Genomic DNA, 144179 nt, shown 5'->3' with positions numbered 1-144179 from the left:
CTGGCTGAATTACTGGCAGGAGGAATGAATTTGAGGCTGGGTTTGGCTGGAAGACACTTTGAAGATGTGTGGCGAATGTTTCAGCTCGGTCTTCGTTGCTGCGAGCCCAGCATCCCGAAGAGTTTCTTATCGGGGTGGTCGTTTCAATTGGGGCACTAAGATTTGGGTGGGCCCTCCACAGGGGGTACTTTGTGCTTGTTGGCGAGAGATTCTGGATGTACCTCAGCTGTGCATTTTCTTCCTGTTGGTGAAGAGCCTGGTCGAGTGATCGGGTTGCTTCCTTAAGGCGTTGTTTTGAAGCTGGTGATCTGCTGTTTTGCCAATCACGACGCGTGCGCCTCTTTTCTCGCACGAGCTGTTCGATTTGCTGATTAGATTTGAAGTGTTTGTTTCGGTCTACTTCTTTCCTATGAGGAGTAGAGATTTTAGCTGCCGCAACGAGTACTTCTTCCAGGGCGCTCGTAGTGTAGTCGATGTCCGATTCCATGTTAAAATCCGGGGCGAGTTCTATGTGGGCACTCACGTACTTTTTGTATTTTAGCCAGTTTGTTTTTGTCGTCGTCAGACTGAAGGGGTGTTCGGTTATTTCTGGGCTTTGAAGAAGCGTTAGAAGCACAGGCGAGTGGTCTGATGATAAGTCCGAGACTGCTTTGGCACTTATTAGATTGCGAGGTATGTTTTTTGTCACTGCAAAATCAATAAGGTCTGGGAGCTTTCGTGAGTCTGTTGGCCAGTATGTGGGACTTCCAGGGGAAACGTAGTCCAGTTTATTTTTCACATTTATAATTGCATTGTACAATTGTCTTCCTTTGGGAGTCACTAGACGTGATCCCCAGTGCGTATGTTTGGCGTTGTAGTCTCCTGCGGCTATAAATCGATCCCCAAGTGAATTGTAGAAGTCCATAAATTGTCCTTCCGAGATTGAGAAGCGAGGAGGGCAGTAAACGGCAGCAATTGAAAGGATTCCGTTGCTTGACTGAATTTGTATCGATGTGGCCTGCAAGAAGTTTGTTGCAAACCTTTTGTGAAAGTGGTGTTTAATTCGTTCTCTGATTAGAACTCCAGTTCCGCCGTGAGCTTTCCCATCTGGATGATCTGTGCGGTAGATTGTGTAGCCTCTTATATGAAAGTTGTATTTGCTTGTAAGATGCGTTTCCACCAGTAGCATAACGTCAATATGGTTTCGTTCTCGTAATCGAACTACCGAACTGAGCGGACGTGCTTTGTCCGAGCTCCGGGAAAACTTCACTTCGCTTATATTTTCGCCAATATAAGCGAAAAGACACTGAAATACAATTTATTAAAAGCGACAGACAAGCTTTTTTTTTTTATAACAGTTGTAATGTGCTAAACCAAAACTAGTGCATTGTTGAAAAAAAAAAATACGTACCACGCAATGAGCTCATTGAGCAACGACCAAAAGAACGAGCGTAGAAGTTCAGTGAACCAAAGAAACGGCTTCTACTCTTACTTTTCAACCCGCGATACCGAAGTGGAAAAATCGGCGCTTAAAAGCAACCCGGCTTTACTGACCGCTGAAACCCAAAGGGCACGGTCTTGCTCACCCGCTCTGCTCACTCCGACTCCCGCGTCATGGAGTTCGCAGTGTAAAACCCCCCCGCCAATATCGGAAACAAATTTCGCACCAACAACAAGCAGCGCTACAACTTCTGCAACAACAGCGAAAACCCCTGCAACTCAAAGTACCACGACGTCAACGACTACAGCGAGTACAAAAACAACAACCTCGGAAAGTGCCAAAGCGGCAACGGCCACACAGACTGGAATGGATCGCTACATCCAAATTAAGCGCAAGCTTAGCCCGCAGAGTAATCCGGCAGGCAACAAAACAAAAATTAACCGTGTCCTGAATAACGATAATGAACCAGACAGATCCACTACTAACAGATTTGCCCTACTGGCGGAGGCTGAGGAAAACCAACCAGCCCAAGACACCGCAAAAAAACCCAAGCCCCCTCCAATCTATATTAGGGAAAAAAGCTCGAGTGCCCTGGTCAACAAAATTGCGTCGTTGATCGGGAACGGTGAAAACTTTCATGTTGTTCCGCTTATCAAAGGGAACATCCATGAAACAAAGGTGCAAACCAAGACTGAAGAGCACTTCCGAATAGTGTCAAAATATCTGGACACTGTACAGAAAAACTATTACACGTACCAGCTGAAAAGCAGTAAGGGCCTACAAGTGGTAGTAAAGGGAATAGAACCTGATGTTACCGCCGAGGAAATAAAAACCGCCCTTAAAGAAAAGGGCTTCGCCGCCAAGAATGTTATTAACATTCTAAATAAAGATAAAAAGCCACAACCCCTCTTCAAGGTCGAGCTCGAGCCTGAAAGCAGGTCGCTGAAGAAGAACGAAGTCCACCCAATCTACAACCTGCAATATCTTTTGCATCGGAAAATCACTGTTGAAGAGCCACATAAACGTAACGGTCCAGTGCAATGCACTAATTGTCAAGAGTATGGACACACAAGGTCTTACTGCACACTTCGGGCTGTCTGTGTAGTCTGCGGGGACGCCCACAAGTCCGCTTGCTGCACTACAAACAAGGACAGTACCGTGAAGAAATGTGGAAACTGCGGAGGCAGCCATACGGCAAACTATAGAGGATGTATTGTGTATAAGGAGTTAAAGAGTCGCATGCGTCAAGCGACCGCAACGCGCAACCAAAATCCACAGAATGCGTACGTTTCGTCAAAAACCACGCCAGACGTCTTCTTCGCCAAAGCTGCGAGATCCTCATTCGGTCCACTAAACACCACCAACGGCTTCTCCTATGCCGATGCTCTACGATCTGGAAGGGAAATTCCAATTCAGCCTAACTCTCAAAGCGCTCAACAGGCCCCAGAACAGCCACACAGCAAAACGGAAACTATGATGCTTACCCTCCAACAAAGTATGATGGAGCTTATGTCATTCATGAAAACGACCATGCAAACGCTTGTTCAAAACCAGAACATGGTGATACAGCTGCTCGTAGCACAACAGTCCAAATAATCTATGCAGGCGCTACGAATATCAATGTGGAACGCCAATGGTGTCTCACGGCATAAACTAGAATTGTCACAATTCTTGACCGAAAACCATATTGACGTTATGCTACTGGTGGAAACGCATCTTACAAGCAAATACAACTTTCATATAAGAGGCTACACAATCTACCGCACAGATCATCCAGATGGGAAAGCTCACGGCGGAACTGGAGTTCTAATCAGAGAACGAATTAAACACCATTTTCACAAAAGGTTTGCAACAAACTTCTTGCAGGCCACATCGATACAAATTCAGTCAAGCAACGGAATCCTTTCAATTGCTGCCGTTTACTGCCCTCCTCGCTTCTCAATCTCGGAAGGACAATTTATGGACTTCTACAATTCACTTGGGGATCGATTTATAGCCGCAGGAGACTACAACGCCAAACATACGCACTGGGGATCACGTCTAGTGACTCCCAAAGGAAGACAATTGTACAATGCAATTATAAATGTGAAAAATAAACTGGACTACGTTTCCCCTGGAAGTCCCACATACTGGCCAACAGACTCACGAAAGCTCCCAGACCTTATTGATTTTGCAGTGACAAAAAACATACCTCGCAATCTAATAAGTGCCAAAGCAGTCTCGGACTTATCATCAGACCACTCGCCTGTGCTTCTAACGCTTCTTCAAAGCCCAGAAATAACCGAACACCCCTTCAGTCTGACGACGACAAAAACAAACTGGCTAAAATACAAAAAGTACGTGAGTGCCCACATAGAACTCGCCCCGGATTTTAACATGGAATCGGACATCGACTACACTACGAGCGCCCTGGAAGAAGTACTCGTTGCGGCAGCTAAAATCTCTACTCCTCATAGGAAAGAAGTAGACCGAAACAAACACTTCAAATCTAATCAGCAAATCGAACAGCTCGTGCGAGAAAAGAGGCGCACGCGTCGTGATTGGCAAAACAGCAGATCACCAGCTTCAAAACAACGCCTTAAGGAAGCAACCCGATCACTCGACCAGGCTCTTCACCAACAGGAAGAAAATGCACAGCTGAGGTACATCCAGAATCTCTCGCCAACAAGCACAAAGTACCCCCTGTGGAGGGCCCACCCAAATCTTAGTGCCCCAATTGAAACGACCACCCCGATAAGAAACTCTTCGGGATGCTGGGCTCGCAGCAACGAAGACCGAGCTGAAACATTCGCCACACATCTTCAAAGTGTCTTCCAGCCAAACCCAGCCTCAAATTCATTCCTCCTGCCAGTAATTCAGCCAGAGTCCTCCCCTCAGCCAGCCGCACCTCCATTCCGGCCGAACGAAATCGAAAAAGTCATAAGAGGGCTAAAACCAAAAAAGGCTCACGGTGGTGACCTATTGACCCCAAAGATGCTGATCGAACTTCCAAAATGCGCTATAGAGGTCGTCTGCAAACTATTTAATGGAATCATTAATCTTGGCTATTTCCCAAAAAAGTGGAAGAAATCCATTATTATAATGATACCGAAGCCTGGAAAAGACCACACAATTCCGTCATCATACAGACCAATAAGCCTTCTATCTTGTTTGTCTAAACTGTTTGAAAAATGCTTGTTAACTCGCATAATACCACATTTGGAAGCTTGCAATATCATCCCGGCACACCAATTTGGCTTTCGAAGAAACCATGGAACCATCGAACAAGTGAACAGATTAACATCCGAAATACGCTCAGCCTTCGAACAACGAGAATACTGCAGCGCTATTTTCCTCGACGTATCTCAAGCTTTCGACCGAGTTTGGCTCATCGGACTCATGCACAAAATTAAAACGTATTTGCCAACATACACCCACAAGCTACTGGAATCATACCTCTTCAATAGGGTATTCTCAGTGAGATGCAACGCAGCTACTTCGGGCGACTACACCATCGAAGCTGGAGTTCCACAGGGAAGCGCACTCGGGCCGTGTCTATATGTTTTGTATACTGCGGATATTCCTACGAGCGCACAACTAACAACGTCAACGTTCGCCGATGATACCGCTATTCTTAGTCGCTCCAGATGCCCAACGCAGGCAACAACCCAACTGGCTAATCATCTCACAATAGTGGAAAGGTGGCTGTCCGACTGGCGCATTAAAATAAACGAACAAAAGTGTAAACATATAACGTTTACTCTTAATAGACAAACATGCCCTCCGCTTTTACTAAACGGTATGCAGATCCCTCAAGCTAACGACGTAACGTACCTTGGCGTTCACCTTGATAGACGACTTACCTGGCGTAAGCACATCGAATGCAAAAAGATGCATCTAAAACTGAAAGCCAGCAGCCTCCACTGGATCATAAACTCACGATCGCCACTGTGCCTAGACTACAAGTTACTACTGTACAATTCAGTCCTAAAGCCAATCTGGACGTATGGCTCCCAGCTGTGGGGGAACGCGAGCAGCAGCAACATAGACATCATACAGCGCGCACAATCAAAAATCCTGAGAACTATCACAGGGGCACCTTGGTATGTTCGCAACGAAAACATCCACCGGGATCTGGGCATCCTCGCAGTGAAAGACGAAATCCAGAAGCAAAAAGAGTCATACAAAGAAAAACTGTCTTCGCACCCAAATTTTCTCGCTCGGGGATTGACTCGGGTTTCTAGCGTATCCCGCCTTAGACGCAACGACCTCCCAACCCAGCAATCGATTTTTAGGGCCGTCTAACTCCGTATCAGTCAATATGACTGTTAGTTAAGTTAAAAATATAAGATTTGATACACCTCTTGTTAGTCTCGCAAAGAGAAGATTCAAGAAATAAAAGCAACGTTAAAATAAAAAAAAAAAAAAAAATATGGTTTTCGGTCAAGAATTTTGACAATTCTAGTTTATGCCGTGAGACACCATTGGCGTTCCACATTGATATTCGTAGCGCCTGCATAGATTATTTGGACTGTTGTGCTACGAGCAGCTGTTTCACCATGTTCTGGTTTTGAACAAGCGTTTGCATGGTCGTTTTCATGAATGACATAAGCTCCATCATACTTTGTTGGAGGGTAAGCATCATAGTTTCCGTTTTGCTGTGTGGCTGTTCTGGGGCCTGTTGAGCGCTTTGAGAGTTAGGCTGAATTGGAATTTCCCTTCCAGATCGTAGAGCATCGGCATAGGAGAAGCCGTTGGTGGTGTTTAGTGGACCGAATGAGGATCTCGCAGCTTTGGCGAAGAAGACGTCTGGCGTGGTTTTTGACGAAACGTACGCATTCTGTGGATTTTGGTTGCGCGTTGCGGTCGCTTGACGCATGCGACTCTTTAACTCCTTATACACAATACATCCTCTATAGTTTGCCGTATGGCTGCCTCCGCAGTTTCCACATTTCTTCACGGTACTGTCCTTGTTTGTAGTGCAGCAAGCGGACTTGTGGGCGTCCCCGCAGACTACACAGACAGCCCGAAGTGTGCAGTAAGACCTTGTGTGTCCATACTCTTGACAATTAGTGCATTGCACTGGACCGTTACGTTTATGTGGCTCTTCAACAGTGATTTTCCGATGCAAAAGATATTGCAGGTTGTAGATTGGGTGGACTTCGTTCTTCTTCAGCGACCTGCTTTCAGGCTCGAGCTCGACCTTGAAGAGGGGTTGTGGCTTTTTATCTTTATTTAGAATGTTAATAACATTCTTGGCGGCGAAGCCCTTTTCTTTAAGGGCGGTTTTTATTTCCTCGGCGGTAACATCAGGTTCTATTCCCTTTACTACCACTTGTAGGCCCTTACTGCTTTTCAGCTGGTACGTGTAATAGTTTTTCTGTACAGTGTCCAGATATTTTGACACTATTCGGAAGTGCTCTTCAGTCTTGGTTTGCACCTTTGTTTCATGGATGTTCCCTTTGATAAGCGGAACAACATGAAAGTTTTCACCGTTCCCGATCAACGACGCAATTTTGTTGACCAGGGCACTCGAGCTTTTTTCCCTAATATAGATTGGAGGGGGCTTGGGTTTTTTTGCGGTGTCTTGGGCTGGTTGGTTTTCCTCAGCCTCCGCCAGTAGGGCAAATCTGTTAGTAGTGGATCTGTCTGGTTCATTATCGTTATTCAGGACACGGTTAATTTTTGTTTTGTTGCCTGCCGGATTACTCTGCGGGCTAAGCTTGCGCTTAATTTGGATGTAGCGATCCATTCCAGTCTGTGTGGCCGTTGCCGCTTTGGCACTTTCCGAGGTTGTTGTTTTTGTACTCGCTGTAGTCGTTGACGTCGTGGTACTTTGAGTTGCAGGGGTTTTCGCTGTTGTTGCAGAAGTTGTAGCGCTGCTTGTTGTTGGTGCGAAATTTGTTTCCGATATTGGCGGGGGGGTTTTACACTGCGAACTCCATGACGCGGGAGTCGGAGTGAGCAGAGCGGGTGAGCAAGACCGTGCCCTTTGGGTTTCAGCGGTCAGTAAAGCCGGGTTGCTTTTAAGCGCCGATTTTTCCACTTCGGTATCGCGGGTTGAAAAGTAAGAGTAGAAGCCGTTTCTTTGGTTCACTGAACTTCTACGCTCGTTCTTTTGGTCGTTGCTCAATGAGCTCATTGCGTGGTACGTATTTTTTTTTTTCAACAATGCACTAGTTTTGGTTTAGCACATTACAACTGTTATAAAAAAAAAAGCTTGTCTGTCGCTTTTAATAAATTGTATTTCAGTGTCTTTTCGCTTATATTGGCGAAAATATAAGCGAAGTGAAGTTTTCCCGGAGCTCGGACAAAGCACGTCCGCTCAGTTCGGTAGTTCGATAACGAATGAATTTCTGGTGATGCCATTTGGGCTAAAAAATGCATCTTCTGTTTTTCAACGTGCCATAGAGCGAGCCCTGGGTGACTTAGTATATTCCTACGTCGTCTACATAGACGACGTGCTGATTGTAGCAAAAACATAGGAGGAAGATATGAAAGGTAAGCCATAGTGCTGAGAGTTTTGTCTGAGGCAGGTTTTACATTTAATATAATTTAATATAGAAGCCCTGACTGCTCTGTCGCCACCATCCACTGTAACGCAGTTAAGGCGATTCATAGGCTTGGCATCGTACTTCAGACAATTTGTCCCGCGGTTTTCAGAGCAGATGAAGCAGCTCTATGAGTTGACCTCTAAACTTAAAACGTTTGATTGGAAAGAGAAACATGAGCAGATCCGACAGAAGATTATCAAAGTACTGACGACTGACCCTGTCCTGACAATTTTTGACCCTGCCCTCCAAATCGAATTGCATACAGATGCCAGTGCTGATGGGTATGGCGCAATGCTAATACACAAAATAGATGGTAAACAAAAAGAAGTTGAATATTTTAGCAAACGCACGACAGTATCCGAAGCTAAATATTATGAACTAGAAACCTTAGCTGTTTACAATGCAGTGAAACACTTCAGACATTATCTATATGGTAGAGAATTCATTGTGTACACCGATTGCAATTTTCTAAAAGCGTCTCAAAAGAAAGCTAAATTGGATTGGCATACCATCCTCAGAGGAAAAACGACCTGAAGGAATATATGCATTAACAAAGTTTGTTCACTTGTATCACACTCTTAATCTAGACTCAGAAAATTGCATTAAAGCTAAGAAGTCAGGTATATCTTTCTTTGGAGTTCCCAGTCGAATCATCGCAGATCAAAGCAGGAGCTTTTCAAGTAGTAAATTCCGTGAATTTTTCTCAACGAATATAATTGACTTGCACTTAATAGCCACGGGCGCAAGCCGTGCCAATGGACAGGTAGAACGTGTTATAAGCACGCTAAAAGCTATTCTAACTGCTGTAGAAACTAGTGAGCGTTCTTGGCAGGGTACATTGCAAGATATTCAGTTAGCCATGAATTGCTCTACAAATAGAGTTACAAAATCTAGTGCTCTAGAGTTGCTAATAGGGAAAGAGGCTAGGCCTTTTGGTATGCTGAAAATAAATGAAGAAGATAATATAGTGAATAGAGAAAATGCTAGAATAGAAGCTAAAGAAAACATGGACAGCAATGCACGGTACGATAAAGAAAGATTTGACAAAAACAAGGCGAAAGTTATTGCGCATAACGTAGGGGATCATGTTTTACTGAAAGCTGAAGAGCGACATCAGACAAAACTTGATCCCAAGTTCAAGAGTCCGTTTGAAGTGGTCAGAGTGTTAGATGAAGATAGATACGAACTGAAATCATTAGTCAATAAGCGGACATATAAATATTTACATGAGTCTCCGAATCTCGGTAGAGGGCTACCGAACAGACAATCAACCAGAAAATTAACAGGAGAATTACAAGGTAGTGATGAGCCCCAAAATGGGGGAGAGCCTGCGGTTGGCACAAGAGAATGTGCGGATGTGTCCCAAGAGGGAAAAGAGAATGAAGATGGCACAAGTGAAGATGCGTCTGCGTCCCAAGAGGGGAAATGTTGACCGAATGGTCTTAGTGGCGAATGGTCTTAGTGACCTGGTGCATATGTTTGCACGGCGATGATAAATGAAATTGATTGACGAAATTTAAGTTATAAATTGTTTAGAATTAACAATGGCTATGTAAAGATATGCAAAAACAAGAAAGGAAAGCTAACTTCGGGCGGAGCCGAAGTTGATATACCCTTGCAGTTAAAACCGGATATATATCGCAAACATCGGATATAGTTGGCTGATCCTTATGATTACATCATAATAAAACCAATTAACTAAAATAAAAAATCTGAAAAAATGTCCCAAGCTTCTATCTTCAAAAACACAAAAGTTGATATTTCTACCAAATACCATTTCCAATCGTTCAGTTATATGGCAGCTATAGGATATAGTCGGCCGATCCTATTGAAATTCGGTAGGATGGATCAACTGGCCAAAAATAGAATCTGTATTAAGTTTCAGCTTTCTATCTTCAAAAACACGAAAGTTGGGTCATTTTCGATCGTTCAGTTATATGGCAGCTATGAGATATAGTCGGCCGATCCTTATGAAATTTGGCATGTCGTAATGTTTTGTCAAAAATAGCTTTCCTGTAAAATTTGAACTCTCTAACTCTAAAAACACCAAAGTTATACCATTTCCGATCAATTAGTTATATGGCAGCTATAGGATATAGTCGGCCGATCCGGGCCGTTCCGACATATATACTGCGTGCAAAGGAAAGAAGGGTGTGTGCAAAGTTTTAAGACGATAGCTGCAAAACTGAGAGACTAGTTCGCGTAGAAACAGACAGACAGACGGACAGACAGACGAACAGACGGACATGCTCATATCAACTCAGGAGGTGATCCTGATCAAGAATATATATACTTTATAGGGTCGGAGATGTCTCCTTCACTGCGTTGCACACTTTTGGACAAAATTATAATACCCTCTGCAAGGGTATAAAAAGGACAAAAAAACAAAATATTTAAATGGAACAAATTTTAACTGAAAACATGAAAGGAAAGCTAACTTCGGGCGGAGCCGAAGTTTATATACCCTTGCAGTTAAAACCGGATATATATCGCAAACATCGGATATAGTTAGCCGATCCTTATGAGAATATAATAATAAAACCAATTAATTACTGTTTGGTCATTGAGCGTTTTCAATGCCGTAAATAAAGACGAATTTAATTATAGTACGTTATATTTTATTTATGCTGCAGGCAGATGAAACTGGGATCAACCATTGTGATCATCCAGTTTATGGTGCTAAGCAGTGACTAAAAATATGGACAGAGAGTGCGGCTCGACTAGACATACGCGAAGCTAAAGCTCTCGATAGTGGAGAGGGCGGCCCGACATAGTGATTGCGAAGCTAAAGCTCTCTTAAAATAGGCCCGTTGAAGTCGAGCGGCCGAGAAAGAGTCGGCTTGCGACCAACTAAGGCGATATATCCATACTTTAGCTTAATAAATAAACTATAACTAATTATTACACTAAACATACATAAACATTATTTAAACATAAACATTAAACGCCGTGCTGCTGCTTGACCCGACAATTACAATACAAAATCTAAAAAAAAAGAAACCCCAAGCTTCTAACTTCAAAAAAACCGAAGTTGGTATTTCTATCAAAACCGATTTCCGATCGTTCAGTTATATGGCAGCTATTATATATAGTCGACCGATCGTTATGAAATTTGGTAGGTCGGATTAACTGACCAAAAATATAATCTGTGCTAAGTTCCAGCTTTCTGTCTTCAAATATGTCAGCTATAGGATCCCGATACCGGTCGTTCCGACTTATATACTGCGTGCAAAGGAAAGAAGATGTGTGCAAAGTTTCAAGACGATAGCTTTAAAACTGAGAGACTAGTTTGCGTAGAAACAGACAGACGGACAGACAGACATGCTCATATCAACTCAGGAGGTGATCCTGATCAAGAATATATATACTTTTATAGGGATGACTCCTTCACTGCGTTGCACACTTTTGGACAAAATTATAATACTCTCTGCAAGGGTATAAAAAAAATAATTATAACAATAATAATTGTTGGAATTGTCTGTGGAAAGCGACTCATATAGTTTGTAACTGCGTAGGAGAATAATGATGAAACGAATCAATGAATAAATTAAATTTAACGCTTTGAACGTGAATACCAATATAACCGATGTTTTCCTGATTAGTTTGGCAATCTAGAAATTCAACACACAGGGACGTGTGATAGGTCAGGAAGGCCGTGTCAGGAAGGCCAGTAAATTCTGGGAAGTACAGAATGCGAAAGGCATAGCAGCAGAGACGGTGATAATCTACCGAAAGAAGATGACGACTTATCGAAAGTCGTGAGAGGGAAAGAAATGACGATATAGGGTCAACTCGAGAGAGAGAGAATGCTGCGAAAGCATCGTAATGAGCGTAATGATCGAGGTGAGTGAATTCAATCTACCTTGGGTAACGAACGTGAGCGGAACTCACTGTGCTGCCGCATCAATTATAAAAGCTAAAAGGACGATAAAAACTTAAACGACAATGGATGAAACTACCGGTCATCCGTCATATATTAAATATTTTTTATTTATAAGTCAGAATTTTTATCAGCCTACCCTCGTTTTCCAATGGTTACACTCTACAAAGCTCACAAAAGGTTGTTTAAAGCTTTCAAACGGCTGTTGCAATTAATTGTGAGTTCACAAGGTAATCATATATGTAGGATTGGCAGTCCTATTTTATAATCGATAAGTTTTTCTGTTCCATCACACTTTTCTTTAGTGTTGAAAAGCGTAAAAAATAAGAAGTAAGTAGAGATTGAGCATCAGCAGTGGAAGGTCGCATGTATCTCCAGTATATTTAAAATGTTAAACTAAGTAAACTATAAACTGACTAAGTAAACTAAACTACACTAATCGAAGAATAAAGTTAATTTAATTATAATTTAATGAAGTCAACCGATGCCTTTCTCTACATATACTTTTCACATACGTACGTGGCGAGCAAAATTGAGTGCATGTTCACGACTCAGACTTTCGTCACCCATAAAATCATAATAACACAACAAAATCCAAAAATTTTTTTTGTTTTCTATTAATTTAATTCTTAATAAATTCTAAGCAAAAACAATGATGATTCATATGAAATCTAGGAGACATAAATTAAAAACAAAAAAAACCCACATAAACTCAATTTTGCACGTGGCACTTTTTCACCTATTTTCCTTTCTTACTTCTCTTATTAGCACAAATCGGCAAGATTTACCGTTATTTTTGATTTTGTTTTATTTCTTATGTTCGTAGCAAAGATTAAAACGTGCTTCAGACTAAGAAAAGTGTTATTAAATTATCTTTTAATTATAAATTATTTGTGGTAAATTTGCCAGCGAAATAATGCGAAAATTATCTGAAGATATTGAAAATAATGTAGTATGCCTGACCGAGAATGGTTGTACATCACGTGCAATTTCTAAGAGGCTTGGTATAAGCCTCAGATGCTCGACTAATGATGTCTGAAATGAGAAGGAACAAGCTTCTAACACCAAAAGGTGCCTCTTTAGCTATTAACAAGAATGTTAGCGAATGGACAGCTAGAAGAGCGCTGCGAGACATCGGCTATATTGCAAGTGTGAAAAAAAACAAACCTGCATTATCCGATAAAAATGTTAAAGCGAGATTAAAATTTGCAAGGGACCACAAAAATTGGAGTGTTGAAGATTGGAAACGTGTTGTATGGTCTGACGAATCCAAATTTAACCGCTTTCAGTCTGATTGAAAGCAATATTGCTGGCGTAGACCCGGAGATCGAATCCAAAGACACCATGTAAAAGAAACTGTAAAACATGGTGGTGGTGGTATTATGGTTTGGGGATGCTTCCTCTACAATTAATAGAAGGTATTATGCGGAAAGAGGACTACCTTCATATCTTGCAGACCAATCTTCCCAATTTTATTGAAAAATGTGCTTATCCCGATAAAAAAATTGTTTTTCAACAAGATGGGGATGAAAGCACACTGCGAAAATTGTGAAGGAATGGATTGGAAAGCAACCTTTTCATTTAATGGAATGGCCAGCACAAAGTCCCGACCTCAATCCGATTGAAAATCTTTGGTCAATCGTGAAAAGACGGCTCGGGCAGTACGAAGCAGCTCCATCAAATATGGGCAACCTTTGGGAGCGTGTTGAAGCTGAATGGAGACGTATTCCCAAAGAAATAATAGAAAATTCGGTAGAGAGCATGCCTAATCCCGTCCAGGAAGTTATCTTAAATAAGGGTCTTTGGACAAAATATTAATATTATTTTAATAATTAAAACTTTTTGAAACGTGCAAAATTGAGTTTATGCGGGTTTTTTTCGTTTTTACTTTAAGTCTCCCCGAATTCATGTATATTATCATTGTTTTTGTTTAGAATTAATTAAGAATTAAATAATTAATAGAAAACAAAAAAAATTTTTGGATTTTGTTGTGTTATTATGATTTTATGGGTGACGAAAGTCTGAGTCGTAAACATGCACTCAATTTTGCTCGCCACTGTATGTACATTTTTAAGGTTAATTTTAAGTTGTGTTTAATATTTCGAAAAATACACAACTTTTATTATTTTTTATTTTTTTTTAAGTAAAGTTTTAGTAAAGTCAGTGTTTTCAATATTTTCCAATGTTTAAAATGAGAGCAAACTACTGCCAATTCTTAAGTCTATTACACTTTATAAGTGGATTGTCAGTCGCTAGGAGATGTCTTTTTGCCTTGTGGATCAGCGAAAGTGTAGCAGAAAAAAAAGTTTGGTGTTTAGTGAATATGTGTTGGCGTTAATTTTAAAAAGCAGCGGTTTATCTGAAGCTGAAGAAAAAGAAATGAAGAAGAAATTATAAAATTTTTTTAAGCCGACTTACAACAAAATGAAAAACTTGCCATTACAACAAATAGTCAAATATTAGCAATTAAACTTACAATGTTTGATTCATATTTAATTTTCCATAAATTTAATGGAAATTCCATAAATTTTTAACATGGTTGGATGGGAAAACATTTAATGTCCTTGCAGAAACCTTTTCGCAAATGTGTGGACTTTGTTGAGCAGCATTTGAAGTTCAAGAGCAACTTAGACAGGAAATGGGCTTATTGGTAGATATACCTATTGCTAGCAGTGGAAATACCAACAATGGTAATACTGCGAGATGGTTTTTCAAAGAACCAGAATTGGTAGCAAGAGTTACCGGAGTCAGCTTAGAACTTATATACATATAGTACATGAGTATACATGTAAGTTCAGTGTTGATTTGACGACATTTCGCTCATATGCTATGGAAACTGCCAAAATGTTTGTCGAATTATATCCATGGTATTACATGCCCGAGTCCGTTCACAAATTATTAATTCATTGTGCAGACATCATAAACCATGAAAGTCTTAATATCTGGATTAATATCTGTAGAGGCACATGAAGCCAGGAATAAGAATTTCTAAATAAACCACGTTATTTATTGCATCGGATCCATTCATTATATCTAAGTCTACACAGTTATTTGAAAAGTATGTCAATTTAGATGAGGGTTGTTAAGCTGTTCGCTTTTTCGAACAATTAATTAGTTGAAACCGACACATCGGATTCTAAATAGCCTTAACTGGTGGTTTTAAGTTTGTAAATGAATTTTAAATGTTTATAAATTTTGGGGTTCTAGGGAAAATCGCTTAGTTTCAGTCGCAACGGCAATCGGAAGTGCTTTAATCCAAAGGTAGGGTATCGAATTCAGTAACAGTGAGCGCGATATAGACGCCTCACTCCGACTCAAAGATGTACGATACTAACTCTCTCTTTCTGGCGTGCTCAATGTGAGAGCACTGAGAGCCATATATAGAGAAGATCAGGAAAAGTTCCGTTACTGGAAGTTTTGGAGATTTTCACGGTCACGTAGCAGCGAATGTTAGCCTAGAACTAGACCTCACGCAATTTATTCAGTTACAATTTGAAAATATGCAAATAGGGAACCAACCCTCAAATACCAGCAGACACAGGTCTGAGAACCAAACTCAGGTCGGCAGTGAACACCCAGCAGTATTGTCCAGTGAGAACAGCCACCAATACGGTCAACAATTAGGCAGATCCTTTTTGGCATTCCAGCCCGCGAAAGTACCATGCATCATCCAGAGTTGCCACATTAAGTTCGACGGTACGAAGGAGGAATTGCAAGCCAAAGAATTTCTTTATCGAGTTGAAGCGTTAGCTAAGCAGATTCTCAGCGAAGATAAACAGCTTTTGTGTGATCATTTACACCTATTCTTTATAGGCAAAGCAGGGGAATGGTTCTGGAACTTTCATTGTTCCTCCCAATGTTTCGAGTGGAGAGACTTTTGCAGAGAATTTAGGAATAAGTTCTGAGACAGTGATTCGGATATGGATATCTGGGAGTTGATTAACAGCAGACGACAGGCAGAAAAAGAACCTTTTGAAGAATATAAATTCCAAGCAGAGAAGCTCGTAGCCCGATTAAATACCAACGAAGAGTTGTTGGTAAAGCTTCTTATCAGACACGCCAAGCCATCACTTCGATATGAGGTTATGCATTTGCACGTGCCCACCTTAACACAATTAAGGGCGGAGATCCGCACACATGATCAGTTTTGTAGACAGATGCGAACTCAGCTTTTTCAGGGAGAAACAGCTTTCATCAGCGCCCGATAGTTTCGCAATTGGAACCAGACATTGATAATGAAGATTTCAGTAAAGTGGCGGTAATTCAACGAAAGCAGTTGAAGTGTGGAACTGCGACAAGCTCGGACATCGCTTCGACGAGAGTGTGGACGCCCGCAGTATCTTTTTCTATGGATGCGGGGCAAAAGACACTTACAAGCCCCGATGTCATAAATGGAAAACCAGAGAGCCCCGATGTCTCTGGTCGGAAAACCAGAGAGGGGATGCGACGAACAACATGAAAAAGATCAGAGGGAATCAAGACAGGTTACCGGATTTTAAAATTGTCGACCAGTTAATTTACAAAAAGACAGAAACATCAAGCGCAGATGAAGCGCAAGAACAACAAGCGTGAAAACTGTACGGTCAACTTAGTTGACGATGTGATATCGCGAGGTCACAATCCTCCCGATTCTGCTCACATTGGCATGGCCAAGATGATCGAGAAGCTAAAGCGATATTTATACTGGCCAGGGATGGTTACTCAAATTCGTAGAAACGTCTCTGAGTGCCCCGTTTTTAAAACGAGCAAGAGTGCAAACACCTTACTGAGACCATCGTTAGGGAAACTCACAGTATCGGAAAGACCGTTCCAGAAACTTTACATCGATTTGTTAAGACCGTACCCTAGGTCCAAGAAGGGAAAAATAGGATTTTTTTTTTTTTTTTTTTTTTTTTTTACCGTTCTTTCAGAATTTGGAAATGGCTTGTGCATTAATAAGAGCATCAGCTAGCATTCCTGTATTCATCATAAAGCTTAGAGGCCCAGACGACCGAGGGGCGCTCAAGAAACGATTTGTTAGAATATATTAAGTTATTTGTTAATTATTAAGCTAAGAGGAGTTAGTAAGGAAATTTAAAATTCTATATTTGAAGTTAGAGGGACAGGAAAGAGATGTAATAGAGTAGAGACCATTGTAGTTCGAACATAATACCCTAAAAGGGTCATGCAGTGCATATGTCGAACTACAACGGCTAAGGAACAGAGGACTAAAGTTTCGAGTCCTTCTGTTAGGAATGTTAAAATTTAAGCGTGTTAGTAAATGCTGGCTATCTACATCCCCGTTAATAAGGTTATGCAGAAAAACTACACCGAGCATTGTCCTACGATTTGTTAAGCTAAGTAAGATAATCTACTATCTACTATAAGATGGAAGTTGAAGATTTGCATCCCAGTTTAGACCTCTAAGTGAAAAAGTTAGGAAATTCTTTTGTACGGATTCTATGCGGTCCTGATGTACTCCATATTGGGGACTCCAGACACATGAACCGTACTCCAGTATAGGACCGACCAAAGAAATGAATAGTGTTTTGGTTATATAGGGGTCATTAAATTCTTTTGACCACCTTTTGATAAAACCAAGGACTCCTTTAGCCTTATTAACCATTAAGGAAATATGGTCGGCAAATTTAAGTTTGATGTCTAATAGGATGCCAAGATCATTAACCTGGGTTAATTTTTCTAAGGAAATCTCATTAATAGAATAAGTAGCTTGCAGAGGGCAAGAACGATAAAAAGACATATGTTTGCAGTTAGATCCATTAAGTATTAGATCATTAGCTAAACACCATTTTTGAAAGTTATCAAGGTCAGACTGAAGACTGCATTGGGCAGAGATGGATTTGTACTGAAGACAAAGCTTTACATCATCTGCATACATAAGAACTAGAGAGTTCGTTAAAGCAGGGGGCAAGTCGTTTATAAAAAGCGTAAATAATAACGGGCCAAGATGACTTCCTTGAGGGACGCCGGATGTAGCACGGACCAGACGGGACTGTATGTTTTTAAATAAGACTCTTTGTGTCCTTCCATCTAGGTAGCTGGAGATCCACGTTAAGAGGTCTTTAGGAAAACCCAGCATATTCAGTTTGCTCAACAAAAGTGAGTGATTAACTGAATCAAATGCTTTGCTGAAGTCTGTGTAAATTACATCGGTTTGATATCCCTTACAAAAGCCGTCTATGACAAAGGATGTCAACTCCAATAAGTTTGTGGTGGTGGAGCGACGCTTAATAAAGCCATGCTGACAAGGAGTGATGATCGAAGAGCAAAGGTGTTGCAAATGAGGGGTAATTAATTTTTCAAATAACTTTGGAATTGCCGACTACTTAGAGATGCCTCTGTAGTTGGCAGCCTCGGACTTTTTCCCCTTTTTATGTAGGGGAATTATAAATGATTCCTTCCACTTAAGGGGAAAAATCGAGGTTTCCAAAGATAAGTTGAAAAGTCTTAGAAGCCCTGGCGCAGTATTTTAGCACACAGCCTGTAATAAAGTATTTTAGTCGGGGCCTGGCGAATAAATGGGTTTTACCCTTAAAAGACCAGATAATAAGTTATTCTCAGAAAAAAAAACGGACAGAAAATAAGATTTGCTGCTTGAATGTTATATGCGTAAGGCGGATCTGTCAAATTAGGCAAAGAATAAGTTGTTTGAAAAAATTCTGCGAATAGATCGGCAATGGCCTGATCAGAGGTCGCAGAGGAATTTTCAAACGTAAGCAGAGGTGAAAAAGATACGTGTTTACGCTTAGTGTTTACAAAATTATAAAACTGCTTTGGATCCTGAGTAAATTGAATCCGGCAGCGGTCAATATAATTCCTATAACATTCAGCGTTGTGCACGGTAAAATTCGACCGAGCTAGTAGGTATCTTGAGAAATCAACACTATTGCAGGTTTTTTTATATTTAAGTAAAAGCTTATTTTTTTTATTTTTTAAGTTAGTAAGGCACCTTGTAAACCAAGGAGGATTTGTTGAAGCGGACGGATATTTCCAAGGCACACATGAGTCAAAAAATTTATTTAAAGTAAAATAAAATTTTTCTAAAGTGACATTAAGATCAGTGCACGCCGGAATATCAGACCAGTCAAATGTATTAATAAGGCTATTAAGTTTCTGAAAATCAGCTTTACGGAAACAGCGAATCTTATTTACCACGCTCGGAGACATCTGATCGATACCAGGAGTGGTTTCGATTGAGACCTCCAGTGTGGGGTATGGATCTCCATATGGATCCTCTGGGGATGAAAGGGGAAAAGCTCTGGAGAGAGCGGTACCATCAGGATCAGATACAAAACACAAGTCTAAAAGCCGACCTAGCGAATTTCTAACATGATTGATCTGACCTAGGGACATGTCAAACATGCCCGCGGTGAAGTCATGGTAAGTTATAAGTGACAAAGATGGTGAGTTATCGACGTTGGACCACTTTAATTCTGGGATATTAAAGTCGCCCACCGCTACGAGTTGGTCACGATCCGTCATAAGATTAGAGACGTATCGAATGGCGGACAAATGCTGCCAATATGTAGGCGGTTCAGACATAGGAGGTATATATGAACATGTAATGTATAAAGCTTTAACGGACATAGTGATTTTAACGCAAATAAATTCTATGTCACCAAACTCATGGGATTTCACCTCTTCAGAAGCAAGAGTAGAGTCTACCGAAATGAGGACTCCACCTCCTCTTCGCTGAGATCGATCCCGTCTAAAAGTGGTGTACTTACTTGGAAAAACTTCGGAGCTAAAGATCTCCGAATTTAACCAAGTTTCTGTAAATGCTATTATATGGGATGCAAAGAAAGAACTATCAGAATATAGCTTGGGGAGTTTGCTACGTAGCCCCCTAGTATTCTGATAGGTAAGAGTTAATGAGGAAACTAGTTTTTTGGGTTAGTAGCCAAAGAAGAGGTGGAGGGTTGGTCAGTGGTTCCAATATTGGGAAGTCTCACTCCCACTGGTTTTTTAACTTTTTTCTTCACGGAACTAGGCTGATGTTCTTGGACGAAAAGATTCTCTGGCCAAAAACTGGGAGAACATCAGCGCGGGCACACGAATCTTGAAAGAAGACGTGCGCCGTGTATAATTATATTTAAATTTAGTTATGTCCTCCACCTTTATATCGGCTTTTGTTTTGGCTTTGATATAAGCCGAGATATCAATCTCTGAAGTATCAGGGGCAAGCCGAGAAACAAATATATGTTTCGATGGAGGAATCACCTGTAAGGGTTTTGGTGTCGCAGGTACGAGAACTGCAGCATCAGTCGGTGCCGGTGGTCCGGACTGTGGAATACCCTTTTGAGTGACTCTAATAGGGGTTTCGTTCCCTAGGAGCTGTGGCATCACTTGAAGGGATGCCATGGCGGACATATCGGACAATTGCTCATTATCCCTGAGAAATTCGGACGAATTTTTCTCAGTTCTAGCCCTTGGGGTGGCCAGAGATTTAAGCGGCTGCATTAATGTCGGCTGAGCAGGCTGAGGCGGATCAGAAACAGCGGATTTCTTACGCTTAGGGGACTCATTTAGCAGCTGAAGGCCACTAAACTGAGTGTCCAGCGCACAGAGCTGTTCATTGATTTTACGAAAACCAGTGATAAGCTCTTTAAATCCATTTTTGGTCTGTCTCATGAACGACCTCATTTCGCCTTGCACAGCACGACAATTCTCACAACAAGAATGTATCCCAGACCTACAAGAAATGGCATCCGAAACTGATGCAGTGAAACCGGCACACTTGGCGTGCACGACGTTTTCACATAACCAGCAATGGATGCTAGGCTGGGATGTGTAAATTGTCTTGTTACAAGACTTAATGGCACAGACCAGTTTAAATTCCATTTTATTTATTTTTATTTGTTTTTTTATTTAATAAAACAAAAATTAATATTTAAAAAGTTAAAAAACACAATACCTTGAACCACTGTGCCAAACAAGAAGCCGAAGCGGGAGCTTTGAAAGAGTGCAAAAGAGAAATGCAGAAATATAGATAAGCCGGGGAAGAAGCAGAGCTGAGCTATGCTTGGAATAGAATTTAGGCAAATTATTAATTCGACTCCAAATATACCACAGCACTCGCGAAGCGATACGGTTTAGGCTTTAAGATTGTTAAGATTCACAAGATTTAACCAATATTTTACCAATATTTTTAATAAAACGCAGTGCGCACAAAAAAAACATTCGCTTGAAAGAAAGAGAGGGAAGTGAAGTTCCAATATGATTGTTGATCATATTGGATCGTAATACGAAAATTCATTTCCTGTAGCCTTTGCGAAAGTTTACCTCCGATAGGATCTGCGACTACCTAGAGCAGTGGTCGGCACGGCCCTATCCCGAGGGCATAGGAAATTTTTCTGCCCGAGCTCTGCCTCATACACACAGTATAAATGTATCATGCTCACAGCCTTTTTTCTGCTATTCGTTACTAACACTAATGTGTTAAAATCATATCAATGTATTGGGGTGCCGACCACTGACCTAGAGAGACAAGTGTTAAAAGTGCAATTTTTAGCATTTTTACAAGCATTTTTAACTCGGTTTGGAATTAAGCACATATGCACAGCAATTCACCACAAGCTAACGTGAGCGAACGTGTAAACCGATCTATACTAGCAGCAAAAGGGCGTACATAGATAGCGATCATACAAGCTGGGACTCAAACTCTAATCAGATAAGTGCATCCTTAAGGGCAAGTGTACATCGGAGTACGGGCTTTTCGCTGTATTTCCTATGTTTCGGTCAGAACATGATTGTAGACGGACAAGATTACGAGTTATTCAAGAAATTAAATGCTTTAACGGACGATGTAGCGTTAAAAACACCGGACCTATTATTGTTGGCTAGAAAGAAAGTGAAAGAAAGAATCAATCAATATCATAAAGCAAATGCCACAATTTACAATTACGCAGTCGCTCCATAAAGTTGAAAGAAGGAGATACAGTTTTTTAACTGTGGTTGTGGGGTCCAAGCAAAAATCGGTTAGTTTTAGTCGCAACGGCAGTCGGAAGTGCTTTAACCCAAAGGTAGGGTATCGAATTCAGTAACAGTGAGCGCGATATAGACGCCTCGCTCCGACTCAAAGATGTACGATACTAACTCTCTCTTATAGAGAGCCATATATAGAGATCAGAAAAAGTTCCACTACTTGAAGTTTTGGATATTTTCACGGTCACGTAGCAGCGAATGTTAGCCTAGAACTTGTCGTCCATTTGAACTTGCGATAGAAAGGGAACAGACGCATCGAAATCTGTGGAATAATCTGTGAAAAATCATAAAGAAACAGCAGCCACGTGCCCAAGTAGTTGGCGTATTGGTCCATAGTTATTGAGCAAAGACCAGAAGTAGTGAACATATAGCTAAAAGGTAAATATAAGGGATAGATAGTGAACAGTTCGGTGAGACATATTTGTGTTACAGTGGGGACCCGTAGAGTGATCACCACTGGCCGGTTAGCCTCGCGTAAGTCGCGTGGCGCGTTCGCGCTTTTCCCATAATTGCAACGGTGTGGCAAGTGGTCACTGGCAAAATACAAAAGCAACCGGTCGGTAGAAGGAAGCGGCGTAAGGTGGAATAGAAGAAGGATAGAGAGATAGAGATCTCGTGAAAGAGGAGCCGAGAACACGTGCAAACTAACCCCAATCTGATGACGTAATAGGCGCTAAGCGAAGCAGCCAAACTTAAACTGGCTCATCCGTGTGTATCGGCGTAACCGAAACTGCTAAACCACGCCGTGGTATTGTTGCTCCGACCTCGTTCCACCTCATTCCTTCACTTGCAACACGAGAAGCGACCTTTTTACAGGAATCTGCATGTTTTGGATCGGATTGTCATTAAAAAACCTTAGTAACCCAACAGACAAAATTAGCTGCTAGTTTTTGTAGCTAACTGCTAGGTTTGTCAAAAAGCCAAATACGACCGCCATCCGCAGAATTAAATGCTTGGAAAAACACCTATTCCTTAACACGTAGGCGAGACTTTGCTTATTGATATTTTCCCCACAGACAGGAAGTACTTTTTGATATTTATTGATAAATTATCTAACTTTGCTATTGTGGAATCCATAGATTCTCGAACAAAAACTAAAACTTACCTGCAATAATGCAATTAATGAACTTCTATCCTCTTTCAAATACAATATTTTGTGGCAATGAACCGTCTATATGGTAAGTTCCGAGTCAATCAGGTCACTTGTATCAAATAGATTTAATGTTGAGATAGCAAACGCCCAAACACTCCATAGTACTTCAAATGGGCAGGTCGAAAGGTTCCACAGCAAGCCAATTTCTCCCGAATTTTCTGACAAAATCAAGTCTTGTTGTTTATCTTTGGGCTGACCACCTCCAAGAAAGCGTTTATCAATTAAACAATATTGACAAAATTAACGGGTATTCAATCTATGAACTTAAAAATCGCCACAGATATAATAATGCGGCATCAAGGTTCTTGCGTTTAATTACCGCAACGCCGCAATGAACACTAACTGCTATCAGCTGCTTTATGTTAGATACTTACTCAATGGTATATATTCGAGAAGTAGTTGGGCTTAAGGATGTAGTCTCATGTGTGAGGTTGAAAAAATCGATTATTTTTTTTCACATATTTCGATAGTATTGTTTATTAAGAATGTACTGTTAAAGTTTCAAATAAAAATATCAAATAATGACAGAGATACAGCCCATAATCGATAGCGCGCCTACACCGAAAATGATGAGTTTCTCGGTAGCGTCTAAACTTTAAACGTGTTTTTCTCGGAACGACATTTTTGTGTGCGGCGCAGGTGATTCACAAAATTCTATGGTACCGATCTAGCTGAAATTTGGATATTTTGTTCTAAAAAGGAACACCTCTGTCCCGTACTAGAATCATTTAGTTTTAATGATTAGTTTTTTTTTATCATTAATTTAAGATAAATTTTTTAAATTAAAAAAATTTTTTTTTTTTTTAGTTCACCATTTTGTTGTTTATTGATGAAAATATTTCATTCTAGTACGGGACAGAGCCATAAGCTTACAAAACAATAATCTATTCTATTTTTTGTTTCGGATGACTTTAGCAGTCGAAATCACCTGCGCCAGGGACCTACCTTTTTTTTATATGCATACTTTGGCATGCTATAAAGTGTATTAAACTAGACAAGAATAAATTAAACAAAATATTTTCAAATAGTTTATGATGCCTATAAAAACATATGTGAAAATTGAAACGATCGCATTATTTTTGTGTCCTGGGTCCCATATAAATTTGAATTTGTGTTTGTATTTTTACATAATTTTTCTTATTTCTAATATGTAGTACGTGGAGTTATTTGTGTTTTCCATTACTGTAAGGGCTGAGAGTGAGTCAGTGCATTTTTTGTTAGTGAGTGAGTTAGCAAATTTCCTTTTCCTTTTTGCCTTCCCTCATATTTGCATGCGTAAAAAATGGTTACAACTTCAGCGGTGTAAATGGATGAATAGGGTGGTAGTGTTTGCTGGGTTATGGCGACAGGGTCTAGTAGCATTGCTTTGCAGTGATCAATAGTATCTTTTATTGTTCATGTCAGTTTTGGCATTCGTTTTGCTTTCGAAATTTTTTTAATAATTTTTTCTAGAGCAGTGGTCGGCACGGCCCTATCCCGAGGGCATAGGAAATTTCTCTGCCCGAGCTCTGCCACACACACACAGTATAAATGTGTGAAACGTCACGCTCACAGCCTACTTTCTGCTATTCGTTATTAATACTAATGCGTTAAAATGATATCAATGTGTTGGGGTGCCGACCACTGTTCTAGAGGCGTTTTCTTTGCGGTGGATATCATTTTACAGTTTTTTAGTATAGCATGTTTAGTTCTTTGTTCTATTGGTCTTATGTTAGATTCGTATAGTAGGTAGTTTATCAGCGAGGAGCGAAAGGCTGCGAATGCATGTACAACAACAATTTCTATGCCAGCTTCTTGAAGCTTGTAGTTTTTGCTTGTTTTTTTTTCGTTTTTATTTTTTTGTCAAATTCTTAGTTTTACTATGTTCATATTCCATTTTAGTAGTTCCTAATTAATTGCATTTTGTTAATTGATTAATGTGGAGGGTATCATTGAAAAAATTCGCGCAAATGAATACCAATTGGCTGCCCGCCATAAGGGTAGAAGCAATATTTGGAACATATTGACAGAAATTGTTAAGGAGGATGGCGTTGTTCTGGATGGTTTTTTATATTGCCGATCTTGCCGAAATTTAAGCCGACACAAATGCTGCAAGTTGCTTAAAGAGTCAAAATTGTTGACTACAGCGAAACCAGAAGACAAAAAAGATGCTATAGACGCATGTGTGGAATGGGTGACACAGGACTGCCGACCCTTTTCAGCAATTAATGATAATGGGATTTAGGAACATGACAAAGTTTCTAGTCAATATTGGTGAAAGGTATAAGGAAGGAGTTGATCTTGATGACCTGCTGCCTGATGCAACAACGGTGTCTCAAGCTACGCAAAAGTTGGCGAATGAGAAAAAAAAACATTGTTAAAGATGAGATAGATTCGAGAGGTAGGCTTTGAACTGAAAGCATCGTTTTATTGTTTGTTAAAAAAATAAAAAGAAAAATTTAAATTTTTTTTTTTTTTCCAACCACCAAAAAAATATAAAACCACTCTTATTTACCTAATCTTGCGGCCATTCTCGGGCAAAACCAACTTAATGGGCTGGCAAAACCCTCCCAGTTCCATCAAAATCAAGCCGCCTTCGAAAAAGAAAGCCTATTCTAATTTTCAAGATGTCGATTCCAGCGACTCCGAGCATGGAGAAATGAAGCGGAAGTCTGCTAAAAAACCCATTATGGAAGACGAACCTACCACCAGCGAAGCAGCCAGAGCTGCACTTAAAGCTAATATTGAAAAAAATTATTATGCAATTCTTTCTGATTTAGACGATGAAGATCGTGTCAGCGACATGGATGTTGACGTTATGAAGAAAAAAGATGATAAGAAAACCAAGCAATCTGCGGTAAAAACGGCGAAAATCATCAAACCGCCCCCAATTTTTATCCCGGACGTATCCAGCATCAAGGGCCTTTCCAAAGACATTTCCCACCTCTTAGGCGGGGATGTTGAAGTGACCTACAAAGCAAGCACTAACAACACAATTCGCGTCATGACTCCAGATAAGGATACTTACTCAACTCTGAAAAAGTTCCTGAGCGAAAATAACCATCGATACCACACATTCCAGCCCCGAGACGAGCGCGCTTATCGGATCGTCGTTAAAGGCCTCCACTTCTCCACCGACCCGGAGGATATTAAGGTGGGTTTCAGCAGCCATGGACACAAAGTCAGGGATATACACAATCCTATGCAAAAAGGTACAAAGAAGCCACTAAACATTTTCTTTATTAACCTCGAGCCAGCCAAAAACAACAAGGAGGCCTTTCAAGTCAAGCGGCTATGCAGCACGGTGGTTACGGTTGAGCCACCAAAAAAATTCGACGATGTGCCCCAATGCCATCGCTGCCAGGGCTTCGGTCACACGAAACGGTACTGCCATCTGGAGTACAGATGCGTAAAGTGTGGAGATAGGCACCCATCGTCCGAATGCACCAAAATTGCCAGTGAACCAGCAGTCTGCCTCCACTGCGACGGATCACATGCGGCCTCTTACAAGGGCTGTCCAGCCTACAAAAAGGCAAAGAGCACGTTCGCCCCCAAACAGGCTGCCCCAAGACGCCAGCAACCTCAATTCAGCAAAATTAACCCTAACATCAGCTATGCTAGCGCAGTCAAAAACGGAGCACCACAGTTTGACTCCAACCCCAATCCCGATCCCAGTCTTTCAAGTAATCCAATGGACGCCCTAACGGCTAGGATGGAATCTATGTTTGAGCGCATGATGGAGAAGGTCTTGAGCCAAATAGCCCAAATGATGGCCACCGTTTGCAAATCCTTGTGCATACGCAATTAAATATAACCATATGGAATGCTAACGGCCTGGTAAAAAGAAGGCCAGAGGTCGAGCTATATTGCAAGACCCTCCAAGCAGACGTTCTCCTCATATCAGAAACGCATTTTACCAACAGATCATACTTGACTATTAGAGGATACGACCTCATTGCCGCTAACCACCCGAACGGTAGAGGTCGCGGGGGCGCGGCCATCCTTATTCGCAGCTGCATCAAGTATGAGGCACTTCCAGCCATGTGCGAAGACTGGGTACAATGTGCCCAAATTAAAATCTCCACTACCAACGGTGACATAACAATCGCCGCAGCATATTGCCCCCCCAGGCATAACATCCACGAACAGGAATTCGGCTTGCTACTGGATTGCCTCGGCCCCAAGTTCATAATCGGAGGGGACTTTAATGCTAAACACCCCTGGTGGGGCTCCAGGATTACAAACCCAAAGGGCTCGGCCCTATACAGGCAGATTCAGTCCCGAATCTTGAGCTGTCACGCAACCGGTGCACCCACATACTGGCCTACGGATCCCCACAAAATCCCTGATGTGCTAGACTTCGCCATCTCCGGAGGACTGGATTCTGCCGGAATTCAAGCGAGAGAAGTAGAAGACCTCTTCTCGGACCACAGCGCCTTTGCCGTGTCACTTTTCACCCCAGCCTTGCTCAGGTCAGCCCGCAAAAAGCTGATCTACAAGACAACAGACGTTGACAAGTACCAATCCTACCTGAACAACGTTACCGACCCCAGCCCGACACTTGACTCCCCGGTTGACATCGACACCGTTGTAGAAGAGTTAACAGCCCATATTCAGGCGGCAGCTTCTGAAGCAGCACCAAGGCCCTCCAACCGCCCAAGAGCCACTGACAGGGACATCCATTTTTGGAGCCCAGAAGTCGAAGAACTCAAACTTGAAAAGCGACGACTCCGAAGAGTGTGGATGCTCTCAAGGAATCCTTTGGACAAAACCGCCTTCAATAGAGCGACCAAATGTCTGACAGAAACTCTGGCAAGACTAAGGAAGCAGGCCTTTGACGGGTTCGTCGAACAACTCGAGCCAGGCGACCCTCAACATAACTTATGGCGAGTCACCAAATCTATCAGACAGCCGCTGAAAAGGATCCCACCTGTACAAAGAACCGACGGCAGCTGGTGCAGATCGGAGATGGACAGGGCCAACGCTTTCGCCGAACACCTCGAAGGTGTCTTTACGCCTTTCGATCGCTGCTCACCGGAGGATGCTGCTGAAACTGCCCGTCTGCTAGCCGAGCCTTCTAGGGACGCCGATCCAATACCACCAGTGACTGAGGAGGAAACAGCTGAGCTTATAACCATCATGAGCAACAACAAGGCCCCGGGCGATGATGGTATCAATGCAATTGCATTAAAAATTTTACCACCTCCAAGCATTCAGCTAATTACGAGGATCTATAATAGATGCTTGGAGATAGGGTACTTCCCGTCCACATGGAAACGTGCCCAGGTAACTATGATACCTAAGCCCGGGAAACCCGAAGCAAACCTTTCGTCCTACCGACCAATAAGTTTGTTACCAACGCTCTCCAAAATACTTGAACGAGTGTTTTTAAGCAGAGCACTGCCAGTATTTGACGAGGCTGGACTGATCCCTGACCACCAGTTTGGCTTCAGGCGGCGACACGGTACGCCAGAGCAGTGCCATCGGGTAGTGCAGTGCATCCTGGACGCGTTTGAAACCAAGAAGTACTGCATGGCCGTCATGCTGGACGTGAAGCAGGCGTTTGACCGAGTCTGGCATCCCGGTCTTCTATATAAATTAAAGACTGGCCTACCCCGACCATACTTCCAGTTCCTAAAGTCGTTCTTGGAAGACCGTAAATTTGCTGTTAGATGTGGCGAGGCCATCTCCGGTATTAGAGAAGCTCACGCTGGTGTACCCCAAGGCAGCGTTCTTGGCCCGTTGATGTACAATGCTTACACGGCCGACCTCCCTGTTCTTCAGAGGCCTGACCTGCTCGCAGCAACCTATGCAGACGACACCGCCTTCCTTACCACCGCCGATAGCGCATTGGGGGCAGCCGATACGATGCAATTGCAACTTGACTTGCTCAGCGACTGGCAAAAGCGATGGAACATTGCCGTCAATAACGAGAAGTCCACTGCCTCCACATTTTCTCTCTGCAAAGGCAACTGCCCTCCAGTTAACCTTAACGGCTCTCCAATCCCACAGGTAGACAATCCCAGGTACCTGGGATTCACCCTAGACAGGAGGCTCACCTGGAAGCCCCATCTGATTAAGAAGAGGAAACAGGCTATTCAAAGACTTCGATCCTTCAACTGGCTTATGGGTAGGAGATCGAAGCTGAGAACTTCCACTAAACTCCTCATTTACAAGGCAATAATACGCCCTATCTGGACGTACGGCATACAGCTCTGGGGAACTGCGAGCAAGACGAATGTCCGAACTATGCAAGCTTTTGAAAATAGAGTCCCTCGAATCGCCACTGGGGCCCACGTCTATCATGACAATCGCACTATCCACGAGGTTCTCAATTTCCCTTGGGTCAAGGACGAGATACAAAGAAGCAGCGCACGTTACATGCAGAGGCTTCATAATCACCCGAACCGGTTGGCCAGCTCCCTGCTGGACAGCAGCGAGCAACCCAGAAGACTTAAAAGGACACACCCGCTGGACCTCCCCTTACTACTCTAATTTTTTTTTTTCTACCATATTAATATTTAAAAATATCTATACGTGAAGTTTACGTGATAAAATTTAATGGTTGTCCCTAATGGACAGTTTTAAATAAACATTACCCTGCTATTACAAAAAAAAAAAAAAAAAAAAAGATGAGATAGCCGAAGTTGCTAATAGTGGTGGAGCGTAATAGTGGCTAATACGTTCATCGCAACTTTCTTGGTGTCACCTTGCACTACCAAAAAGATTTTAAATTGGTAGATCTCATCTTAGGTGTTAAGTCAATGGACTTCGAGCGTTCAACTAGCACAAATGTTTTAAACAAGTTGAACACTTTGTTTGCTAAATTCGGTATATATAATTTGGACCAAATGAAGTCCGATCGAGGCACAAATATCGTCAAGGCATTGCAGAATAATATTAGGTTAAGATGCAGCAGCTATTTGCTTGCCAAAGTTTTGGAGAATTCGTTTAAGGAATCTAAAGAAGTTGATGAATTAAAAAACTGTCAAATATTTTAAGAAAGCTAATTTACAGCATCATCTACAAACATCTCTAAAAAATCAATGCCCAACAAAATGGAATTCGAATTTTACAATGTTTAAGTCTATTGTGGACGATTGGTTCAACATTAGAAATTCTAATAGAAAAAACAAGAAAGTCAACGATTGTTTCTTATAAACATATCAACGCTAAAACAATTGGTAGACTTATGTAGCGATTTTAAAATAATTTTTAAGAAGCTTTAATTCTGCAGTTCTCTATCCCTGCGTTTTGTGATTACCGATACCGTCAGTTGAAAAAATGCGGCATATTTGCGCGCCAAATATTGTAAATATTGTATTTTATATTCCAAATATTTGTGTGTAGCATAAAGCTGCTTGTTTTTTGTTTCCACCTGCGTTACAAATGCAGCCCTACAATCAAGACGCAATATAAAAATTTTGCATTTCACAAATTAAGTACTTGGACGTTACATTAACTAGTTCTTCTCAAATTAGCCCAAGCACACCAAACGGCGATTTTTCAGAATTTTCATTTGAAAGCTCAACTTTTTTAACAAGTACACAAGCAGAGAAGGATCAGAATGTTTCTTTTTTTTCTCCCAACCTAATTAAAAAGTGCACACTGAATAGCTTCAAAACACCTGAAGGTAAGCTGGATAGCTATTGTAATGAAATGGTTGATATAGGAGATGACTTTGATTTTTTAAAATGGTGGAAGGATAAAGAACAGACATATCCCAGACTCTTAAAATTCACACTTAAAGTCCACTCAATGCCGGAAAGTAGTGCTGTTACAGAGCGCGGATTTTCTTTGGCTGAAAACGTGATTACTAAAAAGAGGAACAAAAAATCTATCGACATCATAATATTTTTAAACTCGTATTATAAAGCATTTGACCATTGATTCTTTTTATTCGATTCTTTATAATAATTTCTTAATTTTCTTTAGTATGTAAAAGTAAAACATAATTGAGATTAATATAAATTCAAAATCAAAAGCGACGAAACAATGAATATGTTCCTTATTTGTTTTAAAATAAAATTAAAGCATGAAAATAATCGCTTTGTTATGAAAAACAAAAAAAACTTAAAAAAAAAATTTTAACTTAAAATCATGTCAATGTATTGGGGTGCCGAGCACTGCTTTACATTGTAGGCTGAACTTGGCTTATCGGAGAGTAAGTTGCATATAAAAACCAAGGATAAACGGACTCAACTTTTTATACCCTTGCAGAGGGTATTATAATTTTGTCCAAAAGTGTGCAACGCAGTGAAGGAGACATCTCCGACCCTAAAGTATATATATTCTTGATCAGGATCACCTCCTGAGTTGATATGAGCATGTCCGTCTGTCCGTCTGTCCGTCTGTCTGTCTGTCTGTTTCTACGCGAACTAGTCTCTCAGTTTTAAAGCTATCGTCTTGAAACTTTGCACACACCCTTCTTTCCTTTGCACGCAGTATATAAGTCTGAACGACCGGGATCGGCCGACTATATCCTATAGCTGCCATATAACTGATTGATCGGAAATGGTATAACTTTGGTGTTTTTAGAGTTAGAGAGTTCAAATTTGACATGAGTGCTATTTTTGGCAAAACATTACGACATGCCAAATTTTATAAGGATCGGCCGACTATATCCTATAGCTGCAATATAACTGAACGATCGGAAATGGTATTTGGTAGAAATATCAACTTTTGTATTTTTGAAGATAGAAGCTTGGGACTTTTTTTTCGATTTTTTAGTGTAATTGATTGGTTTTATTATGATGTAATCATAAGGATCGGCCAACTATATCCGATGTTTGCAATATATATCCGGTTTTAGCTGCAAGGCTATATCAACTTCGGCTCCGCCCGAAGTTAGCTTTGCTTTCTTGTTTTTTTTTGTTTTTAGCAAAGCCATCCAGCTGATTCAAATTTAAAAATATTCGTTTTCTCGGATACACCACATCTGATAAAGTTGGTTCGTAACTATAAGGTAAATAAGGCTCCGGGTATATAGGTAAAATAAGGTTTTCTTTATTTGTGGCAGCGTGTTTGCCTTCAACATTCTCCACCTGTACAGCTCTTGCAGGAGGTTTCCACCGTGGAACGTGTTGGTCATTTTGTAGATGTCTCTGCACTCCTGTAATGATGCAGGGCACCGATCGAGACCAGGTGGTGGCCACGATCAGTGACGATGATGCTGTTGATCCTCTTCTTGTAAGCTGGTAACCGGGCCGTGGCTCCAGTTATTCAACAATTTCTTACTAGCTCGTATTTTCATCTAAATATTAATACAAACTAAATATTAATTATACAAAATTCAACCATTTCTTACTAGCTAGTATTTTCATTTAAATATTAATACAAACTAAATATTAATTCTACAAAATTCAACAATTTCTTATTTTCATCTTAGCCGCATTAAGCAGCAAGTTAGCCTTTGTGAAACCCTCTTTCAGAATCGCCTTTAGGACATTAATGATAATTTTAAATGATTTACAACATTTACTTTTGAAAGAGTGAGAGCAGAGACGTTATTTTCAATTTAAACTATTGACTACGGTTGTGTGAGCGTTCTTATGAGCCTGCAATTCGAAATCGATGGTAAGACTCTACCTCTACCTGTTTATACTCGAGCCTCAGCGTCTATGTTGCATTTATTTGATCGAGGCTGGAATATGCCTCAATCATTTGGAATCCGGATTGTAAAGTTCGGTCCAACAGAATTGAGCAACTCCAGAAAAAATTTTTAAAATTTGCTCTTCTGCCTCTAAGGTTTAAGGATCCTGTTCCTTCATACGTTCGGCGTAAACTGGCAGCTTTAACTTTTTTAAACAATGTAGTCGTTGATATCATTGATTGTCCTTTTTTATTGGGGCTCATTAATTTTAGTGTTCCTCAAAGGGATCTTCCTACCTTTGCCCCCTTTCGGGTCAAGTGTCATAGGGCCAATTATCTTTTAAATGAGCCGATTGAGCGGGCTCTTTCCTATTTTAATTCTTGCCACCTAGCCTCCGAATTGAGTGGGGCTCTGATAGGTTGTGCTTAAACGCATGTTAATCAGGCACTTCTTAAGTTTGTATTAGTATTGTAGTATTATTTATTAGTTTGTGAGTTGTTATTATGTAGCCATGTAAGGATTTGTCTGTTGACGAATAAATAAATAAATAAATATATACAAAAATATATTTTGGTAACCCTTATCGAATATTGTCCTTGTGGACCACCCTCCCATTAATTAGGACCATTGTCCCAGTATCAGCTTCGACCCTGTTCTCGATATACAAAGGAGTAAGCTTATCTCCCAATCTCTTTTTGGTTTTTACTAAATCTTTATCACCTACGTTAAATACCCTATTCTGTCGAGCTAGATTGTAACGATTTAACTTCTCGTGTTGTGCCTTTTTAAGGTTCATAAATATGTCCGGGGCAGAGTCAGCACTAGCATGGATGATCTTAATAGGTTTTCTATTAATGACAGAGTGAAATGACCTATTGAAATGACCAGTCACCTGAAGGAATAATTGCGTGACATCGTCTATTTTCCTCTCCAATTTTAGACACCTGGCAATTTCTATAAGAGTACTGTGGAATCTTTCCGCCTGCCCATTTGGAATTTTCACAACTAATATGACGCGCGATGCTATTGGCTGGACCACCGCCAACTTGCTTGATTTAACAACAGCAGTGAGAAAGTACTTTCACCCTGTTGAGAAGATGTCTATGTGTAACATCTCTCCCACCCGCGATGGTATAGGCGAAGTTCCTAATTCCTGCTTTAATAGGTGCCTATTATATTTCTAAATCCTGCAGTTTAGAACGATTTCAGTCGCTATTTTGACCATTTTTGAAAAATAATAGTCAAGCAGCACTTGTTTAATATTTTACTGGACAGCTCTGTAAGCCCTGTTATGCTCCACAACTAGTATTTCTTTTTGCTCGTCCGGTCCGATAACGTCCGACACCCAATACTTACTATACCAAAATCTAATGGCCGGAAAGAGTCGAACCAGACTATCTTGAATACGGGCCAAAACTGGAAGCTTACAATGTATGGCGTTCACGACGTTGGGCTTTACTGCGTCTTTTACTAAGTCCACCAATGTCTCCCAATCAGAAAAATCAATTTGATGGCGAGTCTTAGTACCAAACACAATAAATAGTCGCTTATTTGACGCGGACGCCTTCTCCAATATGATTTGGTTTTGAAAACAGTTAACTGGCTTTTCCGTGGCCTTAATAACAAGTGTTGATGACACTTCACTGTGAATAGTGGCTCGATCCGACTCCGCTGCACTTTGCAAAATGTGATTACCTTGTCGCGACAAAGCGTCCGCCACACAGTTTTCCTTTCCTGGTTTATACATGAGCTTTGCACCACTTTCTTTAATGCGGGCCTTCCAGCGCTTGAGTTTTGAATTAGGATTCTTATCAGAAACGGCAAATATTATATTAAGGGCTGATGGTCCGTAAATTTGTTTATGTCACTTTTTTCATAGAGATATTGACGAAAACTATCCAAGGCCCATACAATTGCTAGTAATTCCCTTTCATTCGTGGCATAATTTAATTCCCTATCCTTCAACGTTCTGGATATCATCGTTATAGGCCTATTTCCCTGAGACAAGACTGCACCTATGCCAAAGGATGACCCATCAGTTGTCAGATCAAATGGTCGCGTAAAATCTGGGTAATGGAGGATAACGTCCTCTGAAGCAAGAATATTTCTAAGCTTGTCAAAAGCGCTTAACTGGGACTTATCAAAGCTCACCGAAATGCCTTTTGAATGGTATTTGCTGACCCTGCCACCTTCACCCTTCAGTAACTCTGTCAAAGGTCTCGCTATTGATGCGAAATCTTTAATGAAGCATCGATAGTAACTCGCTAAGCCCAAGAACGATCTCAGCTCGAACAAATTACTTGGCTGTTTAAAATCCTTGATGGCTTTTACCTTGTCCTGGCTTGTCCTAGTACCCTCCTTTGTGACACCAAAACCGAGGAAGTCGACACTTTCTTTAAAAAGTGTGACTTTTGCCTGGACATTCGCATGTTGGCGTCCTGCAGGCACTTTAAAACATCCGCAATATGGTCAACATGAGATTCTTCAGTTTCTGAAAAGACAATAACGTCATCCACGTGATGACGTAACAGATCCCTCCTACTTTCTCCCAGAGGACGTCTATTGCCTTTTGAAAAATGCTTAAGGCATTCTTTAGTCCGAAGGGTAGCCGGCAGCACTCGTACTTGCTTCCGTTGACCGAAAAAGAAGTTTTCTCCCTGTCCGATTCCGCAAGCTTTATCTGGTAATATCCGGACTTAAGGTCGAGGGTAGTGAAAAATTTGGCCCTTAACAGATTCGACAGTATTATATATATACTCGGAATGGGGTATCTATCGGCAATAGTTTTCAAATTTAATTTTCTAAAATTGACTACTAAGAGTTTATTAGATGATCCCGAAGCGTCGGAGCCCTTTTTAACTTCAACCCATATGTGGTTATTGTAGGCAGACCGAGATGGTCGAATAATGTCATTATACCCTTGCAGAGGGTATTATAATTTTGTCCAAAAGTGTGCAACGCAGTGAAGGAGACATCTCCGACCCTATAAAGTATATATATTCTTGATCAGGATCACCTCCTGAGTTGATATGAGCATGTCCGTCTGTCCGTCTGTCCGTCTGTCCGTCTGTCTGTTTCTACGCAAACTAGTCTCTCAGTTTTAAAGCTATCGTCTTGAAACTTTGCACACACCCTTCTTTCCTTTGCACGCAGTATATAAGTCGGAACGGCCGGGATCGGCCGACTATATCCTATAGCTGCCATATAACTGATTGATCGGAAATGGTATAACTTTGGTGTTTTTAGAGTTAGAGAGTTCAAATTTGACATGAGAGCTATTTTTGGCAAAATAATACGACATGCCAAATTTCGTAAGGATCGGCCGACTATATCCTATAGCTGCCATATAACTGAACGATCGGAAATGACCCAACTTTGACCCAACTCGTGTTTTTGAAGATAGAAAGCTGGAACTTGGTACAGATTATATATTTGGTCAGTTGATCCGACCTACCAAATTTCATTAGGATCGGCCGACTATATCCTATAGCTGCCATATAACTGAACGATCGGATTTTTGAAGATAGAAGTTTGGGATTTTTTTTAGATTTTGTATTGTAAAATATTGGATTATATATTCCTATTCCCATAAGGATCGGCCAACTATATCCGATGTTTGCGATATATATCCGGTTTTAACTGCAAGGGTATATAAACTTCGGCTCCGCCCGAAGTTAGCTTTCCTTTCTTGTTTTTTAGTAAGTCCTTGATCTCCTGATTGACAAAATCGGCACCACCCATCGGGAACGGGTACAGCTTTAAATAAACTGGCTCATTATCCTTTGTCCGAATAGTCGCTACAACATTTTTGTAGAACGGAAACTTCTTATTTGGGTCAGCAAAGGCCGCAGAGTATTTAGACATCATTTACTGAAAACTTCCTTGAACTGTTGGGGGACTCGCGTTCCCCATTAAATCTAATAGAATTGCTTTTAAGATCAATGGTCGCACTTGCGCTAACAGGTCAAGGCCAATTATGCCGTCAAAAGTTTTAAGTCCGTGTAATAAGAAGAAAGGGCTTTCTACACAAAAAAGATAAAACTGGCATTTGTGTTCTATTTTTTCGTCCCCATGAAGCGACTTGACAGTAAATAGAGATTCAACGGGAATTGAAGTCGAGCACCCAATCTTTCTCTTGATGTAGCTTTTAGAGGCCCCCGTGTCAACTAGAAACTTTCGTGGTTCCCCCGCTACCCCGAAGCAGGGACGATCCCCCTAAAAAATGGACGCCCATTCATCGTCTATGGCATCTACCGCATCACTAGCAATCTGATCAGTGGCGGATTTAAGGAAAAAGGCCCAGTGGGCAAAACTTTTTCAGGGCCCCCCTGTCACCCCCATACCCCCGTCGTTTAATATCGACGCCGTAATATGGGAAAAAATTACCCCCCCCCCCCCCCATTGCCGGAAATAACCGTAAATTACAAGGTAAGGAATGATCGCAATCGGTTTTTTTTGGGTCTACGTCGTTACCTGAAGCTTTCCCCTTTCGATCAACTCCAAATTTGGGCGAAAATACCAAAAATTGCCGCAAAAAACGCTGGGGGGGCCCCTCTTCTAGGATTGCACCCAAAAGTTATTTGATTTTATATTCATTTATGATAGTTATCAAGCATTGCAATTATTCTGATAACAGAGGGCCCCTGAATGAAAATTGAACTTGTGCTGTCCACAAGAGACTCAACAAAACATTTTTTCAACAAAAAAATAAAAAAAAAATCGAAGGTGTAACTTTCAGCAAGAGGGGCCCTGAAAGCCTTTCGTCGGGGGGCCCAGTAGGCAAGCGCGCCTTTGCCCACCTGTTAAATCCGCCACTGTGTCAAAGTCAACATTATCGATAGGCAAGGGCATTTAAAGGCGTCGGAATGGAGGAGGATTCTAGCGATGCCAACTCCCATCATCATCAGTGTGGAAGCAGTGACACAAACGGAAAATGTCACTGGGGTTAGAAAAATGTTCACTCTAATTTTTAGATTCACTGCAGCCTCCACATTAATCTTACCATTAACCCAAATGACATTTCGGGATCACGCATATAGAAAACACGCTTCTGCAAAAGGCAGATCCACGGAGACGGTACTCAACGAGATCACTACGTTCGTCAAAAAAGCAATTAGTGACATTATCGATAATCAATGCTCTGACGAGACTAAGGGTAGACGATCAATACGTAGATCTTATAAAGCAGACCCTGGTAAACAGGACTGTTGAGGCGACACTAGGAGGAGAGTCTATTCAAAGACACGTCAGGAAAGCCACACTGCTAGGAGATGTACTCTTTTCCCTACTGTGGAACATGGCGGTTAACAACCTACTACGATCCCAAGAAGGTGGTGGTTGCAAAATTGCTTATGCAATTGCCTTCTCTGTAAAATTTCGCCAGACCCGCACGAGCCGTAAGGAAAACGGACTGGAAGCTAAACAAGCAAGCAAGGCGACTACCGTCTTTATTTGCATAACCTAAATAATTTCATACGCAGTGCAGGCTGCGTGTCGTTAAATGCATCAGCTCGCTTCGTTCAGGAATTCACTTTCGTTTTTGTTTTTACTCCGCAACTTCTCCAAAAAAATAAAGTTTCTTGAAGGCTGAGTTTTTTTGCAGCCGATAGAAATTAATATCGGATGGTGGGCCTGTTCAGATCGGACCGAAAAGATCGCATAGACGCATAGAAACGATTGGGACAACTTAGTATTTTTCAATATATTGACTAAGGATTTCAAATTTGAATATGCAGTGTATGTTTTAATTAGTTTTAGTTAAAAAAGTTTTCCCGCTATTTTCATTCTTCTATTTTCACCCTGTGAGCTTGAACCCGTATCTAATGTGTGACGCTTTGTTGACTACAGCGCCTAAAAAACATGATATTAGTTATGACTATCAATTGTTTTCATGAAATAAAAAACTGTATTTAAGTAACTGTAATAAACAATAATAATTGCTTATATGTACAATAAATAATTGTTTATTGTAAACAATAATAATTGTTTTTTTTTTTAATATTAAAAAATAAATAAGAAACAAACAAAAAATCAACAAAGCCTATATTATACCCGGTACTCATCTCTCCTACCCATAATTTACTAACCTAACTAAGATTAAACTTAAAAGATATGACAATTTAAAAAATTGTTTGACAAATTTTTTTTAATTCTTTTGCGCTAGGGCAAAGCAACAACTGCAGCTCGATATGGCCAACCTACTGATTCAGTAGGGAAGCAAACTAAAAAGTCTTTAACTTGTGGGTGTAGATTAGTATCACATTTTCAACAAACGAACTGGCTCTAAACCGGGATTTAAATTTTCCGGCGTGAGCGTGGAAAAATTTTGACACAAACCTAATCTGCGCTAATATCATACCTAGTTTTAAATACATACATACATAGTTTTAAATACATACATAGTTTTAAATACATACATAGTTTTAAATCTTTTAGTTCTATTTTTTATAATCTTCGAGATCAATGCGTTCAAAATTTTAGCCCGTTGGTATGGAAAATAATGTCTGTCGGGTCAGGCAGCAGCACAGCGGTTTAATATTAATGTAATGTTTAATTATTTAGGCTTAAGTTTGTACAAAGCGCTTAGTTGGTCGCAAGAAAACTCTTTCTCGGCCGCCCGACTCAACGGGCCTTTCTTTTGAGAGTTTTAGCTCCGCAATGTCTAGGTCCGGCCGCCCTCTCCGTTAACGAAAGCTTTAGCTTCGCAGTCACTAGTCGGGCCGCCCTCTTTGTACATAACTTCAGTACACGCTGATCATCCGGCTTCATCTAAAATGAAGGGCTTCCTTTAATTCGGTCTTTTATTTTGGTGCGGATTACGAAATTGAAAAACCTTAATGACCAAACAGTGTGTATATGGGTATACATCCTCTAAAGGTGGGAATTTTTGTGGGGGAGGTGCATGGCAAAAACGTGAAACAAACTTGAACTGCGTGGGTATAGCCCTATCTCTTATAGTCTAGACAGACGGACGTAGCGTTTGAAGTCACACGCTCAACCGAATCAGACAATCAAGCTTAAAAAAACTCACTTCGATTTAAGAAGATCTGAAAGAGTATTTTTTTCTTGAGATCGATTTTGGCCAAACTTTTACCAAAACTGGAAAGAAACAATTTGGTTAAAGCAAAAAAATTTTGCTTTAAAAAATTGTGCGCGGCAGTCCAAAAGGTGGCGGACCGCAGGCCTTAGGATGCGCGTTATACAGCTGCGGAATTAAAAATATTTTAAATATGTGTAACAGCCCAAAAATCATAAACAATCTTTAATCTTTTCGGATTTTACTCGTGTTTTTTGACGCCATTTTTTTGGTACAACCAAAAAAACAAAAAAAAAACATTAAAAAAAAATTGATTCCAATTAATTAAGATTTAAGAAACCCATTTGGAGTAAAGATCTAGATTTAGACTATAAGAAGAAAGATGAACATTAAAGTAATTAAAGTAAAAGTAAAGTAAAGTAAAGTAATTAAGTAGTTGATTGTGAAATGAATAACTTTTAAAAGGAAATAAATTATATTTTTATGGGCACCTGAGCTAAACGATTTTTATGTAAATGGGTAAAGGCATCAATAATTAGTAAGTCATTACAGAAAGAGCCGGCCAAGCCGAAGAACCATCCCATCCATCCCAATTTTTCAATAACAACGTTTACGGTTTCAAGTTTGTAATGCGCTTGTTGTAACTTAACAAAAAAAATGCCTACATGCCCATTTGGAAGAACCAAAAATAACAAAACAAAAATCTTGGTTGAGCTTAAAGTTACTTATCTATTGATAATCAATTATCTACCTATTATTCATTGATCATTGGATTATCGGTCCAAGCAAAGAATAAGCAGCGGCCAAGATATTTTCTCTTGTGGCTGCAAAGATAAGCGCATCGCTCGCGGTTAAACTAAAGTATATATTAAATATATTATTATATATATTATATTATATAAGTACATATATATAAAGTACTAAAGTATAGGCGCCGAGAGAAGTTACCAGCGATCAGTGCATAAAAAATTGAAGTACATTTTTTTTGTGTGGTGCCAATTCAAGGTAAATAAAACATTTGTTTTCGGCCTCACGTGTTTTTTTTTAATTTGACTTATTTTTATACCCTTGCAGAGGGTATTATAATTTTGGTCAAAAGTGTGCAACGCAGTGAAGGAGACATCTCCGACCCTATAAAGTATATATATTCTTGATCAGGATCACCTCCTGAGTTGATATGAGCATGTCCGTCTGTCCGTCTGTCTGTCTGTTTCAACGCAAACTAGACTCTCAGTTTTAAAGTTATCGACTTGAAACTTTGCACATACCCTTATTTCCTTGGCACACAGTATATAAGTCGGAACGGCGGGGATCGGCCGACTATATCTTATAGCTGCCATATAACTGATTGATCCGAAATGGTATAACTTTGGTGTTTTTAGAGTTAGAGAGTTAAAATTTTACAAAATAATAAAAATATAAAAATAATTATTTTTGGCAAAATAATACGACATGCCAAATTTCATAAGGATCGGCCGACTATATCCTATAGCTGTCATATAACTGATCGATCGGAAGTGACACAACTTTTGTGTTTTTAAAGATAGAAAGTTGGAACTTGGTACAGATTATATTTTGGCGCGTGAATGCTAACAATTTTGTTGATTATATATAAATATTTTCCTTTTTTTTATATATTCCCCAATATTAAATTATGGCCTTCCGCAATGACATAAGAAAAGAAAATAAAATTTATTTTTGCTCTTAAATTAATTAAGGGGTTACGCCACCCTGACCGCGTGGAAACGGGACGGTTTTTCAGAAATTTCTTGTGACTAAACTAGTTGAGATAGGATTTTTCCACTTTTATTTCTATTCAATACAACTAATGAGCTTTATAAATTCTAAAAAAAAACTTGTTTTCTATGCAAAATGGCGGAGATATGATCGGCGATCATTGGTTTTTCCGGAGTGCTCCTTGATGGTGGGCATGATTCACGTGTCAATTTTCATCTCAATCAAGAAAACAAAATTTTTTTTAAAAAAGTGATAAATTTGGAAAAGAGTGACGTAGCCGTTTAAGAAAAAACAAAAAAATACGCAAATGAGAGGACTTTAAATATTGACTCAATTTTTTGGGCAACAAATTTCGTACTAAAAATTGCATAAAAAAATTTCTATCCATTGGATCGAAAAAATCCTACGTCACTCTGTGGAAAATCTATGTAAGAAGATGTGTTTCAATTTTCAAGTCAATCGGTTGAACAGTTTTTGAGTTATCATGCCCACCGTCTTGAAAAAAGTGGTTTCGAGAAAAACGCAAAAGAAGAACAGAAGTGTCTTAGGTGCCCTCCTGCCGTGCCGATTTCAAATAAACATAACTTCCATAATTATCAAGATATTGTCTTCGGGGAATTGAAATTTTTTGGAAATTTCAGGGTGGCGTAACCCCTTAATTAATATTTAAGAAAAAATAATGGAAACTTGAAATATTATTGTTATTGTTTTGGCTGTGTTCCAAAATTAACAATATTTATTATATTAATCTAAATCAGAGGTCGGCACGGCCCTATCTCGGGGGCATAGGAAATTTCTCTGCCCGAGCTCTGCCACACACACACAGTATAAATGTGTGAAACGTCATGCTCACAGCCTACTTTCTGCTATTCGTTACTAACACTAATGCGGTAAAATCATATCAATGTATTGGGGTGCCGACCACTGATCTAAATCCTTGCCTTATATATAGCCTTATATATATTATTATTTCGTATTGAATCGACTTATTTTTTCTTATGCCGACTAATAGATACATCTAATAAATACATTTAATTATATATTAAATTTAAACTTCCCTTTTTTGCCTTATGCAACCTAATTACTATGAAAAAATGTTATAACGTTTAAAAATGAATTGCTAATCTATTATCTGTGGGAGTCATACAGGATGAAGATGGCAAGTGAAGTTAAATAGCCGATTTCTTTAAGATCACCAATAATTATTTCGCCGAACTGGTGATCTGCTGCAACTCCACCAGCGCAGTGATAACGGCCTTTATTACTTTGAATGTCGAAAGCCATGCAAGAATCCTTTTTTCCCACTTCCCGCTATTTCCTTCAATACGTATTAACCCCCCGCACGCGAATCTATTAATAACTGCGAGCGAGTAGCACAAGGACCCTAGGGATCCACTCCCTTCTACCGACCAAAAAGCCGGAACCAGCGCCCGCTTACATGTTACAATATTATTTAAAATGACGCCCAACGTGGGGCCAGCCGTTTAGGGCTGCCCAAGAAAATAAAATGTACAAAAATTATGATACCTATGTCATTCCATCCGACTTATACCCTTGTTAGTTAGTTTCGGAAGCCACTTTGGATCCATGAAATTCTTATAGACTTCAAGGTTTAACTCCGATAACTAGATACTGTGGTTAAGCTACGACTACCTGGATGCGTTACATCTTCAATTGGATATAACTTCGGAGTCAACTTGGCTTAACCTAGTTGCGGTGTTTTAGGCAAGGATGGTAAAGTTTAAGCGTAATTGAATTGGCGGATTTCAAGCCGCAGTCATCCCTTAATCCCATCCCATCCTGTGCTGTTCTCCCTTGTGGTTGAGAGATATATCTGATTTGGAGAATATCTTCGTCTGATGCAGGCGCCTTTCCAACAGAATATCCTCTCTAACCTATTCCCGTGATGTGGCTCGAAGAGTATACGGACTTGGAATATAACTTTTGTCTGATGCAGACACTTTTCCAACTGAATACGTCATGGCCATGGCCCAATCCTTATATTCAAAGCCTTATAAATTCTTCTGGAAGATGTCCAATAACTTGGAAGATGGACCGCCGAAGTTTTACGAGGTTAACGATTATAAAAATAATTAAGATCTTGCAACACCTTCGTTCATATAAAGAAAAAAATACAAATTATTTCCTACCAGCCGACCAAAAAGCCGGAACCAGCGCATGCAACCTCCTTGCAGCTACACTACCATCTGCCCGCTTACATGGTTACATGTTACAAGTTCATGTCAACCCGAGTTCACTTCACCGTCTTCGTCACTAAATAAATGGCGCCCAACGTGAGCCAAGTAAAAGTAAAAAACAAAACACCAAATACCACCTTGATTTTCCGAGCTCTCCTGCAACATATTCTAACAGTCATCCCTCTAGAAAAGTTGCTTTAGATTCCAAAATCTTTTGCTTATTCTTCTAGGATTGCTTCATTTTGGGAAACACTTTAAAATCAGTCCAGAAAATAAATTAAAATATTTGAAGTTCAGATTTAATAGAAAAATCCTATAATTATTCAAGTTACTAGAAATCGAGACTCAATAAGTTGGAATACTTCAGCTGCAACTCTTTCTTATACAATTGATCTACTAATAAAAACCATTTATATTTTTATAAGGTTTTGGAAAATTCAGCAGTACCTCATTCCAGAATGTTATTGTTATCGAGATGGTACTTTAAGTTGGTGCAATGCTCTATATGCAATGAATCCAACGCGGATACAGAATTTGATGAAACCCCCTGTAGACACGGTTTTCATAGCGCGCGTGTAACTGCCTGGTTACAGCAAAATAAAATGTTATCAGAACATTTGCCAACTCTCTTTAACGTTATCAAAAGAAATCAGTGAGGGGCCGTGGTGCCGCTCACCTGAAGAGCGCATCCGCGCTAAAGAGCGCACCCGCGCTAAAGAGCGCGTCCACACTCGCCCCTCTGTGCCCTCTCTTCTCGCTCGTTGGTTGTCGTCGATCTCTTTTTATACTAGTTTTTAAGTTTTTAATTCGATGTACGCAGCCAATAAAGCTGAACGCGTTTCCTTTGGATTTAACTGAAGACGCCCCCGACTTATCATGTCATCCCCATTTCTGGAGTCTTTTGCGGAACCAACGCTCCTCTACAAACATTGGTCCTTCGAGCCGGATTATTTTGGATATTAGGATATCGTCCACCAGCAGTCCAGGCATTGTTCCGCCAAAAGATAAGTACGAAATTTTTTCCGTCTCCGTGTCTCTGCCGGTCTTCAGCAGTCGTCCGAACATTACATTTCGTTCACACTGCTGCAAGATTGTTTTTCCCCCCGTGTCAACTCCAAGTCCGAGTTTTCTGACACCACGGCAGCTTGAGACTTTTCAAAGACAAAAAAAATCTAAAAAATTTTCCATCCATCTCCGTTGTGTGTGCCTCGCCATATTCCTCGCCGTTTTTGGCCTTTCCGTTGTCCGTTCGCTCGCCAACGGTCGAGGCATATGTACATGCATACACACATACATTGTGTTTGGTCATAGGCATAATTAATATTGGCCAGCCGGTGTGAAGTGGTTCCGGGAATCTCCAAGTTCACCGAACAGTCCGCCGCTGTCGTAATATTGGTTTTTCATCCCCAATTTGTTACACCACATAACTTTTCCGTTTTCGCAGTTACATATTATCGACGCTCCACTGTGCCAACATATGCCCACATGCCCTTACATATATCCGTACCTGCATGCATGTCCACATATCTCCAAATATTTTCTGCCTCCGATTTCAGGAAATATATAACCGATAAAATTTAACCTATACAGTCCACTTATCGATGCCCCACATGCCCTTGCCCTACTTGCATGTATGCCCATATATTTCTCAATATTTTCTGCCTCCAATTTCAGGAAATATATAACTAAACAAATTAAAAAAAAAAAAATCAATTAATTATAAATTTATTTATTTATATTTATAACTACAAAAATTTATTTAATTCGTATTTTCCGTCCGAGCAAAGGGCCAGGGCTTTTAATTCACCTTTCCGGCCACTCAATAATTAAAGTCGAAAATTTAATTTTCGAAAAAAAAAATTATAATTAAATAATTTAATTTTCGATCTTCTTTCTGAACCTTACCGCGGTTTCAATTCCACCGTTCCAGCTTCGGGTTACTTAACCTCCATTGATTTAAAATTGAAATTTTCAACTCCACCCGTCTGTTTCCATAATAATTAAATCCGACAATTAGGCAAAAATTAATTATTTATTTTTTTGTCTCTGTGTTCAATCCAAGCCAAGGTCAAGTCCACCTTTCCGGCTCCGCAAATTCGAAAATAGTTAGGAATTGAATATTTACGTACGAGCCATGCTGATCGAAATATACATACATATATAGACAGTCATCAATTATTTTTCCGAACGATCACGAATTTACCGGGCCTTGTCCATTTTCCGTTCCGTCATTTTCCTAACGCTGCTTCTAATCCGCATCTGGCAACATCCGCCTAGAATCTCAACAACCTTGGCCCATTTGGTTTTTTTTTTGGCTTCCTGAAGTTTCTCCCACATCCGAATTGTGCCGCATCCGACGTTCCTCTCGACATCGGCGCTTCTAATTCCCACTTGGCCTTGCAATCGCAATTCGTCCGCGATCTCACCGGTCTCATCACATTAGTGACCGGCTACCGCTTCGTACGAGCTACCATTGCGCGCGTCAGTCGACAAGTTCTGACCAGCGAATTGGTGTCTGAGAATGCCCACGGGAGACGACCAAAAGCCACGTCCGATCCCAACCATCCGTTTGGACAGATCTCAATCCGCTTCTCCGCGGACGCCTCTTTTAAAGCCTAAGGCGTACAGTGCCATTCCAAGGGCAAAGAGTGACGAATCCGTCAATACAACCCCCGGTCCTTCACAGAGGAAGACTCTTTCCGTTGCAAAAATGGCTCAAAGTGCGATCGACGTGGCGCTGAAAAAGTTCATCGCCACAACAGATCGAATTAGCCAATTTGAGGCTAACATAAATACTCCGGGCGCCAGAGAAACGGAAGGACCAAATTCGGGCACTGTGGGAGAAGGTGGAGAAAAGCTATGAGAGCTGCTCCGATTTACTAGCCGTGTCAGACGACAATGTGGCCACCTCGACCGTGCTGGAATCGAAGTACAACTATTGTTACTCCGTCTATTCGAAATGTATTTATTGCCCAGCTTCGGGAGAAAATTGCTTTCCAATCCACTCAGGCTTCCGTCAATGTCCACACGCCCGCGCCTACAGGCTGCCGGTTACCTCCGGTGGATACCGAGGTCTTCGCGGGTGATTATCTTCGGTGGCCCACCTTCAGAGACTTGTTTACGGCCATTTACATCCAAAACTCGCGGCTCACCCCGGTAGAGAGGTTGTTCCACTTACTGTCCAAAACAAGTGGAGACGCCCACGCCATTGTCTCTAAGGCTCCGCTTACCCATGAGGGGTTTGTCGTCGCTTGGCAAAGCCTCACAGACCGCTTTGAGAACCGGCGGCTATTGGTCAACAGCCAGTTGAAAATCCTTTTCAACATCCAGGCTATTTCTCAAGAGTCCGGGGTCGCGCTGAAGGAGCTCCAAGCCACCATTCAGAGTTGTCTGACAGCCCTAGCAATGTCCGCCATCAATGTTGAGGCTTGGGACTGCCTCCTGGTGTTTATGATTTCGTCAAAGCTCCCCAAAGTCACACTTTCCATGTGGGAGCAATCCGTTCATAACAAGGCCGAAATTCCAACATGGAAGGAATTAGACAACTTCCTGACAGAGCGCCATCGCACTCTGGAAGCAATCGACGACGTTAGGCCTAGTGGCTCCGGGCAACTTCCGCCAAGGTCGGGAACTCCTACTGCCCCTGCTCGAAGGCTCCATTCATACGAGACTTGAGTGGTTTCGGGCCCCAAGGGTTGCGATCTCTGTTCGAGGGAGAACCACCCCATTCGCTTATGTCCGCGGTTCTTGGAAATGGACGTAAATGGGCGCTCGGACTACATTAAAAGGAAGCAGCTATGTTTGAACTGTTTTGCCCGAGGGCACCAGCAATGAGACTGCACGAGCGCCCATACCTGCTTCACATGTCACAGCCGACACCACACCCTTCTGCACCGCGGCAATCCGTTCGCCATCGCTCCAAGTCCGCCTACGACAGCAAGGGCTCGACCCGCACAGACTGCCAGAAGCACAAACGGCTCAGAGGATCAGTCGGTTGTGCAGATGTGTTTCGCTTCCGGGTCAGGAGCCGTCCTACTGGGCACGGCTCTTATCAACGTCCAGGCACGAGCACTGATAGACTCAGGCTCCGAAGCGACTTTCATAACGGAACGACTGTTCAACCTCGTCAAGCCTCCCTACAAGACGATCCAAGCCCAAGTTTCCGGCCTTAATCAGACCATTTCCGCGCAGTCTACTAAATTGTGCCATTTGGCTGCAGAGGCCTCGCAGCGACTGGCCCACTCAAGGCAATGATGCCCCCGTGACTGAACTCGAGAAGCGAGCAGTCAAGGTCCATGTGGCGAAAGCCGAAGATCTTCTTGAGCGTTTTTCCACACTCGACAAGGCATTACGAGTCCTTGCCTATGTTAATCGCTTCATCCAGCGCGCGCGGAAGATTCGACCCTCGTTTGAAGAGCACCTGACCGCTAATGAGGTTACGTCGGCTGAACGTCTTCTAGTTTCCGTCACTCAGCGCAGACACTTCGTCTCTGAGATGGGCTGCTTAAGCAAAAAGCGTCCAATATCGGCATCCAGTCCGATTCAAAATCTGAACTCCTTCGTGGACTCGCAAGGCCTTATAAGAGCCTGAGGCCGGGTCACGTCCTCTGAACTTCTCCAATATGACGAACGGCACCCTATTATCCTTCCGTATGACTGTCATCTGTCTCGACTCCTGGTTCATTTTACACATCGCATCACGCTGCACGGTGGCAGTCAGCTGATGATCCGTCTGATCCGGGCCAAGTTCTGGATTCCAAGGGTGAGGAATTTGGTCAAGTCCGTCGTCTATTCTTGTAAGGTATGTGTCATCCACAAGAAGAAGTTGCAGACGCAACTCATGGGAGAGCTACCCAAGGAACGGACGTCCTTCTCGCGCCCATTCACGCACACCGGTGTGGATTATGCCGGTCCCTTCGATCCAAGCCCAAGTTTCCGGCCTTAATTTGACCATTTCCGCGCAGTCTACTAAATTGTGCCATTTCTCCATTCGGTCGCCGTCTAGACCCGGGCTACAATTAGAGACTGCGGCCTACGTTCTGCCGCAGTTGGCAGGAAATCTGCCATCATACCCGATTCCACGAGATCGTCTCAAGGGGCTGCCCGACATTCCCCTGGCGGACCCCAACTTCTTTGAGAGCTCCCAAGTCGATGTGTTAATAGGAGCTGACATTCTTCCGTCCATTCTCCTCGGTAATGCCAAGGCTAACATCTGCGGGTCGCTTCTCGGTCAGGAGGCCATTTTTGGATGGGTGCTGACAGGCCCATTATCTCCAGCCAATCCCCGCAGCGTGTCTGTTTTTTCCACACGAGTGGCCCCCAGCATCGGTGACTCACTGGATCAGCTCCTCACCAAATTCTGGGAGGTGGAAGATGTGCCCACACAGATCAGTTCGGAATCGGATTCAGTTTGCGAGCACAATTTTGTCCAGACGACGAAAAGAGACGAGTGTGGCAAGTACGTTGTGACGCTTCCCTTACGCGACCCCGGGCAGAAGGGTTCCGAGCTAGCGGCTTCACGGTCCTTTGCCCTTGCTCAGTTTCTGCGTAATGAGCAGCGCCTGAAGAGGGATCCGCCCCTTAAGGCCCGCTATGACTCGGTAATCCAGGAATACATCGACTTAGGCCACATGACCGAGGTCTCTCCCGCGAGCAATTCCGCTACCTACTATCTTCCACATCATGCCGTCTTCAAGCCCGAAAGCACGACCACCAAGGTGCGAGTGGTCTTCAATGCTTCGAGCCTGTCCGCAAACGGGACCAGTCTGAACGACATTCTTTATGCGGGCCCGGTCTTACAATCCGACCTGACGATTCAAATCATAAAGTGGCGATACTTTAGGTTTGTCTTCAACGCCGACATCGAGAAGATGTATCGGCAAATTTGGGTAGACCCCAAGCATACTCCGCTCCAACGTATTTTGTTTCGCAATCCCGATGGGGATATCCGCGACTACGAGTTGAAAACGGTCACATTCGGTGTCAATTGTGCCCCGTTCCTGGCGATCCGTGTGCTTCGACAGCTCGCTGACGACGAAGAGTCGAAGTATCCGCAGACAAGCCAAATTATCTGGCAGTTTATGTACGTTGATGACGTTCTCGCGAGGGCAGACTCCAAAACTGAAGCCCAATCTTCGATTCGGGAGCTGAAAGGGGCCCTAGAGTCAGCAGGGTTCCCACTTAGGAAATGGACGTCGAATAACAAGGCAATCCTGGCCGACATTCCGATCGACCACCGTCTCCGTGCTGACTTTCTCGACATCGATGCACAGAGCACGGCCAAGACACTCGGCGTGCGGTGGAAAGCGACGACAGATGAATTCTTTTTTGTCCCGCCAGAATTGACTTCCGGCTCGGTTTTCACAAAGCGCCAAGTCCTCTCCCAAATTGCCAAATTGTTCGATCCAGCAGGTTAGCTCGCTCCTTTCATTGTTCGGGCAAAAATTTTCATGCAAGACATTTGGCTTCTGGATCTAGGGTGGGATGACGCCCTCCCTTAAGATTTCTGTCAGCGATGGGTTGACTTCCTAAAGAATTACTCGGTGCTCGATCAGATTCGTGTTCCTCGATGGGTCGCCACAAATGCCAGGGGCCGCGTCTGCCCTATACTGTTGGACCGACTCGACTATTGTCCTCGCGTGGCTGCATAAGCCAGCGTGCCAGTGGACAACGTTCGTGGCCAACCGGGTAACCAAGATCACCCAGTTCACCGACGTGCAGAAATGGGCACATGTCCGCTCCGAGCATAACCCTGCGGATCTCGCTAGCCGGGGCGTAGCTCTCCAAGATCTTGCAGATAACCAGTTGTGGTGGCACGGTCCTGACTGGCTGCAGAGGCCTCGCAGCGACTGGCCCACTCAAGGCAATGATGCCCCCGTGACTGAACTCGAGAAGCGAGCAGTCAAGGTCCATGTGGCGAAAGCCGAAGATCTTCTTGAGCGTTTTTCCACACTCGACAAGGCATTACGAGTCCTTGCCTATGTTAATCGCTTCATCCAGCGCGCGCGGAAGATTCGACCCTCGTTTGAAGAGCACCTGACCGCTAATGAGGTTACGTCGGCTGAACGTCTTCTAGTTTCCCCCTGCGTTGGGGGTCACTCAGCGCAGACACTTCGTCTCTGAGATGGGCTGCTTAAGCAAAAAGCGTCCAATATCGGCATCCAGTCCGATTCAAAATCTGAACTCCTTCGTGGATTCGCAAGGCCTTATGAGAGCCTGAGGCCGGGTCACGATCTCTGAACTTCTCCAATATGACGAACGGCACCCTATTATCCTTCCGTATGACTGTCATCTGTCTCGACTCCTGGTTCATTTTACACATCGCATCCCGCTGCACGGTGGCAGTCAGCTGATGATCCGTCTGATCCGGGCCAAGTTCTGGATTCCAAGGGTGAGGAATTTGGTCAAGACCGTCGTCTATTCTTGTAAGGTATGTGTCATCCACAAGAAGAAGTTGCAGACGCAACTCATGGGAGAGCTACCCAAGGAACGGACGTCCTTCTCGCGCCCATTCACGCACACCGGTGTGGATTATGCCGGTCCCTTCGATCCAAGCCCAAGTTTCCGGCCTTAATTTGACCATTTCCGCGCAGTCTACTAAATTGTGCCATTTCTCCATTCGGTCGCCGTCTAGACCCGGGCTACAATTAGAGACTGCGGCCTACGTTCTGCCGCAGTTGGCAGGAAATCTGCCATCATACCCGATTCCACGAGATCGTCTCAAGGGGCTGCCCGACATTCCCCTGGCGGACCCCAACTTCTTTGAGAGCTCCCAAGTCGATGTGTTAATAGGAGCTGACATTCTTCCGTCCATTCTCCTAGGTAATGCCAAGGCTAACATCTGCGGGTCGCTTCTCGGTCAGGAGGCCATTTTTGGATGGGTGCTGACAGGCCCATTATCTCCAGCCAATCCCCGCAGCGTGTCTGTTTTTTCCACACGAGTGGCCCCCAGCATCGGTGACTCACTGGATCAGCTCCTCACCAAATTCTGGGAGGTGGAAGATGTGCCCACACAGATCAGTTCGGAATCGGATTCAGTTTGCGAGCACAATTTTGTCCAGACGACGAAAAGAGACGAGTGTGGCAAGTACGTTGTGACGCTTCCCTTACGCGACCCCGGGCAGAAGGGTTCCGAGCTAGCGGCTTCACGGTCCTTTGCCCTTGCTCAGTTTCTGCGTAATGAGCAGCGCCTGAAGAGGGATCCGCCCCTTAAAGCCCGCTATGACTCGGTAATCCAGGGATACATCGACTTAGGCCACATGACCGAGGTCTCTCCCGCGAGCAATTCCGCTACCTACTATCTTCCACATCATGCCGTCTTCACGCCCGAAAGCACGACCACCAAGGTGCGAGTGGTCTTCAATGCTTCGAGCCTGTCCGCAAACGGGACCAGTCTGAACGACATTCTTTATGCGGGCCCGGTCTTACAATCCGACCTGACGATTCAAATCATAAAGTGGCGATACTTTAGGTTTGTCTTCAACGCCGACATCGAGAAGATGTATCGGCAAATTTGGGTAGACCCCAAGCATACTCCGCTCCAACGTATTTTGTTTCGCAATCCCGATGGGGATATCCGCGACTACGAGTTGAAAACGGTCACATTCGGTGTCAATTGTGCCCCGTTCCTGGCGATCCGTGTGCTGCGACAGCTCGCTGACGACGAAGAGTCGAAGTATCCGCAGGCAGGCCAAATTATCTGGCAGTTTATGTACGTTGATGACGTTCTCGCGAGGGCAGACTCCAAAACTGAAGCCCAATCTTCGATTCGGACATCGATGCAGAGAGCACGGCCAAGACACTCGGCGTGCGGTGGAAAGCGACGACAGATGAATTCTTTTTTGTCCCGCCAGAATTGACTTCCGGCTCGGTTTTCACAAAGCGCCAAGTCCTCTCCCAAATTGCCAAATTGTTCGATCCAGCAGGTTAGCTCGCTCCTTTCATTGTTCGGGCAAAAATTTTCATGCAAGACATTTGGCTTCTGGATCTAGGGTGGGATGACGCCCTCCCTTAAGATTTCTGTCAGCGATGGGTTGACTTCCTAAAGAATTACTCGGTGCTCGATCAGATTCGTGTTCCTCGATGGGTCGCCACAAATGCCAGGGGCCGCGTCTGCCCTATACTGTTGGACCGACTCGACTATTGTCCTCGCGTGGCTGCATAAGCCAGCGTGCCAGTGGACAACGTTCGTGGCCAACCGGGTAACCAAGATCACCCAGTTCACCGACGTGCAGAAATGGGCACATGTCCGCTCCGAGCATAACCCTGCGGATCTCGCTAGCCGGGGCGTAGCTCTCCAAGATCTTGCAGATAACCAGTTGTGGTGGCACGGTCCTGACTGGCTGCAGAGGCCTCGCAGCGACTGGCCCACTCAAGGCAATGATGCCCCCGTGACTGAACTCGAGAAGCGAGCAGTCAAGGTCCATGTGGCGAAAGCCGAAGATCTTCTTGAGCGTTTTTCCACACTCGACAAGGCATTACGAGTCCTTGCCTATGTTAATCGCTTCATCCAGCGCGCGCGGAAGATTCGACCCTCGTTTGAAGAGCACCTGACCGCTAATGAGGTTACGTCGGCTGAACGTCTTCTAGTTTCCGTCACTCAGCGCAGACACTTCGTCTCTGAGATGGGCTGCTTAAGCAAAAAGCGTCCAATATCGGCATCCAGTCCGATTCAAAATCTGAACTCCTTCGTGGATTCGCAAGGCCTTATGAGAGCCTGAGGCCGGGTCACGATCTCTGAACTTCTCCAATATGACGAACGGCACCCTATTATCCTTCCGTATGACTGTCATCTGTCTCGACTCCTGGTTCATTTTACACATCGCATCCCGCTGCACGGTGGCAGTCAGCTGATGATCCGTCTGATCCGGGCCAAGTTCTGGATTCCAAGGGTGAGGAATTTGGTCAAGTCCGTCGTCTATTCTTGTAAGGTATGTGTCATCCACAAGAAGAAGTTGCAGACGCAACTCATGGGAGAGCTACCCAAGGAACGGACGTCCTTCTCGCGCCCATTCACGCACACCGGTGTGGATTATGCCGGTCCCTTCGATCCAAGCCCAAGTTTCCGGCCTTAATTTGACCATTTCCGCGCAGTCTACTAAATTGTGCCATTTCTCCATTCGGTCGCCGTCTAGACCCGGGCTACAATTAGAGACTGCGGCCTACGTTCTGCCGCAGTTGGCAGGAAATCTGCCATCATACCCGATTCCACGAGATCGTCTCAAGGGGCTGCCCGACATTCCCCTGGCGGACCCCAACTTCTTTGAGAGCTCCCAAGTCGATGTGTTAATAGGAGCTGACATTCTTCCGTCCATTCTCCTAGGTAATGCCAAGGCTAACATCTGCGGGTCGCTTCTCGGTCAGGAGGCCATTTTTGGATGGGTGCTGACAGGCCCATTATCTCCAGCCAATCCCCGCAGCGTGTCTGTTTTTTCCACACGAGTGGCCCCCAGCATCGGTGACTCACTGGATCAGCTCCTCACCAAATTCTGGGAGGTGGAAGATGTGCCCACACAGATCAGTTCGGAATCGGATTCAGTTTGCGAGCACAATTTTGTCCAGACGACGAAAAGAGACGAGTGTGGCAAGTACGTTGTGACGCTTCCCTTACGCGACCCCGGGCAGAAGGGTTCCGAGCTAGCGGCTTCACGGTCCTTTGCCCTTGCTCAGTTTCTGCGTAATGAGCAGCGCCTGAAGAGGGATCCGCCCCTTAAAGCCCGCTATGACTCGGTAATCCAGGGATACATCGACTTAGGCCACATGACCGAGGTCTCTCCCGCGAGCAATTCCGCTACCTACTATCTTCCACATCATGCCGTCTTCACGCCCGAAAGCACGACCACCAAGGTGCGAGTGGTCTTCAATGCTTCGAGCCTGTCCGCAAACGGGACCAGTCTGAACGACATTCTTTATGCGGGCCCGGTCTTACAATCCGACCTGACGATTCAAATCATAAAGTGGCGATACTTTAGGTTTGTCTTCAACGCCGACATCGAGAAGATGTATCGGCAAATTTGGGTAGACCCCAAGCATACTCCGCTCCAACGTATTTTGTTTCGCAATCCCGATGGGGATATCCGCGACTACGAGTTGAAAACGGTCACATTCGGTGTCAATTGTGCCCCGTTCCTGGCGATCCGTGTGCTGCGACAGCTCGCTGACGACGAAGAGTCGAAGTATCCGCAGGCAAGCCAAATTATCTGGCAGTTTATGTACGTTGATGACGTTCTCGCGAGGGCAGACTCCAAAACTGAAGCCCAATCTTCGATTCGGACATCGATGCAGAGAGCACGGCCAAGACACTCGGCGTGCGGTGGAAAGCGACGACAGATGAATTCTTTTTTGTCCCGCCAGAATTGACTTCCGGCTCGGTTTTCACAAAGCGCCAAGTCCTCTCCCAAATTGCCAAATTGTTCGATCCAGCAGGTTAGCTCGCTCCTTTCATTGTTCGGGCAAAAATTTTCATGCAAGACATTTGGCTTCTGGATCTAGGGTGGGATGACGCCCTCCCTTAAGATTTCTGTCAGCGATGGGTTGACTTCCTAAAGAATTACTCGGTGCTCGATCAGATTCGTGTTCCTCGATGGGTCGCCACAAATGCCAGGGGCCGCGTCTGCCCTATACTGTTGGACCGACTCGACTATTGTCCTCGCGTGGCTGCATAAGCCAGCGTGCCAGTGGACAACGTTCGTGGCCAACCGGGTAACCAAGATCACCCAGTTCACCGACGTGCAGAAATGGGCACATGTCCGCTCCGAGCATAACCCTGCGGATCTCGCTAGCCGGGGCGTAGCTCTCCAAGATCTTGCAGATAACCAGTTGTGGTGGCACGGTCCTGACTGGCTGCAGAGGCCTCGCAGCGACTGGCCCACTCAAGGCAATGATGCCCCCGTGACTGAACTCGAGAAGCGAGCAGTCAAGGTCCATGTGGCGAAAGCCGAAGATCTTCTTGAGCGTTTTTCCACACTCGACAAGGCATTACGAGTCCTTGCCTATGTTAATCGCTTCATCCAGCGCGCGCGGAAGATTCGACCCTCGTTTGAAGAGCACCTGACCGCTAATGAGGTTACGTCGGCTGAACGTCTTCTAGTTTCCCCCTGCGTTGGGGGTCACTCAGCGCAGACACTTCGTCTCTGAGATGGGCTGCTTAAGCAAAAAGCGTCCAATATCGGCATCCAGTCCGATTCAAAATCTGAACTCCTTCGTGGATTCGCAAGGCCTTATGAGAGCCTGAGGCCGGGTCACGATCTCTGAACTTCTCCAATATGACGAACGGCACCCTATTATCCTTCCGTATGACTGTCATCTGTCTCGACTCCTGGTTCATTTTACACATCGCATCACGCTGCACGGTGGCAGTCAGCTGATGATCCGTCTGATCCGGGCCAAGTTCTGGATTCCAAGGGTGAGGAATTTGGTCAAGTCCGTCGTCTATTCTTGTAAGGTATGTGTCATCCACAAGAAGAAGTTGCAGACGCAACTCATGGGAGAGCTACCCAAGGAACGGACGTCCTTCTCGCGCCCATTCACGCACACCGGTGTGGATTATGCCGGTCCCTTCGAGATAAAAAACTATACGGGGAGGGCCTATCTCATCACAAAGGGTTATGTGTTGGTGTTTGTGTGCTTCTCCACTAAGGCCATCCATTTAGAGCCTACGTCGGACCTTACGACCGAGAAATTTCTGGCGGCTTTCGCACGGTTCGTGTCCCGGAGAGGATGCCCCCGTCAAGTGCAGTCCGACAACGGGAAGATCTTTGTGGGAGCAGCTGCTCTACTATCCCGCGATGTTCTCCAGAGCCTAAAGGGGGCTGTGACCGGTGCCTATAGTCACCAGCAGCTTCTCTGGCATTTCATTCCTCCGGGAGCTCCCCACATGGGGGGCCTTTGGGAAGCAGGCGTCGAGAGCTTCAAGACCTTGTTCTACAAGTCCGCCGCCACACGAAAATACACCTTTGAGGAGCTGGCTACTCTCCTGGCGAAGATCGAGGCGTGCCTGAATTCGCGGCCACTCGCGCCAATGTCCGAAGACCCTGCTGACCTGCTAGCTCTTACACCCGGGCACTTTCTTGTGGGAGGCCCACTTCTCGCCACGGTCGAGCCCGAGATAAAGGGGGACACCAATTCCATCATCAATCGTTGGCAACACCTCAAGGCGCTTCAGCAGCAATTTCAGCTCCGATGGAAGGAGGAGTACCTCAAGGAGCTCCATAAGAGAAACAAGTGGCGAGCCCCTACGAGGGACCTCTGCGTTGGGGATATGGTCGTCATCAAGGAAGACAACCTTCCGTCCAATGAGTGGCGTTTAGGAAGGGTTGACGCGGTGTATCCCGGCTCTGATGGCCATGTCCGCGTGATCGACATCCGCACCGCGCGAGGGCTCGTAAAGCGGCCCGTTGTTAAGGTCGTGCTTCTTCCGTTGGACGCGTCCGCCTACCCACAGTAATCAACATTTCTTCCGCTATAATGTTCCTGTCCGTTGTGCTGTCCCGTAGCTCTGCACGTAGTTCCGAACCTTCATTCACACCGATTCTGATCATGTTATTTGTTCCTTTATCATATTTCCGTCAGCCATAGCCAACACGATGTCGCCACGTCCACGCAACACCCACGCATCGCTGGAGAGCAGATGTACTCGAGGTATTCAATCCTACCGTTGCCGAGTCTGGAATGGAATCCACGCCTTAAAGTGTCGGCGCTTCCTACGCCTTAGCGCCGAGAAGCGGCTCCGAGCGGTTGTTGTGAACCGGTATTGCTCGAGCTGCCTGGCCCACGAGCACTCCGACGGATCCTGTCGGCGGGGTGACGGTTGTAAGACGTGTGTTCAGGATCACCACACGCTGGGCTTGGGCTCGGCGCAAGGCACGCCAAGAGGAGCACCGGTCACGGAGCGCGGGAGTCAGGACACAGAGTGTCTCGTCTGGCGCCCGGCCGTCATCCGCCAACTCCCGGCGCGGTTTGGGTGCTCCTCGGCCTGGGTCCGCCACTTTCCGGCAATCCCAACCCGATCCACGGCCACCGACGTCCCGGCACTCGTCGATACATCCTCGGCCTTCGTTCGCCACTCCTCGGTTGCCGACCACCGCTCATCCGCCCGCGTCATCCGAACCTAGGCAAAGTTCCGCCTCTCGTCGAGGGCCCCCGCTGGACGCGGTCGCTGCGCCCACCCTCTCGTCGCTGCTGCCACGGAACAGCGTCAACGTGCTGCCGACTGCACTAGTGCGGATCGACACCGGGAACCGGAGCTTCGACACGGGGGCCCTCATTGACCCATGCACGCCCTCGAGCTGCATTGACGCCTCGCTCACTGCGTGTTTCCGGCTGCCCACTACCAGCGTGGGGGACGAACAGGTGTGTTCCGCCACCGTGGGGTCAACGACCGATGATAGCGTTCGGCTGGAGGTCATGTTTAGATCGAGCCTCACGTGTGAGTTCGTACGCCGTCCCGGGAGCTGAGCGAGGCGGTGAGTGCCCACTTCCGAGGCGTGACCCTGGCGGATGAGCGATTCCTTCTGCCAGCGACAATCTCCGTCGTCCTGGGCGCAGATATGTACCCACGATCATCCAACCGGGCTTCCTGAAGATCCAGGACGGACTGCCAGTGGCCGTGAGCACCGTGTTTGGATGGGTCGTGTCCGGAGCCTGCCACCAGCCATAACACCGAGGGAGCTATTGCAACCCGAACGATTGCAAGGGGGGCGGAATGTTTAGGTGAGGTGCCGCTCACCTGAAGAGCGCATCCGCGCTAAAGAGCGCACCCGCGCTAAAGTGCGCGTCCACACTCGCCCCTCTGTGCCCTCTCTTCTCGCTCGTTGGTTGTCGTCGATCTCTTTTTATACTAGTTTTTAAGTTTTTAATTCGATGTACGCAGCCAATAAAGCTGAACGCGTTTCCTTTGGATTTAACTGAAGACGCCCCCGACTTATCATTTCATCCCCATTTCTGGAGTCTTTTGCGGAACCAACGCCCCCCTACAAACAGATAGTATTCGGCAAAATTGGCAAATTGGCAATCAAAGGGGACCTTTGAAGGACCTAGTTACCCTATTAGGAACTGAAAACATTAAACATGTCCAAGAATAAGCATATGTTATAGCATAACCCCAGCACATGTACTGCGCTCTTGCAATGGAGGTAGGTTTAATAGTTTTAACCGGCAACGATACGACGGATGGCAAGTGACACTATCCCGGCTTAAGTTTTTTAATGCAAATAAAAGAAACTACTTTTGGACAGATTCAATACTTTTTTGATGAATAAAGTATTCCAAGATTGAGCAAACGAACGAGACATATAGAGTCTTAGTTGTGAAAAGATAATCAAATTGACCCACTTTTGATAAAAGCTAGCAAACCCTGGCTTTATTAACTGTCAATAACATACGTTCATTGAACGACAGCTTATTGTGAAAAAGGACTCCAATATTGTTAATGAAAGAAACTCGATTTAGGACGTTATTCCCAAGTGAGGGGAAGACGATTTGACATACTGCGATTGAACGTCATAATCTAACACTTTGAGTAGTTAAGTAAGAGGAGATTGCTTACACAATATAAGAAGACTTCGTTAAAGTCTAATTGCAAGTGTCTATAAAGGAAATGGTCTGGGAATGAAAAACATAACTTGACATCATCAAGATATCATCGAGACATCATCGAGAAAATCCCATAAGATACAGCTTATGTAGGAGGATGGTCACAAAATGGAATGCTTTTATAAAATCAGTGTATATCGAATCAGGTCCCATGCGACTCAGAAAACCCCCGTGGATGATCGAAGTGAATTCAAGAAGGTTAGTTGTAGTAGAGCGATGCCTAACAAAACCATGGAAATTATGCTTTGCAAAAATGTTTCAGCTGCGAAGTAACTAGTTTCTCTAGCAGTTTGGGAATCGCAGAAAGCTTAGCAATGCCGCGGTAGTTCTCAATATGTGCTTTTGAGCCTTTCTTATGAAGCAGTGCATTAGAACACAGCTAAGGACATTGTCAACACAACAGAAAATAAGAAATGTATTTCTGAGAGAGCTTTGAAAACAACAAGACATTGAATTTTTTACAAATAAATGTTGTTTATTTGTGGTAATTTATAGGGACAAATAGAATTGAGGTTATACGAATCGAACAAATAAGTTGTTTTAAAAATGTGATGCAAAGAGATTAGCAATACCTAGTTCAGAAAAATGTGAAATATTTTTATATGATAGGGAAGGATGAAAAAGATTGGATTTACGTTTCATATTGACAAAAGAATAGAATCATTCAGATTCGGATCATTACGAAAATTTTCCTTACAATTCATACTTTTATAACGCTTATATAGTTTATTGTTGAGAATGATACATATAAAAAGTTTGACTGATGAAACAATGAACCTGACATAAGAAACTTTTTGTAAGCTCTCGATTTCTTAAGACGAGAAAGTTGTTTATTAAACCTCAAAGTTTTTGTTGACAACGATGATGAGACTTCAGGAACAAATTTATTCAACTCATTATGAAATATTTCGTAAAATGAATCCGTAGCAGAATCCAAACGATGGAAAAGTAAATGCACAGCACGACCCTTTTAGGGCCTTATGTTCGAATTACAAAGGTCTCTACCCTATGACATCTCTTTCCTGTCCTTCAAATTTAAAATTTTTAGTATTTTATATTTCCTTACTTACTCCTCTTAGCTTAATAAATTACAAATAACTTAATAAATACTAATAAATCGAGCGCCCCTTGGTCGTATAGGCCTCTAAGCTTTATGATGAATGCAGGAATGCTATCTAATGCTCGTATTGATGCACATGCCATTTCCAAAATTTTGAAACAAAGCGAAAAAAAAAAACCGCATCTCTGACTTGATTTCTTTGCAAGCGATGCAAGACCACGTCAGGCCAATCTTCTTATTGATAATATGACTTATCCGGCATTTTAATATGTGAGCAATTGTTGCAAAGCCAGCAAGACAGTTGTTTGGTCTTTGAGGGTTTTCAATGCCAGTAAATAAAACAAATTTATATTTAATTAAAAACATTAAAAATGCTTATTCCTGCATGCAGATGAAGCCGGATGATCAGACGATAGACCAGCTTATGGTGCATGCAGGGACTCAAGTAAATACACAGAGAGGGCGGGCCGACAAGTCACCTCGAGCTAAAGCTCTCGAAAATGGAAAGGGGCGGCCCGACTTAGACATTTCCGAGCTAAAACTCTCTATAGAAAGCCCGTTGAGTCGAGCGGCCGAGAGAGTGTCGGCTCGATCAACTAAGCTTTTGTACAAACTTAAGCCTAATAAATAAACATTACACTAAACATTATTTAAACATAAACATTAAACGCCGTGCTGCTGCCTGACCCGAATTTTGGCTGTGCAAATTAGACTCATTGTTGAAGGATTGCTGACCACTGTAATTACTTGGTGCGAGATTCGGACAATACCACAGTGGTCGATTTGGCCTCGCGGCATTTAATTATGATTTTAAAATTAAAATAAACGTTAATTTAAGTTTACCTATCGATAATATACACCTTGATTAATTGATGTTTTCTAAGCTCATCAATAAGCTGATGATCAGCTGTGAACTGTCAAAGTCATCATATGTTTCAGCAGTTGATATATAAAATTTTGGCGCCCTTTTACTTATTGGTTGAATGTTTGAAAAAATAGTGCAATTTATTATTATTATAGAGCATGTTTGGTTTTTGACAACTATTAAGGTATATGCTACATAGAAAATCTGTGCTTGTGACGTGTCAGTATATGTGTTACTCATAAATTGTAGTGGATTTCGAGTGTATTAACAATGTGCGGAATAGAGCGTACACCAGTCTTTCGTGAAGTAGAACTTAACAGATTCACCTGGATTCACTCTGGTTGCAATTGTTTGTTAAAGTGTGAATTATTATCTGTCCAAAATCTACAAGTTATTTCACTTTTTAGGAAGAATGTCAGTGTCGAAGCGCGCACTTTTCTTAGTATGGCACGGCAATCCCCACTAAAAAGTTCTTCGTCATGGAAAGCTTTGCATTAGGAGAAGTTTGTAGCAAATAGGATTGTAACGAAAAGGAGCTTTGCAAAATTGGGAAAAGTTAGTAGTATTAATAGTGGGCTTGTCCAGTAGTGGAAGAAATGCGATATAAATAAGGCAGCTTTTGAAAAAAGGAATAAAGAATGGCTAGACATGCTTCAGGTGTTGATGAAAAGATCATCATTTAGAAATTTTGGACGCCCAGAGAAAAGTATTTCAGAGTGATGCTAGCCGAATCGACCACTGTGTATACGGTGGATGCCATGTGTGTGGCCTGGGGAAAGAAAATTCGGACTCTATTGATCAAAGATGGCCTCTTCTGCATGAGTGCTGCATTCAAGCGGTCCAGTTGTTGGCAGTACAGGTCCGAACTGAGCGTTTGGGCATTGGTTCAAAAACGGGTCGATTTTTCTGCGGTGATTCGCCTGCGTCGTATGGTCAAAAATTATTTTTTGTGTCAAGTCGCGTGGCACCCATACATCGAGCTCAGGCCCGGATTTACCACAGGGCAACCGGGGCATAATGTTTTTTTTTTTAAATTTGAAAAATTTCGAATGCTACGAGGGGCCGTTCATAAACCTAGTGACGCTCATTTTCGGGTATTTTGAACACATAGCAAAAATACCTTTTATAATATTAAAAAAATTATAGAATAAAATGTCGGATCACGTATTCCAAAATTGAATATAAATGTATTTGATTATTACATAAAATTTGTAAGAAATAAGTTGAAAGTTTTTAAGTTAAAAAAATAATAGCGTTTATAATTTTTGCTGGATTATAAGACCAATCTTTCAAAAGAAGTATCATTTTTTTAATAAAAATAAGATACGTTTTTCTTATATATATATTTATATATTTATATATAATTTTAATAATTTTATCCCCGCAATGCCATTACATTATGTTTGTTCAAATTGGCGCAATTGGCAACAAAATAAGGTTTTTCCCACAAATCTGAAATGTCAAGAAGAATTTTTAGTAAGAAATTACATAGATTTTCTGCATTATTACAACAAAAAAGGTTACAAAAAATTTGTTGCAAAGGTGCAGCCACGATCGGATGAGGAGCCAAAGAGGAGGAAGCGTGATGTATCTATAGCTTGGGATCATTTCAAAAAAACAGTCGAGAAAACTCATGGAATTTGAAACTACTGTGGTAAGGCTATAAAGACAGCGGGCAAATCTTATCTTATGAACCATTTGAAACACGTTCATGGTAATCGCCTAAAAGTCGGAACTGGCCAAAAATGAACAGCAATGGAAACTTTTCTTGCAAAATCTCATGCATTTTACAATAGTGATTTCGCTTGAAAACGTATCCTGGATAATAAGGTTATGAAAATGATAGCAGTCTATGTTCAACCTTTTTCATGCAGTAATCACAACGCAAGAAATGCCAACTCGCTGGAACAGCGCATTTGAAATGGTCAAGCGAATCCTTAAGACCAACGAGTGCATTACATTGGCTTTGGTATCTTCGCTTAACGCTCCACCGCCCTTCTCTGAAGCAGAAGTCGACATTTTACAAGACATATCGGGATTGCTATCACCCTTTGGAGACGCTACGATTTCTGTTTCATCAAATCAAAATGTATCAGTTTCTTTAATTATACCAGTTATATGCAAACTGCATCATAAAATTAACAATATTAAATTGAAAACAGAAGTAGGCAAAACCAAAACCACCCCTTGCTTACTGGCAGGTAAGAAACTATGCAATGCTATATATTTTCCTATTTTTTGAATAAAATATTGTATTTTCGATGACTACAGATGGTGACGCCTTTAAGACATAGGCTAAAAAATATTTCTGTGTACCAGCATCTTCTTGTGAGTCTGAAAGAGTATTCAGTAAGGCTGGGCAACTCATAAGGCTGGCCAACTCATAAGCTTGAAGTTGCTCTCAATTCGTCAAATGTTGCCGCATATCATTGTTACTGCCGCATACCAGATACTGCATTAAATCAAATTTCAAATTAATTTTTAATTTGATTCATATAATAAGAATATTTTTTTTTTTCATATAACAGAAATAAAAAATTTAATTTCAATACAACAACAATAATTTCAATTATTATTTTCTTCCTCTTCAAACTTCAAAAATGCTACCAGAGCGACTACGTAGTTGCTACGAGAGCGACTATGCAGTTGCTACGAGAGCACAATATTATTTTCTTAGGCTCTGCTCTCATCTCGCTGTCGATGCTTGTGCTATTGCTACAACTACAAATAGCGTGTCGCGCATTTTCTTGCAATTGCTATTGCTCCGTGCTCCGACGTTCAGTGCTACAGAGCAGAACAGAGAGCAGCCGTTTTGATTTTGTGCTCTCTGCTATGCTACAGAGTCGATCGAAAAAAGAGCAATAGCGGGAGCAAAAACAAAAACTCTGATGTAGCAAAGCATTTTCAATCACTGACTCGGCTATCATCGATCGTTGTCGACAAACTTTTATTTTTCAACAAAAGCAAACATTTAAATAATATGTAAATATGTATATATGTATATAATAGTAAATTAAGAATACTATAGAAGAAAAAGTAGTATAAGGAAAGTGGAATGTATGTATATAACAATCTGTTTTTATATTTTTTAGTTTTGTTTTTATTTTAAAGGTAAATAATAAAATGGATAATTTTGTTTATGTTGGAAATTATACTTTTTTTTAACTTTATTACAACTTAAAATGAACCAAAAGCACTAAATATTGCTTTTTATTTAAAACATCGATGTTTCATCGATGTTTAGCGCCAAAAACATCGAATACATCGATGGTCCGCGAACATCGATGTTTCTCCACCTCTATCAGACACACTGCTCAACTTGGTACAGAATTAGGGATGTGAAAAATATATCAAAATATCGATATATCGATATTTTTTGAGTAAAAATAAATATTTTTATCATAATATTTTATTCTACTTATTTATCGAATATCGATTTATTTTAAAGATATATTTTTGATATTTCTATTCGAACTAAAATTATTTTTAGGCCTTCCATTCACGTCGTGGGAAAGCGATCCTCTAGGTTTTTGGATCGCACAATCCGAAACATTGCCAGGGCTTTCCAAATTAGCACTGGGGTATCTAATAACGCCAGGTAGTTCTGTGCCGTCGGAGAGGCTGGCCTCCGCCATCAAATGCGTTGTGTGTGACACGAGAAGTCGTATGACAGACCTTCACGTAACTCAAAGAGTATTCCTAAAATCTTTAAAAAATGAATTTTGGTGTTAAATTAAAATGAAAATGATTTTTAAAATAACTTCGGCATAAGAATACTAGGCATAAGAAATATTTAGATGTAAAATGTAAAAAGAAGCACTTAATTGAATAATGTTATGATTTTTATAGTTTAGTTTAATAAAAAAAACAAAATGAAAACAAAAAATTTATTTTGGGGATTTAAAAATAAAAAAAAATGGTTTTAAAAAAAATATCAAAAATACTCGATATATCGATTTTTTCGGGTGATAAATATTTTATCAAATTAAATATTTTTTAAAAATTTGATATATCATCGATACGATATTTTTTAAATATTTTCACAACCCTAGTACAGAAGTTCAATCTGTGTTGCTTTGAAATTCAGAGTGACCAAGGAAAACATATCCATAAATATCAAAAACAAACATCAATGTTTCGATATTTAGGCAAAAAATATTATGATATAAATATATCGTTATATAGTTTTTACTCGTCAAACATGGTTCTTCGATCTCAGTAGTCACATATGTATAGTTTTTTATAACTGTATATAAATACTTATGTATATTGCATTGATTCGTCCCCATAGACAACATTTTTTCGCCAGTATTTTATTTCAATGTTTTTCGTTTGATTATAGTCTAGTTTTTGTAGCCTATTAAATATTTTTCAATTATATATTGTAAATAATTTATAAACAGCAATATTCCATGTCCAGATTTGAGCAGAAAAATATTTTTTTATAGATTGGATTTTTTTATTGATATAATTTTTTCTTGAACGAAAAATGTTTGTTGTCGCTACTAAGCAACATTTTAAATGTGCTATTCGTTATCAAATAATATTAAACTAATAAAATATAAAATAGTAACACAAGAATAATATACAATAAATATTAATACGAATTTAAATCAAAAAATTTGTATTTTTCTTCGCCTTTAGAAGTCTAAATTTTTTTTATGGTTGCGCCATGTCAAGCAGGCCTTGAACATTTTTTTTTTTATATTAAGGCCTAGTATTCAGATTGAAAAACCAGTGTGATCGAATATTTTCAAGTTACACAATACGTTCTCTCATAAAATTGATTTTAATTGAAAAATTGGAACAACAATTTTAGAAACAATTGATTTAAATATATCTTCGATTATCAGAGACCTATTTTTTATAATTATATTTGGCTGTACAAATATTTAATATCATGGTTTTTGTTAAAATTTACCCTGAATATATAATTTCCGGCACATCGAATTCATCAACTTTAGTTTGTTTGGCAAGCGTTTACATCGATTTCCTGCCGTATCTTGCAATATCTTGCAAGCCTATCACTGACCCTGTCAAACGGGATCGAAGATTAAAATGGTGAATCTTTTCGCTAGACCTGTAAATCGTTCATTGGTGCTGGTTGGCAATCCCATGCAAATTTCTGGTATTTTTTTTAATCTGAAAGACGTAGGGAAAAGACCCTGTAAATAACTGTTTTACACATATTTGCTTTTTAGTCACACACATATCTAAAAAACAGCTTTTGTCGATCTAAGTACTAGTGCTAAATTTACGTTTTTTTTAAGGAAACCTTTTAAGATTATTAGTCTGCTAAAAAAAAATATTTTCCGTATTTTTAAAAAATTTTTCAAAATTAAAAAAAAAACATTCTTTATGGCTCAAAAATAAGCTGGGCTATTGTTAAGACTTTTATCGTTAAGAGTCGGTAAAAAAAATAAAAAGTCGGTAATCTCTTCAAATTTAAATCCCGATAACCATTATGCATACAATATTTTTGGACTAGAAGATTTGTGCATGAAAATACCTTTTGATTGAAATTTGAAACGTAATTATTAAAAATATTAAATATAAAAATTTTAGAAGTAGCCCACTTGACATGGCGCTACCCAATTGTTTCTTCGTTTACTGCAGTTTAAGGAAAAAACTGTTACAAAAAAACTACTGCATTGCAGTATTTCCAAGAAGTTGCATCAAATGCAAAAGTGCAAATTTGCATGTTAAAAGTAAAATGCGTATGGTATGAACAGAATGTTCTCCTAACTTTGTGAGCATACAAGCAATTGTCCAGTAAACCGCTTGCATTATTTAACACATTCGTCGTTACACTTTTTTAGTGTTGGATAAAGACCGAGCATATGTATACATATTTGTCAATCTCATTTTAAGCCTTTGTACATTTTAATAAAGATTCTGTTTAATAAAGACTTTTGTTCAAAAGTGAAAACATAAATGTTTTAAATTTGTGAAAATGACGAACGAAGCAATCAGATGAGAGTGTGACTGCTAAAATGCATTGAGCAATTCTACTATACAAACCAGTACTAACGTTTTGTTAAACTTCAAAAGATGTTGCGAAAATACCTATTTGAAACAGGCGTAATATCATTTATTTTTGCGTTCTTCGTAAACTTAGTCATTTTGCGAAATACAAATTTTACTGTGCTCTGTACCAAAGAAATTCCACTCCAGACGCAGTTTTCTTCAATTGATATTGTTGCTCAATTTAACTTGCCTAATAGCGCTGGACTAGAACCAAAGATTACCAACGTGTCGAGAGTAACTAATTTTAGAAATCGGTCCAGTGATGATGTTGCAAGAAACGCACAATCAAGGAATTATTTTACGCACCTTAGTTATGATTTTATACATAATGTTTTATTTGCGGGGGCTACAAACAAAATATTAAAACTTAACGAAAACTTGCGTGTGCTGTCTGAAGCTATTACTGGACCAGTAAACGATTCGCCTCAATGTCATGCAGGTGGCTGTCCCGAAGACATCGAAACTTCGTTAGTTAATAACTACAATAAAATCCTTGTAGTTAGCTACTCTCACGACGGGATTCTTATATCATGTGGCAGCATTCGACAAGGTAATGTTTAAATACATAGAGAAAATTCTTTTCTTAGAAAGTATTGAAAGGGAAAATCAAATAAAATTGCCCTTACCAGTTAGATCTTTTCGATACCTTTTAAAACTTGAAACTTTAAAAATTTTAGAACTTTTTTTTAAGCTGCTATGATTGATCTCATCGCGATCTTCCACAACTGCGTTTGCCCATGGTGTTATGGCTTGCCACTTTTCATTGGCCGTCTAAGTCCTTTAGCTGTTACATATATAATTTATTAATCGGAAATACCATAACTTCGGTATTTTTATACCCTTGAAGAGGGAATTATAACTTCGGTCAAAAGTGTGAAACGCAGTTAAGGAGATATATCCGACCCTATATACCATATTAACACATACATATGTATTTATGTCTGTTCGTTTCTACGCAAACCTGTCTCTCAGTTCGAAAGCATTCGTCTTTAAAGCTTATCAGCTGCTTCAGCAGCTAAATAAGTCCCCAAAGGGAACTCGGCTGAGCTTTAGCCTGCTCAGCCAACAATTACTCAGCAGCTGATATATGTATGTATCTGGGTCGCCGTCTAAATTTCTTAGTATACGAGGGTATATATTGCTGGCCTAATAATGAAAATGCGAATATTTATGACTAAAAATGGTTTTGTTTTTCAAAGTATTCTCCAGAAAAACGTATACTCTTTTGCATGCGGTCAAACCAATTGTCGAAGCACGTTGTCCACTCCGATTGAGACACCTCCAAAACATGGTTTTGGAACTCTTCAACAGCATCTTCTGGCGTCGAAAATTGTTGACCACGCATTTTTCTCTTGATGTGCGGGAATAAAAATAAGTCATTGGGTGCCAAGTCAGGACTGTATGGCGGATGACCCATCAATTCGACATTTTGGCCGGTCGAAAAGGCGCTGGTTTGAGCTGATGTGTGAGAGCTCGCATTGTCTAGTGCAGAATAATTCGTCTTCTCTTGTTCGTTTTTCACCGTCCGAATTTTTCCCGTCCGTTTTTCACCACCGAATTCACCGTCCTATGTTGCTAAAGCGGAACAGTCGCCACCTGACCTGTTTTACCGAAGAAACAGGCCACCATTTGCTTCGAAGTGCTTCTTCCACGAACAACTTTCGTTGGATTTGGCGCGTCTTCGAAGACCCACACGGTCGATTGCTGTTTTGTTTCGGGCTCATAAGCATAGATCCATAGAATCCATGGATTCGTCACCTGTGACGATCTTATAAACGTCTTTGAAACACCGTCCCTGTATTTTTTCAATTTTTTTTTGCATTAATCCACACGAGTCTTTTTTTTGAGCGATTGTCAAATTGGGATATGCAATATTGAATGTAGGCTGGTGGAATGCCCACGGATGCCTCTATCTCACGGTATGTCACATGACGATCTTAAATTATCAGTTCATGCACGGTGTCAATGTTCTCTGGAACAACGACTGTTTCTGGACGACCTTCAAGACCTTCGTCTTCGAGAGAGCCTCGGCCACGATTAAGGGGTTATATACAGTTGTACCGCGCAAGAATATGGAATTTTATCGATTTTTTTTTGACACCATAAAAAATATTTATGAAAAATGTTTTACCGACGTTGTTTAGTACATGTTTCTGGGTACCTAATTAAATTTTTTCATTAAAAAATATTACATAACAAAAATGTTATAGCCAAATTCCCGAATCGTCTTTTTTCGATGGTGTCTTGCGGTGGACAGGATTTCTCGAAAACGGTTCATCCGAAATCCAAAATTCAAAAAAGTTTAGTTAGTACATTGTATTGTCTAGTCCGTGAACGAGGGATTTTTAAAAATTTTGATTAACAAAAAAATGGCGACGTTTTTAACAAAAAATGTACTTTTTCAAGGTATAAGATTTTCGTTTTTTGTGCTTTAAAAAAGGAGTTTTCAAAAAAATTGAAAATCCCTCGTTCACGGACTAGCTAATATCATAATAAATAAGTGGTCGAAATTTGGTGTTGATCGGATTAGTAGTTTTTTAGTAATCGTGTCCACCGCAAAGGTAATTTCCCAAAAAAAAGATTCTGAGATAACCGCGTTTGAAGTTTCAAGTTTGTTCAAGTTTTATATGCAGATGGTGCGCTTTAAATAGCTACAGCTTCGGTTCTAATGCTCCGATCATTATGAATTTTTGTGAGAGTATTCCCAATAGAAAATACTTTAAGAATATGCAATAAAAAAAAAATCGATTTTTTCATATATCAAAACTGTATATAACCCCTTAAATACATTATAACAGTTTTTCACAGTGCAATAAGATGATGCTCAATCGCCATACAAAGATTTAAGTTTATCGTAGCACTCTTGTCGTGTTAATTCACGTCGAAAGCAGTGAAAAATGATTTCGCGAAAATGTTCACGAGTTAATTCCATTTTTTGACAAATTGATTTTTTAAAGTCACTGTAAACAACAAAAATTATGGGCGTAGGTCAAAACTAGAGATGAAACAGATATCCGGCAACTATCCGGTATCCGGCCTCCATGATACTATCCGGCCGAATACCGGTATCCGGCCTCCATGATACTATCCGGCCGAATACCGGATAGCTACGATTTGGCCGGATAGATATCCGGCCGATTTAAAAAAAAAGCTATATAAAATAAACATGTTTTTGTTCATTATTTTCTTTATTTAGTTAATCTTAAGTATTAAATTACACAATATTAAGTAAATGTGATATAAGGAAAAGGAATTAGTACATTTAGTACTCATACTGCACTAAGGGCAAATTATGATGAATAAATACTAATTTCTCTGCATTGAGAGGTAGCAGGCGGTTGCGTTTTTCTTCATAAACAAGGCCAGCTTCAGAAAAAAGTCTTTCGCTATACACACTACTACAAGGAGCAGAAAGGTAGATTTTTGCAAACCTTGCTAAATTTGGGCATTAGCTTCCCACCAAGAATAAGGGTGCGATCAATTCGCATTGACTAGAGATGAAAGTCCAGCTCACAGGTTATGGATATGGATACAACTGTTAACTTCACTCATCAACGAAAAAAAACCAAATCGAACCGAGTCCACCCGATCGTTGGCGCGACGTCTACGCAAACGGCTAAGTTTTACAAAACATTCGGATATTCGGCGGCCGGATATCCGGCTATCCGGCCAAATGGTCGGCCGAATATCCGGTATCCGACCAAACTGCTATCCGTTTCATCTCTAGTCAAAACGTTCTGAGCACGTTTCTACTAAAACATGAAAACTTCCCAATGAAAACGTCAGATGGCGCCAGGCAACACTTAGTATGGCCACTAACCATACAGCATATAGACAACCCATTTCGTAAAACGAAAATGGACGCAAAAATTTCTTGCGACAGGCCCCAGCAGGCCCCAGACCGAGTTCTTACTCTCTTTCTTACGCTCATTGTTCGATCATCTTACGCTCATTTTCTCATTGAATGCTTTCTGTTTCTCAGTCGCTAAAAGGATCGCGAGGAAGAAGGTTGGTCTGCGCTTGAATTGATCTTTGTATGTATGCGTGTCACACATTCACATACACGGGGGCATGCGTGCGTGCGATTTCGTTTCGAAGCCAGCGCACAAAATTTTGTTTTTTCTAACTTTTCAGGCTGTCTACCCTAACAAAATTCGGGTATTCGTTATTTGGTGAAATGACTAAAGGAATAATTTTATTTGTTATATTATATGATTTTCTGATTTTCAGAAACTTAATAGCCTTATCGATACATACGATTGGTCCGATATTCTGGCAAGCACTTATCTTAAAGTCACTTTAGAAAAATTTTACTGTACTTTAAATACATTTTTTGACTCCCGTGTGCCATTGAAATATCCTTCCGCTTCAACAAATCCTCCTTGGTATACAAGGTGCCTCACTAACCTAAAAAATATAAAAAAAAACCTGCAGTAGTGTTGTGCTCGGGCTAGTGCCTGCGAGCTAGCTAGTGCTCGGTCGAATTTTACCGTGCATAACGCTGAATGTTATAGGAATTATATTGACCGCTGCCGGATAAAATTTACTCGGGATCAAAAGCAGTTTTATAATTTTGTAAACACTAAGCGTAAACACGTATCTTTTTCACCCCTGCTTACGTTTGAAAATTTCTCTGCGACCTCTGATCAGGCCATTGCCGATCTATTCGCAGAATTTTTTCAAACAATTTATTCTCCTCCTAAATTGACTGATCAGCCTTACGCATATAACATTCAAGCAGCAAATCTTATTTTCTGTCCGTCTTTTTCTGAGAACAACTTATTATCTGGTCTTTTAAGGGTAAAACCCATTTATTCGTCAGGCCCCGACGGAGTACCGGGCTGTGTGCAAAAATACTGCGCCAGGGCTCTGTGCAAACCTCTTCTAAGACTTTTCACCTTATCTTTGGAAACCTCGATTTTTCCCCTTAAGTGGAAGGAATCATTTATAATTCCCCTACATTAAAAATTGAAAAGTCCGAGGCTGCCAACTACAGAGGCATCTCTAAGTTGTCGGCAATTCCAAAGTTATTTAAAAAATTAATTACCATTTCATTTGCAAAAAATCATTTGCAACACCTTTGCTCTTCGATTATCACTCCTTGTCAGCATGGCTTTATTAAGCGTCGCTCCACCACCACAAATTTATTGGAGTTGACATCCTTTGTCATAGATGGCTTTTTTAAGGGATATCAAACCGATGTAATTTATACAGACTTCAGCAAAGCATTTGATTCAGTTAATAACTTACTCTTGTTGAGTAAACTGAATATGCTGGGTTTTCCTAAAGACCTCTTAACGTGGATTTTCAGCTACTTAGATGGAAGGAAACAAAGAGTCTTATTTATGAAGTCTTATACAGACTTCAGCAAAGCATTTGATTCAGTTAATCACTTACTTTTGTTGAGTAAACTGAATATGCTGGGTTTTCCTAAAGACCTCTTAACGTGGATTTCCAGCTACTTAGATGGAAGGACACAAAGAGTCTTATTTAAAAACATACAGTCCCGTCTGGTCCATGCTACATCCGGCGTCCCTCAAGGAAGTCATCTTGGCCCGTTATTATTTACGCTTTTTATAAACGACTTGCCCCCTGCTTTAACGAACTCTCTAGTTCTTATGTATGCAAATGATGTAAAGCTTTATCTTTAGTACAAATCCATCTCTGCCCAATGCAGTCTACTTTTGATCTTGAAAACTTACAAACTTGGATCAAAATGCAAGCTTATGTCTTTTTATGGTTCCTGCCCTCTGTTGGCTGTGTTTACTCTTTATGGAATTGCCTTAGAGAAATTAACTCAGGTTAATGATCACGGCGTCCTATTAGACATTAAACTTAAATTTGCCAACCATATTTCCTCAATGGTTAATAAGGCTAAAGGGGTCCTTGGTTTTATTAAAAGGTGGTCAAAAGAATTTAACGACCCATACATAACTAAAACCTTATTTATTTTTTTGGTCCGTCCGATTCTGGAGTACGGTTCATGTGTCTGGAGTCCTCAATATGGAGTACATCAGGACCGCATAGAATCCGTAAAAAAGAATTTCTTAACTTTTTCACTTAGAGGTCTTAACTGGGATGCTATCTTCACCTTCCATCTTATAATAGTAGACTCTTACTAATAAACTTACCTAGCTTAACAAATCGTAGGACAATGCTCGGTGTAGTTTTTCTGCATAACCTTACAGCCAGCATACAGTAGCGGACAATGAAATCCGGAAACCTAAGCACTTGCGCTAAATGTGAACTTTGCATTAGTGTGATAGGAGCGCATTTTATTATATCGAGCTGAAATTTTTTCGTTATATTCGGAAGGTATTGAGCTTTCATGATCTGAAAGCATTTTTTAAATTATTAAATTTCTTATGTTAAAAAAAAAATATTTTTTTTTTTTAAATATGTCGAAAATGACTGAAAATTTTCAAGGGGCCATATTGGCCTTCCAATCGAAAATCTTAAGCTTTCGAGGAATGAGCTGTAACGTTTGATTTATTAAGTCTTCTTTCGAGAATTTCCTACAAAATTTTGAGAAAACCAGAACTCTAAAGCATTTGCCAGGATCAGGAAAGAAAAAGAAGACCAACTACCACGAGGATCGAATCCTTTCATGATTATGAATGTCTGATCGTTTCAAATCAGCAAAACAAGAAGAAGTAAGTTTTTCCAGTTGTAAGGAGTCGAAATAAGCACTCCAACCGTTCGAAGGAACATTGAGGAGGCAGGACTTCATGGCCGGCGAACAGCGAAAGACCCAGTCTTGAACGGAAAAATGCTTCAGAAAAGGCTACAGTGGGTCAAAATGCACAAATCTTGGACTGTACATGATTGGCGAAACGTTTTTTGTAACGACAACAAAATAATCCATTTGTCTTACAATAGTATGACCTAGGTGGGCCCCAAACGCGACAAACGCTTCAAAAATGTCACCGACCGAATGGTCCTTAGATGCTTTTCTTACTATGGCGTTGGTGATCTGGCATTAATTGATGGAAGTGTGAATGAGGAAAAGTTCCAAGGTGTTCTGAATCGTCACTTTCTACCCTCAATGAAGGAGAATCTTTCTCATGCCCCAAACATAATCTTTCAGGACGACTCAGATCCTTGCTATCGTGCAAAAGAAAAGGGATATATTTATTTTTTTAATTCTTTAAGGATTTGTTTAAACAATAATTAAAGTTTTAAATTTATTTTTTTTGCCTACATTTTTGTTAATTTCATCGAATATTAAAGTATAGGTCTTATTTCCAAATAAAACAGAATGAAATTTAAAAGAACACGTTTTGAATTAACATTTATATTAATTTCATCGATTTAAAACAAATTTACTCCATAAAGTAAACGCTGGCTGAAAAAAAAACTATAAAAGTAGTATCAAATGTAAAATATAGGATTTTAAATTTCCTTACTAACTCCTCCTAGCTTAATAAACTACAAATAGCTTAACATATACTAATAAATCGTTTCTCGAGCGCCCTTCGGTCGTCTTAGAGGCCCAGCTTTATGATGAATACAGGAATGCTAGCTGATGCTCTAATTGATGCAAAAGCCATTTCCACCCAAATTTTCTCGCTCGAGGATTGACTCGGGTTTCTGGCGGAATCCACCTGCGACGCAACGACCTCCCAACCCAGCAATTTTTAGGGCCGTCTAACTCTGTATCAGTCAATATGACTGTTAGTTAAATTAAAAATATTAGATTTGATATACCTCTTGTTAGTCTCGCCAAGAGATTTTTGAAGAAAAAAAGTTTTGTTTATGTTACTGTCTGACCCCAAACACGTTGTGGTCATCAATGTTCAGTTACCGAGCGTTTTATGTAAAACCAGTACTCAGATCGAAAAACGTGTTGGGCGAATAAAAACGTTTATTCTTTTTAGTGTGAACGAATATTTTTTATACTCTTGCTGAGACAGCATATAAAGAATTGATCAGTTGGCGTCGCAAAATCAATGACCACCTCTGTGCGTTTGACTCTTAGTTTAGCGGATTTCAGCAGCTAAATGAGTCCCCAAAGGGTTCGGCTGTGATCCGCTTTAGCCATCTAAGCCAACAATTACTCAGCAGCTGATATATGTATGTATCTGGGTCGCCGTCTAAATTTCTTAGTATACGAGGGTATATATTGCTGGCCTAATAATGAAAATGCGAATATTTATGACTAAAAATGGTTTTGTTTTTCAAAGTATTCTCCAGAAAAACGTATACTCTTTTGCATGCGGTCAAACCAATTGTCGAAGCACTTTGTCCACTCCGATTGAGACAACTCCAAAACATGGTTTTGGAACGCATCAACAGCATATTCTGGCGTCGAAAATTGTTGACCACGCATTTTTCTCTTGATGTGATTTTCTCTTGAAAAATAAGTCATTGGGTGCCAAGTCAGGACTGTATGGCGGATGACCCATCAATTCGACATCTTGGCCGGTCGAAAAGGCGCTGGTTTGAGCTGATGTGTGAGAGCTAGCATTGTCTAGTGCAGAATGATCCGTCTTCTCTTGTTCTTTTTTCAAATTTACGCGAAGATTTGAGACAAACAAATTGTGGTGCACCACTCAGAATTCACCGTCCTATGTTGCTAAAGCGGAACAGTCGCCACCTGACCTGTTTTACCGAAGAAACAGGCCACCATTTGCTTCGAAGCGCTTCTTCCACGAACAACTTTCGTTGGATTTGGCGCGTCTTCGAAGACCCACACGGTCGATTGCTGTTTTGTTTCGGGCTCATAAGCATAGATCCATAGAATCCATGGATTCGTCACCTGTGACGATCTTATAAACTTCGATTTTTTCCTTTTTTTTTAATTATGTTAAAGCTTTTTCGTTAATTTAAGTATTAAACAAAAAATTAAACATTATGTCCGGAAGATAAAATTTTAAGGGAGTCCGTCCGTCATTTTGTCGTCCGACACTATTTACCCCATTCCGCTAATTTCTCAAATTAAAATTGAAAAAAAAAACACCTATTTCTACAAGAATAGTAAAAATGAATAGAATGAAATTTAGAATAATAATAATAATAAAGTAAATATAAAAAATAAAAAAATAATAATAATAAAAAACAAAAAAGAAAAGCTAACTTCGGACGGAGCCGAAGTTGATATACCCTTGCGGTTAAAACCGGATATATATCGCAAACATCGGATATAGTTGGCCGATCCTTATGAGAATATCATAATAAAACTACTTAATTACAATAAAATATCTAAAAAAAAAAGTCCCAAACTTCTATCTTCAAAATTACCAATGTTGGTATTTCTACCAAAATCACTTTCCGATCGTTCAGTTATATGGCAGCTATAAGCTGCTATATAGCTATATAGTAGGCCGATCCTTAGGAAATTTAGTAGGTCGGATTACCTGTCCAAAAATATAATCTGTATAAAGTTCCAACTTTCTATCTTCAAAAACACGAAAGTGAAACAGTTACATTTACAGCTATAGGATATAGTCGGCCGATCGGATCCTTACGAAATTCGTATCGTATTATTTTGCCGAAAATAGTATTCATATAAATTTTAATGTCATGTAACTCTCTGACACGAAAAACACCAAAGTTATACTATTTCCGATCAATCAGTTATATGGAAGCATTAGGATATAGTCGACCGATCCCTTCCGACTTGTGTTGGAAAGAAGGGTGTGTGCAAAGTTTCAAGTCGATAGCTTTAAAACTGAGAGACTAGTTCGCGTAGAAACAGACAGACAGACAGACGGACATGCTCATATCAACTCAGGAGGTGATTCTGATCAAGAATTTATATACTTTATAAGATCGGACATGTCTTCTTCACTGCGTTGCACACTTTTGTACAAAATTATAATACCCTCTGCATGGGTATAAAAATTAAAGCAAATGTAACTCATAAAGCGGTTTCCTTTGCTGCGAATCGAACCCACGACCTTTTGATTAAGAGGTGGACAGCTTAGACATAACCACTTGCTTTACCAACGCTTGCCACTTTTACCAGTTCTGCGCAAAATAAATTGTTGAGTGGCTAGACCACTATGAAGATTTGTATCAAATATTGAATAAGTACTACTTTGAAATTCAGTGCAGCAGTGGGCCAGAAGATTTCGTTCTCCTACTTTGTTTGGGAATTGATTCAAGATGTGTTTGTGTTTTTCGAACAAAAAGTGACGAAACTTCTATTAAAAGCCGGTGCCATGAGTTTTAGTACTGCAGGGACTTCATACTTATCTTGCACACATTCTAATGTTCAATAATGTCAAGGCTAAGCGAGCATATTGGTTACACAAAAAACTAAAACGATGCTTGCTTTGGTTTTACTTGTTTAATAACTAGATATTAAATTTTTAAATTTCTTTTGGTAACTTAAAATATTTATAATTAACATCTCTTTATTAAATAATTTAATAAAATCCTAATTAAATAAATTACTTGCAGGTGCTTGCGAAATATATAGTCTGCCTCGATTTCCATCAAAGCCCCAGTTCATTGCTGTACCATTGGCTGCAAATGATGAAAATGCTTCGACGTTTGCATTTGTGGGCCCTGCAAGATATTCTTGGAAAGAAGACGACATATTGTACGTTGGAACCACTTTTACCAACGTTGGAGATTATCGCCATGATGTCCCTGCTATTTCCTCTCGTCGCCTTGATGATTTAAATTATGCGGAGTTCTCCATTCAACAGTCAATTATAAATATCGATGTTAAGTATCGAGACCATTTTTTGGTCAACTACATTTATGGATTTAATTCTTCAGACTATGCATACTTCATATTAGTTCAAAAAAGGTCCCATTTAGCAGACGAGGCTGGATATGTAACCCGGTTGGCCCGTATATGCATCACAGATCCTAATTATGACAGTTACACTGAAATAACAATTCAGTGTACCGCAACTGAAAGAAATACAGATTACAATATTTTACGGGATGCTAAAATAACCCCAGCTAGTTATAAACTAGCTCATCAAATGGGCATAAAAAAGGATGATCATGTGTTGGTTACGGTTTTTTCTCCGTCAAAAGAAATAAGCGATCAACCGGAGCGGAAGTCTGCAATGTGTATATACAGCATTAAAGATATAGAGGATATGTTTATTGAAAATATACACATGTGCTTTAACGGAACCACAAAAGATCGTAACTTAGGATATATATCTGGCACTATTAACGATGGAAGGTGTCCCATTGTTGGCTCCCTTGGAAACATTTACAACTTTTGTTCCGTAGGACTTAAAATAAGCGGAGTGTCTCCAATTACAACTCAAGCACTTTTTCATTTTGACAATGTGTCCGTCACTTCAGTAACGGCGACGTCAACTACAGATCAACAACATTCGTTGGCTTTTCTTGGAACAGATAAAGGTACTATAAAAAAAGTTTTATTGTCAGGACAAAACCCAGGAGAGTATGAAGAAATAATTGTAGATGCTGGTAACCGGATATTACCAAATACTATGATGTCGCCAAAAAAGGATTTTTTATATGTTTTATCCTTACGAAAAATTACAAAGTTAAGAATTGAACATTGTTCTGTATATACAAATTGTTCAGCTTGCTTAGAATCTCGTGATCCTTTTTGTGGATGGTGTTCTTTAGAAAAACGGTGCACTGTACGATCTACTTGCCAACGAGATACTTCTGCCTCACGGTGGCTTTCATTGGGTAGTGGACAACAATGTATAGACTTTGAGTCAATTGTACCGGACAAAGTTCCAATTACTGAACTAACACTGCTACATTTAATTATTCGGACATTACCAGAGCCTTTTAATGCGAAATATCGATGTGTTTTTGGAAACTCCACTCCTATTGACGCCGAAATCCTTGAAAATGGTCTTGGATGCGCCACACCACCACTGGATCAGAGGCCAATTATTCCAACTAACACTGATCATGTTTTAGTTCCTTTATCTGTGCGAAGCTCCGAAACTAATAAAGACTTTGTGTCAAGGTCATTCGCATTTTTTGACTGCTCACATCATAGTAAATGCCGGGAATGTGTAGTCAGTTCTTGGGGATGTAACTGGTGCATTTTTGACAATAAATGTATCCACAAATCTCAACAATGCCGAAACATGGAAATCGCTATAAGTACTGCAGGACAGTGCCCCCATTTAAAAAAAAATAGTCAGCCAATTCTTATGCCTGTACGCGTTCCAAAAGAAATTCGCCTTGAGATAGAAAACTTACCAAAACCAAAAAATGCCCATGCCGGCTTTTTATGTACCATTCATATTGAAGCCGCTCAAATGCTTTTGCCAGCACATATTGAATCTAATAAAATAGTAGTTTGTGAAAAAACTCCTTACTTCTATGAAACAAATGCCCATGAGTATCAGGCTAAAGTTGTTATTACATGGAATTTTCAGCATTACGTGGACACGGCTATGGTTACATTGTACAAATGCGATGTGTTAGGTTCGCACAGGGATCACGCAGATTGTAGCTTGTGTGTCACTCGTGAACCAAAGTATCAATGTGCCTGGTGCGGCAATTCTTGTGTTTACAACGAAACCTGTAGTTCTGAAAGTAGTTTTATCAATGAAAGGCCACCAACACTTGAAAAAATTGATTGTCCCTTACCTAGGATTGATATTATCAAACCGTTATCTGGACCTATTGAAGGTGGAACTCTTGTGACAATTGAAGGAAGTAATTTGGGAATACGCGAAGAAGATGTACGCGGAAAAATATATATTGGTTCTATTCCATGTCATCTCGTAAGTTATCAAATATCTGTAAAAATTGAATGCCAGACGGAAGCAGCAATGTATGAAATGTCAGCCCCGATCAAGGTTGCGAACGATGCCGGATACACTGAATCTAGCGTACAATTTCATTTTAAGAATGTACAACTAACAGGCGTGTATCCGACTATAGGGCCAAGGTCGGGAGGAACGCAATTGTCTTTAATAGGAAGCTTTTTAAATATTGGTTCAAGTATACGAGCATATTTAGATGAGTATGAGTGTTACGTTAACGTTTCTCAGTCTTCTTCGTCTCAAGTTACCTGCACTACTTCAGAGGCAACACAACCGGAACCTATTCAATCCCTACGTTTGTTTATTGATGGTGCAAACCGTACATTAACTTGTCAGAGTTCAATTCAAAATATTACCACTAAAAATCGACTAGTAAATCCACTACGGAGTGATTTAAATGCATATCAATTCCGGATATTCCCCCGTCACATCTGTTCTGTTTTTAATTACACACAGGATCCTAGGATAATGCAAATCAAACCACTAAGGAGTTTTGTTAGTGGAGGCCGTGTACTTACTGTTCATGGAATGTATCTTGACTCCATTCAAAAGCCAGAGTTGGAAGTATTTTTTGATAGTGAAAGAATTAATAAAACTTCTTGCGTTGTTATTAACTCTAATCAAATGGAATGCCCTTCTCCTCCAGTTAACTTCAAATTTTATAATTTTAAAAATTTGAATGGAGTTTTGGATTCAGAATTTGACATAAGGAATTCTTCGGCAATGGAAACTAATGGTCCAAATAAAAGACAAAAGAGAAAAACTCGTCTCGTGGACGATTTTCATACATACAAGACAGGAGAAACGACATCAAAATATTTTAGTGGCAATAATATGGATGTTACAACATTCGTGAAGGTTCACGAAACGCAACTAAATTTGCAACTTAGTTTTGTAATGGACAACGTCCAGCTTGTGAGGGACTTAAATAAATATTTTCATGATATAAGAAGCACGATTGTTTATTTGACTGATCCAAAGTATTTTCAATTTCCGAACGACGGAATAAAACTTTACAAAGGTGATAGCTTAGTTATTGAAGGCGAACTTTTAAATTTAGCAGCAGATGAATATGATGTAAATGTAACAATTGGTACCACCCAATGTAATATAACAAGTCTGGCACTTACACAACTTTTGTGCATTCCACCGGAGCAACAGCCCCCCCCAACTGACGAAAATGGCGTAGATCAGACAATCGATTTACCATTAGTAGTAGTAAAAGTGGGTCGTAATCTTCGATTTGTCATCGGACATCTCAAATATGATATAAATAAACCGCACGCCTTTTCACATGCTTTATTTGGTGTTATGTTTACAATAGCTGTTCTTGTTGTTGTTTTACTTATTGTTTTAGTAATATACAGAAGAAAATCTACCCAGGCAGAGCGTGAGTATAAACGCATTCAGATACAGATGATTACATTAGAAAGCAATGTTCGATCTGAGTGTAAACAAGCTTTTGCAGAGCTCCAAACCGATATGACTGACCTGACAGCAGATCTTGAGAGCAGTGGAATCCCAACGCTTGACCATGTAAACTACATTATGAAAGTTTTTTTTCCTGGTGTATCAGATCATCCAATTTTAAATTCAGCTAAATTTCATGAAAGTTGCCCACAAAATAATTATGATGCTGCTATGCTTCAATTTGAACAACTAATTTGCAACAAATACTTTTTACTAATATTCATAGAAACTTTGGAAGCTCAGCGCTCGTCATTTTCAATTCGAGACCGTGTAAATGTTGCATCCTTGCTTATGGTTGTATTAATGAATAAAATGGAGTATGCCACAGAGATTTTAAAGTCACTCCTACTTCGGCTAATTGAAAAGTCGCTGGAAAGCAAACATCCTCAGCTTATGCTGCGACGTACTGAAAGTGTTGTTGAAAAAATGTTAACCAATTATTTGGCCATATGTATGTACGACTATTTAAAAGAATACGCTGGATCAAGTTTATTTCTTTTGTTTAAGGCCATAAAACATCAAATTGAAAAAGGCTTAGTAGATGCCATAACCAATGACGCCCGTTATTCCCTTTCCGAAGAGCGACTTTTACATGAGCAAGTTACTCATTCTGTTGTTATTTTGCATATCTTGCAAGATGATCTTGATGAAAAAGTCCAATGTCGCGTTAACGACTGGGATACGATTTCGCAAGTAAAGCTTAAAATACTTGATGCTATTTTTAAAAATACTCCGTTTTCAATGAGACCATCTATATACGAGGTCGACTTAGAATGGAGGCATGGTCGGGGGGGTCACCTAACATTGCAAGATGAAGACTTAACCACAAAAACCATAAACGGTTGGAAACGTCTTAACACATTAGCACACTATGGAGTCAAAGAATCCGCTGTAATGTCTCTTATTGCTAGGCAAAATGATAGTTATCATATACCCTACAGTAAGGGACATCATCCGGCACCATATCATAATTGTAAGTATGATTTTTTTATATCTTTGTATAAACTTTTTTTATATATTTTTTTTAACAATTTTTATACCCTTGGCCTATTATATTATATTTCTGTCCAAAAATGTGCAACACAGTGAAGTAGAAATCTCAGCCCCTATGAAGTATATATATTCTTGATCCGGATCACCTCTTGAGTTGATATGAGCATTTCTATTAAAAATATAGCTAGTAAAAATACCCACTTTGGTGTTTTTGAAGATAGACGTTTAGGATTTTTTTTTATATTTTGTATTGTAATAAATTGGTATTATGATATTATTATAATGATCGGCCAACTACATCCGATTTTATCGAAATACCTCCGGTTTTAACTGCAAGAGTATATTAACTTCGGCTTCGACCGAAGTTACTTTTCCTTTCTTGATTATTATATTTATTTATGTATAAAAAATATATCGATTCAACACCGTCATGATACGAGACGGTCAATCATGTATGTTTATGTGTTTCTTTGTTTGTAACCCATCACATAATGTTATCTCTACAGGCACAAAATTCGAGCGTTTTATCATTTTGGTACTTAAATATGTATATTTTGATCAGAATCTACAAAAATGTCGATTTAGCTATCTATCCGTCTGTCCGTATGAACGCTTAAACAGACTATAAGAAATAGAGATATAAGATTTTGAATGAACACTCCCCATAATACCTACGCACTTCAAGTTTGTTTCAATACCATCGGTATCACCCAATACATTGAAATTAGTTTAATGCATTGGGAGCGTTACATAAAGCGTATTTTGAGCGTGTGTCAGTGCGGCAGAGCTCGGTTAGAGAAATTTCCCATGCCCATGAAATAGGGAACTGCCGACGACTGGTATATACAGATGTGCAAGTTCTTTGAAAAGTATAACTCAAATTTGTTTGTGGTATATGTGTACATAATCCATTTTGTCAAAAATGGGAATTTTTTTTAAATCTTTCGTTTATTACCTGCATTTATAAAATTATTCCAAGTTAGCCTACACTAATTGTTAATTAATTTAATATACAACTATATCTTTCAACAAAAATTTTGTTTTATTTTTCAGTTTATTTCATTAACAATTCCCAGAGCCATATCATTATAAATAACGACATTGAGTCTGGATTGCAGCAGCCTCGAATTTACCATTTGGTTAAACCGTTAATACCTGATCATTATATGAATATAAAAAATTCTACTTTATCGGGACCGTCAACTGCATTGCAAGCTTCGCAATCTACAAGTTATTGTAATGAGAGAATAAACAAAACAATACCTGAAGTATACTTAACACGCCTATTAGCCACTAAGGGAACTATTCAAAAATTTGTCGATGATTTCTTTTCCATTATTCTAACTGTAAATGAAGAACTACCACCTGCGGTAAAATGGCTCTTTGACTTGTTGGACGAGGAAGCGTCCAGACATGGTATTGGCAATTCCGATATTGTGCATGCGTGGAAATCCAATTGTTTACCATTGCGATTTTGGGTTAACTTTATAAAAAATCCCGATTTCATATTTGATGTAAATAAAACATTTTCTGTAGACTCCTGTCTAAGTGTAATTGCACAAACCTTTATGGATGCTTGCTCTACATCTGAACATAGACTTGGAAAGGATTCGCCTTCAAACAAATTGCTCTTTGCAAAGGTAATTATGACATGCAATGAATTTTATTTAAGGCTAAATTAGTAATGACTCCAGCGGAGATAAGTGTCTTTGAGAATCAAGAATCTATATTTAAAAAAACGAAAGTGAGGTCATTTCCGATCGTTCAGTTATATGGTAGCTATAAGATATAATCGGCCGATCCTTATGAAATGCGGTATTTTGTACTATTTTGCCAAAAATGAAATCCCAACTCTCAAACTCTAAAAGTTCCGAAAACTCGAAAAGTTACGACTTGTAAATAGCGTGCAAAAAGAAGTATGTGCAAAGTTTGAAGTCGGAAGCTTTAAAACTGAGAGACTATTTCGCGTAGAAACACATACAGACTGACAAGATCCGTTATATGAAAGATTTTACAGAACATATATGGGACATCAGGGCCTAAAACGGTCTACTTTTTAAAGCAGTGGTGCTCGTCCCATTGCTCTCGCTGCTCATTTGTTTTTGCAAATGCTCATGCCTACCGAGTTGTGTGAGTCTGCTCACGCCATAAGATTCGTTGCTCACGCCATAAGCATCATTGGTCCCATCATAAGCGAAGCGCAATTGCAATAACAATTTTTCGTGTTTTCCCTATTCTCCTCAATCGTACTAATCCGAATGCATTTTGTAGTTGGAGTGCCGAAAACTTTTCACTGCAAGAAATTCATTCTTGTTTTTCTGCCAAAATGGTCGATCTGTAGCGATGAATTTGTTCTTCGCAGAACATTTTTTTTAAGTAAGAAGCTCTGCATATTTGTCATAGTATAATAATAAGCTATTGTAGGATATATACATAGGGCCTTTTTTTAATTGCTGTAATAAAATGTATTTTTTATTATATTAATATTTTTAAGCCCCTTGTGAATGTTACTATAATTTTATTTTTCAGTGCAGCCACATGGATGGGAAAAAAATTCTCGCACCAATGTGTTGGTATTTTTTCATTGGTATGGGAGTTTGCACTTCCGTATGCAGAGCTTGGGCAGCACTGTTTTAAAGGCTTGCGAAGGGTATTATAATTTTGTCCAAAATTGTGCAACGGAGTGAAAGAGACATCTCCGACCCTATAAAGCAAAACGCACACATGTTTAAAACTTGAGGGTTTGCGTAGCAGAAAAAAACAATGAGAGCGGAGCATTCACTGAGCGAAAAACGTAAATTTTTATTTCATTTTTTGTTAAGGGGGGACATCTGAGTAACAAGGGAAAAAAGCGGATTTTATGGATTTTTTTTGCCAAATGAAAAAGCCTATCGAAAATTTGTAAATTAGGTTTTATAATATTAAATGCGAAGTACAAAATAAATTTTTTTTTTTCGAATAAATCGAAAACAAAATGGCGGCTGTGCACCATTTGATGTATAACAAAAAATTAAGTTTTTGTTTATTATACCCTTGCAGAGGGTATTATAATTTTGGTCAAAAGTGTGCAACGCAGTGAAGGAGACATCTCCGACCCTATAAAGTATATATATTCTTGATCAGGATCACCTCCTGAGTTGATATGAGCATGTCCGTCTGTCCGTCAGTCCGTCTGTCTGTCCGTCTGTCTGTCCGTTTCTACGCGAACTAGTATCTCAGTTTTGAAGCTATCGTCTTGAAACTTTGCACACACCCTTCTTTTCTTTGCACGCAGTATATAAGTCGGAACGGCCCGGATCGGGCGACTATATCCTATAGCTGCCATATAACTGATTGATCGGAAATGGTATAACTTTGACGTTTTTAAAGTTAGAGAGTTCAAATTTGACATGAGAGCATTTTTTGGCAAAACATTACGACATGCCAAATTTTATAAAGATCGGCCGACTATATCCTATAGCTGCCATATAACTGAACGATCGGAAATGACCCAACTTTCGTGTTTTTGAAGATAGAAAGGTGGAATTTAGTACAGATTCTATTTTTGGTCAGTTGATCCAACCTACTACATTTCATAAGGATCGGCCGACTATATCCTATAGCTGCCATATAACTGAACGATCGGAAATTACCCAACTTTTGTGTTTTTGAAGATAGAAGTTTGGGATATTTTTAGGTTTGGTTTTTGTATTATATTAAATTGGGTTATTTTATCATATTTTCATAAGGATCGGCCAACTATATCCGATGTTTGCGATATATATCCGGTTTTAACTGCAAGGGTATATAAACTTCGGCTCCGCCCGAAGTTAGCTTTCCTTTCTCGTTTTTATACATCAACAGCTATCGACACACGTAGGATTTTTGCGATATATGGACTTTTTAAAAATGGTAAGAGATTACAAAAAAGTTAAAATTATAAAAAAAAAAATTGTTAATAACAAAAAGTAAGCAATATAAAAAAGAAATCCTACGTGTGACGATAGATAAAGGTATTTTAAATATAATGTGAAAATTCAAAATCGATGGGTTAAGATTTGTTCGAGTTATGTTTCCGACGGTCTCAAAAAAATTATTGAGTAATATTTCCTTTAAAGACATTCGATACATCCTTAAAAAGGTACTGTGCCACAGATCATAAATATGTTAACCGTTTTTTATTCAATAGTCCACTTGGTTTAGAAGTTGAAAAAAAAAATTAAAAAAATTTTTTATTATAAAAATTGAATCATAATTTTATTTGTAAAAATTGAAAAATAATTATTATTCTTATAGCTAACCATCGGAATTGGTATTTGGTAAAAATACCAACTTTTTACTTTTTGAAAATAGAAGTTGTATTGTAATAAATTGGTTATATTATGATATTCTTATAAGAATCGGACAACTAAATCCGATTTTTTCGATATATATTCGGGTTTAATTGCAAGGGTATATCAACTTCGGCTCCGCCCGAAGTTAGCTTTCCTTTCTGATTTTTTGTCTCATTCCTTTTACAAAAAATAATTGAAACAAAATAAAAAAACAACGTGTCTCGAGCTCGATTGGATCTCGTTTCACTCTGCACACGGACCGTTCACTCTACCACTCGGCTATCGCTGACTCGTGGTCGTGCAAAACATTTCTTAAACTTAGCTTGTCGTCCTGTGAAACCCGCACGTCGGGTTCCATCCCAGGAAGTTGGAATATAAATATTAGAATATAAAATAATTATTTCGTACTTCAATTATTACGAAATTTTAGTAAAACGATTTATACTACCGTTGTTGCTAACAAAGATCAAACAAAATTTTATTTTCAGGATATTCCAAATTATCGAATAATGGTAAAGAGTTTTTACCGTGATGTTTCTCGTCTTCCGCAAATAAGCGATCAGGAAATGAGTACAGCTATGCAACAACTGTCTGTAAGGCAGCTCGACGAATTTGATACCATTTCAGCTTTAAAAGAGTTATATATTTATGTAACGAAATACAAAAATCAGGTCAGTCCTAAAAACTATAATTATTTGATCAAACATTCAAATATAAATATTTAGATTATGGAAGCTCTTAAGTCTGATATAAATAGCCGAAAAATGAACCTTTTTCAAAAACTAGAAAATGTTGCAAGTACACTGGATGGCGAGGAGATTTCAAATTGCTGACATGAATCTTTTTCCGAGGTAAATTTTCTCATTTTAACTAAAAATTGATTTAATTTATCAATTTTACAGAGCGAAAAAAAAAGTTGGAGGAAATTTTGAAGAGACCTAGTAGGAATTGTTTATTATGTCGAATATAGTACAAAAACGTGTTTTTATACCCTTGCAGAGGGTATTATAATTTTGTCCAAAAGTGTGCAACGCAGTGAAGGAGACATCTCCGACCCTATAAAGTATATATATTCTTGATCAGGATCACCTCCTGAGTTGATATGAGCATGTCCGTCTGTCCGTCTGTCCGTCTGTCCGTCTGTCTGTCTGTCTGTCCGTTTCTACGCGAACTAGTCTCTCAGTTTTGAAGCTATCGTCTTGAAACTTTGCACACACCCTTCTTTTCCTTGCACGCAGTATATAAGTCGGAACGGCCCGGATCGGCCGACTATATCCTATAGCTGCCATATAACTGATTGATCGGAAATGGTATAACTTTGGTGTTTTTAGAGTTAGAGAGTTCAAATTTGACATGAGAGCTATTTTTGGCAAATTATTGTGACATGCCAAATTTCATAAGGATCGGCCGACTATATCTTATAGCTGCCATATAACTGAACGATCGGAAATGACCTAACGTTCGTGTTTTTGAAGATAGAAAGCTGAAACTTAATACAGATTCTATTATTGGCCAGTTGATCCGACCTACCAAATTTCATTAGGATCGGTCGACTATATCCTATAGCTGCCATATAACTGAACGATCGGAAATGGTACTTGGTAGAAATATCAACTTTCGTATTTTTGAAGATAGAAGTTTGGGACTTATTTTAGATTTTGTATTTTAGTAAATTGGTTTTATTATGATGTAATCATAAGGATCTGCCAACTATATCCGATGTTTGCGATATATATCCGGTTTTAACTGCAAGGGTATATAAACTTCGGCTCCGCCCGAAGTTAGCTTTCCTTTCTTGTTAATCTTGATTTATTAGAAAAAATGATTCCGTTTCTACGCGAACTAGTCTCTCAGTTTAAAAGCTATCGTCTTGAAACTTTGCACACATCCTTCTTTCCTTTGCACGCAGTATATAAGTCGGAACGGCCCGGATCGGCCGACTATATCCTGTAGCTGCCATATAACTGATTGATCGGAAATGGTATAACTTTGGTGTTTTTAGAGTTAGAGAGTTCAAATTTGACACGAGAGCTATCTTTGGCAAAACATTACGACATGCCAAATTTCATTAGAATCGGCCGACTATATCCTATAGCTGCCATAGAACTGAACGATCGGAAATGGTTTTTGGTAGAAATACCAACTTTGGTACTTTTGAAGATAGAAGTTTGGGACTTTTTTTTTTAGATTTTTTATTGTAGTTTATTGGTTTTATTATTATTTAATCATAAGAATTGGTTTGCGATATATATCCGGTTTTAACTGCAAGGGTATATAAACTTCGGCTCCGCGCGAAGTAAGCTTTCCTTTCTTGTTTCCATTATTTTTGCAATGAGTGGGAAAAGCGTTATAACTTCAACAATTTTCAATATCTTCAAAAACACGAAAGTTGGGTTATTTCCGATCGTTCAGTTATATGGCAGCTATAGGATGTAGTCGGCCGATCCTTATGAAATTTAGCACGTCGAAAGGAGCTCTCACGTAAAATTTGAACTCTCTAACTCTAAAAACACCAAAGTTATACCATTTCCGATCAAACATTTATATTGTTCAATAAAAAATTTCAGCCTGGGATTTAATTCAGAAGAAGGGTGAATTTGAAAGAAAGCAGCAGACAGAAGGGTGTGGTTTCAAGGTTTCAAGTCGATAGCTTTAAAACTGAGAGCCTAGTTCGCGTAGAAACAGACAGACAGACGGACATGCTCATATCAACTCAGGAGGTGATCCAGATCAAGAATATATACATATATCATATATCATATATATCATTTTTTTTTTAAATACTAATAATAATAAGCAGCAAAAATATTGAAAACAAAAGGTACCGGTGAAAATTTAAAATAGGTTCGTAGTATTATATTATATAAATAGGTGACCCGACAAATGTTGTTTTGCCACCAGATGACTTTATAATTTCGGTACTCACTTCTAGACTTATGTATTATAAAGTTATCTGGAGCGCTGTGAACCATGAGGGAATATAAAAATAACAAAAGGCAAACGATATTTTAAAGTTATTATTTGATCGTAATTCAGCAAGTCAATCTCTTAGTGCTATAGCGTGAACAATATTTTTTGTTAGTCCATCTTTAGCTAACACAAACAAACTGGATGGTTTACCCACTCGAGAGCACGCCGCGTATAATTGGCCGTGTGAAAAACATGGTGTTCTTAAATCTAAGCTACAAATAGACATCGATTGACCTTGGGATTGTTTGATAGTCATTGGAAATGCCATTCTTTATCGCCGCCCATAAAGAAGATTTGTAAGTAAAATGATATTTACATTTTATGATAAACTTGGCCTCTGATTCTGAATGTAGAATTGTAATGTTGACCATTTTCATTAGTATTTCAAACTATTTCTGTTGCTCCGAACGATGCCATTTGAAAGCATGAATTGAATGTTGGAATTGACTTCAGGAACAATCTGAATCCGTGCCGATAAATAAGCCGGTTCAGGTTCAATGGTTCAGGGGGTGTTTCAATTTCTAGTAGTTGCACTTTTCCTGACGCGCAACACATCCCATTTTTGAATTTCTGAGCATAACAATGCGGACATTCCTTGTCCATAGCACATATTACCACTTTTGAGTGAGCCTAATACTCAATATCAGGCTCATACTGGAATGCTAGACGCAGGAATGAATAAGATATAAATGCTCGATGTACTTGTTGTCGTTGTTGGTCATTTGTTCTGCGTCTATTGACTGTGAAACGGCGTGATTGTCGTTGTTCTAATCTTCTAACTTCATTGCGTTCAGCTCGTGTATCTTCTGGCTCTTGATGCAATTGCGCTATTCTAACACGTACATCAGTATTTTGTTGCTGGATTTGTTCTTCGGTTCTTTCCGATCTTCTATTTCGCATGTTTCGAGATCTACTTCTATCACGGATCATATCACCCCATTTTCTTGGCATTGCTCACTTTACAAAAGACTCATAAATAGAATTAATTTATTTACTTAATGTGAAAGATTTTTGCCCCAGTTTAAATTGATTGATTGAGTTTTGTCAGTTTAATTGAAATTGAGTTTGTCAGTGTAATGAGGTAGTAACTTACTTTATATGCGATTTTTGGTATGTGGAACATGATTTAAGAGGATGAAAAATAGATGTTGGCGGATTCTCAGACCTACTCCATACGCTCACAAAATTTCATGAGAATCGGTATAGCCGTTTCGAAGAAGAAGTATGGTAGCAAAAACTGTGACACGAAAATTTTATATACATATTAATAATAATTATTTAATATATAGATATTCCAAAATTGAAAAGAATGTTACCAATTTTGGATGAACTTTCCATCACTCCTGAGTACCAATTCGGATTCAGAAGAGGCCACGGCACAGCAATGTCACAGGGTCATTAATGACATAGTTTCGGCGTTTGAAAACGAAAAATACTGCACTGCTGCATTTCTTGATGTTCAACAAGCGTTCGATCGAGTTTGGCAGAATGGATACCTGCTCCGTATTACTTATTAATTAAATCATATCTGACTGAACGATGTTTTTACGTGCAGCAGAAAAGCGATACTTCAACAATAGTTCTCATTAACGCAGTCAAAGAAGCGTATTGGGACCTATGCTTTATACCCTATATTCACCCGACATGACAGTTACAAACAACTCCACTGTTGCAACATATGCGGATTATACAGCCGTTTTGGCCTCAAGCACAAAGTACATGTGTCAAGTATCTGGCCTTGCATCTTGACCGCAGACTAACATGGAAAAACAACATTAAATAAAAATGTCTGCAACTGAGACTTAAAACACTAAAAATGTTCTGGTTGATGAGTCAAAAATCAGAAACCACCTTGGAATAACTGAAGCCCGAACTGAACTGCTAGCAATTCAAATATTCAGATACTTCAGCGTTACCATTCAAAAACTTTGCGACAAATTGTCAATGCTCCTTATTACGTATCTATTAAAAATATTCACAAAGATCTTAATATCCCAACTAGAGGTGGGCACGGGCCGTGCTTTTTTTTCGTGGCCAGCGGGCTTACACAGGCCCGGAACGGGCCCGGGCATTAAAATGAAAATTCGTGCGGGTTTTGTGCGGGTCCAGGCCTTAACAAAAAGGCCCGGACCGTAAAAACCCGAAATAGGCCCGTAAAAGCCCGAAATAACCCTGAAAACAATTTTGATTTGATCGCGCGATTTTTTTTTGTTATTCTTAAATTACAACCAGTCAGGTTTCTTCCGGCAATCGCTAATTTGGTTGGACTTTTCTTGAACCCTTCTTATAGAGATATGAGTTTCCTCTCACAGGAAAAAAAGGAAAATGTGATAGCTACGGTAAAAACAATGCTCTCCGAATTTATAGAAGATCATATAAAAAGTTTTGATGACGTAACTAATAACATAGGCTCAAATAATTCCGAAAATGGAATGTTTGTTGAATTTTTAGACTTAAGTTATGTAAAAACAAGAAAGGAAAGCTAACTTCGGGCGGAGCCGAAGTTTATATACCCTTGCAGTTAAAACCGGATATATATCGCAAACATCGGATATAGTTGGCCGATCCTTATGGGAATAGGAATATATACTCCAATTTATTACAATACAAAATCTAAAAAAGTCCCAAGCTTCTATCTTCAAAAATACGAAAGTTGATATTTCTACCAAATACCATTTCCGATCGTTCAGTTATATGGCAGCTATGGGATATAGTCGGCCGATCCTAATGAAATTTGATAGGTTGGATCAATTGACCAAAAATAGAATCTGTATTAAATTCCAGCTTTCTATCTTCAAAAACACGAAAGTTGGGTCATTTCCGATCGTTCAGTTATATGGCAGCTATAGGATATAGTCGGCCGATCCTTATGAAATTTGGCATGACGTAATGTTTTGCCAAAAATAGCTCTCATGTCAAATTTGAACTCTCTAACTCTAAAAACACCAAAGTTATATCATTTCCGATCAATCAGTTATATGGCAGCTATAGGATATAGTCGGCCGATCCGGGCCGTTCCGACTTATATACTGCGTGCAAAGGAATGAAGGGTGTGTGCAAAGTTTCAAGACGATAGCTTCAAAACTGAGAGACTAGTTCGCGTAGAAACGGACAGACAGACAGACAGACGGACAGACGGACATGCTCATATCAACTCAGGAGGTGATCCTGATCAAGAATATATATACTTTATAGGGTCGGAGATGTCTCCTTCACTGCGTTGCACACTTTTGACCAAAATTATAATACCCTCTGCAAGGGTATAAAAAGAAAAGTTGAGAAAAACGATGTCGACATAGAGCTTGAAAAATATTTGGCCTATCCAGTAGCTCCTGGTACACATATTTTATAATTTTGGAGAAATGCAAGGGACTTACAATACCTTCTCAAATTAGCTCGAACCATTCTGGCTTTTCCAGCCAGTTCGTAAAAAAACATAAAAAACGCAATAGGCTAAAAAACAAAAATTAAAAAAAAAATTTTTTTTTTTTTTTAAATAAAAACATGACAATTAGGTTTAATAAATATGAAATTATATGTATGTATACATAAATAACATGTGTTTTAAATTTCCAAATATGTGTAAATAAGTTGCGTGCCGGGCCGGGACGGGCCCGGGCCTTGGTGAAAAAGTTTCGTGTGCCGCCGAGCCGGGCCTCTCAAAAAAGATTTTGTTTTCGTGCGGGCCCGGGCCTCAAAATACAGGCCGCGCCCACCTCTAATCCCAACAATAAAAAAAGAAATAAATAAAATTCGTAAAGAATACATCGACAGACTCCGTAACCACAAAAATAAATTAGCCTTTAGTAGACAATATTTTAACAATAAGAAGACTGAAAAGATATTACATACTCCATCTCCCCGATAGATATATAAATATAACCAACTGAGAAAATGTTACATATATATACTTTTTCTTTTTTTTTTTTTATTATGACAGGGGTGTATTTATTTAAGGGGTTACGCCACCCTGATCGCGTGGAAACGGGACGGTTTTTCAGGAATTTCTTGTGACTAAACTAGTTGAGATAGGATTTTTCCACTTTTACTTCTATTCAATACAACTAATAAGCTTTATAAATTCTAAAAAAAAACTTGTTTTCAATGCAAAATGGCGGAGATATGAACAGAGTGACGTAGCCGTTTAAGAAAAAAAAAAAATTACGCAAATGAGAGCACTTCAAGAATTGACTAAATTTTTTGGGCAAAAAATTTCGTACTAAAAATTGCTTAGAGGTGGAGTAAGAGAAATAAGAATAAGAATGTCTAAGAGTTATTCCGGATGAGGTCTAGCGGGTGAGTTCTGCGCAGCCTCCGTATCTGTCCGCTGTTGTCGAGGAGAGTGGTCGCCAACTCAATGGGGTTGTGTAGTCTCTGGACGTACTTGCTGCTGCTTCTCTAGATCTCCTCCTTCACCCATGGGAAGCCAAGCACCTCGTTGATTGTGTGGTTGTCGTAGTAGACGTGGGCTCCAGTGGCGATACGAAGGGTAGAATTTTTTTCAAATTCTATTAGGCTCTATTTTCAAATGTCTGGATAGTCCGAATATTAGTCTTGCTGGCCGTGCCCCAAAGTTGGATCCCATATGTCCAAATTGGCCAAATAATCGTCTTGTAGATTAGGATTTTCGAAGAGGTCCCAAGCTTCGACCTCCTACCCATCAGCCAATAGTACACTTTTAATCTTACTTCACACTTTCGCTTTTTGACTAGGTTAGGGTTTAAAGTAAGCCTCCTGTCTAGCATGAAGCTCAGGTATCTTGGGTTTTCTACCTGCGGGATGGAGGAGCTGTTGAGGTGGACCGGTGGGTAATTTCCTGGACGGAAAGAAAATGTGGTGCCGGTGTATTTATCGTTATTCACTTGAACATTCCATATTCTTTGCCAATTGCCGAGAAGATCTAGTTGCTCCTGCATGACAGTAGCGTTGTCAGCAGCGGTCGGGAAGGCGGTATCGTCCGCATAGGTGGCTGCCATTATGTTGGGGCAAGACTGGGAGATCGGCCGCGAAGAGATTGTAGACATTGTGTAGACATTGTAAGGGCCCAGCACACTGCGTTGGGGGACTCCGGCGCGGACCTTCCTGAGGTCCTGAATCTCTAAGGACCTATTGTAAATTTTCGTCAGTAGGTCGACTGCTTGGAGGTGGCAGCAGTTTTAATGCGGTTGTATTGATACCATCATCGCCCGGGGCCACTGAAATCTGGGCGACTGTCTCCTCTTCAGTCACAGGTGGTATTCTGTTGTCGCCTCGTGCGGGCTCTGCCAAGTCGTTCCGTTTCTGCTGCCTCTTCTGGCGAGCAGCGGTGGGAGCCTCTTAAGAGGACGTCGTATGCTTTTCGTGACGCTCCACAGATTGTTTTGTGGGTCACCCGGTTCCCGGTGTGCGGTAAGTTCCTTGACGGCCGCCTAAATCTGGTCGGGGGATTCCAAAGTTGTGTTAAGATCCGCGGCAGAGCACAACCAGGACTGGAATTTCCCGATGTCCGTCGTCTTATAAATAAGCTTCTTCCGGGTCGACCTTAGGATGGCTGGCGTGTATAGGGAGACGGTCAGCGCTGTGGTCAGAAATAAGGTCGTCGACTTTTCGTACGTGGATTGCGGCCGAGTCTAGTCCTCCTGTGATGGCGAAGTCCAGGACATCTGGGATCTTCGACGGATCTGTTGGCCAGTAGTCCCTTGCATGGCAGCTGAGATAACGAGCCCAGATTTGCCTCAGGCTTGCAGGGTCTCTTAGTTGATGCTGCTGCGGATGAGGATGGCCGCATCCCCCGCGACCTCTTCCGTTTGGGTGGTTGACAGCAATAAGGTCGTATCCTCTGAGGGTAGGTAGGATCTGAGCGTAGGTAGGATCTGTTTGTAAAATGGGTCTCCGATATGAGGAGAATGTCGGATTTTTCAGTTTTGCAGTAGAGCTCCACTGCTGGCCTGCTTTTCACCAGGCCGTTGGCGTTCCAAATTGTGACGTTTAGTCCCGTTTGAATAAGGACTTGCAGACAGTGGCGATCATTTGGGTCATTTGATCAACTTTTTCCATCATTCTCTCGAACATGGCCTCCATTCTGGACATAACCGCGTCCAGTTGATTTCCTGGCGGGATTGGGTTGGCGTTGGAGGTGGTTTCCGGTTGTGGGGCTGCATTCCTTGCTGCGTCAGCGTAGCTGACATTGGGGTCAACCGTGCTAGCGTTGTGGTCGATCCTGTTGAAGTGGGATGGCTGGTACCGTAATACAGCTGCCTGCTTGAGGCCATAAACGTTTTTCGCTCTCTTATAGGCTGCGCAGCCTCAGTAAGAGGCTGCATGAGGGCCATCGCCATGGAGACAGGGCCGGTTCGCTAGCGTTGTAATAGGTTCTTCAAAGGCTCTTTATTTGGTTTTTAGGTTTTTTATTAATCGGAGCAACTGTTGTTGCCGCTCCGAGCTCAAGGGAGTTTCTGATCTTACAAATTTACTTATGAGTTAAAGGAAGTCTAAATCCCGTAGCTGCGCTGCCCAAAGCGGCAGCGGAGGGACGGTTATGTATTCTTAAATATTTATATATGAATATATATTAATGTTATATTCGCTTAGGCGGAGGTATGTGGACATGCATAAGGTCCACTCGTGTTACGTATATGCGGACATATGCACTTTTTGGCGTACAGCAAAGGCACAGCGGGCGATTCATATTTCGGTGCACTTAGGTTTATGACCGAGACCTTGGATAACATAAACACTGCGACAAAGTGTTACAGTGTGTACCCTTTAAGTACTCTTGGTACAGTGGGTGGTCGATATATATACATATGATATTAATAGTGCATATATGAGCATATTACATCTCCCTCCTTTTGAAAAATAACGTAATATAATGAAGTTTTTTTCTAACATAGATTGTACAAAATTTAATAAATGACGTTAACCAAAATTTTTTTGTTTGTATTTTTATATTCGGTATGCTTATTTTTCTCTTTTTTTTTTATTTATGTATGGCCATACGTGATATATTTATGAAATGTTGATTGATTATGAAATAAAAAGTTTTAATCTATCTTTATGTACTATTTGTTTTTTATTTTTATTGTCTGATATAGTTATATTATCCCTATCTCCTATTTTTTCTACCTTATAGGGGCCTGTATATTTAAATTCTAGCTTATGTCCAGTTTAATTTTTTAATAAGACCTTATCTCCTATTTTCAACTCAAAATCTAAACTAGTTTTGTCGTAAATAATTTTTTGTTTTATTTTATGAGATTCTAGCATTAGTCTGGCTCTCTTAAATGCCTGTTCTAATCTGAATTTTGATTTCTTAGCATAGTCTTCTATATTATAAAGAGGTTTAATGTTTTCTATGCTATTAAAATGCTTTGGTAAATTTGAAGTTTTACCAAAAACTAGCTCGTACGGACAATAGTCATGTGCCATCGAGGGTGTTGTATTAAAGCAATAGACGAAGTATTGTAGCCATACATCCCAATCCGTTTTGTCAACTGAGATGTATGAACGAATGTACTCATTGAGTGTTCTGTGGCTTCGCTCCACGGTACCTACAGTTTGGTGATGATGTGCAGTAGAAGTTATGTTTTCAATATTTAAATTTTTACACAGACCTTCAATAATTGAATTTTTATATTTCGTTCCCATGTCCGTAATGAACGTCTTCATTGGACCGTACTTTAGAATAAAATCTTCAAATATAACTTTTGCTACCGTATTTGCACTTTTATTTGGTATTGGTATCGCTACCAGGTATTTGGTTAAATCGCATATGAGTGTTACTGCATACTCGTTTCCATTGTTTGATTTTGGTAGTGGACCAACCGTATCCACAATTACTCTATCGAAAGCTCTTTGTGGAGTTTCAGTTATAGTTAATGGGGTCTTAGTGTGTTTAGTTGTTTTTGACTTTTGGCATTTAGGAAATTTCTTTATGTACTCTTTTATGTCTTTGGACATATTTTTCCAGTAATAGTGCCTCTGGACCTTGGCCAAGGTTTTTGTAATGTCTGTATGACCTCCTTGTATTGGATCATCGTGAAATGTAGACAATATAGCTTCTTTATCTTTATTATTTTGTATTACGGTCACCGGGTTGAGTAGCACTACTCTTAATGATTTCAATATATAATTGCCCATATTTTTAAAATTATCAATTGAAACATGCTCAAAGATATTTTCCCACGGTGCCACTTTAAGTTGGCTGATTTTGTGCATACCGGCTTGCTTTTGAAGCCTTTGAAAGAATTGACCTAAGTCAAGGGTTCCATTAGTATACAAATCGCTAACATTATATCTTGCTGTAATTTTCCTTCCGTGCTTAAATAAACACATATTGTCATTTACATGCAAGGTCACTACTTTACATACTTCATCATTATTAATGACTTCATATACGTTGGGCTTTGAAGCATTTTCTATGGATTGCTTATGCAATTTTATTTTTTCTTTTCCTGCGCAGGATTTTTGTTTACTTTGGTTTCTGGTAGTGACTTTCAGAATTTTAATGTTTAAATGTATGTTTTTCAAGTCGTTGATTGTTATTCTAGACAGCGCATCGGCTACATAATTATCTTTACTCTTTAGATACTCTACTGTAAAATTATATTCCTCTAATTCAAGTCTCATTCGTGTTAGTTTGGAACTGGGATTTATCATTGAAAATAAATAGGTAAGTGCTCTGTGGTCTGTTTTGACAGTGAAGTGTCTACCATATATATATGGTCTGAAGTATGTTATTGCCCAATGAATAGCTGCTAATTCTTGTTCTGTAGTGCTCTTGTTGCTTTCACCTTTCGTAAAGGATCCTTGATGCGTATGCAACTGGGAGCTGTAATCCATTTTTATTCTGAGTTAGTACTGCTCCACAAGCGTATTTGCTAGCATCTGTAATTATGCGAAATTCTTTGCTAAAATCTGGGTATTTCAACAGAGTTAGGTTTATTAATGCTGATTTTAGATGTTCGAAAGCGTTTTGACATTCTGTTGTCCATTCGAATTTTACATTTTTCCTACATAATCTTGTTATGTGACGGGAGTATTCTGCAAAATTCGTTATGAAACGTCTGTAATAATTGCAAAATGCAACGAATCTTCTAGCGCTGTCCACATCATGTGGGACTGGGTAATTTTGAATGACGTCGTATTTTTTGTCGTCGGGCAAGATTCCTTTATTTGTGCATTTATGTCCTAGGAAGGTGACTTTATGCATGAAAAATGAACATTTTCGGGATGTAACTTTAGGTTGTGTTTCCTACATTTCTCAAAAACATCAGTTAGGTTCTTGAGCATGTGGTTTTCGGAGCAACCTATGACTATTAAGTCATGTAAAGAAATGCTTGGGAAGGCTCCAATCCAGAGAAAGCTATAGTCATCATTCTTTGAAAGGAGTTTGGCGCTATTTTTAAACCGAATGGTAATCGCGTGAAACGATATGAACCATTGTTCGTTGAAAAGGATGTTATATCTCGTGAATTTTTTTCGAGTTCAATTTGGTGAAAACCGGACATTAAATCGAGACATGAGAAATACTTTGCTCTACCTAGTTGATCTAAAATGTCATCGATTCTAGGGAGTGGAAATTTATCAGATAAGAGTTTTTTATTAATTTGACGATAATCTATTACTAATCGCCATTTTTTATTTTCTGCATTTGGGAGTGACTTTTTCGGTACTAGCAGAAGTGGGCTATTATAAGGTGATACAGAGGGTTCTACTATTTTATCATTAATGAGTTTTTGGACTTGTTTTTGAATTTCGTCTTGTTGACTATGAGGGTTTCTGTAATTTTTTGTATATACGGGTTCATCATCACTTAATCTCAGTTTTTGTTTATAGAAATTATTTGTAGTGATCGCTTCGGTTTCTAGTCCGAATACATCACTATACTGGGTGCATAATTTTGTAAGTTGGTCATTGAATTGAGGTGGGAAGTTTTTTGTAAGTTGGGATAATACAGTTTTTTTACGGTTTTCGGGGTCTGTTTTTACTACATCGTAGTTTGAAAGTGGTTCATGATGAATATTTTTAATATTAACTACCTGATCAATATTTGTGGTATTTAGTAGTCTCACATATGCATTCTGGACTGTTGCTATGGTATTTGTTATATAGATACCTTTATGAATCTCTTGATTCGGAATCAATACACTATTTTCTTCGGAATTTATCTTAACTTTTCGGATGACTTGGGATCTTGCTGGCAGAATTAGGGAGTTGTTGCCAGAACTGTATGTTATCGGAACATAAATTGGATATTTGAGATTATTTGGTCTAATTACAAGCCAGTCTTCAGAAGGCTTGAAGCCTAATTGACAATTTTACCTTTTGATAAAATCTATTCCCAGTATCCCATCACAAGGAATAGCGAATTGCACATTTACTATATGGAAATCATGTGGGATGATGTACTTAGAAGTCTGAATTTCAATAGAAGTTATGCCTTTTGATTTGGTAACCTCTTGGCTTATACCCTGTATGTTTATGATATGATTATCTTGAATGTTTTGAAAATTATCAGAATTTTCCTTTAATATGGAAATTTCTGCACCTGTATCTAGTAGAAAAACTAATTCTTTTCCTGTTGCTGCGTTTATGAAACTAACGAATGTACTTTGACTGAGATTTATAGTGTGAATCTTGTTGTTTTTTACTGACGTGTATCTAAAGGTGTTTGGGAGTTTTCCGAATTCGTTTGGGCTATTCTTATATTGTTATTTCGGTTGTTATTATTATTATGGTGATTATTGTTGTTTCCCCCACGGCTATTTCCGCCGCGGTTGTTTCCACCACGGTTATTTCCGTCGCGGTTGTTGTTTGTGTAATAACTGTTATTCTGGTTACCGTTATTTCTGTAGTAGCTATTGTTTTGATTATAACCGTTATTTTGGTAATATATTGTAGTATTATAATTACCTCGATTATTACCCCTACCGCGATAATTGTTTCTGAAATTATTACCGCGATAATTATTTCCTCGTTGGGTGTATAATATTGAATTGGCATTACCTGTCATTTCAGTACTGCATTGTATGTACCTTGTGACGGCTTCCAATATTGTTTTGAGGCGGCCATGCTCACAGTTTTTAACCATTGTGGTTATGGCCTCCTTGGTACTGAATTTGTCAGCGTGTTCGGCCGATAGGCCTTCGTCAATGTACGAAGCTTCTAGGAGCTTCCCTAAGTTGTCTTTTTCCGTCGTGAATTTTTCCGCGGTTTTGCCTTTCTGGGTTGTTTTTGCCATTTTGGCTTTAATTATGTCAGAGGTTTCTCCGACTATAGTGTCTTGTAGTTTTCTGATTATTGCTTCTATAGTTCCTTCATTTTGGACTCTGTATAAAGTTGATCCAATTATTTTGGATTTAATTACTTCTACAGCCAAATTCTCGAATGTGCCTTTCGTTAGGTTAACTAACCTCAAAGCTGTTATAAATCTTTGAAGGTGTAACCTTTGCCCGTTAAATTCCGGAATGGCATTCGATATTTCTCTAATGTATGCCCTTTGGTCAATGCTCTCGTCAGCCATTGCGGTTGGTTTTAATTCTACAATGCTGTCGTTAAATTCAGAGTCGGACAAGTCCTGGTCTGATAATTCAGATTGAATAAGAACTGCCGGAACCGTAAGGTTGTTAATATCGCTTTCTTCTATTTCTTGTTGGTCAATTTCTTCTTTTGATTCTGGTTCGTCACCAGCTTTAATTGTTATTGAAGTATTGAGAATGGTAGGTATTGAAATATCTAGCTTGAACCTTTCTTTAACAGATGTTAGATTAGATCTTAGTCTGATCAAAAACTTTGATACTCGAGACCAGTGATCCGGATTTAACTTTTCTCTGTGTTCATATATTAATATTCGAGCTTCATTAAAGCATTTAACTAATATTTCTACGTGTTTATTGACCGTTGTTTTTTGTATCGGTCTATTCTGTGTGAGTGACTTATGAAATTTGTCGAATTCTGCTTTAATGCTTGATAGTTCTTTCGATAATTCATTCCATTCCATTATATTAAGGGTATGGATTATCTCTTAGAAACCATCATAACAATCGTTCTACCTAAAAGTAGATGCTCGTCTATTCTTGATTTCACAAGCACACCCGGATTTGTTGTTAATACTTTTCCTTTTTGGGTTGCGGTGCAGTGAAACAATGGTGAAACGTGGCAGTTAAATGTTTCTATATAAAGTATTTCTAGCTCATACACACTAACTGGGGTTGTTGATACTAACTGCTTGATCCTTTCTTGGAAATAGGGGTCCTTTTCGTATGTTTTGTCAATGGCCCTTTGTGTACTCATACTGGAATTATTTTCTTTTAAACTTCATTTTATTTATTTTTTATATTTTATTTTCATTGTACATAAAGATAAGATTATTCATATGGAATCGTTTTTTTTTTTTGTGTATATATCATAGGTGTTTTTTTATATTTTTTTTTTATATTTATATATATGTCTCAAAATTAATTTTTTTTTTTTTTTTCTTTATTTTTTTTTTTTATTTTGTCCAGATCGATAGCCTGGCTTTTATTAATCGCTCTTTTTGCTATACATTTATTATGAAAAATGTATGCTTTATACAAAATGAATGCGATCAAAATGAATACAATAATTGATAATAGGATATTTGTCAATTCTGTGTTCATAGTGCTGGACTCAATTTTGTTTATTACATTTGCTGTGGAGTCCACTTGTTTTACATCTACTAAACCCATTTTGGGTATTTTCTCTAGAATTGGTATATAATTTTTTGTGTAAATTTTATGATTTAATTTAAAGACTTGCCTTATTTGGATATGTGTATATTGTGTTTTATTTTTTTTTTATTTGTACTTTTTTTTTTTTTTAAACCTGCCTATTTACATTATTTACTGCCTTTTTACAAAAAAACCTGCCTATTTTTTGTATGGTTTTCAGGCCACACGCTAATCGGGCAACTTTAATGTCGCTCAATTTTACAAAGGATTTTTTTTTATACTACAAAAAAAAATATGCATCGCAGTGCAATACAAAAAAAATATGCAACGCAGTGCATGGGGAAAAAAGGTCCACTCGTGTTACGTATATGCGGACATATGCAATTTTCGGCGTACAGCAAAGGCACAGCGGGCGATTCATATTTCGGTGCACTTAGGTTTATGACCGAGACCTTGGATAACATAAACACTGCGACAAAGTGTTACAGTGTGTACCCTTTAAGTACTCTTGGTACAGTGGGTGGTCGATATATGTATATACATATGATATTAATAAAGCATATATGAGCATATTACAGCGTTCTTTTTACATTCCGCCGTTAGGTGCTCATCTGCACACTTTACAAAACGATGTTATTATGTTATATATAATAGCTGGATTCACTCAATACATTGATATGATTTTAATGCATAAGTATTAGTAACAGGGACTGCAAATAAGACTTATGAGTTCAAAAAAATTGAACCACAAAAAAGCATTTGCGGGGAGTGGGATATGGGCACGTATACCATTTTTTAACGGTGAATCCGGAAACACAATAAACTTTTATTTCGATTTTTATTGTTAAAATTAAAATATATCTCTTATTTTCAATTTTTATAATAAAAATTGAATCATAATTTTTATTTTTATTTATTTCATAAAAATTGAAAAATAATTCTTATTCTTAATTATTATTATAAAAATTGAAAATAAGAGTTATATTTCAATTTTTTTTATAAAAATTGAAAATAATAATTGAATGCGAATAACTTCTGAACCCAGTGGACTATTAAAAAAACGGGTTTTATGATCTGTGGCGCAGTACCTTTCAAATGATGTATCGAATGTCCTTAAAGGACATATTTTTCATGTTTTTTTTGCAGCGGTTTTTTTTTTTTCTAATTAAGGCATCTGGCATCAGAAAACGCTCTCTCAGAAGCCGCGCTAGTTGCTGGTATACAAAAAATCTTACAACTAGTCTTAAATAAAAGGGGGAACATTTTTTTGTGGTCGGTCCACCAACTAAGGCAATCAAAACTACATTATATCTGAAACTTGTGTTACATAAACCGTTTATTTCCTTGTCTATGAACTTTTGTGGTTGTAACTTTTTGGACTTCGATGAAATCAATAAATGCATCATCATGACAATTTTGGACATTGCCATCATTTTTATTGGAAACCTCATCTAATAAAAAACCCACTACGATTTCTTTGCAGTCATCTATAATGGTATTTTTATCATTATACCCTTACAGAGGGTATTATAATTTTGGCCAAAAGTGTGCAACACAGTGAAGGAGGTATCTCCGACCCTATGAAGTATATATATTCTGTTCTGTCTATTTCTACGCGAACTAGTCTCTCAGTTTTGAAGCTATCAACTTGAAACTTTGCATACACCCTTCTTCTCTTTGCACGCAGTATATAAGTCGGAACGGCCGGGATCGGCCGACTATATCCTATAGCTGCCATATAACTGATTGATCGGAAATGGTATAACTTTGACGTTTTTAAAGTTAGAGAGTTCAAATTTGACACGAGAGCTATTTTTGGCAAAACATTACGACATGCCAAATTTCATAAGGATCGGCCGACTATATCCTATAGCTGCCATATAACTGAACGATCGGAATTGACCCAACTTTTGTGTTTTTGAAGATAGAAAGCTGGAACTTAATACAGATTATGTTTTTGGTCAGTTAGTCCGACCTACCAAATTTAATAACGACCGGCTGACTATATCCTATAGCTGTCATATGAACGATCGGAAATGGTTTTTGGTAGAAATACCAACTTAGGTATATTTGAAGATAAAAGTTTGGGACTTTTTTTTAAATTTTATATTATAATAAATTGGGTTATATTATCATATGCTCATAAGGATCCGCCAACTATATCCGATGTTTCGCGATATACATCCGGTTTTAACTGCAAGGGTATATAAACTTCGGCTACGCCCGAAGTTAGCTTTCCTTTCTTGTTTATTTTTTATATTTATTGAGAGTTCAGCTTAACAACTAATAAAGCGTTAAAGTTTGGGATATATATTCAACTCCGTCGTTCACTTACAATAAATTGCAAAGCTGAAAATGATCCTTCAACAGAAATTTGTGTAGCCGGGGTAGCCAAGACTACATGTGCAAGCGCACTCAAGTTTGGCGATTTTAGCCTTACGTTGGTGTAAAAATGTAGCATATTGTCGTTTAATGGTAAACGACGATACATTTTGTCAAAGTTCTCCACTTCGGTGTATATTTGGTCAAGTTTGTCAGCAACAGGCTCTTTGCGTTCAGAGACAGTTTGCACGTCATCCAAAAAGGCTGCAAAAAGCGATCTGCACTAAAATGGTGAGGATGAGAATAAGGACTCCGTAGGCAGTTCAACGTTAAACATTGGTTGAAGTGCAACAGTTTTTGCGAAGTGGACCTATAATCATAGAAAAAATAATGTATATAATGTATTATTTTCGATAATAATTTAAAACAGTTGTAAGTGAGTGACGGCACACTCACACCTTTTAGCACATTAGCAAAAAACCTATCTAAAAGCATCTATAACATTTATAAAACAAGGCCTCACTTCATACTCTTACGTTTTTAAGCTCAAACAGGTAAAAAGCAATTTTTTTTAAAATTTTGATGATCCGATAAAATACAGTTCACTTGAGGATCCATATATGTGGCTGATAAGTAACTTACCTATAAGTTTCAGTGCGAAACGTTTTGCATAATTTGCGGCACTTACTAATTTGTTCACTAATCTCGTTGAGCTTATGAATGATGAATACTAGCCAAGTTCAGGTCATCAAGCGTTCCCATAAGGTTTTCTCCTTCTGTATCGTCTTCAAAAACGGACTTCTCTTTGTCTCTATTTAGCTCTTAAACGACTTTCACCATGTTTTTGCCATTACCAGAGGTAACGCTGTTTGTCTATATATATTTTTTTAATTTTTTTTTTTTTTTTTTTATTTTTAACGTTGCTTTTATTTCTTGAATCTTCTCTTTGCGAGACTAACAAGAGGTGTATCAAATCTTATATTTTTAACTTAACTAACAGTCATACTGACTAAAAAGGAGTTATACGGCCCTAAAAATCGATTGCTGGGTTGGGAGGTCGTTGCGTCTAAGGCGGGATACGCTAGAAACCCGAGTCAATCTCCGAGCGAGAAAATTTGGGTGCCGAAGACAGTTTTTCTTTGTATGACTCTTTTTGCTTCTGGATTTCGTCTTTCACTGCGAGGATGCCCAGATCCCGGTGGATGTTATCGTTGAGAACATACCAAGGTGCCCCTGTGATAGTTCTCAAGATTTTTGATTGTGCGCGCTGTATGATGTCTATGTTGCTGCGGCTCGCGTTCCCCCACAGTTGGGAGCCATACGTCCAGATTAGCTTTAGGACTGAATTGTACGGTAGTAACTTGTAGTCCAGGCACAGTGGCGATCGTGAGTTTATGATCCAGTGGAGGCTGCTGGCTTTCAGTTTTAGGTGCATCTTTTTGCATTCGATGTGCTTGCGCCAGGTAAGTCGTCTATCAAGGTGAACGCCAAGGTACGTTACGTCGTTAGCTTGAGGGATCTGCATACCGTTTAATAAAAGCATGAGGGCATGTTTGTCTATTAAGAGTAAACGTTATATATTTACACTTTTGTTCGTTTATTTTATCGCCAGTCGGACAGCCACCTTTCCACTATTGTGAGATGATTAGCCAGTTGGGTTTTTGCCTGCGTTGGGCATCTGGAGCGACTAAGGATAGCGGTATCGTCGGCGAACGTTGAGGTTGTTAGTTGTGCGCTCGTAGGAATATCCGCAGTATACAAAACATATAGACACGGGCCAAGTGCGCTTCCTTGTGGAACTCCAGCTTCGATGGTGTAGTCACCCGAAGTAGCTGCGTTGCATCTCACTGAGAATACCCTATTGAAGAGGTATGATTCCAGTAGCTTGTGGGTGTATGTTGGCAAATACGTTTTAATTTTGTGCATGAGTCCGATGAGCCAAACTCGGTCGAAAGCTTGAGATACGTCGAGGAAAATATCGCTGCAGTATTCTCGCTGTTCGAAGGCTGAGCGTATTTTGGATGTTAATCTGTTCACTTGTTCGATGGTTCCATGGTTTCTTCGAAAGAAGATTGGTGTGCCGGGATAATATTGCAATCTTCCAGATGTGGTATTATGCGAGTTAACAAGCATTTTTCAAACAATTTAGACAAACAAGATAGAAGGCTTATTGGTCTGTATGATGACAGAATTGTGTGGTCTTTTCCAGGCTTCGGTATCATTATAATGATGGATTTCTTCCACTTTTTTGGGAAATAGCCAAAATTAATGATTCCGTGAAATAGTTTGCAGACGACCTTAGCGCATTTTGGAAGTTCGATCAGCATCTTTGGGGTCAATAGGTCACCACCGGGAGCATTTTTTGGTTTTAGCCCTCTTATGACTTTTTCGATTTCGTTCGGCCGGAATGAAGGTGCGGCTGGCTGAGGGAAGGAATCTGGCTGAATTACTGGCAGGAGGAATGAATTTGAGGCTGGGTTTGGCTGGAAGACACTTTGGAGATGTGTGGCGAATGTTTCAGCTCGGTCTTCGTCGCTGCGAGCCCAGCATCCCGAAGAGTTTCTTATCGGGATGGTTGTTTGAATTGGGGCGCTAATAATTGGGTGGGCCCTCCACGGGGGGTACTTTGTGCTTGTTGGCGAGAGATTCTGGATGTACCTCAGCTGTGCATTTTCTTCCTGTTGGTAAAGAGCCTGGTTGAGTGATCGGGTTGCTTCCTTAAGGCGTTGTTTTGAAGCTGGTGATCTGCTGTTTTGCCAATCACGACGCGTGCGCCTCTTTTTTCGCACAAGCTGTTCGATTTGCTGATTAGATTTGAAGTGTTTGTTTTGGTCTACATCTTTCCTATGAGGAGTAGAGATTTTAGCTGCCGCAACGAGTACTTCTTCCAGGGCGCTCGTAGTGTAGTCGATGTCCGATTCCATGTTAAATTCCCAGGCGAGTTCTATGTGGGCACTCACGTACTTTTTATATTTTAGCCAGTTCGTTTTTGGCGTCGTCAGGCTGAAGGGGTGTTCGGTTATTTCTGGGCTTTGAAGAAGCGTTAGAAGCACAGGCGAGTGGTCTGATGATAAGTCCGAGACTGCTTTGGCACTTATTAGATTGCGAGGAATGTTTTTTGTCACTGCAAAATCAATAAGGTCTGGGAGCTTTCGTGAGTCTGTTGGCTAGTATGTGGGACTTCCAGGGGAAACGTAGTCCAGCGTTTTTTTCAAATTTATGATTGCATTGTACAGTTGCCTTCCTTTGGGAGTCACTAGACGTGATCCCCAGTGCGTATGTTTGGCGTTGTAGTCTCCTGCGGCTATAAAACGATCCCCAAGTGAATTGTAGAAGTCCATAAATTGTCCTTTCGAGATTGAGAAACAAGGAGGGCAGTAAACGGCAGCGATTGAAAGGATTCCGTTGCTTGACTGAATTTGTATTGATGTGGCATGCAAGAAGTTTGTTGCAAACCTTTTGTGAAAATGGTGTTTAATGCGTTCTCTGATTAGAACTCCAGTTCCGCCGTGGGCTTTCCCCTGGATGATCTGTGCGGTAGATTGTATAGCCTCTTATATGAAAGTTGTATTTGCATAGTTGTATAGCATAACGTCAATATGGTTTTCGGTTAAGAATTGTGATCCCTAGGACCTCCTCGATGCAGCCTTTAAGGGCCTCTGTGGGGTTATCCTTCTTCCTCGCCAATTCCATAAGCAGCCCTCCCTTGGCTGTCTTCCTCACTTTTTTGACGCATGGGCCAAGGTCGTCCAGCTTCCCGTCCTCCCTGCGCGTTACCATGCTTAGGATCTGGCTGTACGACAGACCTGCTGCTTGGACCTGCTCTCCGCTCGGGATTTCTAGGCTTGGCCTTCGTCCATTCAGTCCTTCTCATGCTTGTTTCGGCGCCGCTTCCTTTGCCGGCAGCAGGGTTTGCATCTGCTGGTTTAAGCCTTGCCGCTGTGTTGGCCTTTGCTTCTTTGACTCCCGCGTCCCTCGCAGTAGTTTTTCGGTGTGCACTCCAGGGGCCCGTGCTGTTCGGGATGCTGCCGGTCTGCACAGCCTGGTCCTGGGTCCAGACCTCCGTCGGAAGTGTCTGCTGCTCCTTCTCCACGGTATCGATGCCGGCTCTCTCGCATCTGGGGCACACTAGCTTGGGCGTGATGACCGGTTGTGCGTGCTCCTCCGGAGCACTACCGACCATAATGGAGTGGATGTCCTTCAGTCTGGTTATCAGGCTCCTTTGCATCGCGGAAATATGTCTCTTATTTTTTTCCGTGACCCACGATAACAGCTCGTTCACTATCGTGCCCAACTCCGTAAGGCATTCTTCGTTTCTTGCCGGCAGGCTGCCAGCCTATTTGGAGGGGGAGGGGGAGGGTGGCGCATGAGGAAAGTGCATAGAGCATGGCTAATGCATCCTGCGGTTGGGGGGTTTCAGCACTGCCTTCCATCGGTGCGCCTGGAATTTCCTCCTGGCGGGAGCGATGGGAGCGATAGCGCCCTCTACCGGCAGGCAATGTTAGGGCGTTTCCCAACACTGCCCACCAGCTGGTTACGATCAGCTGCCATGACCTGCGCAATTCTGGTGGGGGCAGCCACGTTTGCTTAGCTCGGTCAACTCAGGAGAAAGGTGTCGCGAAGAGAGTTCCTAGAAGAGAAAGCTCTCCTCGCGCCTCTTATCTCGGCGGTTGGCGGCTCATCCTTATCTTCGCGGAGGCCATCTATTGACCTATCCAGGGAGTGTTGTGGTTCGCTCGGTAGGTGAGTCCGTCCCCAGCTGTCCGGTCACCCATTACCCGATCCTTTTTTAGATTCTGCAGTGTTTGGCCGCGTCACTCGGGAGCGCCCGCGCGGCACGACCGCTTTCTTCGACCCGCACTTTCCAACCTATCAACAGGTCTTCTTTGGCAACAGGACAGCCTGGATGTTGGGCAGAACGCCACCCTGAGCAATGGTGACACCAGAGAGCAGCTTGTTCAACTCCTCGTCATTGCGAATGGCCAACTGCAGATGACGGGGAATGATCCTAGTCTTCTTGTTGTCACGGGCCGCATTGCCAGCTAACTCAAGAACTTCAGCTGCCAGGTATTCCATAACGGCAGCCAGATAAACAGGAGCGCCGGCACCAACGCGTTCAGCATAGTTGCCTTTGCGGAGCCGACGGTGAATACGTCCAACGGGAAACTGAAGACCAGCACGATTCGATCGGGACTTTGCCTTTCCCTTCACTTTTCCACCCTTGCCACGGCCAGACATATTTTTTTACTTCACGTTCATTCACTTCACACACGAATCTATTCTGGCTATTCTGGGGCCTGTTGAGCGCTTTGTGAGTTAAGCTGAATTGGAATTTCCCTTCCAGATCGTAGAGCATCGGCGTAGGAGAAGCCGTTGGTGGTGTTTAGTGGACCGAATGAGGATCTCGCAGCTTCTGCGAAGAAGACGTCTGGCGTAGTTTTTGACGCAATGTACGCAATCTGTGGATTTTGGTTGCAGTCGCTTGACGCATGCGACTCTTTAACTCTATACACCATACATCCTCTATAGTTTGCTGTATGGCTGCCTCCGCAGTTTCCACATTTCTTCACGGTACTGTCCTTGTTTGTAGTGCAGCAAGCGGACTTGTGGGCGTCCCCGCAGACTACACAGACAGCCCGAAGTGTGCAGTAAGACCTTGTGTGTCCATACTCTTGACAGTTAGTGCATTGCACTGGACCGTTGCGTTCTCTTCAACAGTGTGACTCTTCAACAGTGATTTTCCGATGCAAAAGATATTGCAGGTTGTAGATTGGGTGGACTTCGTTCTTCTTCAGCGACCTGCTTTCTGGCTCGAGCTCGACCTTGAAGAGGGGTTGTGGCTTTTTATCTTTATTTAGAATGTTAATAACATTCTTGGCGGCGAAGCCCTTTACTTTAAGGGCGGTTTTTATTTCCGCGACGGTAACATCAGGTTCTATTCCCTTTACTACCACTTGTAGGCCCTTACTGCTTTTTAGCTGGTACGTGTAATAGTTTTTCTGTACAGTGTCCAGATATTTGGACACGATTCGGAAGTGCTCTTCAGTCTTGATTTGCACCTTTGTTTCATGGATGTTCCCTTTGATAAGCGGAACAATATGGAAGTTGTCACCGTTCCCGATCAACGACGCAATTTTGTTGACCAGGGCACTCGAGCTTTTTTCCCTAATATAGATTGGAGGGGGCTTGGGTTTATTTGCGGTGTCTTGGGCTGGTTGGTTTTCCTCAATCTCCGGTAGTAGGGCAAATCTGTTAGTAGTGGATCTGCCTGGTTCTTTATCGATATTCAGGACACGGTTAATTTTTGTTTTATTGCCTGCCGGATTACTCTGCGGGCTAAGCTCGCGCTTTATTTGGATGTAGCGGTCCATTCCAGTCTGTTTGGCCGTTGCCGCTTTGGCACTTTCCGAAGTTTTTGTTTTTGTACTCGCGGTAGTCGTTGACGTCGCGGTACTTTGAGTTGCAGAGGTTTTCGCTGTTGTTGCAGAAGTTGTAGCGCTGCTAGTTGTTGGTGCGAAATTTGTTTCCGATATTGGAGGGGGGGTTTTACACTGCGAACTCCATGACGCGGGAGTCGGAGTGAGCAGAGCGGGTGAGCAAGACCGTGCCCTTTGTGTTTCAATGGTCAGTAAAGCCGGGTTGCTTATAATCGCCGATTTTTCCACTTCAGTATCGCGGGTTGAAAAGTAAGAGTAGAAGCCGTTTCTTTGGTTTACTGAACTTCTACGCTCGTTCTTTTGATCGTTGCTCAATGAGCTCATTGCGTGGCTCTTATTTTTTTTTTTGAACAATGCACTAGTTTTGGTTTAGCACATCACAACTGTTATAAAAAGCTTGTCTGTCGCTTTTAGTAAATTATAGTTCAGCGTCTTTTCGCTTATATTGGGTTACCCTAGTTTTTTGATTAGCTGTATTATGGTGCAGTTTTCCCGGAGCTCGGACAAAGCACGTCCGCTCAGTTCGGTAGTTAAACTTAAACTGACAATTGATCCAATTTCTCAATTTTTTTGGTGAAAAAAAATTTTGGTGAAAAATGATTTTTTAAGAAAATATAAATTTATTTATAAAAAAAAAATTTAAAAAAAAAAAAACAAAAATTTTGTATTGGGAAAAATACCCCTACCCGTACGTTCGCGAACCGTACTTAATTTAATTTAAAAAAAACTAATGGAGATATTTAATTGGGAATAGACTCGATAGAAAGCTTCATGCCTCTATTTTAAAAGTAAAGTTATTGCATTAAAATATTCCATTCCAATTCGCAGATTTATTGATTTTGCTAGAGCAAGCCAAAACCGACTTCCATTTTGCGTACGTTCGCGACCTCATGTTTTTTGCCAATATTATGAAAATGAAAAATCCATTAGAATCATAATTTACACTAAGAAAAGAACTCACCAAATGCTATCGGAAACAAATAAAAAAGTATCAGAAAATGTTTTTTTCTTTAATTTTTTGGCACTAAATGCGTATGAACGTACGTTCGCGACCCCAGGAAATGCCCATATATAGTTTTTATACCCTTGCAGAGGGTATTATAATTTTGTCCAAAAGTGTGCAACGCAGTGAAGGAGACATCTCCGACCCTATAAAGTATATATATTCTTGATCAGGATCACCTCCGGAGTTGATATGAGCATGTCAGTCTGTCCGTCTGTCTGTTTCTACGCAAACTAGTCTCTCAGTTTTAAAGCTTGAAACTTTGCACACATCCCTTCATTCTTTTGCAGTATATAAGTCGGAACGGCCCGGGTCGGCCGACTATATCCTATAGCTGCCATATAACTGATTGATCGGAAATGGTATAACTTAACGACGGTAAAATAATACGACCTACCAAATTTCATAACGATCGGCCGACTTTATCTTATAGCTGCCATATAACTGAACGATCGGAAATGACCCAACTTTCGTGTTTTTGAAGATAGTAACCTGGAACTTGGTACAGATTATATTTTTGTCAGTTAATCCGATCTACCAAATTTCATAACGATCAGTCGACTATATCTAATAGGTCCCATATAACTGAGCGATCGGAAATGGTTTTTAGTAGAAATATTAACTTTGGTATTTTTGAAGAAAGAAGTTTAGGACTTTTTTTTAGATTTTTTATTATAATAAATTGGATTATATTATCATATTCTCATAAGGATCGACCAACTTTATCCGATGTTTTCGATATATATCCGGTTTTAACCGCAAGGGTAGCTTCCCTTTCTTGTTATTGTAATAAATTTGTTTCATTTAAGGTTTAAGACTTAATTTCTTGTTTTAAATAAGACTGCGCCTGTTTTTTACACTTGAAAATCCTATCACATGTGCTCAAAATCATGTGCGGCCGAGACCTGACCTCGCTTACCCACAGTTTAAACGACTTGTGCATATGGCAGAAATATGCGTATTCGTACAAGTCTCACATGTGATTGTATTGGTGTAGGCGAATAGGAAACTTTGCATTATAGGAGACTGCATTATAGGAAATTTGACCACTTTTTCTGTTCAGAAATAATATCTCAAGAACGGAACAAGATATTTAAATTCTGATTTTGAGTTCACATGGTCAATAGACTTAAAATTTGAAAAATTTGTAACATTTTGCTAATTCAAAATCTAAGCAAGATATTTCAATTTTGGTATGGTATTTTTTTTAAATTTAAAAAATCTTTTGATTTCTATAAATTGCGTTTGCTCTAGTCTCACAGCTAACAGATTAACATTAAAGGTTTTGAGGTTGCCTCCTTAAAATATGAATTTCTTCAAAGGCGCATAAAAGTGCTCATTCTTATTTGACTTATATGAAGAAAAATAAACAATCTACAACATGGACTAAATTACATTGACATTGACATTGAAATTACATAACTGAGAGCCAAAGGATATAGTCGGCCGTTGTTATTAAATTTCGTAAATCTTGATTTATTTAGAAAAACCGTTTTTCGAGATTTTTTTGCGCGGACAGACAGACGGACAAACGGACTCAGGAGACGGACTTATATCAACTCAGAAGGTGATCCTGATCAAGAATATATACACGTTATAGGGTCGGAGATGTCTCTTTCTGTAACTGTAACTGCTGCAACATTTGAGTATTGCCGAAAAGCGGCCAAAAACGGGCCAAAATGTTAACCATTATTTGATTGGTAACAGTTTAGTTAATAACAAACAGCTTCAAAATTGCCTAGTCTGGCCTAGACACACAAGTTACACTCCACAGATACATTTATAGGCAGCAGTCCAAAAACATACCAAAAACACATTGTACGATTAAATAATATAACACATGTAATAAACATTTAGGGCTAATAATTAATTTTACATACCTTGATGGTTAAAATCCACATTTAAGTTTTTTTTTTAATTTACAATTTAAACATAAACCTAACAGAAAAAATCTTAAACTTCCGCGCCAAATCTTTTTTTAAAATTACCAGATCATAGTCTTTAAATATGGACAAATAACAAAATACTAACGAAGTCTAAAATTTTTTAAAAATATGTTTCATATGTTTCAATTTAATAATAAGGTACAAAAAAAATTTTAAAATGCCGGTTTTTGGGCCTTTTTGCCCTAAGTGCAGTGTTCAGTTACTGAGCATTTTCAGTAATAAGCTGCTGCTTAGAAAAAAGAGTTAGTCCATTTTTACATGATAACACCAAAAATTCAATAAATGAAATGATGTTTATTTTGTTTTAATACGTTATTGATGACAATAATGATAAGTTAGAGATGCGTTATTGGTGACCGCGGCCACTAACCATACAGCATATAGACAACCCATTTCATACAACGAAAATGGACGCGAAAATTTCTTGCGACAAGCCCCAGCAGGCCCCAGAGCGGATTTCTTACGCTCTCTTACGCTCATCGTTCGTTCATCTTACGCTCATTCTCTCATTAAATGTTTTCTGTTTCTCAGTCTCTAAACGGAGCGCGATGAAGAAGGTTGGCCTGCGCCAGTGTTGCCGTTTTATCCTTTTTTCCGGACAGATCTGTCCGGTTTTTAACTGCGTCAGCCGGAAATATTTAAAACATCCCCTAGCCTTTTATCTGTCTTTTTTTTATTTTGGCCTGGCCTTTTTATCTGCTTTTTATTTTGGTGTAAAGTGCTGAAAAGTAATCCAAATGTACATTACTTTTATATCGATAGCAGCACTTGATAATTAATGCAACCCTGTTGTAATCTTAAATGCGAAACTTTACATGCGATTTTATCGATCAGATAAATATTTTAATACTCTTTTGTTTCACAAATTTATTTAAATTGCTTTTTTCTTTTTTAGGTTTGGGCTACGCCGGAAAGGCGTATGTTCCCATGAATTTGAAATTCGAGAGCAACATTCAACAATGATTGGAAGCAACCAATCTACAGAAAATTAAAGCTTAGAAGCTTTCAATGATGACATTGACGATGTTCTTAATGATTTGGCCACCAATGAAGAGTGACATTACATAAAATTTATGGAAACAATATTTTGTCTTGTTTTTTGTCCTTTTTTTTTTTTTTTTTTTTTTTAATTTTTGTCCTTTTCTATCCTTTTTTTATAATCAATCTAGCCTTTTTCTGTAACGAGCTGACGGCAACACTGGCCTGCGCTTCGGTTGATCTTCGTATGTATGCGTGTCACACATTCACATACATGGGTGTATGTGTGCGTGCGATTTCGTTTCGAAGCCAGCGCACAAAATTTTGATTTTCCTTACTTTTCAGGCTTGCTACCCTAACAAAATTCGGGTATTCGTATTTGATGAAATGACGAAAGAAATTATATTATATTTTATATTATATTTTTTATTATTTCAGCATACATTTTTAATTTATTTAGGAATAAGATTAAGTGTATACTACTAACACTATATACTATATACTATAGTGTATACTATACTAACAGAGTATATTTCAGTCGGAGTCACTTAAAGCGCCGATTGCTTTTAAGTTTTTGTTGTTCTGCAAGAGGCTTGTACGATCAAGAGGCTCTAACGATGGAATGATTTTTAGGGGAGGGTGAAGACACGAAAACAGCTGATGGACTTGTTTACCTTTTTTGTTTACAATTTTTCAGGCACTTGTTATTATTTTGGGTTATTGTGAGATTTAATTAAATTATTGTCGTTAATTTAATAATTTCCTTATATATTTTGGAACTTTTAAAGTGGCCGCTTTAAGTGACTCCGACTGAAATATACTCTGACACTTTCTCAGTATATTGATTTTTAATGATTCGTAAAAATATATATACAGAAAACATTATACTACTAACACTTAATCTTATTCCTAAATAAATTAAAAATGTATGCTGAAATAATAAAAAATATAATATAAAAAATAATATAATTTCTTTCGTCATTTCATCAAATACGAATACCCGAATTTTGTTAGGGTAGCAAGCCTGAAAAGTAAGGAAAATCAAAATTTTGTGCGCTGGCTTCGAAACGAAATCGCACGCACACATACACCCATGTATGTGAATGTGTGACACGCATACATACGAAGATCAACCGAAGCGCAGGCCAACCTTCTTCATCGCGCTCCGTTTAGAGACTGAGAAACAGAAAACATTTAATGAGAAATTGAGCGTAAGATGAACGAACGATGAGCGTAAGAGAGCGTAAGAAATTCGCTCTAGGGCCTGCTGGGGCCTGTCGCAAGAAATTTTCGCGTCCATTTTCGTTGTATGAAATGGGTTGTCTATATGCTGTATGGTTAGTGCCGCGGCTCAGCGCTGACGGAGCGGGGGGACCGAAAAAACGAAATCACGAGAGCACGAAAGAGCAAGAGCGAATGTAAGCGGAATTGACCGGCGACCGGTCGAATGCACGGTGATGCCAGTGGTGATAGAAAGTGAATGTGCTTATTTTTTTGGTTGTTCTCGTAAACAAAACATAAGGAAAAAAGTTTAACAATTACTATGCGAGCTATGCATACAGCTGAACGCTCAAAAATGACCCAGATATGGTATTACTTTTTTTTCAATTTGGTGTTTTAAGAAGTTGGTTTAATAATAAAATTCTCATAAAGATCGGCTAACTAAACCCAATTTTTGCGATATATATCCGATCTTATCTTCAAGCGTATATTAACTTCGGCTACGACCAAAATTAGCCTCGACCCCTCCCGCCCTCACAAATCGAACATTTTTGTGGCACCAGTACAGAAACAAGTTTTTGGAAAAGTTTTGATGCCAAAATTTTGATATTTTGATATTTCCATAGTCAATTTATGTCTGGCCTCTGCTTCCCTACTGAGTACCTTCAGTTGCTATTTCTCCTATTGGGTGGACTTCGTTCTTCTTCAGCGAAGAACCTCTGCTTTCTGGCTCGAGCTCAACCTTGAAGAGGAGTTGTGGCCTTTTTTCTTTATTTAGAATGTTAATAACATTCTTGGCGGCGAAGCCCTTTTCTTTAAGGGCGGTTTTGTTTCCGCGGCGGGAACATCGGGTTCGATTGCCTTTACTACAACTTGTAGGCCCTTGCTGCTTTTCAACTGGTACGTGTAATAGTTTTTTTTAGCATAGTCAACTTATTTTTACACGATTCGGAAGTGCTCTTCAGTCTTTGTTTGCACATTTGTTTCATCGATTTGATAAGCGGGACAACACGAAAGTTGTTACCGTTCCCGAACAACGCCACATTTTGGTATTTCAGCTGCGGTGTCTTGGGCTGTTTGGTTTCCCTCAACCTCCGCCAGTAGGGAAAATCTGTTGCTACTGTAACTGCCTGGTTCTTCGTCGATCTTCTGGATGCGGTTAATTAATGTTTTATTGCCTGCCGGATTACTCTGAGGGCTAAGCTTGCGTTTAATTTCTTTGTGGCCAGGGCTGCTTTGGCACATTCCAAAGTTGTTGTTTTTGTACTCGCTGTAGTCGTTGACGAATTGCAGTGGTTGTTCCTGTGGTTGCAGAAATTGTAGCACTGCTTCTTTCTTTTGCACGCAGTATATAAGTCGGAACGACCGGGATCGGTCGACTATATCCTATAGCTGCCATATAACTGATTGATCGGAAATGGTATAACTTCGGTGTTTTTAGAGTTAGAGAGTTCAAATTTGACATGAGAGCTATTTTTGACAAAACAATACGACGTGCCATAAGGCCATAATTTAATAAGGATCGGCCGACTATATCCTATAGCTGCCATATAACTGAACGATCGGAAATGACCCCGAAAATGAAATGACCTTTCGCATTTTTGAAGATAGAAAGCTGGAATTTAATACAGATTCTATTTTTGGTCAGTTGATCAAACCTACCAAATTTCATAAGGATCGGCCAACTATATCCGATGTTTGCGATATATATCCGGTTTTAACTGCAAGGGTATATCAACTTCGGCTTCGCCCGAAGTTAGCTTTCCTTTCTTGTTTTAAATTATTTTACAGCTGTTAATATATAGAACATGCTAACAAAATGAATTTTTTACATTGTAACTTATCAAAATTTTTATTTTCAGATGTCATCTTATGGAAAGTATTAATTAATGTGGACGATGTGCGGGTTATAATCGTAAAACATATAGACTTAAAGAAAAGAGATATGTGTCTTCAATTGTAAGATAATATAGGATCTTAGTATAAGTAAAAAAAAATAAAGATTTTCATGTAAATTTATAAACGTAAGAAAATTTAAATATATTTTTATGATTAGTTTGTATGTGTACAAATTCGTAGTTTAATTTCCGATAAAAAAAAATCAAATTAAGATTTTAATTTTTTAATTTTGTTTATTTAGTGAGACAAAAAGATTTTAACTTTTCCATATTCTTATAACTATAGCTTTAATCGGTGACAGCGACGCTTGCAGCGGAAATTTACTTTGATTTAATAATTTTGATTGGTCGGAATTTTATTCGGTTTGGATTGTTTCCAGGATGGGCACTTGTTTTATGAATTTTGAAATGAGATTCGATGTTTATTTCTACTTTCTTCGATAAACTGATTTGAAATGTTCCCACACAAGGATCTGGGAATGTTGTTGGGGGAATTGATAGGAATAACCGAAAAACCGGCTGTACGGGGGTTTCGTTATCTTGGTTATTGGCAGATATGACACTCGCCCCTCCTTTAGAATTTTTAACATCCTTGTGGAATTTAACTAAGTGATGCCACGGAGAACATAGGCAAAGATAAGAGCTCATTTCCCAGCGGCTTATTTCAAACTCAAGTGCGCAGAGTTGGTCGTTGAATTTGCGAAGACCACTGATAGACTCCTTTAATCCGGTTTTAGTCTGTCCCATTAACGATCTCATTTCGTCCTGGACAAGTCGACAATTACCGCAACAATAGTGAAGATCAGACCTACGGAAAATAAAATCCGAAACTGAGGCAGTAAAGCCGCCATGCTTGGCTTGTACACTGTTGTTACAAAGCCAGCAATGGATGGTAGGCTGGGATGGAGAAATTTTTTTAATACAAGATTTAATGGAGCATTATTAAATTCAATTTAAATATATTTTTTGAATTTATTAAATTCAATAAATTCTATATTAAATTCAATTTTAATACCGATAAATATAATAGGAAAATGAAATAGAGATAAGAACCTCCCTTGCAAAAGAAAAAAAAGAGTCACAAAGAAGTACAAGGATAGATTATGCGAAATTATGTATCATTGAGAAGGAATCATCTCCGACCTCCAAGTATATTCTTGATTAGCATCGGCAGCCGAGTCAATATAGCCATATTCTCCATACTATATTCTCCAACATAAGTCTCTCCGAGCTGTACTCTCCGGACGTAACCCGTTACATCATAGTTATTGTGGAGTTTGTTGTTCTTCACGACGCCGAACCTTCGTTGCACATCTCTTTTGTAACGTCATCTCTTACATCCGATCTGATCGTCCACTCTCGGTTACAGAGTGCTTCAGAGAGCCTAAATTCTTTACACGCTATTACAGTGGTCTGCATTCCGTCAAAAAAGAAGTCAAAAATGAGTCTTACTTGCACAGCAAAAAAATGTGAATTTGGTGGAACCATCACGGGTGACTCATACCTGTCTTGTTGGCTCTGCAATAACTGCTCACATATTAAATGTGCTGGAGGAGGACACAATGGACGGATAAGTGACCTCATCAACAAGAAAATTGGCTTGACATGGTCTTGCATCGCTTGTAGAGAAATTGAGTCAGAGATGCGGACTTTTATGAAACAGACGAGAAATGGTTTTCTAGATGTCCGCAAGCGATTCTCGGCCCTTAATGAGCAATTCCACGCTCTTGAAACTCAATTCCTTGGGCTAAAGTTGTTAAGCGAATCCCCCAGACGAAAAATTCCGAACAACAACCTGCTGACTGCTAAATTACTGAATACCCCTACAGCCCATGCTGTACAAGTCGATGAATTTTCAACACCAAACATTTTACCGTCGCCTACTTGTCTACCTACTTATGCTGTTCCAGTACCAAGGGACTTGATGAGCCTTCCTTCAGGGCACTCTAATATTTATCCCTTGCAAGAAGCGATCAGCGTACCAAGTACAAATCTCGAGCCACCTCTCATCTTGGAGTTTAACTTTAACTTTTAAGCATAAGAAGTTTAACTTTAAGCATAAGCGTTCTATTTCTTCTTTTAAAATAGTTCTACCTGATTCCTACCTTGAAAAAGCACTTGATCCTGTAGCTTGGCCTGAGCACAGTATCATTCATGAATTCCTAGCAAAAGACACTCCGAATCCTAGCCCTGCAGAAACTGCTTCAAAAAACTGAATAACATAGTATTTTCCTGCTGCTATCAAAATGTTAGAAGTATTCTGGGTAAGCTGAGCCAATTTTTTACAAAGAGTGCTTCTTTTGATTTTGATGCTATCGTGCTTACTGAAACTTGATTGGAATGTTCTTTCATCTATAAACACAATTGAAGCAGCTACGGATTGGTTTTACGAAATAGTTCATAATGCCTTGAATAAATTTGTTCCGGAAGTCCCAGTATCATTGTCTACAAAACCACCTTGGTATAATAAACACCTTTCTCCTCTTAAGAACAGGAAATCCAGAGCTTACAAAAAGTTTTTTAAGTCAGGATCGATGTGCCACCAGTCAAACTTTCAAACTCTATAAGCAGTATATCAGGAATTGTAAGGTAAACTTTCGTAATGATCCAAGCTCCTTCTACTCTTTTGTCAATATGAAACGTAAATCAAAACTTTTTCCTCCTTCCCTATCATATAAAAATATTTCACATTCTTCTGAGCAAGGTATTGCTAATCTCTTTGCGTCATTTTTTCAAACCACCTATTCAGGATCTGTTCGAAGCTCTTTCAACAATAGATATATCATTCGCTGCTGGTCCTGACAATGTTCCTAGCTGTGTTCTAAGGTACTGTTCTGATATCCTTTGCTATCCTCTCACTATCTTATTCAACCTATCCATGGAGCAGGCATGTCTTCCCAAGAGATGGAACGAATCTTTTATTATTCCGCTTCACAAGAAAGGCTCTAAAGCACTTATTGAGAACTACCGGGGGATTGCTAAGCTATCTGCGATTCCCAAAATGCTTGAGAAACTGGTTACTTTCCAACTGCAACATTTTTGTAAAAGCATTATTTCCACTTCACAGCATGGTTTTGTCAAGCATCGCTCTACCACAACTAACCTTCTTGAATTCACTTCGTTTATCCACAGAGGATTTCTGAGCCGCATGCAAACTGATGTGGTATACACTGACTTTAGTAAAGCGTTTGACTCTGTCAACCACCATCTCCTCCTTCATAAGCTGTGTCTTATGGGGTTTTCTCCACATATAGTACAGTGGTTGACCTCTTATTTATCGAACCGCACGCAGCGTGTTTTGTTTAAAAACAGTTCATCACAGATTATAAACGTTTCATCTGGTGTCCCATAAGGTAGTCACTTAGGACCTCTTCTGTTTGTTCTTTTTGTCAACGATTTACCTTGTGTTGTAAACTATGCTACTACATTTATGTATGCTGATGATGACAAGTTATGTCTTTCTTTCTCAGACCATTTCCTTCATAGATACCTGCAACTAGACCTTAACGAAGTCTTCTTGTGGTGATCAAACAATCTCCTTTTGCTTAACTGCTCTAAGTGTAAGGTTATGACGTTCAATCGCAGTGTGCCTCACATCGTTTCGTACTCTCTTGGGAATAACGTCTTAGATCGTGTTTCCCTAATTAACGATCTTGGAGTCACTTTTGACAACAAGTTGTCCTTCAACGAACACATATCACTAACAGTTAATAAGGCCAGAGGTGTGCTAGCTTTTATCAAACGTTGGTCTAAAGAATTTGATGATCCTTTCACAACTAAAACTCTATACGTATCGTTGGTTCGTCCTATCTTGGAATACTGTTCTAGCGTTTGGAGTCCGCAATACTTTGTTCACCAAAGGAGGATTGAATCTGTCCAAAAGCAGTTTCTGCTATTTGCGTTAAAAAGCTTAAACTGGGATACTGCCACTTCCCTCCCGTCGTATAATTGCCGGTTAAAACTACTTAACCTACCTCCTTTAAAAGAGCGCCGTACTTGTGCTGGGGTTATGCTACTTCATGTGCTTATTCTTGGACAGGTTGACTCACAAGTACTTCTTGAAAAATTAATGTTTTCTGTGCCTAATAGAGTAACTAGATCCTTCCAACCCCTTTGGTTACCGATTTCTAGGTCTAATTTTGCGGAACACGATCCATTTCGCGTTATTTGTAAAAATTATAACTCATTGTCCCATTTATTATCCCCTGAACTATCCCTAAATGTAATTAAATCCAAAATTATGGAATATCTTTTAACTTAATTTATCCTTACATTTAGTTATAACTAGCAACCCCGGCCAACGTTGTTTTGTCCTTTTTTGTTTTCTATAAGGGCTAGCTGTTTTTTCTTCATTTATTTTGGTTAATAAATATTTTTCAGTATTTCAAGTACATCCAGTATTTTCACGTACAGCAAAATTCCCCTCGCCAATATCTAACTGTTGTTTAGAGAAAGGATGGATCCTGAAGCATTTGATCGCGCTTATTCTTGGTCAGTTCAAGCATTGAATTTATCAGCGTCCGTTAACCGTGAACACCTGAAAGGAGTAACAAAGGGCCGTAAAATAGTTTATCATTGTTTCTTATATCCCTAAATGACCGATCCAATTCCCCATTCCAATTTTACGTCCCATAGTGCATTCATCCAAAATATGGGCACTATACCCATAGACGATTGTGTTTATGTTGCACACTGCATCTGGATTATTTTGAATGTTCAATGACAGCTTAAGTGCTGAATGAACTTGGATTATAAAGTTGGATTATATCGGAATGCAAGACGATTGTATTGCAGGTTTCGATCTGTTGCAAGCTGTAAACGCGCTTCAGCTACCCTTGTCCAGTCGCGTTCATTAGTTTGAGACAGAATCAAACGGTCAAACGTTTGTACTTGCAAACGCTAGGATGCAAGCTGTAATCATTGCTGCAATCGTATCGAAACGCAGCTCGATTCAAATCAGCTAAATATCTTGTTCTGCATCGCAAATTAAAATCTATTTGAGAAGCACGAAGTCGAGCCATACTATTGCGGCGCTGTTCACGTGCAATTTCATGTTCTTCTTCAGTCCTTTCATATGCAGTATTTTGTATTCTTCTTGCATTACGGCTTTGTCGGGAAAGATTCGATCGTCTTGGTCGCGGCATTATTAATTAAACTTCACTTCACTTCAATCCACTTGTTAATTATTTATTTAATAGAAATAGTTTTAATATTGATTTCTTACAAATATCAATAGAGAGTGCAGAGGCTCTGGTGGTGCTTCAAGTTGAGGCAATTTCACTTTCCCGGAAGCGCAACACAATCCTTTTGGTTCGTTGTTAAATTTGAGAGCCTGACTTTGAATTTGACTTCGTTTCTAACTGACATTTTGACATTTTAATTTGACATTTTCATCTTAGCTGTCTGCCTAAATAAAAAATTTTAGGCACGGGAGGAACGCTGTCGAACGGGATAAAAAGTATCCTATGTCCGTCTCTTGGCTCTAAGCTACCTCCCTATCAATTTTCACTCAAATCTCTTCTGCCGTTCTTGAGTTATAAGTGGTGTAACATAACACGACTTTCTTTTATATATATAGATAGATTATAGAAATAACAGATCATTGTTAATAATAATAAATAAATAAAAAAAAAAAGTAATATTAAAAAAAAAAATGATTTTATGTTAGTAATTAATATGTATGTAGTAACTATATTTTCATGTTAGTAATTAATATTTCCTAATTAATATATGGAAAACCAAATTCATCCATATCTACCGATTTTAAGAAAAGTTATAGATTCTATAAGTATGGATTCTTCTTTCTTTTGCACGCAGTATGTAAGCCGGAACGGCAGGGATCGGCCGAATATATCCTATAGCTGGCATATAACTGATTAATCGGAAATGGTATAACTTTGGGGTTAGAGCTTAGAGTTAGAGAGTTAAAATTTTACACGAAAACTATTTTTGGCAAATTTGGCAATACGACATGTTTAATTTCATAAGGATCGGCCGACTTTATCTTATAGCTGCCATATAACTGAACTGGTTTTTGGTAAATATAACAACTTTGGTATTTTTGAAGATAGAAGCTTGGGCCTTTTTTTAAATTTTGTATTATAATATATTGGATTATATTATCATATTCTCATAAGGATCGGCCAACTATGTCCGATGTTTCGCGATATATATCCGAAGTTAGCTTTCCTTTCTTGTTATACATGCATTTACATGCATTCTTCTCTTGTTTCGTTCTTAATTTTTCTTTTTTTCCCATCCTGTATTTCAGTGGCTTCTTCGTTGTTACACTCATTAAAAATATCTCCTTGTCTTGTTACTAAATGTCTTTTTAAATTTGTAGAATGATTTCCACTTAATTTTGTACCACACACCTTGAACTACGATTTATTTTCAAATGATTTAAATATATAAAGTTGATGCAATTTTTTATTGATTTCACGTTCATTTTCGTTTTAATTGTTCGTTAATAATTGGTTCCTTACACCCAAATGTGACAAAGGCAAATGAAACAAACCCCACAAACTTTCACATACATAAAAACAAATAAAAAACACTTTTTGAATAGTCTTACAAAGTCAAACGGTCCTGGAAAGAACAGAGAAAAAGGGAACAGAAAATATTGCTTGTCATTTAAGCGAGAACAAAATTTGTATACGAACAAAGCAAACGGTTGCTCTCAGACTTTTTGCTCAAAGACTCATTAAACAACACTTATTTTGAGACCCCAGCAATTGGTTAACAGTCATTTGCGAGCTATGGTTATTTTCAACCTAGGAGTAAAACATGTCAACCGGTCAGCTACTGAGACTCAGTAAGTGACAAAACCTTACTTGGACCTTACCTATATGACTCAAAATAGGTATTTGTTTTTTATGTTGTTTGGCAACAACTTGTTTCCTAAAATATATTGTTTAAGGCAAAGCGTGTAGGATTAGCAACGGCGCTTGATCCTGCTTGATACGCAACTCTGTAGTTTATGACCACGATAACGACAGCCTAGGATAGATTCAAAAATGAATCCCCATTTTTCGTTTCACTAAAACAGACCATACACATACAGAGCATTTAATAAGCCCTAAATATGTTAATAAGCTCAAGAGTACACATAACAAGAGACAGCTTTAAAGGGATAAACAATATTTAAAAAAAAAATACATTTATTATTTAATTTAAAATAATATTTATGAACCAACAGGTCAAGAGCAGAACAAACAGACCCATTTGAGAGGTTTCTGTAAGACATTGATCAGAGGTTTTTTTCTGACAACAAGCACGGGTGGGACCTATTTTTAAAAGCTATTATGTGTATTATATTTATCATTTGTTATTATAGGAGTTCAATGGGCCTTGCTTATGGTCAGCATCTTCAACTAGCGACCTTCACTCTTGCCTCTCATCTCATCGTGTACCCTATCGTACATTGAATTCTTCTACGAATTACGAATTGTAATAAGGGGTTCTCGATATTAAATTTTAACGGTTTTCAATTGTCTGGTTAATAATAATATATTATTTGTTAGGCTTGTAACTTTACATCCATTTATTTGAAGTTGGCGGCGCATGTGATTTTCGTTTACTGAAACATCTGAAACCAAAAATTCCGACGGGATTAGGAAGAGTATACGTTTGGTTCTGGTATGAACTAGTATTATTATTTAATTAATTATTAAAAACTATTGAGTAATTGATAACTAAAACAAAAAAGGAAATCTAAGTTCGGTCGCAGCCGAAGTTGATATACCCTTGCAGTTAAAACCGGATATATATCGCAAACATCGGATATAGTTGGCCGATCCTAATGAAATTTGGTAGGTTAGATGAACTGACCAAAACTAGAATCTGTACCAAGTTCCAGCTTTCTATCTTCAAAAACACAAAAGTTGGGTCAATTCCGATCAATCAGTTATATGACAGCTATAGGATATAGTCGGCCGATCCCGGCCGTTCCGACTTATATACTGCGTGCAAAGGAAAGAAGGGTGTGTGCAAAGTTTCAAGTCGATAGCTTTAAAACTGACAGACTAGTTCGCGTAGAAACAGACAGACAGACCGACAGACGGACATGCTCATATTAACTCAGGAGGTGATCCTGATCAAGAATATATATACTTTATAGGGTCGGAGATGTCTCCTTCACTGCGTTGCACACTTTTGGACAAAATTATAATATCCTCTGCAAGGGTATAAAAATAAAGCTTGGACGATGTGCTTTAGAATGAATATAGTCACACATTTGCCCGATGCGATCACACACACATGTGCCACCTCTAAGAAAACCTTTAAAAGTAATTCAAACTCTCAATATTTGTGTTTTTACCAAATACCAACTCTGGTATTTTTGAAGATTGAAGCTTGGGACTTTTTATTACATTTTTATACTCAAATTTAAAAATGTTTTACATGAGCGCTATTTTACATGGGCAAAATAATAGGACATGCCAAATTTCGTAAGGATCAGCCGACTATATACTATAGCTGCCATATAACTGAACGATCGGAAATGACCCAACTTTCGTGTTTTTGAAGATAGTAACCTGGAACTTGGTACAGATTATATTTTTGTCAGTTAATCCGATCTACCAAATTTCATAACGATCAGTCGACTATATCTAATAGGTCCCATATAACTGAGCGATCGGAAATGGTTTTTAGTAGAAATATTAACTTTGGTATTTTTGAAGAAAGAAGTTTAGGACTTTTTTTTAGATTTTTTATTATAATAAATTGGATTATATTATCATATTCTCATAAGGATCGACCAACTTTATCCGATGTTTTCGATATATATCCGGTTTTAACCGCAAGGGTAGCTTTCCTTTCTTGTTATTGTAATAAATTTGTTTTATTCAAGGTTTAAGACCTAATTTCTTGTTTTAAATAAGACTGCGCCTGTTTTTTACACTTGAAAATCCTATCACATGTGCTCAAAATCATGTGCGGCCGAGACCCGACCTCGCTTACCCACAGTTTAAACGACTTGTGCATATGGCAGAAATATGCGTATTCGTACAAGTCTCACATGTGATTGTATTGGTGTAGGCGAATAGGAAACTTTGCATTATAGGAGACTGCATTATAGGAAATTTGACCACTTTTTCTGTCCAGAAATAATATCTCAAGAACGGAACAAGATGTATAAATTCTGATTTTGAGTTCACATGGTCAATAGACTTAAAACTTGAAAAATTTGTAACATTTTGCTAATTCAAAATCTAAGCAAGATATTTCAATTTTGGTATGGTATTTTTTTTAAATTTAAAAAATCTTTTGATTTCTATAAATTGCGTTTGCTCTAGTCTCACAGCTAACAGATTAACATTAAAGGTTTTGAGGTTGCCTCCTTAAAATATGAATTTCTTCAAAGGCGCATAAAAGTGCTCATTCTTATTTGACTTATATGAAGAAAAATAAACAATCTACAACATGGACTAAATTACATTGACATTGACATTGAAATTACATAACTGAGAGCCAAAGGATATAGTCGGCCGTTGTTATTAAATTTCGTAAATCTTGATTTATTTAGAAAAACCGTTTTTCGAGATTTTTTTGCGCGGACAGACAGACGGACAGACAGACAGACGGACAAACGGACTCAGGAGACGGACTTACATCAACTCAGAAGGTGATCCTGATCAAGAATATATACACGTTATAGAGTCGGAGATGTCTCTTTCACTGCGATGCACTTTTTTGGATGCACCAAAATTATGATACCCTCTGCAAGGATATAAAAAGCATATTTTTAAATTATTTTACAGCTGTTAATATATAGAACATGCTAACAAAATGAATTTTTTACATTGTAACTTATCAACATTTTTATTTTCAGATGTCATCTTATGGAAAGTATTAATTAATGTGGACGATGTGCGGGTTATAATTGTAAAACATATAGACTTAAAGAAAAGAGATATGTGTCTTCAATTGTAAGATAATATAGGATCTTAGTATAAGTAAAAAAAAATAAAGATTTTCATGTAAATTTATAAACGTAAGAAAATTTAAATATATTTTTATGATTATTGTGTATGTGTACAAATTCGTAGTTTAATTTCCGATAAAAAAAATCAAATTAAGATTTTAATTTTTTAATTTTGTTTATTTAGTGAGACAAAAAGATTTTAACTTTTCCATATTCTTATAACTATAGCTTTAATCGGTGACAGCGACGCTTGCAGCGGAAATTTACTTTGGTTTAATAATTTTGATTGGTCGGAATTTTATTCGGTTTGGATTGTTTCCAGGATGGGCACTTGTTTTATGAATTTTGAAATGAGATTCGATGTTTATTTCTACTTTCTTCGATAAACTGATTTGAAATGTTCCCACACAAGGATCTGGGAATGTTGTTGGGGGAATTGATAGGAATAACCGAAAAACCGGCTGTACGGGGGTTTCGTTATCTTGGTTATTGGCAGATATGACACTCGCCCCTCCTTTAGAATTTTTAACATCCTTGTGGAATTTAACTAAGTGATGCCACGGAGAACATAGGCAAAGATAAGAGCTCATTTCCCAGCGGCTTATTTGAAACTCAAGTGCGCAGAGTTGGTCGTTGAATTTGCGAAGACCACTGATAGACTCCTTTAATCCGGTTTTAGTCTGTCCCATTAACGATCTCATTTCGTCCTGGACAAGTCGACAATTACCGCAACAATAGTGAAGATCAGACCTACGGAAAATAAAATCCGAAACTGAGGCAGTAAAGCCGCCATGCTTGGCTTGTACACTGTGTTTACAAAGCCAGCAATGGATGGTAGGCTGGGATGGAGAAATTTTTTTAATACAAGATTTAATGGAGCATTATTAAATTCAATTTAAATATATTATTTGAATTTATTAAATTCAATAAATTCTATATTAAATTCAATTTTAATATCGAAAAATATAATAGGAAAATGAAATAGAGATAAGAACCTCCCTTGCAAAAGAAAAAAAAGAGTCACAAAGAAGTACAAGGATAGATTATGCGAAATTATGTATCATTGAGAAGGAATCATCTCCGACCTCCAAGTATATTCTTGATTAGCATCGGCAGCCGAGTCAATATAGCCATGTCCGTATGAACTTTGAAAAAGTATTAATAAAGGTATTGAGGTATTTTGAAAAAGAATAGTTTAGTATATTCACTTGCCGTACCCGGACGTGTTTCTTCGATCGCTCTTGCCAGTTTGCAATTATTTTCGATCTTGAACTCAAGCTTTCTCCTTCTGCGACAAGTGGAAATATAACGATTAATCCCTAAAAATAAATTCGACTTAATAAGTTCATTGAACTATTTTTTTCCAAATTATACATTTAATCGGTTAAAGTTATCTTTATTGCGCTTTAACTATATTCTCCAACATAAGTCTCTCCGAGCTGTACTCTCCGGACGTAACCCGTTACATCATAGTTATTGTGGAGTTTGTTGTTCTTCACGACGCCGAACCTTCGTTGCACATCTCTTTTGTAACGTCATCTCTTACATCCGATCTGATCGTCCACTCTCGGTTACAGAGTGCTTCAGAGAGCCTAAATTCTTTACACGCTATTACAGTGGTCTGCATTCCGTCAAAAAAGAAGTCAAAAATGAGTCTTACTTGCACAGCAAAAAAATGTGAATTTGGTGGAACCATCACGGGGGACTCATACCTGTCTTGTTGGCTCTGCAATAACTGCTCACATATTAAATGTGCTGGAGGAGGACACAATGGACGGATAAGTGACCTTATCAACAAGAAAATTGGCTTGACATGGTCTTGCATCGCTTGTAGAGAAATTGAGTCAGAGATGCGGACTTTTATGAAACAGACGAGAAATGGTTTTCTAGATGTCCGCAAGCAATTCTCGGCCCTTAATGAGCAATTCCACGCTCTTGAAACTCAATTCCTTGGGCTAAAGTTGTTAAGCGAATCCCCCAGACGAAAAATTCCGAACAACAACCTGCTGACTGCTAAATTACTGAATACCCCTACATCCCATGCTGTACAAGTCGATGAATTTTCAACACCAAACATTTTACCGTCGCCTACTTGTCTACCTACTTATGCTGTTCCAGTACCAAGGGACTTGATGAGCCTTCCTAATATTTATCCCTTGCAAGAAGCGATCAGCGTACCAAGTACAAATCTCGAGCCACCTCTCATCTTGGAGTTTAACTTTAACTTTTAAGCATAAGAAGTTTAACTTTAAGCATAAGCGTTCTATTTCTTCTTTTAAAATAGTTCTACCTGATTCCTACCTTGAAAAAGCACTTGATCCTGTAGCTTGGCCTGAGCACAGTATCATTCATGAACTCCTAGCAAAAGACACTCAGAATCCTAGCCCTGCAGAAACTGCTTCAAAAAACTGAATAACATAGTATTTTCCTGCTGCTATCAAAATGTTAGAAGTATTCTGGGTAAGCTGAGCCAATTTTTTACAAAGAGTGCTTCTTTTGATTTTGATGCTATCGTGCTTACTGAAACTTGATTGGAATGTTCTTTCATCTATAAACACAATTGAAGCAGCTACGGATTGGTTTTACGAAATAGTTCATAATGCCTTGAATAAATTTGTTCCGGAAGTCCCAGTATCATTGTCTACAAAACCACCTTGGTATAATAAACACCTTTCTCCTCTTAAGAACAGGAAATCCAGAGCTTACAAAAAGTTTTTTAAGTCAGGATCGATGTGCCACCAGTCAAACTTTCAAACTCTATAAGCAGTATATCAGGAATTGTAAGGTAAACTTTCGTAATGATCCAAGCTCCTTCTACTCTTTTGTCAATATGAAACGTAAATCAAATCTTTTTCCTCCTTCCCTATCATATAAAAATATTTCACATTCTTCTGAGCAAGGTATTACTAATCTCTTTGCGTCATTTTTTCAAACCACCTATTCAGGATCTGTTCGAAGCTCTTTCAACAATAGATATATCATTCGCTGCTGGTCCTGACAATGTTCCTAGCTGTGTTCTAAGGTACTGTTCTGATATCCTTTGCTATCCTCTCACTATCTTATTCAACCTATCCATGGAGCAGGCATGTCTTCCCAAGAGATGGAACGAATCTTTTATTATTCCGCTTCACAAGAAAGGCTCTAAAGCACTTATTGAGAACTACCGGGGGATTGCTAAGCTATCTGCGATTCCCAAACTGCTTGAGAAACTGGTTACTTTCCAACTGCAACATTTTTGTAAAAGCATTATTTCCACTTCACAGCATGGTTTTGTCAAGCATCGCTCTACCACAACTAACCTTCTTGAATTCACTTCGTTTATCCACAGAGGATTTCTGAGCCGCATGCAAACTGATGTGGTATACACTGACTTTAGTAAAGCGTTTGACTCTGTCAACCACCATCTCCTCCTTCATAAGCTGTGTCTTATGGGGTTTTCTCCACATATAGTACAGTGGTTGACCTCTTATTTATCGAACCGCACGCAGCGTGTTTTGTTTAAAAACAGTTCATCACAGATTATAAACGTTTCATCTGGTGTCCCATAAGGTAGTCACTTAGGACCTCTTCTGTTTGTTCTTTTTGTCAACGATTTACCTTGTGTTGTAAACTATGCTACTACATTTATGTATGCTGATGATGACAAGTTATGTCTTTCTTTCTCAGACCATTTCCTTCATAGACACCTGCAACTAGACCTTAACGAAGTCTTCTTGTGGTGATCAAACAATCTCCTTTTGCTTAACTGCTCTAAGTGTAAGGTTATGACGTTCAATCGCAGTGTGCCTCACATCGTTTCGTACTCTCTTGGGAATAACGTCTTAGATCGTGTTTCCCTAATTAACGATCTTGGAGTCACTTTTGACAACAAGTTGTCCTTCAACGAACACATATCACTAACAGTTAATAAGGCCAGAGGTGTGCTAGCTTTTATCAAACGTTGGTCTAAAGAATTTGATGATCCTTTCACAACTAAAACTCTATACGTATCGTTGGTTCGTCCTATCTTGGAATACTGTTCTAGCGTTTGGAGTCCGCAATACTTTGTTCACCAAAGGAGGATTGAATCTGTCCAAAAGCAGTTTCTGCTATTTGCGTTAAAAAGCTTAAACTGGGATACTGCCACTTCCCTCCCGTCGTATAATTGCCGGTTAAAACTACTTAACCTACCTCCTTTAAAAGAGCGCCGTACTTGTGCTGGGGTTATGCTACTTCATGTGCTTATTCTTGGACAGGTTGACTCACAAGTACTTCTTGAAAAATTAATGTTTTCTGTGCCTAATAGAGTAACTAGATCCTTCCAACCCCTTTGGTTACCGATTTCTAGGTCTAATTTTGCGGAACACGATCCATTTCGCGTTATTTGTAAAAATTATAACTCATTGTCCCATTTATTATCCCCTGAACTATCCCTAAATGTAATTAAATCCAAAATTATGGAATATCTTTTAACTTAATTTATCCTTACATTTAGTTATAACTAGCAACCCCGGCCAACGTTGTTTTGCCCTTTTTTGTTTTCTATAAGGGCTAGCTGTTTTTTCTTCATTTATTTTGGTTAATAAATATTTTTCAGTATTTCAAGTACATCCAGTATTTTCACGTACAGCAAAATTCCCCTCGCCAATATCTAACTGTTGTTTAGAGAAAGGATGGATCCTGAAGCATTTGATCGCGCTTATTCTTGGTCAGTTCAAGCATTGAATTTATCAGCGTCCGTTAACCGTGAACACCTGAAAGGAGTAACAAAGGGCCGTAAAATAGTTTATCATTGTTTCTTATATCCCTAAATGACCGATCCAATTCCCCATTCCAATTTTACGTCCCATAGTGCATTCATCCAAAATATGGGCACTATACCCATAGACGATTGTGTTTATGTTGCACACTGCATCTGGATTATTTTGAATGTTCAATGACAGCTTAAGTGCTGAATGAACTTGGATTATAAAGTTGGATTATATCGGAATGCAAGACGATTGTATTGCAGGTTTCGATCTGTTGCAAGCTGTAAACGCGCTTCAGCTACCCTTGTCCAGTCGCGTTCATTAGTTTGAGACAGAATCAAACGGTCAAACGTTTGTACTTGCAAACGCTAGGATGCAAGCTGTAATCATTGCTGCAATCGTATCGAAACGCAGCTCGATTCAAATCAGCTAAATATCTTGTTCTGCATCGCAAATTAAAATCTATTTGAGAAGCACGAAGTCGAGCCATACTATTGCGGCGCTGTTCACGTGCAATTTCATGTTCTTCTTCAGTCCTTTCATATGCAGTATTTTGTATTCTTCTTGCATTACGGCTTTGTCGGGAAAGATTCGATCGTCTTGGTCGCGGCATTATTAATTAAACTTCACTTCACTTCAATCCACTTGTTAATTATTTATTTAATAGAAATAGTTTTAATATTGATTTCTTACAAATATCAATAGAGAGTGCAGAGGCTCTGGTGGTGCTTCAAGTTGAGGCAATTTCACTTTCCCGGAAGCGCAACACAATCCTTTTGGTTCGTTGTTAAATTTGAGAGCCTGACTTTGAATTTGACTTCGTTTCTAACTGACATTTTGACATTTTAATTTGACATTTTCATCTTAGCTGTCTGCCTAAATAAAAAATTTTAGGCACGGGAGGAACGCTGTCGAACGGGATAAAAAGTATCCTATGTCCGTCTCTTGGCTCTAAGCTACCTCCCTATCAATTTTCACTCAAATCTCTTCTGCCGTTCTTGAGTTATAAGTGGTGTAACATAACACGACTTTCTTTTATATATATAGATAGATTATAGAAATAACAGATCATTGTTAATAATAATAAATAAATAAAAAAAAAAAGTAATATTAAAAAAAAAAATGATTTTATGTTAGTAATTAATATGTATGTAGTAACTATATTTTCATGTTAGTAATTAATATTTCCTAATTAATATATGGAAAACCAAATTCATCCATATCTACCGATTTTAAGAAAAGTTATAGATTCTATAAGTATGGATTCTTCTTTCTTTTGCACGCAGTATGTAAGCCGGAACGGCAGGGATCGGCCGAATATATCCTATAGCTGGCATATAACTGATTAATCGGAAATGGTATAACTTTGGGGTTAGAGCTTAGAGTTAGAGAGTTAAAATTTTACACGAAAACTATTTTTGGCAAATTTGGCAATACGACATGTTTAATTTCATAAGGATCGGCCGACTTTATCTTATAGCTGCCATATAACTGAACTGGTTTTTGGTAAATATAACAACTTTGGTATTTTTGAAGATAGAAGCTTGGGCCTTTTTTTAAATTTTGTATTATAATATATTGGATTATATTATCATATTCTCATAAGGATCGGCCAACTATATCCGATGTTTCGCGATATATATCCGAAGTTAGCTTTCCTTTCTTGTTATACATGCATTTACATGCATTCTTCTCTTGTTTCGTTCTTAATTTTTCTTTTTTTCCCATCCTGTATTTCAGTGGCTTCTTCGTTGTTACACTCATTAAAAATATCTCCTTGTCTTGTTACTAAATGTCTTTTTAAATTTGTAGAACGATTTCCACTTAATTTTGTACCACACACCTTGAACTACGATTTATTTTCAAATGATTTAAATATATAAAGTTGATGCAATTTTTTATTGATTTCACGTTCATTTTCGTTTTAATTGTTCGTTAATAATTGGTTCCTTACACCCAAATGTGACAAAGGCAAATGAAACAAACCCCACAAACTTTCACATACATAAAAACAAATAAAAAACACTTTTTGAATAGTCTTACAAAGTCAAACGGTCCTGGAAAGAACAGAGAAAAAGGGAACAGAAAATATTGCTTGTCATTTAAGCGAGAACAAAATTTGTATACGAACAAAGCAAACGGTTGCTCTCAGACTTTTTGCTCAAAGACTCATTAAACAACACTTATTTTGAGACCCCAGCAATTGGTTAACAGTCATTTGCGAGCTATGGTTATTTTCAACCTAGGAGTAAAACATGTCAACCGGTCAGCTACTGAGACTCAGTAAGTGACAAAACCTTACTTGGACCTTACCTATATGACTCAAAATAGGTATTTGTTTTTTATGTTGTTTGGCAACAACTTGTTTCCTAAAATATATTGTTTAAGGCAAAGCGTGTAGGATTAGCAACGGCGCTTGATCCTGCTTGATACGCAACTCTGTAGTTTATGACCACGATAACGACAGCCTAGGATAGATTCAAAAATGAATCCCCATTTTTCGTTTCACTAAAACAGACCATACACATACAGAGCATTTAATAAGCCCTAAATATGTTAATAAGCTCAAGAGTACACATAACAAGAGACAGCTTTAAAGGGATAAACAATATTTAAAAAAAAAATACATTTATTATTTAATTTAAAATAATATTTATGAAGCAACAGGTCAAGAGCAGAACAAACAGACCCATTTGAGAGGTTTCTGTAAGACATTGATCAGAGGTTTTTTTCTGACAACAAGCACGGGTGGGACCTATTTTTAAAAGCTATTATGTGTATTATATTTATCATTTGTTATTATAGGAGTTCAATGGGCCTTGCTTATGGTCAGCATCTTCAACTAGCGACCTTCACTCTTGCCTCTCATCTCATCGTGTACCCTATCGTACATTGAATTCTTCTACGAATTACGAATTGTAATAAGGGGTTCTCGATATTAAATTTTAACGGTTTTCAATTGTCTGGTTAATAATAATATATTATTTGTTAGGCTTGTAACTTTACATCCATTTATTTGAAGTTGGCGGCGCATGTGATTTTCGTTTACTGAAACATCTGAAACCAAAAATTCCGACGGGATTAGGAAGAGTATACGTTTGGTTCTGGTATGAACTAGTATTATTATTTAATTAATTATTAAAAACTATTGAGTAATTGATAACTAAAACAAAAAAGGAAATCTAAGTTCGGTCGCAGCCGAAGTTGATATACCCTTGCAGTTAAAACCGGATATATATCGCAAACATCGGATATAGTTGGCCGATCCTAATGAAATTTGGTAGGTTAGATGAACTGACCAAAACTAGAATCTGTACCAAGTTCCAGCTTTCTATCTTCAAAAACACAAAAGTTGGGTCAATTCCGATCAATCAGTTATATGACAGCTATAGGATATAGTCGGCCGATCCCGGCCGTTCCGACTTATATACTGCGTGCAAAGGAAAGAAGGGTGTGTGCAAAGTTTCAAGTCGATAGCTTTAAAACTGACAGACTAGTTCGCGTAGAAACAGACAGACAGACCGACAGACGGACATGCTCATATTAACTCAGGAGGTGATCCTGATCAAGAATATATATACTTTATAGGGTCGGAGATGTCTCCTTCACTGCGTTGCACACTTTTGGACAAAATTATAATATCCTCTGCAAGGGTATAAAAATAAAGCTTGGACGATGTGCTTTAGAATGAATATAGTCACACATTTGCCCGATGCGATCACACACACATGTGCCACCTCTAAGAAAACCTTTAAAAGTAATTCAAACTCTCAATATTTGTGTTTTTACCAAATACCAACTCTGGTATTTTTGAAGATTGAAGCTTGGGACTTTTTATTACATTTTTATACTCAAATTTAAAAATGTTTTACATGAGCGCTATTTTACATGGGCAAAATAATAGGACATGCCAAATTTCGTAAGGATCAGCCGACTATATACTATAGCTGCCATATAACTGAACGATCGGAAATGACCCAACTTTCGTGTTTTTGAAGATAGTAACCTGGAACTTGGTACAGATTATATTTTTGTCAGTTAATCCGATCTACCAAATTTCATAACGATCAGTCGACTATATCTAATAGGTCCCATATAACTGAGCGATCGGAAATGGTTTTTAGTAGAAATATTAACTTTGGTATTTTTGAAGAAAGAAGTTTAGGACTTTTTTTTAGATTTTTTATTATAATAAATTGGATTATATTATCATATTCTCATAAGGATCGACCAACTTTATCCGATGTTTTCGATATATATCCGGTTTTAACCGCAAGGGTAGCTTTCCTTTCTTGTTATTGTAATAAATTTGTTTTATTTAAGGTTTAAGACCTAATTTCTTGTTTTAAATAAGACTGCGCCTGTTTTTTACACTTGAAAATCCTATCACATGTGCTCAAAATCATGTGCGGCCGAGACCCGACCTCGCTTACCCACAGTTTAAACGACTTGTGCATATGGCAGAAATATGCGTATTCGTACAAGTCTCACATGTGATTGTATTGGTGTAGGCGAATAGGAAACTTTGCATTATAGGAGACTGCATTATAGGAAATTTGACCACTTTTTCTGTCCAGAAATAATATCTCAAGAACGGAACAAGATGTTTAAATTCTGATTTTGAGTTCACATGGTCAATAGACTTAAAACTTGAAAAATTTGTAACATTTTGCTAATTCAAAATCTAAGCAAGATATTTCAATTTTGGTATGGTATTTTTTTTAAATTTAAAAAATCTTTTGATTTCTATAAATTGCGTTTGCTCTAGTCTCACAGCTAACAGATTAACATTAAAGGTTTTGAGGTTGCCTCCTTAAAATATGAATTTCTTCAAAGGCGCATAAAAGTGCTCATTCTTATTTGACTTATATGAAGAAAAATAAACAATCTACAACATGGACTAAATTACATTGACATTGACATTGAAATTACATAACTGAGAGCCAAAGGATATAGTCGGCCGTTGTTATTAAATTTCGTAAATCTTGATTTATTTAGAAAAACCGTTTTTCGAGATTTTTTTGCGCGGACAGACAGACGGACAGACAGACAGACGGACAAACGGACTCAGGAGACGGACTTACATCAACTCAGAAGGTGATCCTGATCAAGAATATATACACGTTATAGAGTCGGAGATGTCTCTTTCACTGCGATGCACTTTTTTGGATGCACCAAAATTATGATACCCTCTGCAAGGGTATAAAAAGCATATTTTTAAATTATTTTACAGCTGTTAATATATAGAACATGCTAACAAAATGAATTTTTTACATTGTAACTTATCAACATTTTTATTTTCAGATGTCATCTTATGGAAAGTATTAATTAATGTGGACGATGTGCGGGTTATAATTGTAAAACATATAGACTTAAAGAAAAGAGATATGTGTCTTCAATTGTAAGATAATATAGGATCTTAGTATAAGTAAAAAAAAATAAAGATTTTCATGTAAATTTATAAACGTAAGAAAATTTAAATATATTTTTATGATTATTGTGTATGTGTACAAATTCGTAGTTTAATTTCCGATAAAAAAAATCAAATTAAGATTTTAATTTTTTAATTTTGTTTATTTAGTGAGACAAAAAGATTTTAACTTTTCCATATTCTTATAACTATAGCTTTAATCGGTGACAGCGACGCTTGCAGCGGAAATTTACTTTGGTTTAATAATTTTGATTGGTCGGAATTTTATTCGGTTTGGATTGTTTCCAGGATGGGCACTTGTTTTATGAATTTTGAAATGAGATTCGATGTTTATTTCTACTTTCTTCGATAAACTGATTTGAAATGTTCCCACACAAGGATCTGGGAATGTTGTTGGGGGAATTGATAGGAATAACCGAAAAACCGGCTGTACGGGGGTTTCGTTATCTTGGTTATTGGCAGATATGACACTCGCCCCTCCTTTAGAATTTTTAACATCCTTGTGGAATTTAACTAAGTGATGCCACGGAGAACATAGGCAAAGATAAGACCTCATTTCCTAGCTCATTTCCCAGCGGCTTATTTGAAACTCAAGTGCGCAGAGTTGGTCGTTGAATTTGCGAAGACCACTGATAGACTCCTTTAATCCGGTTTTAGTCTGTCCCATTAACGATCTCATTTCGTCCTGGACAAGTCGACAATTACCGCAACAATAGTGAAGATCAGACCTACGGAAAATAAAATCCGAAACTGAGGCAGTAAAGCCGCCATGCTTGGCTTGTACACTGTGTTTACAAAGCCAGCAATGGATGGTAGGCTGGGATGGAGAAATTTTTTTAATACAAGATTTAATGGAGCATTATTAAATTCAATTTAAATATATTATTTGAATTTATTAAATTCAATAAATTCTATATTAAATTCAATTTTAATATCGAAAAATATAATAGGAAAATGAAATAGAGATAAGAACCTCCCTTGCAAAAGAAAAAAAAGAGTCACAAAGAAGTACAAGGATAGATTATGCGAAATTATGTATCATTGAGAAGGAATCATCTCCGACCTCCAAGTATATTCTTGATTAGCATCGGCAGCCGAGTCAATATAGCCATGTCCGTATGAACTTTGAAAAAGTATTAATAAAGGTATTGAGGTATTTTGAAAAAGAATAGTTTAGTATATTCACTTGCCGTACCCGGACGTGTTTCTTCGATCGCTCTTGCCAGTTTGCAATTATTTTCGATCTTGAACTCAAGCTTTCTCCTTCTGCGACAAGTGGAAATATAACGATTAATCCCTAAAAATAAATTCGACTTAATAAGTTCATTGAACTATTTTTTTCCAAATTATACATTTAATCGGTTAAAGTTATCTTTATTGCGCTTTAACTATATTCTCCAACATAAGTCTCTCCGAGCTGTACTCTCCGGACGTAACCCGTTACATCATAGTTATTGTGGAGTTTGTTGTTCTTCACGACGCCGAACCTTCGTTGCACATCTCTTTTGTAACATCATCTCTTACATCCGATCTGATCGTCCACTCTCGGTTACAGAGTGCTTCAGAGAGCCTAAATTCTTTACACGCTATTACAGTGGTCTGCATTCCGTCAAAAAAGAAGTCAAAAATGAGTCTTACTTGCACAGCAAAAAAATGTGAATTTGGTGGAACCATCACGGGGGACTCATACCTGTCTTGTTGGCTCTGCAATAACTGCTCACATATTAAATGTGCTGGAGGAGGACACAATGGACGGATAAGTGACCTTATCAACAAGAAAATTGGCTTGACATGGTCTTGCATCGCTTGTAGAGAAATTGAGTCAGAGATGCGGACTTTTATGAAACAGACGAGAAATGGTTTTCTAGATGTCCGCAAGCAATTCTCGGCCCTTAATGAGCAATTCCACGCTCTTGAAACTCAATTCCTTGGGCTAAAGTTGTTAAGCGAATCCCCCAGACGAAAAATTCCGAACAACAACCTGCTGACTGCTAAATTACTGAATACCCCTACATCCCATGCTGTACAAGTCGATGAATTTTCAACACCAAACATTTTACCGTCGCCTACTTGTCTACCTACTTATGCTGTTCCAGTACCAAGGGACTTGATGAGCCTTCCTAATATTTATCCCTTGCAAGAAGCGATCAGCGTACCAAGTACAAATCTCGAGCCACCTCTCATCTTGGAGTTTAACTTTAACTTTTAAGCATAAGAAGTTTAACTTTAAGCATAAGCGTTCTATTTCTTCTTTTAAAATAGTTCTACCTGATTCCTACCTTGAAAAAGCACTTGATCCTGTAGCTTGGCCTGAGCACAGTATCATTCATGAACTCCTAGCAAAAGACACTCAGAATCCTAGCCCTGCAGAAACTGCTTCAAAAAACTGAATAACATAGTATTTTCCTGCTGCTATCAAAATGTTAGAAGTATTCTGGGTAAGCTGAGCCAATTTTTTACAAAGAGTGCTTCTTTTGATTTTGATGCTATCGTGCTTACTGAAACTTGATTGGAATGTTCTTTCATCTATAAACACAATTGAAGCAGCTACGGATTGGTTTTACGAAATAGTTCATAATGCCTTGAATAAATTTGTTCCGGAAGTCCCAGTATCATTGTCTACAAAACCACCTTGGTATAATAAACACCTTTCTCCTCTTAAGAACAGGAAATCCAGAGCTTACAAAAAGTTTTTTAAGTCAGGATCGATGTGCCACCAGTCAAACTTTCAAACTCTATAAGCAGTATATCAGGAATTGTAAGGTAAACTTTCGTAATGATCCAAGCTCCTTCTACTCTTTTGTCAATATGAAACGTAAATCAAATCTTTTTCCTCCTTCCCTATCATATAAAAATATTTCACATTCTTCTGAGCAAGGTATTACTAATCTCTTTGCGTCATTTTTTCAAACCACCTATTCAGGATCTGTTCGAAGCTCTTTCAACAATAGATATATCATTCGCTGCTGGTCCTGACAATGTTCCTAGCTGTGTTCTAAGGTACTGTTCTGATATCCTTTGCTATCCTCTCACTATCTTATTCAACCTATCCATGGAGCAGGCATGTCTTCCCAAGAGATGGAACGAATCTTTTATTATTCCGCTTCACAAGAAAGGCTCTAAAGCACTTATTGAGAACTACCGGGGGATTGCTAAGCTATCTGCGATTCCCAAACTGCTTGAGAAACTGGTTACTTTCCAACTGCAACATTTTTGTAAAAGCATTATTTCCACTTCACAGCATGGTTTTGTCAAGCATCGCTCTACCACAACTAACCTTCTTGAATTCACTTCGTTTATCCACAGAGGATTTCTGAGCCGCATGCAAACTGATGTGGTATACACTGACTTTAGTAAAGCGTTTGACTCTGTCAACCACCATCTCCTCCTTCATAAGCTGTGTCTTATGGGGTTTTCTCCACATATAGTACAGTGGTTGACCTCTTATTTATCGAACCGCACGCAGCGTGTTTTGTTTAAAAACAGTTCATCACAGATTATAAACGTTTCATCTGGTGTCCCATAAGGTAGTCACTTAGGACCTCTTCTGTTTGTTCTTTTTGTCAACGATTTACCTTGTGTTGTAAACTATGCTACTACATTTATGTATGCTGATGATGACAAGTTATGTCTTTCTTTCTCAGACCATTTCCTTCATAGACACCTGCAACTAGACCTTAACGAAGTCTTCTTGTGGTGATCAAACAATCTCCTTTTGCTTAACTGCTCTAAGTGTAAGGTTATGACGTTCAATCGCAGTGTGCCTCACATCGTTTCGTACTCTCTTGGGAATAACGTCTTAGATCGTGTTTCCCTAATTAACGATCTTGGAGTCACTTTTGACAACAAGTTGTCCTTCAACGAACACATATCACTAACAGTTAATAAGGCCAGAGGTGTGCTAGCTTTTATCAAACGTTGGTCTAAAGAATTTGATGATCCTTTCACAACTAAAACTCTATACGTATCGTTGGTTCGTCCTATCTTGGAATACTGTTCTAGCGTTTGGAGTCCGCAATACTTTGTTCACCAAAGGAGGATTGAATCTGTCCAAAAGCAGTTTCTGCTATTTGCGTTAAAAAGCTTAAACTGGGATACTGCCACTTCCCTCCCGTCGTATAATTGCCGGTTAAAACTACTTAACCTACCTCCTTTAAAAGAGCGCCGTACTTGTGCTGGGGTTATGCTACTTCATGTGCTTATTCTTGGACAGGTTGACTCACAAGTACTTCTTGAAAAATTAATGTTTTCTGTGCCTAATAGAGTAACTAGATCCTTCCAACCCCTTTGGTTACCGATTTCTAGGTCTAATTTTGCGGAACACGATCCATTTCGCGTTATTTGTAAAAATTATAACTCATTGTCCCATTTATTATCCCCTGAACTATCCCTAAATGTAATTAAATCCAAAATTATGGAATATCTTTTAACTTAATTTATCCTTACATTTAGTTATAACTAGCAACCCCGGCCAACGTTGTTTTGCCCTTTTTTGTTTTCTATAAGGGCTAGCTGTTTTTTCTTCATTTATTTTGGTTAATAAATATTTTTCAGTATTTCAAGTACATCCAGTATTTTCACGTACAGCAAAATTCCCCTCGCCAATATCTAACTGTTGTTTAGAGAAAGGATGGATCCTGAAGCATTTGATCGCGCTTATTCTTGGTCAGTTCAAGCATTGAATTTATCAGCGTCCGTTAACCGTGAACACCTGAAAGGAGTAACAAAGGGCCGTAAAATAGTTTATCATTGTTTCTTATATCCCTAAATGACCGATCCAATTCCCCATTCCACTTTTACGTCCCATAGTGCATTCATCCAAAATATGGGCACTATACCCATAGACGATTGTGTTTATGTTGCACACTGCATCTGGATTATTTTGAATGTTCAATGACAGCTTAAGTGCTGAATGAACTTGGATTATAAAGTTGGATTATATCGGAATGCAAGACGATTGTATTGCAGGTTTCGATCTGTTGCAAGCTGTAAACGCGCTTCAGCTACCCTTGTCCAGTCGCGTTCATTAGTTTGAGACAGAATCAAACGGTCAAACGTTTGTACTTGCAAACGCTAGGATGCAAGCTGTAATCATTGCTGCAATCGTATCGAAACGCAGCTCGATTCAAATCAGCTAAATATCTTGTTCTGCATCGCAAATTAAAATCTATTTGAGAAGCACGAAGTCGAGCCATACTATTGCGGCGCTGTTCACGTGCAATTTCATGTTCTTCTTCAGTCCTTTCATATGCAGTATTTTGTATTCTTCTTGCATTACGGCTTTGTCGGGAAAGATTCGATCGTCTTGGTCGCGGCATTATTAATTAAACTTCACTTCACTTCAATCCACTTGTTAATTATTTATTTAATAGAAATAGTTTTAATATTGATTTCTTACAAATATCAATAGAGAGTGCAGAGGCTCGGGTGATGCTTCAAGTTGAGGCAATTTCACTTTCCCGGAAGCGCAACACAATCCTTTTGGTTCGTTGTTAAATTTGAGAGCCTGACTTTGAATTTGACTTCGTTTCTAACTGACATTTTGACATTTTAATTTGACATTTTCATCTTAGCTGTCTGCCTAAATAAAAAATTTTAGGCACGGGAGGAACGCTGTCGAACGGGATAAAAAGTATCCTATGTCCGTCTCTTGGCTCTAAGCTACCTCCCTATCAATTTTCACTCAAATCTCTTCTGCCGTTCTTGAGTTATAAGTGGTGTAACATAACACGACTTTCTTTTATATATATAGATAGATTATAGAAATAACAGATCATTGTTAATAATAATAAATAAATAAAAAAAAAAGTAATATTAAAAAAAAAAATGATTTTATGTTAGTAATTAATATGTATGTAGTAACTATATTTTCATGTTAGTAATTAATATTTCCTAATTAATATATGGAAAACCAAATTCATCCATATCTACCGATTTTAAGAAAAGTTATAGATTCTATAAGTATGGATTCTTCTTTCTTTTGCACGCAGTATGTAAGCCGGAACGGCAGGGATCGGCCGAATATATCCTATAGCTGGCATATAACTGATTAATCGGAAATGGTATAACTTTGGGGTTAGAG

General features: G+C 39.4%; 2 protein-coding genes and 2 long non-coding RNA genes across 9 annotated transcripts; 3 read left to right on the top strand and 1 right to left on the bottom strand.

Moving 5' to 3' along the window:
* Positions 1 to 66834: 66834 nt before the first annotated feature.
* Positions 66835 to 118185, top strand: PlexB (plexin B). Of its 4 annotated transcripts, XR_011443570.1 has the most exons (8): positions 66835 to 67605; positions 77460 to 82232; positions 83306 to 83892; positions 87054 to 87236; positions 87291 to 87416; positions 87468 to 87506; positions 89648 to 89831; positions 117976 to 118185. XR_011443570.1 is itself a non-coding variant. In XM_043213446.2 (6 exons), the coding sequence occupies exons 1-5, from the start codon at positions 67080 to 67082 to the stop codon at positions 87396 to 87398; spliced, it is 6177 nt and encodes a 2058-aa protein (XP_043069381.1). In that variant the 5' UTR covers positions 66835 to 67079; the 3' UTR covers positions 87399 to 87416; positions 117976 to 118185. The 4 variants fall into 4 exon arrangements, 1 of the variants encoding a protein (XP_043069381.1); XR_006246419.2 differs by lacking the exon at positions 87468 to 87506; XR_011443571.1 differs by lacking the exon at positions 89648 to 89831.
* LOC108125502 (histone H2A-like) lies at positions 109401 to 110075 on the bottom strand. The gene has a single exon (XM_017241721.3). The coding sequence runs from the start codon at positions 109764 to 109766 to the stop codon at positions 109401 to 109403; it is 366 nt and encodes a 121-aa protein (XP_017097210.2). The 5' UTR covers positions 109767 to 110075.
* Positions 118186 to 119860: 1675 nt separating the features above from the next.
* LOC138926878 (uncharacterized) lies at positions 119861 to 126829 on the top strand. 3 transcript variants are annotated; one of them, XR_011443574.1, is made up of 4 exons: positions 119861 to 120837; positions 120899 to 125290; positions 125348 to 125460; positions 125535 to 126829. It is a non-coding gene; the product is annotated as an uncharacterized lncRNA (long non-coding RNA). The 3 variants fall into 3 exon arrangements; XR_011443573.1 differs by having other exon boundaries at positions 125348 to 126829; XR_011443572.1 differs by having other exon boundaries at positions 120899 to 125460.
* Positions 126830 to 130087: 3258 nt separating this feature from the next.
* On the top strand, positions 130088 to 139371 carry LOC138926810 (uncharacterized). Its single transcript, XR_011443488.1, has 3 exons — positions 130088 to 130961; positions 131023 to 131151; positions 137971 to 139371. It is a non-coding gene; the product is annotated as an uncharacterized lncRNA (long non-coding RNA).
* The last annotated feature ends 4808 nt before the right edge of the window (positions 139372 to 144179 follow it).

Source organism: Drosophila bipectinata, chromosome 4 (genome assembly GCF_030179905.1).
Source record: "Drosophila bipectinata strain 14024-0381.07 chromosome 4, DbipHiC1v2, whole genome shotgun sequence".
In the NCBI taxonomy this organism is placed as follows: Eukaryota; Metazoa; Arthropoda; class Insecta; order Diptera; family Drosophilidae; genus Drosophila; species Drosophila bipectinata.
Note: the sequence above shows the minus strand (reverse complement) of the source record. Positions and strands in the feature narration are given on the sequence as shown.

Coding starts and splice junctions, on each gene's coding strand:
- LOC108125502 (XM_017241721.3), bottom strand. CDS start 109,766: ATGTCTGGCCGTGGCAAGGGTGGAAAAGTGAAGGGAAAGGCAAAGTCC.
- PlexB (XM_043213446.2), top strand. CDS start 67,080: ATGTTGCGAAAATACCTATTTGAAACAGGCGTAATATCATTTATTTTT. Junction 67,606..77,459: donor ATGTGGCAGCATTCGACAAG/GTAATGTTTAAA, acceptor AATTACTTGCAG/GTGCTTGCGAAATATATAGT. Junction 83,893..87,053: donor ACAAATTGCTCTTTGCAAAG/GTAATTATGACA, acceptor TTTTATTTTCAG/GATATTCCAAATTATCGAAT.